The sequence below is a fragment of the Acomys minous genome (assembly GCF_964271855.1).
Source record: "Acomys minous genome assembly, chromosome: 13".
Taxonomy (NCBI): Eukaryota; Metazoa; Chordata; class Mammalia; order Rodentia; family Muridae; genus Acomys; species Acomys minous.
The window spans coordinates 12,437,044-12,554,528 of record NC_140495.1 but is presented as its reverse complement, the minus strand read 5'-3'; the positions used below and the strand labels follow the sequence as shown (position 1 = coordinate 12,554,528).

General features: G+C 45.3%; 1 protein-coding gene across 3 annotated transcripts; it reads left to right on the top strand.

Annotated features, from left to right (window-relative positions):
- Positions 1-29,095: 29,095 nt before the first annotated feature.
- TRANK1 (tetratricopeptide repeat and ankyrin repeat containing 1) lies at positions 29,096-107,105 on the top strand. Of its 3 annotated transcripts, none has more exons than XM_084754806.1 (22): positions 29,096-29,833; positions 52,678-52,804; positions 56,411-56,561; positions 58,300-58,418; positions 60,109-60,192; positions 60,413-60,548; positions 62,192-62,323; positions 64,973-65,143; positions 75,103-75,357; positions 76,731-76,907; positions 77,669-80,542; positions 84,218-84,417; positions 84,707-84,844; positions 89,037-89,180; positions 89,955-90,111; positions 93,170-93,258; positions 96,503-96,606; positions 96,700-96,832; positions 100,320-100,465; positions 101,104-104,156; positions 104,882-104,980; positions 105,870-107,105. In XM_084754806.1, exons 1-22 carry the CDS (start codon positions 29,424-29,426, stop codon positions 105,968-105,970), a joined length of 9,000 nt encoding a protein of 2,999 aa, XP_084610932.1. In that variant the 5' UTR covers positions 29,096-29,423; the 3' UTR covers positions 105,971-107,105. The 3 variants fall into 3 exon arrangements, with proteins under 3 accessions (XP_084610932.1, XP_084610933.1, XP_084610931.1); XM_084754807.1 differs by having other exon boundaries at positions 60,410-60,548; positions 104,885-104,980; XM_084754805.1 differs by having other exon boundaries at positions 60,410-60,548.
- The last annotated feature ends 10,380 nt before the right edge of the window (positions 107,106-117,485 follow it).

Genomic DNA, 117,485 nt, shown 5'->3' with positions numbered 1-117,485 from the left:
CTCTCTCTCTCTCTCTCTCTCTCTCTCTCTCTCTCCCCCCTCCCTCCCTCCCCCCTCTCCCTCTCCCCCTCCCTCCCTCCTTCCCTTCCTCTCTCCCCCTCCCCCTCTCTTCCTCCCTCGCTCCTCCCCCTCTCCCTCTTCATCTCTCTTTGCTCTGCTCTGTACTGAATACTGTGCATAAATTTGGTGATTAAGAGGAATGTTTTGTAATTTGAGTAGTTTTTTGCTGTTATTTTGAGGCTTTGAGCTTGGTTTTGTATTTTTCAGCCTGGGGAATGAATCTCTTCCTTAAGCACGTGGAGCATACGCTCTGCTGCTCTTCACAGAGGCGCCACTGATTTTGACATAAGCCTTGATGCTGGTTTCTGATGTGTTGGTATACCACTGAGCACCGGTGCTTAACTTTTAAAAGCTATTAAGAAATGAAAGCATAAAATCCATCTTGATTTCAGGAATGTGTAAGTTCGTGTATTGCAGTTCTGTGGATTAGAGTTAGAATTTGTCAGTGTGATGACATGACTGTGAATAGTTGATGGCCGTGGGCACTAGGTGGGTGCTGGAAGCTGGGGCTGAGGAGCTGGAAAAGGAGCAGGATAAAGAAGTATTTGTACTAAGTCTAAAATAGTACAGGCACAGGACCTCTCTGAACGTGTCATTGGTACTGTACTAGTGGTTGTTAAATAAGAATTTCATTACTGAGGCTGGAGAGGGCCCAGCCGGTCAGAGCTCCTGCTCCTTCAGAGGACCACAGTTTGGTTCTCGGTTCCCAGCACCCACACCAGGTGGCTCACATTGTCCTGTAACTCCAGTTCCACGGAATCTGATGCCCCCTTCTGTCCTCCATGGTCATCATCATACTCAGACCTGTACATTTAAGAAAATGTAAGCTACGCATTTTTAAAAATAACTATTGTAAAACTGAAGTGTAGGAAATGTGACATGCTTAAAGAATTAAATTTAGTTTTGACAAACATGGGGACATAAGACAACAAGTAAGAAACATTCTTAAAACTTTACATCTAGTGTCAGCTAATAAGGGAAATTTAAGGAGAAAAGAAGAACTTTGTTGACAGGCAGTGCCATAGTCAGGTCAGACTTCCGTCAAGCTACCGCTGAGTGGTGGCAAGCTGCTGCCTTCTAGCTGCCTGTCTGTGCCCTCATGTAATGGGAGCCTTTGCTTGTCTGTACCAACCTCATCTTCACAACGTAACCTCTCAGCTCACGCAATACTGTCACGCTGAGGGAGGGTTAGCATTTCAACGTAAGGATTTACTGCCATGGGGGCTGGTAAAGTACTTGCCATGAAAGCATGAGACCTACCTGAGTTGAAAAGCCCAGTTGCCACATAAAAAACCCAGTGGTGTGCTGGCACGCACCGGAAATCCTAGTGCTGGGGAGAGAGATGGAAGGATTTGCGCTTGCTGGCTAGCTGGTTTTGCTGAGTCAGCGAACTCCAAGTTCCCTGAGAACCTGTTTGAAAAAAACAAAACAAGTTGAGAGTAAAGAAGATGCCCCATGTTGACTTTAGGCCTCCACATGTTTACATCCCTGTACACACACACGCATAACATACAGAATTCAGTGGGGGACGTTCTGTGTATGGGAAGTGGGTATCTCTTAGAAGTACCTTTAACTCTGCACCTGTTCTTCCCCCCTTGCTAGCCAACCTTCCTCCACCTTTGTGGCTTCTGTAACCACCCTGCTCCAAGGCCGCTGATGGATCTCATGTACTAGCCCCATAGGCCTGGGCAGTGACTTGTCATTCAGTCTCCCATCTGACCACGCACACACTTGGAGTACAGTGAGGAGTAGCTGTGGAGGGAAGATGTCTGTGCTGTGTCTCATGGGTTTAAGAAAAAAGGCCCGTGCAAGGGGAACTGATGAGGGAAATACAAGAGTGTCTCGTGGAAGATAAACATGTGAGGAAGTTAAACTTGGCACTGAGGGTGGCCTCTGGTGTTTCATCAGTAGGAGCAAAATTAATTTCTTGCCCATAGGTCTTGTTTGTTTACACCATCTGCTTTGTCCTTGTTTCCTCGTGTCCTGTCGTCCCACCCTCCCAGTACCAACCTTAGCTGATGCCTTTTGGTAGAACACAGTTGTGGCTAGGGAGATGTTTCTCTTGAAGGGTCTTTCATATGTAGCTGCAACCCCAGGTCTGTGATGGGAGAGTTGAAGAGGGAGACTTTCTAGGAGGTGCGGGTACATTAAGTGCTGCCTCTCTCAAACATGCCATGAAAGTATCTTTTATTCACCTGTCTCAGTTGTCTGGAAGGGTTACTGTCTCCTCCTGCTAGTCCTGGAAGCTTCTAGCCTCTGTACAATCCAACCTAGGCCTAAAATGTTTTCAGCCTCTGAGACTTACTGCTGAATAAGCTCACCTTTGTACTTTCTGAGCTCTGCCTGGTTCAACTCAGCTGTTTTGGCTCAAACTCTTCTCCCAGGTGACTTATTTAATCTGCCTACTCTCTCCACCCAGAATTGTTCTCCTCGGCCTCAAACTTCCTCAGCAATCTGCCCTAATCTTCTGGCTTCTCATTTTCTGGCTCATTCCATCTTCATCTGAGTTCTCTCTCTGCAACCCATCTCTCTATTACTGTCCTGGTTAAAAAAAACAAAAACAAAAAACCCCCAAAAGTGCCTCCTCTCTGTAAAACTGCTTCTTAAGTGGCTTCCCTTTCCTTTCTCTTCTCGTGAGAGTTGGGCGTATCCTATTCTGTCAAATCTCCTATGATTCATCACCTTTTCTGCCACTCAATTAGACATCACTTTCAAATATGCGTGCTTCCGTCTACAAACTCACTTTACCTTTGTTTGCAGTTACTGGCATGTATCACCACACGCGGACCTAAGCTTTTCTTATCAGTACTTGCTCTATACCAGACTGGCCTTGAACTCAGATCTGCTTGCCTCTGTCTCTTGGATTAAAGGTTTATTTGTATTCCAGCCAGATCACACAGACCTAGAAGATCTTTGGATGTGATCTCTTGCCAGAGCAGCCATGTTCTGAATTAACATTCCTCTACAGATGTCCTGCTGTAGTGAGCCCTCTGATGCCAAACCTGGCAACTTGAGTCTAACTGCCAGGACCCACATGGTAGAAGTAGAGAAGAATTAAGTCTAAAAATTGTCCTCTGACCTTCACATACACATTGTGGTACACCTACCCATCCTCAATCAATATAAAGAGTAATGTATTAAAAACCATGATGACACCAAGAGGTAAAATGATTGCCATTGAAAAAGTAGTTTATTTTAAAAAAAAAAAATCAAGCCAGGTGGTGGTGGGGCAGGCCTTTAATCCTAGCACTTGGGAGGCAGAGACTGGTGGATTGCTGTGAGTTTGAGCCCAGCCTGGTCTACAAAGCGAGTCCAGGACAGCCAGGGCGACGCAGAGAAACCCTGTCCTGAAAAGCCAATCAGTCAATCACTCAATAAATAAATAGGAAAAAAGGAAAGGCAGTTTGTAGGGCTGGGAGATATCTTGGTGGTTATAGAACTGAGCCCCAGAGTGCCATGCAAGCCCGAGGATCAGAGTTTAGAGCCTGTGCTGCCTAGTTTTTTTTTGTTTGTTTGTTTGTTTGTTTTTTTTTGTCAACTTGACACGAACTAGAGTCAGCAAGAGAGGAGGGAACCTCAATTAACAAAATGCCTCCAGAAGATCAGGCTGTAGGCAAGCCTTAGAGAGCACTTTCTTATTTAGTGATTGATTTGGGGGTGTGGAGCCTAGCCCATTGTGGGTGGTGCCATCACTGGGCTGGAGGTCCTGGGTTCTATAAGAGAGCAGGCTGAGTACACCATGAGGAGCAAGCCAGTACACAGAACCCCTCCATGGCCTCTGCATCCATCGGCTCCTGCTTGAGTTTCTGTCCTGACTTCCTTCCATGATGGACTGTAAGCCAAATAACCCTTTCCTCCCCAGGTTGCTTTGATTATGGTGTTTTCTCACAGCAATAGTAACCCTGACGAAGACAGATCCCTAGAATCCACATAAATGTCGGGTAGATGTGGTCACCCACCAGCAATCCCAGTGCCCAGGAGAAGTCAAGAATCCCCTGAGCAGCTTGACTAGCTAGACAAACTGAATCAGTCCAGCTTTAGCCAGAGACCCTGCCTTACATTAAGATGGACAGTAATTGAAGAAGGTACCTGTCATCAACCTCTGGCTTACACACTCACCCCACCCCATGTACATGCATGTGCCTACATGCAGTCTAACACATATGCACAAAAGGGTGGGGATTTGTTAGAGCACCAAGAAGATTGTGGCGGTTTGGATGAGAGTGGCCCCCATCAGTGCATATATTTAGTATTTGGTCCACAATTAGTGGAACTGTTTAGGAAGGATTAGGAGGTGTGGCCTTGTTGAGGTGTGTAACAGGAAGTGGGTTTGGAGGCTTCAGAAGCCTCCAGCCGTCCCCAGTGCACTCTCTGCTTCCTGCCTTTGGTTCAAGATGTGAGCTCTCAGCTGGTCCTGCCACCACACCTTTTCTCTGCCATCATGGACTCTAACCTGGAACTGTAAGCAAAGCACTTTTGCTTGTGAGCCTAGCCTTCAACGGCTGAGCCATCTCTCCAGCTCCCCCCAAAAGACCACTTTTATAAGCTGTCTTGGTCATGGCGTTTCATCACAACAATAGAAAAGTAACTGAGACAAGTAACTGAGACACCACCCAGGGATGTACATAAAACACCAGGCCACATCAGTGTCCAGGAGCGAGCGGAAGAATGAGTAGGCAAGGCAGGACAGCAGGCTTAGGACCAACAGCAATCTCACTGGGCTCTGCCGTACAGAGGCTGCCCTGGCTGTAAGGGCCTTGGTCCTGGACCAGTCAAGCACAGGAGTGTTGGCCCCTGTGATGTAGGAGCTAGACAGAGGAAGGAGATGAAGAATATGGGCTCCAGGTGGGTGCTCCAGGTGAGTCACACCCTCACAGAATTAGTTGGCCGCCTCCAGAAGGATTGAGTGCTAGTAGGGATAGTCTTAGGTCAGTGAGGCCCCTAATGCTGGATCATCACAATTACAGCACTAGAGAGGTGGCTCAGCAGTTAAGGGCACTGGCTGCTCTTTCAGAGGACCTGGGTACTAGTCTAAGCATCCACATCACAGCTCACAGCCATCTGTAACTCCAGTTATGGGAGATCCAATGTCCTCTTCGGGCCTCTGCAGGTACCAGGCATGCACACGGTGCACAGACATACATGTAGGCAAAACACCCATACATACAAAAAGAATTTTTTTTTTTTTTTTTAGTTTAAAAAGGGAAAGAAGCTGGGTGTCATGGTGCACACCATTAATCCCAGCACTCGGGATGCAGAAGCAGAGGCAGGTGGATCTCTGTGAGTTTTGAGGCCAGCCTGATCTACAAAGCAAGTCCAAGAGAGCCAGGACTACATGAGAAACCCTGTCTCAAAACAAACAAACAAAAAACCCAAAAAACAAAAATAGGAAAAGAATGCAGAAAACGGTGTGCTGAAAAGATGACTCTGGTTGAGAGCAATTGCTGCTCTTGCAAAGGACCCTGGTTCTCTGCACCCACAGTGGGCATCCCACAATTTTCCTGTAACTCCAGGTCCAGAGAATCCCCTTCTGGTCTCCAAGGGACCTGCACACACATGACATATGCACATATAGACACGTCCATATAAATAGGATGTACCTGTGATTTCCTTGCAGAGAAAAGGCTTGGATTTGTGTTTGCAGGTTTAAGGGAGCCGCTTCAGGGCCTTGCTCTGTAGATGGACACTGGATGTTCCTTCCAGCATGGGTATGTGAGAAACTGGAGAAGCTGTCTTGGCTGTTGCCCTCAGCCCACTAACCCTGTCAGATTACTGCCTACAATGTCGCTTAGTGTCCCTCTCGTGGGCCACATGGCTCACAATGCTGAATAGAGCTTTAGCCTCCTCTAGGAATGGAAAAAAATATGTTAACTGAAATATGAAAACTATGAGCTGGGTGGTGGTGGCACATGCCTTTAATCCCAGCCCTCTGGAGGTAGAGACAGATATCTGTGAGTTCGAGGCCAGCCTGATCCTACAGAGTTCCAGGACAACCAGGGCTACATAGAGAAACCCTGTCTCAAAATACCAAACCAGTAGTAATAATAGTGGTGGTGGTGGTGGTGGTAGTACAATAATATAATTGATGATGATGATGATGATGATGATGATGATGATGTCAGTAAATAAATTGTAGAAGCTACCATCTGGTGGATAAACAATGGTGGCTCTTTTGTGATCTTTTTCTGCTCCTCCTTTAACATGAGTGCATAACTGTTGTCACATGCCCTGAACACACGCCAGAAGACTGGCCTTCAGTCATCCAGCATTAGTCAGACGGCCACAGAATACCTCCGAGATTCCGTTCTTTTTTTTTTTTTTTTTTTTTTTTTCGAGACAGAGTTTCTCTGTGTAGCCTTGGCTGTCCTGGACTCACTTTGTAGACCAGGCTGGCCTCGAACTCACAGCGATCCGCCTGCCTCTGCCTCCCGAGTGCTGGGATTAAAGGTGTGCGCCACCACACCCGGCTCCGAGACACCATTCTTAACTGGCAGTTTGAATAGATCTTCGTCCCTGCTCTTAGTTGCTATAGAGGAGGCGTACCCTTCCCCACTTGCTCCCGCATGAGTTAGTAAGTTTGAAGGGGAACACCTGGAGAGTCATCTCTTGGGAACCGTTGGAAATTCCATAATAGATTTTCTTTTAACGAATCAAGGACTGGAGGGATGATTCTGGGTTTAAGAGGACAGGGGTGTGATTAATTCAGGCCTTAAGAGAATGGGAGTTTGGGTATCCACACAACTGGGTGGCTCACAGCCTCCTGAAACTACAGCTCCAGGGGATCCAATGTCCTCATCTGGCTTTGGAGGGTACACAAATACACGAGTGGCAGGCACATGCTTACACATAGAGAGGGGGGAAGGGGGAGGGAGGGAGGGAGACAGAGGGAGGGAGACGGAGGGAGACAGAAAGAGAGGGAGGGAGAGAGAGAGAGAGAGAGAGAGAGAGAGAGAGAGAGAGAGAGAGAGAGAGAGAGAGAGAGAGAACACTTAAAAAAGAAATTCACAGCAAATAGGATAGATGGTAGTTTTAAAATAAGGGCTGGGGAGATGGCTCGGTTAGTAAGATTGAGGACCTGACTTGGGATCCCCAGTGTGAAGCTGGACAGGAAAGGGTGGTATTTATGAACGCTGAGGTAGGACATTAAGTGTCTGCTCTTCATTTTTCACCAGCATGTTTATCACCCATGAGGACAAGCAGATGACTGCTGACTAGTGTGACCTCTTAGCCAGTTTCACTGGGAACGCCATAAGCTTGACAGCATCACACAGGAGCAAGAGATAGATCGGAAAGGTTGCCTGGTGAACAATAAGCCTTTGGTATCCGATCTGGTTTCCCTGGCAACCGGGGTTCACTTAATGAGTGACTCCAGGCAGCAGACACGAATTTATCCTAGCAACAGCACATAAGGAAGGAAGTCCTCAGCAAATAATGTTTCATTTCGGTCTGTGTACATAAATCTCTGGGTGATTAGAAAAAAAAAAATCAGAGCGCTGAAAGAGATAATGAAAGGCCTGGGTGTCCTTATTCCTTCCTTTGTGTGCCCTAATAATAGCCATTCAGAGTATTTTCTTACATTTTCTTTTTTGGCTTCACGTGTATACCTGTATATTGTGACTTGTATTTTCAATTTTAAAAAATTACATTTATTAGAGTTATTTACTGTGTGTGTGCGCGCGTGCGTGCATGTGTGTGCGTGTGCATGTGCGTGCATGTGCTCGTGCCCGTGCGCACATGTAGGGGCCTGAGGACAGCTTCCGGAAGTTGTTTCTTCCCTTCCATCCTGTGACTGCCAGGGAGCCAACTCGGTGTGTCAGGCTTGGCTGCAAGCGCCTTTAGCCCCTGAGCCATCTTGCTGGCCTGCTAAGTCTTTGGCCGTTCTGATCACTAAGCATCCATTTCTTCCTTTTTCTTACAGACTCATTTTCATAGTTGTGTCATTGTTTTTCCTTCCTATTGGTTACTTTTATGGATTTAGATTTTGTTCTGAAATGACCTAATTTTTTATTCTATCGGTTTTGACCAGTGAGTCTTGTTTTCCCTCATGTCTTTGTCTCCTCCATCTCTCTTCTCATTATCTGCCTTTTAGTTTCTGTGAACTCCGACTTAAACTACTTATCTTTAGGGGTATTTTGCCTCCATGTATGTCTGGGCATCATGTGTGTGGTGCTCACAGAGGCCAGAAGAGAGCATAGGATCAGATCCCCTGGAACTGGCTACAGGTGGTTGTGAGCTGCCATGTCGATGCTGGGAATCAAACTTGTGTCCTTTGGGAGAGCAGCCAGTGCTTTGTAACCTCAGAGCCGTCTCTCCAGCCCTTTTATTTTTATTTTCTAACTTCTTTTTTTTTGAAGCAAGCTCTCACAATGTATCTTTGGCTGGCCTGAAAATTGATGATACATATATGTAGATATATATATCAAGCTAGCCTTGAACTCATAGCCTTCCACCTGCCTCTGTCTCCTGAGTGTTGGGATTAAAGGTGTTCAGCACCACACCCATCTGGCTAGTCTATATTTCTAAGATCCTGGCTCTGGACTTGGAACAACATAGAAAGTTGAGAAACGTGGCTTGTGAGATGCCTCAGTGGGTAAGGGGGCTTCCTGCCATGCCTGAAGACCCGGGGTTCAATCCCTGGGACCCACATAGTAGAAGAAGAGAATGGACTTGGACAAGTTATTTTCTGACCTCCCCAAGTCACGTAACCACTCTCCTCATAAGTAAGTGTAAAAAAAAAAAATCTAAAAACCCACAACACTTTAACAGGGCCCCAGACATTAGTAGTCCTGAGGCCTTAGCACAGCTGACTCCATGATGGAAGTACCATTCACACTGTGGGACTCAGCACATAGACAGCACCACCTGCCAAAACCAAAACAAAGGTCTTGTCCATCAAAGTCCATAGTTCTGGAAAGTCTCAAAATGTACTAACCTTGCATTTTAGCTTCTGTAGTTCTGATTCTGGCTAACTGTTCCTCTTAACCAAAGATTGTCAGCCTGGAATGTGGTTTCTGTGCTTACAAGCTCACCCTGAGAAAGGCTTGGGCTACTGTGGATCTTGAACACCCAGTGTAGTCCCCAGCCTGCGAATAAAGACTTTCTATTGCCTTAAACCCATGTCTGAGCAGCCTTCTCTGCTGATGACCCCACAACACTGCTGGAAAATGGATCGATTTCCTCGTGCTTTCGCCACTGCTCAAATCCAGCCACAAAATACTGCAAGCGGCCATTCTGGTTTCTTTCCCACGATGAACAGAGCTGGGCGCCACCTCTGAACCTCTCAGTCAGGAGCTAGCACATCTTCATGTAAGCTGGTTTGATTTGGCTGCTCTGTTACTGAAAGCCGAAAGCACCCTACATGGAATTGGTGAAGTAGCCTTCTCCATACCTCTTTCCGTATTGCTAGATGATGTCCAGCAATTCCATCTGGCCAGTGGTCCATGGAGAATGCAGGGGAGGCTACTTCTTTTACTTATCTGCTCATCATCAATAGTATGATAGAATTATGGGTAACACATTTCTACTCTCATTATTTTTTCTTAAAGAATAATGTGGCTGGACCAGTAAGACAGCCAGAGAAACTCTGTCTGAAAAAACCAAACCAAACCAAACCAAACCAACCAACCAATCCAAAAAAACACAAACAAACAAAAACCCAAAAGACAATGTTTTAGGATAAAAATTTTTTATAGATGTCATCTTCATATAAATCCAAGAATCAGACGTTTAAATTAAGCAAGTGTAATGCACAAGGTCCTGGCATGAGTGAATGTGTGTGTGTGTGCATGTGTGTGTGTATGTATGCATTATGTGTGTGCGTGGGTGTGTTTGAGTGTGTATATGAGTGTGTGTGTATGTATACATGTGTGTATGCATGTTGAGTATGTATGTATGTATGTGTGTATATGTGTATGTGTGTGTTTGAGTGTGTGCATGTATGTGTGCATGTGTGTTTGAGTGTGTCTGTATGTATGCATGTATGTGTGCATGTTTGAGTGTGTATGTGAGTGTGTGTTTGTGCATGTATGTGTGTATGTGTGTGTTGTGTTCTTGAATGAGGCTCCCCAGACCAAGCAGTTTATAAAGTAGTGTGTTGGCTAGTTTTATATCAAGCTAGAGTTTTCTGATAGGAGAGAACTCAACTGAGGAAATCCTTCCATAAGACTTGGCTGTACATTTTCTTAATTAGTGATTGATGGGGGGGGGGCATTCCATTGTGGGTTGGAGCCCTCCCTGGCCTGGTGGTCCTGGGTTCTGTAAGAAAGCAGGCTGAACAAGTCATGAAGAACACGCCAGTAAACAGCACCCCTCCATGCCCTCCGCATCAGCTCTCGCCTTCAGGTTCCTGCCTTGTTCCTGCCCTGACTTCCTTCAGTGACGGACTAATTACTTGCAAGTGTAAGCTGAAAGAAGCCGTTTCTTCTCAAAGTTGCTCCGGTCATGGTGTTTCCTCAGCTATAGTCACCCTAGGACAGTAGGGAAAAAACAGATAAGGGTAAGCAAAAGAACGTGATCCTGGATTCTGAAATGAGTGATAGGTGGTCCTTTGCTTGATCACGGCTCATGTAAAAAGAACTCTCTGGAAAATTTGTAGTAAATGGCTTCACCCTCTACACCTGTTGGGAGTTTGAGCCGTTTGCGCCCTCTGGTGGTAAAGCTGTCGCCGCGGCAATGCAGTGCGCGCTCCTGCCGCACGGGGGCAGCAGAGCACACATCGGATCCTCTTGGGAGGCAGGTGCTCCCGAAGCGGCTGGCGAATACAAAACTCAAGGATGAGACAGCTCTGGGTGGCACAAAGCAAAGCGCCAGCAGCATGTTCTTGTTCTCATCCTCCTACACGCCAGTCATCCCTCCACCAAAGCACGCGCACGTAAGCACAACCCCTGCCCCGATGCCTTGTTTGCACTATGGCATTTCACTTGCAATCCTACCTTCAGCCCACCCGCCCACTTGGAGCCACCTCAGGCTTTCTGTCCTTGGGCACTTGTCACCGTCAGCCCTCACTTCCCCTCGAGAACCAATTTCCCAGTTAATGTAAACTCCTTTCATGTAATATTCCTTCTGAATATTATTTTGCCCCACTCTTGATTTCCCAGGGTGATATTTACTATCATGCATGCTAATTCAGAACTACAGCTAGTAGTTTTGTGATATTCATCTCATTAATAATGCACACTTTTTAAAAAGTTCATTCTGCAAGCGTCGTGCCATCTAAATTCCAAGGAGCTGGGAACATAAATAACCAGAGGCTTCCCAGAGCTAAGGTGCATATCACAGTCCTAAAGGAACCAGGCATGCATGCGGTACATTCACATACACGCAGGCAAAGCATTTGTGCCACATAAAAACATATTCATTTGGGCCCTGCCCTGAGGACACTGGAGCGGGTGAGCTGGCCCTGCCCTGAGGACAAGGGAGCAGGCCCTGATCCAGGGCTCTGAGTGGACCTCACCCCAACAACTACCCCATGTATGACCTGCTGGAACACATGAGGGGCTGGACCCGCAGATTCAAAGATTAAGAATCGGGCCGGGCGTGGTAGCACATGCCTTTAATCCCAGCACTCGGGAGGCAGAGGCAGGTGGATCGCTGTGAGTTTGAGGCCAGCCTGGTCTATAAAGTGAGTCCAGGATGGCCAAGGCTACACAGAGAAACCCTGTCTCGAAACACCAAAAAAAAAAAAAAAAAAAAAAAAAAAAAAAAAAAAAAGAATCTCCTAGACACATGGCAACAACGGGATACCCGACAACAGTCCCAGTGAGGATCCAGTAGCGATAGTGTAGGCCCCAAACCAGACCCCTGACTTGTAGCAATGAACATTTGAAAGTAAACATATGTGGGCAAAAGGCTATGCTGCGTGATATACTACAGCGTCTGTGACAAAAATCTTTTTGTTTGTTTTATTTTACTGGGGGGGAAGAGAGGGATTTTTTTTGCATAACATGTAAATCATAGACATTCAATAAAAGTAAAAGAATTTTAAAAACATTCATTTGAAAAAAACCTCAGCATACACACACACACACACACACACACACACACACACACACACACACACATGCACAAACCCCATTCATTCCTCTAACTGCAGAGGAGCATCAATGAAATCAGGAAAGACCAAATAGAACACGCAAGTTTGCCTCAGCTTACCCAGTAGGTTTGGTGTAGGTGTTTGGTTTTACTATTGGCAACCAACTTGCTCGCCTAGCTGGCTGGTCTGTGGTAGGTCTCACTTGGTAGACACTGCATGAAAAGTGGGAACTTCCGGGTAAAACAATTAAGTTTTCTAGAACTCTATAAAAAAAATCAAAAGCTGTGTTTGTTTGTTTGTTTGTTTTTCATCAAGCCTACAGTAACTCCATTTGCTGTAGACTTTCCCCCTCTATGGGACTTTACACCTGGCCAGTTATATTAACTTACGATACTTGCCTGGCTACTATGGGCAGTTGGATTTCTGACTTGTGTGTTGACACCCTTGAGGGCTCTAGTTACAGGAGTTGGCTTGATCTGTGAGAAACCAGGGTTCAGGGGGTGGGGTGGTTAGTCGATATAGTGCCCACTGCAGGCACAAGGACCTGCTAGGGTTACGATCGCTGTGTGAAACACCAGTTGCTGCGTAAGGCAATGTGGGCAAAACAACTTGCAGGAGAGAGGGTTTGTTCATAGGAATCGCTAATTAAGAAAATGTCCTCCAGGCTTGCCTACGGCCTGATCTTATGGAGGTATTTTCTGAACTGAGGTTCCCTCCTCTCACATGACCTTAACTTGTGTCAAGTTGACAGAAAACTACCCAGTACAGTTCCTAAGCTCAGATTCCTAGCACCCATATTAAAAACTTGCCAAAGCCGTTCATGCCTGAGGACGGGAAAGGAGGCAGCGAGAGACAGATCCCAGAAGACCACGGTCCAGCTAGATCACCAAATTGGCAATGTCAAAGATTGGTGAGAGACCCCGTCTCAACAAATACAGTAGACATGTGATTAAAGAAAACACCTTAAGCCAGGTGATGGCAGCACCTGCCGTTAGTCTCAGCACTCGGGAGGCAGAGGCAAGCGGAGCTCTGTGAGTTCGAGGCCAGCCCGGTCTACAGAGTGAGTTCCAGGACAGCCAGGGCTACACAGAGAAACCCTGTCTCAAAAGAAAAAAAATGGAGGAGGAGAAGAAGGAGAAGAGGAAGAGAAGAGGAGGAGAAGGAGGAGGAGGAGAAGAGAGGGAGGAGGAGGAGAAGAGGGGGAGGAGGAGGAGGAAGACACCTAATGTAGGAACTCTAGCCTCCACGTGCACATGTGTACCATAACTGCACACACATGAGTCCATGCACACGCAGAGCAACTGCTGAGGGCCAGTGTGACAGGACACCCCAGGAGGGCACACTAGAGAAATGAGGCTGCCAAGCGATGCACAAACATGTCCAGGACCTCCTTCCTGGGCATTAGATCTGCCCAGTGAGAGTGAGAGTGCAGGGACACCTGCAGGGCAAGCAAGGAAAGGAAAAGTAACTCTTGTTCCTCTGATGCAATTATTGTTTTTGGAGACTTACTGACTCTATCCGCTAACCTAGGCCTAGTCCTGGAAACGTCTAGCCTCCTTACAACAGGCCTAGAATGTTTTCAGCCTCTGTGACTTACTACTGAATAAGCTCACCTTTTCTAGTTCTTTCTGAAGTCTAGCTGGATGGCCCAATTTAGCTGTGAGGGGCCCAAACCCCTCACAAAGCTGACTGATTCAAACTGGCTTCTCTAGGATTCTGACTGACTTGCTCTGCTTGGCCTCATACTAACTTTGGCAATATGTTCTAATCTTTTGTCTCCTTCTCATTCCCTGGCTCTTGTATCGTCACCTGTGTCTAGCCTTTTCTCTCTTCAATGTGTCTCTGTAAAACTCTGCTGGTAAAACTGCCTCCTCCTTCTCTTTCTCTGCACTGCTTTCTCTTAAGTCACCCTTTTCTTCTATGTTCTCCTGAGAGTTGGGTATATCCTATTCTGTCAAATCTTTCTCTGATTCATCACTTTGCCCACCTGCCTCTCAATTAGACATCACTTTCAAACATGGGTGCTTCCTTATACCAACTAACTTTACCTTCGTTGTTTGGGATTAAAGGTGTGTGCTAAGGGCATGTCCGTATTCTAGCCAGAGAAGCCATTTTACTGGATTAAAATACCTCTGCCAGCTGGGTGTGGTGGCACATACCTTTAGTCCCAACAATGGGGAGGCAGAAGCAGGTGGATTGCTGTGAGTTTGAGGGCCAGCCTGGTCTACAAGGTGAGTCTAGAAAGCCAAGGCTACACAGTGAAACCCTGTCTCAAAAAAACAAAAACAACAACAGAAAAAAAAAAAAAAGCCCAAACCAAACCAAAAAACCTCTACAAAGCAATGGTGATCCAGACCTAGAAACTATAGTTTTCCCCTCATCTTCCTGTCCTTACTCCTGCCTCATAGGCTAAAGGATGTAGGTGTGTGGACACTCCAGCACAGTTCAAGTGCTGGCCACAGCTCCCAAGACCCTGGCGAACAGGTGTCCTCTTGGCTACCCTTTGGGCCCATGGCATCACACTGATGCCTCATCTGCTTTTAGGAGGATGAACTTGAGATTTCAAGTTGGGCCAACCACTTAAATCTTAGAGTTGCCTTTTTAAAAAAAAAAAAAACTTGAAGTTCTTAGGATACAGCTAAGGGTCTAAAGCAGTGGTTCTCAACCTTCCTACCGCTGTGACCCTTTAATACAGTTCTTCATGCTGTGGTGACCCCCAACCACAAAATTATTTCATTGTTACTTCACAACTGTAATTTTTCTGTTGTTATGAATACTAATGTACGTATGTGACATGCAGGATAGTTGATATTTGACCCATGGAGGGTTGTGACCCACAGGTTGAGAATCACTGGTCTAGAAAGGAGCGTGGAGACTTAGACTCCGGGTACCACAGCCCCATGGGCCAGTGACTCCTCGCCTTCCAGCAAGATCTTCAGCGTCCTGGAACCTGCGCAGGTCCAGGGCTGAGGTGTTGGCGGACACAGCGTACACACGGGTTACTGGAGTCGAGCGTGTCTGTCTTAATTTGCTAAGTAGGTCTGTTGCACAGGAAGAATAAAAATCCAGGGCTTAGCAGAGCAGAAGCGAATTTCCTCATAGCTCTGGAGGCTAGAAGGCCCAAAGCACGATGCCAGTAAGTTTGGTGCCTCACCAGGGCACTGTCCCGAGCGTCTCTGTCAGTCCTTGCTCAGGCCGCCAGTCTTGGACACTTCTTTCTTCACATAGTATTCTCCTGTTATGTCTGTGACATCACATGGACATTTTAAAAATAAGGTCACAGGCCATATTAAATTAAGAACCTACCCTACTACACCAGAGATTCATTCTCTCTTTTTCTGTAGTAACAACATAATCATAAATGCATAACAATGTATATGACAACAGAATACACACACACATGTATGTATATAGTGTTGGTCCCTTAAGATTGTAGAGGGGCTGGTGCGATGGCTCAGCAGATAGAGGGGCTGCCAATTTGGACCACCTGAGTCACTGGAACCCACTGTCCTCTTACCTCCATATGGGAACTGTGGTGCGCATGCTCCCACGCACATTCACAAGCACAAAATAAATACATGTAAAAATACAAAGGGCTGGCTGCTAGGAAACTTAAACACAAAAAGTTATAGTGTGGCTGAGTTCTAATCAGGAGATGGTTTTTGTTGTAATGTAATGGTGTAGCTTAGCAGGTAAAAGTGCTTGCTGCCAAGCCTGACGGCCTGAGCTCAGTCTCTAGAACCCTTGGTGGGGGTTCTCTGTTCTCCACAGGTGTGGGTATAGCGCACGCGCACACACGCACGCACGCACGCACGCACGCATGCACTCGTGTGGACCCTAAATGAATCAATTAATAAAGTGCTGGGTGTGGTGGTGCATGTCTTTAATGCCAGAACTGGGAAGGCAGAAGGCAGAGGCAGGCAGATTTCTATGAGTTTAAGGCTAGCTTGTCCTATGTAGCATGTTTCAGGACAGCCAGGGCTACATAGTGAGATCTTGTCAAAAAACAAAAAAGCCTAAAACCAGAATCTCTGTGAGTTCAAGGCCAGTCTGTTCTACAGAGCAAGTTCTAAGATAGCCACGCTTACATAGAGAAACCCTGTCTCAAAAAACCAGACCAAATCAAAACCCCAAAACCAACCAACCAACCAAAAAAAAAAACACATAACAACAAAACAACCAACTGTGAAAGAATACGCGGTCATAGTTTGCTCAGTGCTAGAGTCAATGAGTCTCCTGCTCTGTGTGTACTGTTAAATTACAGCGCTCACACTGTCCTACAGGACATGGCACTCAACAAGGATGTGATCACTGCCTGCTCATCTACTTATGATACAATTCCTTTTGATATTAATTTAGAGTATAAGTCTATGCTTTTAAAGAAGGTTATAGCTGGGTGTGGGTGGTACACACCTTGAATCTGAGTACTCAGGGGGCAGAGGCGGGGGGGGGGGGTGCGGTGGCAGCAGCGGGTCTCTGGGAGTTCCATCTGTGAGTTCCAGGACAGCCAGGGACTCTGTCTCAATTGGAGAGAGAGAGAGAGAGAGAGAGAGAGAGAGAGAGAGAGAGAGAGAGAGAGAGAGAGAGAGATTACTGTATGCCATATTATACTGGCAGTGACCTCAAACATCTTGTGTTTTTGGAATCTCTTGTTTATAATATCATATAGATACACTATGCATGTATATGCACATATGTGAATGTATTTATATATGCCATATTTTAGGTGTGTAGTAGGCTCTACCATCTAGGCTTGTATAAGCATTCACAGTGATGTTTAAGCACAATGGAAATTGCACGTGTTTTTAGAATCTATCCCCAGTGTTAGGAGACTCATGGCTATGCTTCCAGACATGGTCCTATTCTGAGGTGCTGAGGTAAGCGCTTCAGCAATTCTTTGCTGAGGGACATAATCAACCTGAGAGGGGACAGGAAGCACAGATAGGGACACTATTATATTTTCATCACAAAGATACATTTGTAGCCCAGTCTAGTAGAAGGAATCAGCAGAGGTACTGTTGACGGTTTGTTTGTTCTGAGTTAACACCCCCAGTGCCTCAGCCAGATGTCCCCGGAGGAGGACAAGGCCGATACCAGCAGAAACAGACTTGATAAGAGTTTCTAGGCGCGCCCGAGTCCAAACATCCACAGAACAAGGGGTGACCATGAAGATGAGATACAGACATTGCATGCCTCAAAACGTGACCAAGTACCCGACAGAGGGGTAAGCCTGAGGTCCGGAATAGCTGACTGCCTTTGTGGCCCCCTCCCAAGTCCATGTAATCTCCTCACTGGAGATGAGGCACAAGAGAGATCTCTAGGGTATTAGCCTGCTGTCTTTTCAGAGTGCTGTTGTCTGAGGTTCAAGGGTTGGCTTCTGGGCTGGAGAGATGGGCTCTGTGGTTAAGGTTGCATACTGCTGTAATGGAGGGTCCCAGTTTAATTCCTAATGAGAGTGTTGGACGTGGCTCACAGCCATGTGGAACTCCAGCTTCGGGGGATCCAACACCTCTGGCCTTGAGAACACTGTCACGCACACCCACACCCACACCCAATTAAAAATATAATACATCTTTGAATTATTATTTTGTTTGCTTTTCAAGGCAGGTTTCTCTGTGTAGCCCTGGCTACTTGTAGGCAAACCACTCACACACATAAAATAAAAAATAAGTAAATCTTTAAAAATGAAAAAAAAAAAAAAAAGAAAGAATAGTTGAATCTCTTCTCTGTTTATTAGTTTCTGTGACAGCTAACATGAAGTAATTTCCAGTTTCACAGTTTTTAGTTTTTGTTTGTGTTTTTGAGACAGTGTCTTTCTCTGTAGCACTGGCTACTCTGGAACTCACTCTGTAGGCCAGGCTGGCCTCGAACTCTGAACTCACAGAGATCTGCCTGCCTCTGCCTCCCAAGTGCTGGATTAAAGGTGTGCCCCACCAGCTATTTTCATATTCTCGATGCCTGCTCTAGACAGCTCTAGGCAGCGCTGGGTCCTCCAGACTTGGCCCGAGGACTCCGAAGGCTGTCTAAAACACCACTGGGGGATCCACAGTGGAGAAAGTCACACGCAGCCACCAGGTGATTTTGTCCTCTCGGCTTCAGCTCTTCCCATGGCCTTCACGAAATGTATCGTGTTGGATCTCTGTGCCTTACAGTCGGGTTCCTTGGCTAAGGCTCGTCTGGTCCCTGGCTTTAAAGCACTTTTTATTGCTTTCCGCTTCCCAAGTTATGGGCTATTTGACCTCCGACTTAAAGGAAGCTTCTGCCCCTTTCTGTCTGGTTTATTTCAGAACTCCATCCTTAGAATGGGTGACATAGCCCCTGTTCCTGGTGGCAGCCTCCTGAAGCGTTATCTGTCGAAATGGCCTGATTATGCTTGTGACCCTATGAAAAAGAAGCAGTTGTTGGTGTGCACTCTCTCTTTGCGCATCTCTGTGTCTGTCTGTCTCTGTCTCTCTGTCTTTTTCTCTATTTTGTCTCTGTCTGTGTCTATCTGTGTGTTTGTCTGTGTGTCTGTGTGTCTGTGTGTCTGTCTGTCTCTCCCTCCCTCCCTCCTTCTCCCTCTCCCTCCCTCCCTCTCTCTCTGTCTCTCTCTCTCTCTCTCTCTCTCTCTCTCTCTCTCTCTCTCTCTCTCTCTCCTAATTCTTAGTGGAGCAAATGGCTTTCATGTCTGCAACTACAGGGTTAACCCATAAAGTTTTCTGGCTCTCTGACTATTTTCTCTCTCTTCTGCTTTCTTGTGCACATAAGCTACTTTGCTGTCAAGGTCATTGAAAGCTTTGTTTTCTTAGCCAGCTCTTGCTGTGTAATTTTCAGACTTTCGTGAGGCAAAGAAAAAATATACAAAAAAATCTTTAAAACCTCATATATATGTATGCATATCAGTATATATGTGTATGACTTATGTGTAGGTCTTCTATGTAGTAATGCTAATTGCTTTGGGTCTTTTATTTGTATTCGTACCTCTATTGTAATGGTTTTTAAAATACAGTACTGAGAAAATACTTTACCAAGCTAGTGCCTTCCAGACCAGACTGGCTAACCTTCCCCAGGCCTGTGTTCATATGCTCCTAATTGTATTACAAGTATTCTCTTTAAGCAAAAACAGCTTGCTGGGTGGTGGTGGTTCACGCTTTTAATTCCAGCACTTGATAGGCAGAGGCAGGCAGATATCTGTGAGTTCAAGGCCAGCCTGGTCTACAGAGCAAGTTCCAGGACACAAAGAGAAACCCTGTCTCTAAAAACAACAACAACAAAAAATCCCCAACCAACCAACCAACCAAACAACCAATAAAAATCAACCAAAAACCAACAAGAACAAAAAACCAAAAACCAAACCAAACCAACCAACCAATCAACCAAACAAACAAACAGCTTGCCACGCCCTGGCACTGTCCAGTCTAGGCAATCCCTCCTAATAAATGAGAGGCTTCAGAGACTAACTACCTAAGGAGGATGTCCATGTACATCCGAGAGGACCACTCACCTTCCACACTGCTTTCCCTTAGGTATTTGCTCCTGTGAGCTGTGTTTTGGGCTCTCCTTGTGGAGTTGTATGGGTGCTGTTTACTGATATTCTGCAGAGGAACAAGCTCACAGAAACCCAAGCAATGCTGTTTATTCATTTAGTTGAAGATTCTAGGACATGACTTATAGGGCGCGTGTGCGCGCGCGCACACACACACACACACACACACACACACACACACACACACACTCACACAAAGACTCCAGTTACCTTTGACTTAAGATTTACTCCTATATTGTTTAGTTGCTTAAAATTGGCCACAAAGGGTTTTTTCTCATTAATTCCTTGGCATTAGTCATTCATAGCTCCTCTTAACACACACACACACACACACACACACACACACACACACATGCACACACTGGGGGACCAAATGAGACCAGCTAGGAGAGATCTCATCCTGGCCCTGGCAATGAGGGACAATTCGCATCAAACACCAGATGGTTAATCGGCGATCCCTCCGAAAGAATGTTGTTCCAAGACAAGTGGGGATCTTTCAGGCTGGAGGAGAGCCCCACTGTATCTGACCGCGCCTGCCTGCAATCCTGGTGCTTGGGAAACTAAAGCGAGAGGCCCACGTACCTGAGGCCAACCTGGTCTCACCTCACAGCCAGCCTTTCCTGAGGTAACTGAAGGGGAAAGGCTTACCTGACACGTAGCTAATGTCGCCTAACTCTGGCTCCTTCTTCTATTCTGCTTACAATGCTTGTGTCAGACATGGACATACTTTGGGCATTTTCTAACTAAATGGGCTTGCTGGCTGTTACATATATGGTATACTCTGACGTGCATGTCTGTGTGCAGGACAATTCGCTCAGTGGTAAAAAAAAAAAAAAAAGTCATGGTGACAACCCACCAGGTGCTTGGTGACAGGATTCCACCCTTCTCAGGACACACATCATTTAAGAATTACTCTTGACAGTGCAGAATAAAAGGGGTCAGGGACATGTTTATACTCTGCTTTATAATGTCACATTTGCACTCCACATTGTAGAATGTTATCAGCAGGTACCCTGTCAGCAGCTTAGCTTAGCATGTATGCATTGTCCGTGGTTTGTTGGTTCTGAGCTAACTTCTGTCCAAGGTTAGATGTCCCTGGAGGAGTACAAGGGCGGAACTAACTTGATTTAATGTTTCAAGATGTGCCTGAGCCCAAGCATCCACACGATAAGGAAAGAACGCAATGGATGATGAGAAAAACACAAGGATCCAGATCTCAGAAACAGGGCTGACCTCTTGACCGCAGGGGCAAACTGAAGCCCAGAGCGACTGGCTGCCTTTGTAGCCCCCAGTCCCTGTATAACTTGCTGGCTAGAGAAGCAATGCAGGACAGTAGTGCATCAGGTATGAAGCCACTCACTTCTCAGACTGCCAGCTCTCTGGATAAAGTGCACATCTAACTCTCGGACTCGAGCAATGGCTCATTTGGCAAAGCGCCTGTTGCCCAAACAAGAGGAGTTGAGTTCCCATCCTTAGACCCACACAAAAGCTGGCACTGTGGTGTGACTGTGATCCCAGTACTGAGGCAGCAGAAACAGGAGGACCCCTGGGCCTTTCTAGCTAGCTAGCCTTTCTGAATAGGTGAGTTTCAGACTTAGAGAGACCTTGTCTCAAATAAGACGGGTTAACAACCCCAAGTTTTGGCTTCCACATATGTATGTGTGCACACCTCTCTCTCTCTCTCTCTCTCTCTCTCTCTCTCTCTCTCTCTCTCTCTCACACACACACACCCAGGGAATTTAATTATATATTTTTTTATTTAATTCTATTTTTTTTATTTTGTTTTTCAAGACAAAGTTTTTCTGTGTAGCCTTGGCTGTCCTGGACTTGCTTTGTAGACCAGGCTGGCCTTGAACTCACAGCAATCTGCCTGCCTCTGCCTCCCAAGGGCTGGGATTAAAGGTGGGCGCCACCACGCCTGGCCTCTGATCGTGTTCTTAAGTGTCTACTCGGTGATCTATCTGGGAATGTAGGTTTGAGACTGTGTTTCTCACCTGCTATAGTGGCCGTCATAGCATGCCTCAATTATTACTTGTTTTCATTGTTTCTGACAATGTTTTTCTAAACACACATATATTTCTAAGATTGTTTGCCTATTTTTATTAAGCCAAGGTTATTAAACAAATCTTACTATTCTTTAGTTATTCATAAGTGGAAAAACAGAAGGGTATGTAGGCAGGAATGTGGTCACAAGACACTATGCAGTAAGAGGTGAGGCAGAGACTCAGAATGGAGGTCTATGGGACTGAGTTGAGTCATTTACTGAGTTTCAAATCCATGTTTTGTGTATGCAGTGCGCGTGCGCGCATGCGTGTGTGTATGTGTGTGTGTGTGTGTTTCTGTGTGGGGGTACATGGGTGTGGGTTATATATGCATATGTGTTTGTGTGTTCAAGAGAGTGCATACCTGTGCCTGTGGAGACCAGAGGTTGACATTGGGTATCTTTCTCTCTCTCCACCTTAGTTTTTGAGACAGGGTCCCTTATTGAACCTGGAGCTCATCGATTTGGGTAGGCTGGGTGGCCAGTGAGCTCCAGTGACCTGCCCATCTCTGCCTCCTCAGCACTGGGATTTATAAATGTGCCTTGTCATGCGCAACTGGGGATTCGAACTCAGGTCATCGTGCTTGCATGACAAGTCTCCAAAGACTCTAAACATGGTCTTTCAGCCTGTTCAGTCAGCCTGTGGTGGACAGTAAGCACAATGCACGAGCACAGTCAAAGAGGAAGAGCCCTGGAATAATGGCGTCTCCTGTAGGGGCGGGGCTACGGGATTTTCCTCAGACCGTGATTCGCACGCTACCAGCCTCTGTGCATGCAGTGCGAGCAGAGCCCTCTGTCTAGCAGGACCCTCTGCTCCGAGGGGCAGGGGGCCACCATCTGCCGCTAGGGAATCTGTCCCTGTCCTCCCAATTAAACACGCTCTCTGGCCCTCCACAAAACTCTCGCAATTTGCCGGCTACAGCCACCGCCATCTTGTCAGCTTTCCAATGTTTCAGGCTTCTCAGTGGTGTGAGTAACATGGGCAGCTGCCCCGATGACTCAACCTTGTTTTCGTCTTTGCAATCTGAGGCCCAAAAGCTGAGCTGGGCCCAGGCGTAGGAGTGTGTGGTGGGCAGGAGCGACGTGCTGACATAATGGAGCGCATTTCGGCAAAGGCAGATCTCTCAACCGCTTAGAAAGAAACAAGACCACAGTAGTGGAATGAACACAGATATTTGAGCTTTTCCCTCTTCGTGTCCCATTACAACTATATAAAGGCATTTTTTTTTGCTTGTGTATTTATGTGCACGTGTGTTTATCTCCAGTGTGTGTGTGTGTTCATGTATATGTGGGTACACAAGCATGTGTGTGCCCGTGGATGTGGAGGCCAGAGGTCGACCTCGGGTGTGACCTCTTCAGGACTCTCTCCTCTTGTTTCATGCACAATAGATTCTTCCTGGGACCTGGGGCTCATGATGAGGCTGGGCTGGGTGACCAGTGAGCCTCGGGAGGCCACCCACCTGCCTGGAGTTATAGATGTGTGTCACCATGCTGCTTTTATGTGGTGCCAGGGCTTGAATTCAAGTCCTCATGTGTGTGCAGCAAGCACTTTATCAACCGGGACACCCTGAGCTTCCGTTTTAATTCTTATTTTTGAGACAGAGTCTCAGAGAGCCACGTTGATCTCAAATTCACTTAAGCTCCGCATCTCCCTGCCACTGACCCCTAAGGGCTGGGACTACAGGTGTATACCACCATTCCTGGTCAGAATGTTTTCATGCGTGTTGGGTACACACGTTGTATGTATGTGAGTGTATTTGCATGTGTGTGCATTTATGTGTGGAGGCCAGAGGCTGATGTTTAGTGTCTCCTCAGTTGCTCTGCACCTTGTATATTGAAGTCTCCTGCTGAATCTGTATCTAATCTAGACCACAAGCCTGCTCTAAGAACACTATCTACACTGGCGCTGGGATTACAGACAGGCCGCCACATTTGCTCAGCATTTATGTGGATGCTGGGGATCTGCACCCCAGTCCTCACTGTTGCACAGTGAGTGCTTTAAGCACCCCCACCCCCAGCTAAGTCTTCAGCCCCTAGTAAAGGAATCCCTAAGGCTATCAAGGGGGAGGCCAGCAGAGATGGCAACAGCAACAAAGCCTCGGGTGTGAGAACGGTAGCTGGTACGCAGCGGGGTGGGGGGGGGTGGGGGGGGAGGGGGGAGGCTTGAGGGCTAGGGCTGGCTTGCTTCACAAGATGGTCTTGTGAGAATCACTGGTGCCAGATATTCCTGATTGCCGATCATCTTTAAATCCACTATTCTAAAACAAAACGACGACGACGACAACAGCAAACCAAAGCAACCCAAAAAGCACCACCAGGATACCTTTCGTCCCAGAACTCGGGAGGCAGAGGCAGGTGGATCTCTGTGAGTTCGAGGCCAGCCTGGTCTACAGAGTGAGTCAAGGACAGACAGGTCTACACAGAGAAACCCTGTGTCAAAAAACCAAAACCAACCAACCAACCAAACAAACAAACAAACAAAAAATCTAAAACCAACCAACCAAAACCACAACCAGCAACAACAACAACACCTCTCTTCTTGTGTGTGTACACACGTGTGTGGTGAGTGTGCACATGGAAGGTAGAGGTCAGTCTTGGGTGTTATGGTGCTGCTCTTCAGGCCTCATCCCCCCGACTTTTAACACCAGGGATTTTCACTGATAGAGAACTTGCAGTGTAGGCTAGGTTGGCAGGTAGGTGAGCTTCAGGTATCTCTCTCCATGTATCTCCCTATCTGCCTGTCTCTCTCCCCAGCACTGGGATTATAAGTGGACTCCCCTATACTGGGCTTCTAAAACATGGGTTCTGGGGACTGAATCCAGATTTTATGCGTATGCAGAAAGTGCTCTATGGGCAGACTGGTTCCTGCAGTCACAAAATATTTTCATTATGGAAAAATTAAGACAAGTACAGAGAAATACATAGTGACGTCTCAAGACCCTCAGGCAGATGTCTGAATCTGCCGGTATTGCTGAACTACACCTATGCACAGATTTAATGCATTTTCCATCTTCACTAACTCCTGCACTTGTTTGTCACACACAGAGGCTGTAACACTGGCAGTTTGAGATGTGACCACAACAATAGCACGAATTTTCTTTTCCTTCTTCACAACTGCAACCACAGAAAGTTGTTCTGTCAATCCTAACAACTTTGACATCCCCTCCCTCCCCCCCACCCCCGTCTCTCTCATCTTAGGTGAAGACTTTATATATCTTTTCATTTAAAGGGAACAGTTTATGTCTTTGCTTTGACATATCGGAAAATTGCTGACATCCCTTCCTTGTGCTTTGGGGCTATGATTAAGTGTAATAAGGACTACTTGAGTACAAGCTCTGAGGGCCTTGAGAGCCAGGCTGATAGCCAGAAGGGAGACTAAGTGCCTGAAGGACGGGCAGTGAGTACAGCGTGGACAAAGAGATGATTCATGCTCTGTGCTGGATGGAACAGGATGGTCCAAGATTTCATCATGCTGAACGGGGCCCAATTTAAACCTTTATGAAGTTTATCTCTGGAATTTTTATTTAATATTTTTTATGGTTGGTCACGGGTGACTGAAACAGTAGAAAGCTAGACAGTGGCTAAGGAGCTGTTGTCTACTAGACAGTGACCCCCCGCCCCCCACCCCCCACAGCCCAGCTGTTACTCAGCCTTGGCACTTACCTGCCTTAGCTGACCTTGTTTCACCTATTCTGATTAAGTATTTTAATTTTAAACATTTATTCACGGGGCGAAGAACACTCGGTGATCAGAAGACAATTTTATGAGCTGGCTCTCTCTCCACCGTGTGGGATGGGGACAGGCTTCACGTCTGGCTTATCAGCAGGTGCCTTTGATTACTGAGCCGTCTTGAAAGCCCTCGTAAGTATTTGAACCCAACACTCAGCACAATATAACCATCATTGCATTGCTTTTAAGAAAAAAAAAGGCACATTTCTGACAGAAACAAAACAAAACAAAACATCTTGACGATATCATGAGAGGGGTAGGAGAGGTGGCTCAGTGGTTAAGAGCACACGTGTCAGGAGGCTTGCCATCCTCTGTAAGGCCTGTTCTAGCAGGATCTGATGCCTCCAGCCTCCATGGGTACCTGAACACACACACACACACACACACACACACACACACACACACACACACACACAATGGAAATCACCATAATGCTATTATCACATATAACCCAACTAACAATACTTCTTTAATATGTAGAAAGAAATCACCTGTGTTCAGTCTCTTTGACTGTCTTAACTTTTATTTTTACATTTAATTTGTTTGAATCGGGACTCAAGGTCAACGGGAGGTATTTTGTCAGGCATGTTGTCACTAACTGTCTTATACTCTAGTGGAGTTACCCCTCCGTCCTCTCCCTCTCCTTTCTCTCCAGATGTGACTCCTTCCCTCTTTGTGGGAGTCAGTTCTTCTCTTGCATCCTGTGTTTACCAGTGCTTGAAGTCAGATCGTCAGGCTTGGCTGCGAGAACTTTTACCCACTGAGCCATCTCACTGGCCTCTTGGTTGATTATTTTTTAACGTGTGTGTGTGTGTGTGTGTGTGTGTGTGTGTGAGAGAGAGAGAGAGAGAGAGAGAGAGAGAGAGAGAGAGAGAGAGACATAAAATTCATGGATTCTTACCCCTTTCTCTTTCATGGACTCTCTTTACAATCTGATAGACTCTTGCTGAGTATAACAGTGTCCCATGTATAAAGTAAAATGTTAGGGTTACAGAGGATATTACGATTTCACTCCCCAAAGTATTTTAAAAGTCTTGTAATGTAACAATTGCCTCCTTTTAGATTTCATCTTAGTTTTTGAAATGAGGTTTATTTGACTAGGCTGGTCTTAAACTTGTTAGCTCATGGGATCCTCATGCCCCAGCCTCTCAGAAGCTTGCATTTATCAGTGCTTTAAGTCGCAGGTAACTGCCACGCTGTTATGCCACCCACTTGGCTAGGGTTAAGTTCATTTATCTCTGTTGGTTTTCAATGTTCCTTGGTCCTTGGTCAACGGTCCAATTTCAATGTTTGGAAATACTTTTAGAAATCAAAATATGTTTTTTTAAAATTATGTTAAAAGCGTGGATGGGTCCAAAGCTACAACTATGTTAAATACCGTGTTTGTAAAGAAGCCTCGCTTGCCTCAGCCCTTGTTACTCCACTATGCTGCTTTCAGGTAGCCAAGCACCACAACTTTTGGTTTTCTTGTCATTGTTTCTTTCAGGAAAAAAAAAATTAGTAGCATACTGGGGCTGCTGAAATGGCTTAGAGGTTAAGAGTGTGTATTGCTTTTGCCGAGGGTCAGAGTTTGGCTCCAAGCACCCCTGTCCTACCCACTGTAACTCCAGCTCCAGAGATCTGATGCTGTCTTCTGCTGTCTGTGAGCACCTACACTCTTAGGCACACAGCGCACATACCCACCTCTAGTTAAAAATACATTAACAAATGCTACCACTCAAAAGTGGCTCTGTACACAGCCCCACCTAGACCTCTGCCATTTAACATTTCTGGCGGCCAGCCTAAAGGGTTGCATGGAGGTTCCCCAAGGAACAAATGCATCAGTTTATTCACTCTCTTCTCTATTGGCCAGCATCCCGCTCCCTAGTTATCAAGGGTAATAGACATGGGCTGAGAGGCCACAGGAAGCATAATGAAACAAAGGACACGAATATAAAGAGGGTCCCGAGGAACAGTATGCAGGGGAAGAATGAAGGGCCATACGTTCCTAGGGGGAGATGAGGAAAGCTATGCAACCATGAAAAGAAAATGCAAGCCGACAAAGAAATGCTCACAGTATAAAGAGTTCTTGGAAAAGTAAAAGTTTGGTATAAAAGATAGTCATTAAGATGAACTGGAAAATAAAGTTGCTTATAAACTAGAGTAGAGACAGGCAGGTCTCTGTGAGTACAAAGCCAGCCTCATCTACAGAGTGAGTTTCAGGCTAGCCAAGGCTACATAGTGAGACCCTGTGTTGAACAAACACATAAGAGCAGAATAAAACAAAACAAAACAAAACAAAACCAAAAAATGTGAACCAGGACAATGGTGATTTGAAAACTAAGGAACGGTGTAGGGCAATTCTGGAAGTCCACTGTCTGACCGGCAGGAGGAGAAAATAATGAAACCGGAGAAGAAATAACCAAGTTAATTCAGAAGCTTGACTGCTAAGAATGAAAGAAGGCACCCAGTAGCCAGTGGCATAGACAAGGGGGCCCACAGTTCTGCAAAGCATCGTGTAACTTCAAAACACTGAAGAAGGAAGTTCCGTAGGTTTCCAGAATAGAGAAAAAATAAAAAATAAAAGAATCCAGTAATAGAATGTTTCCAGCAGTTTCAACAACTCTCGGAGCTAGAAGTCCCTCGAGTAAATGATTTCTGATCCTGAATTTTATACCCAGACAAACTAGAATACTAAGGATGAGGGTTTTTTGGTAAGCAGTCTCAAAGTATTTACCGGATAGGGATAGCGTATAAAACCGGGAAGAAATATCCCAACAAGTAGCAATCAAACGCATTTGCAGACATGAACACAGCTACTAAATAAACATCAAAAGACATAAAGGTGACTCCCTCGGGGGAGTTAGCTAGGAGGGCAGCAGGGGTTTGCTTTTTCAACAGTACCAATATTTTCATAAAACTTTAAAAAATAACTTTGAAAAGCAAAATCTGCTTATGTGACACTTTTGAAGAGTCTATTAAAGGGGAAAGTGGCAAGAGTTAGAGAAGCTATGGAAATTGATGGAAAAGCACGGAGGCACATTTTAATCTCATACACCCTCTGCAATGTAGGAAACGCACTGCGCCTTTTGGAAGTGGAGATTATGAAGTTGAACAAATGGGGTAGGGTGTACGGAAACAAGTTAGAGCAAGGAACGATTCATAAAGCCTCTTTAAAATGAAAGGACTAGCAATATCTGGAACCAGCAAGAGTCTGAAAAAAGTTTTTTTTTTTTAACTTTATGATATAATTGTTTGGAAGGCTTAAAAAAAACACGCTCGAGATATACCTCATATCAGAAAAAAAAAAAAAAAGCCAAGCACCAGTATTTTAAAAATACCACGTAACGGGGTGGGGGTGGGGTACTAGAGGACCGCCTTTGTGCCTGGGACCCTCTAACACTGCAGTCTAACGGCCCAGCTATAGGCAATGGAGTGTCACCGAAGGACTTTAAGGGGGAAATGGTGCCACACGTTTGGGGGCATTGGAATGGGAGAAGACCAGAAGGAGGCTGCTAGTAGGGAGGTGTGCTGGGAAGGACCGAGGTGTTCCCTGGGCCTCGGTCCCTCCGCCTCCCCCGGGCTCTTGTCTTCCGCCCTTCGACGCACCCCTGGGCGCTGTCCCAAGGAGGCCCGTGAGCCACCGGGAGGCGGCGTGCAGCGGCCGCGCCCTCTGATTGGGTCGGGAGCGCCCCCTCCCCCCTCCCCTCTCCCCCCCGAGGGTGGGAACGTGATTCCTGTCCCCTCAGTCGCCAGGACCACCCGGTGGGGGGCGAGTGCGCATCCCGGTTTCCGAGAGTTTCGGAGCGACCGCACCGCGCCCTCGGGACTCCGTGGCCCTTCTGCCAGGTGCCTGGACGGCTCCTGCCCGCGTGACAGGAATCCTGCATGACGGAGGCGACGAGCCTCGCGCAGCTCGGTGCTTCGCTGCCCCGTCCGCTCCCGACCTCCGGGGACCGCGCGTCGGGCGCGCGGTGAGTGCGACGTCGTCGTCGGCGTCTGAGGGGACGACGCGGGCGGCCCCGACGGAAGCGCGCTACCCCCGTGCGTGCTGAGCGATGGCTTCCACGACCGCCGGCCGCCGCTGGCCTCCGAGGAGACGCTGCTCTCGACGGGGCCCCATGCCGCGGCCCCGAGCTCCTGGCTCGAAGCTCCCGGGCCCGGAGGTCGGGCCTCCACGCCCGGGGCCTCTCCCGCGCGGCGGTGCGGGACGCGACCCGATCCTCGGAGCAAAGGCGACACCTTCTTCTCCCGCCGCTCGGCGACACGTGACGGCTCTCGGGGCCCCGCAGCCGCGTGGGAGCGCGGACTCGGCCTGCGCTGCGCTCCCCCAGCCTGTCCCGCACGAGCCGCTGGAAGCAGCCCCTCGCCTCGCCCCGGGCCCGGAACGCAGGGCCTCCGTGTCACCTGCGCGCGTGCCGAGGAGGCGGCGGCGGCCCCGGACCGTGTGGGGCCCACGCGCGGCAAGGTGCGTAGCTGATGTGTGTGTGTGTGTGTGTGTGTGTGTGTGTGTACCTGGGGCTTTGCGGGCCGCGAGTCCCCGAGGTCCCCGCGGGGTCGTCCACCCGGGACCGCGGCCTGGCGCGGGGAGGTCGCGCGCGCGGCGACACGGCCAGGGCGGCGCGGCCCAGCGGAGCTTTCCCTGCGGGGACCACCCCCTCCCCCGGGAGGGGTAGTAGTAGTGGGGGGGGGCGGCTCCGGGCCGCACCGCGGCGGACGCGCCTCGCGGCACAGCCTGGCTCGAGGTGTGCGGCCGCGGGGCAGCGGGAGCGGCAGGCAATCGGCGGGGAGCGCGGGGCGCGGGCTGACCCCTTAGGGGGAGGCCTCTGCCCTCCATCCCCGCGGCCTCCGCGGCCCACTCTCCGCGGCCGACCCGAGTCGCGGGGCGGTTTGCGCAGAAGCGCGGGGCTCAGGCCGCTGCTTGGCGGGGCATTGCCTAGCTCATCCTCCGGCCCCATCCCTCACTCCTGCCCTCGGGGAGCGGGCGGGGGTGGGGGAGCTGGGGGCTCTGCGCACTTGTAACCGGCCTGCTGGGGACTCGCTGGTCCGCCACCTCTGCTCCCTGCTGGAGGCGTTTCTCAGAGGCAAGCAAGCTGGGGTTCTGCTGCTGCCTAGGGACAGTTCTTACGGAAATATGCAACTTGGGGGAAAAAAAATAGAAAAATTTAAAAAGAAGGAAGAGGGGGCTGTGAAATCTGCAAGCGGCGGCGCGGGGCGGGAAACCTGCTTCAGCTCAACAGTCCTAATCACCGCTTCTTTAGCTGTGGGGTCGGGGGAGGGTGAGCTGGGACCCGGAGACCCTGAGCCCCTTACACCAGTATTTATCTCCTGCTGTTTTCAGCTTTTCGTGTGGCAGACATCTTTTTGATTTTGAGGAAAGACTATTACCCTGCTGGCACGGTCTTTTGTTGAACGACCAGTTTTGGTGCTTTCTAGAAAGTACCTTATTGTAGAGGGATCAGACTTTTGTTTTTAACTGTTTTTCTACCAGGTCTGTTTTGTAGGATTGCGGGGTGATTTCCTTTTTGCCTGTGTGTCTTAAAAATATTGTTTAAGAAAATCTGCATCAAACAATGGATTTCATGATGACATGAATATTACTATACATACTTGTGTCCCCCTTGCTTGTCTCTGCTCCCCTCAGAGTCCCCGCCCCGCCCCGTGTTTCACGTATTCATATACAGAGAAATCTAGATTGTACATATAAGAAAATAGTTTCATCTCAGTAGTTCATGAGAATTTTTAGTGTACACAGGGCCTTAAGAGTTTTTTTTTTTAAAGATTTATTTATGTAGTTACTTATGCATACAGTGTTCTGCCTGCATGTATACCTGCTTGCCAGAAGAGGGCACCAGATCTCCCTGTGGTTGCTGGGAGTTAAGTGCTCTTAAGCCTCTGAACCATTTCTCCAGCCTGGGTTTAAGAGTTTTTATACAGCCGGCCAGTGGAGGCGCACACCTTTAATCCCAGCACTCGGGAGGCAGAGGCAGGTGGATCACTGTGAATTCGAGGCCAGCCTGGTCTACAAAGTGAGTCCAGGACAGCCAAGGCTACATGGAGAAACCCTGTCTGGAAAAACCAAATAGAAAAAAGAAAAAAGAAAAAAAAGTCTGTGTGTGTGTGTGTGTGTGTGTGTGTGTGTGTGTGTGTGTGTGTTAAATTTAGATTGTACATGTGTGTCTGGCTAATTTTGTTTTACTTAGTTCCAAGTTCCATTCAGTTTCATGCAAATGATGTAGTGTGATTCTCAATGGATGAGTAGAACTCAATTTGTGTATATACGCCACATTTTTTTATTCACATCTCTTGATGAATGTCAGGGCTGATTGTGTATCTTGGACACTGCAGCAATAAATACGAATGTACAAGCATCTGGATCATATGGTAGTTCTCTTTTTAGTTTTTTGAGTCCACAGTCCACACTGATTTCTGCTATGGCTGCACCACCACTTTACACAGACACCACTAACCCTACCCACATCTTTACCAGTTTTCGCTGTCAAGTATTTTCTTGACTGGAGTGAAATGGAATATCAATGTAGTTTTAATTCGTGTTTTCCTGAAGGACGGTGTCCAATTCATTTGCTCATTTGTTGATTGGCTGGCGTGTGTGTGTGTGTGTGTGTGTGTGTGTGTGTGTGTGTGTGTTTAATTTTTGGAGCTCTGGGAGCTAAAGAGATGACTCAGAGGTTAGCAGCACTTCTTTCTTGCTCTTGGATGTGGCTCAGGGTCTCTGACCCACATGGTGGCTCACAATGGCTCTAACTCCAGTTTCTGGGCCTCTGACTCCCTCTTCTGGTCTTCTTGGGCACTGATCACACACGCAATGCAATTCATATATGTAGACAAAACACTCATACACATAAACTTAATTTTGGAGTTTTCTACTAGATATTTCTAGTATAAATTAATTATTATTTCTTCTCATATTTGTATAGTTGATGAAGATTTTCTCCCAGTCCGTAGGTTTTCACTCTTCTGATTATTTCTTTGGCTGTGCAGATGCATTTCAATTTCATTCAATCCTATCTGTTAATAATGCAATTATTTCTTCAGTTATTGGAGCTCATTTCAGAAACTCTTTGCCTTTCAGAGTGCCAAGGCTTATATTAGCCTGTTAGTGAGATATTTTGAATTGATTATTTTTTAACATGGTGAGAGAAGGAGATTTAGTTACACAGGTCTACATGGGAATACACACACACACACACACACACACACACACAGAGTTTTCTCAGCACCATTTGTGGAACTTTGGTTTCAATGTACATGTTTGCCAGAAATTAGGTGGCAGCAGCTGTGTCTTGATAATGAGTCCCCAGTTCTAATCAGCTGCTCTGTGTGCTGTTTGGGGGCTAGTACCGTATTATTTTTGAGCCACATATTTTGATGGTATTTATGTCATTGTTTATTGTGCTACCAGTTTGCTCTGGCTTTTCAGGGTCTTTTGTGCTTCCATATCAATGTTTGGATTTTTTGTTATTTCTCTGAAGTGTGTTGGGACCGTGATTAGGATTGCATTGAATCTGTAGATTGCTTTCAGTAGTACAACAATATCCACTCTTCCGCCAATCTATGGTCATGCGCTGTCTTTCCATCTGCTGGTATTTTCTTGTGTTTCAAAATATTCATTATAAAGATCTTTTACCTCCTTGGATAGGTTTATTCTTATTTTTATATTTTTTAGTTTTGAAGCATTGTGAATTGACCCCCCCCCCCAAAAAAAAACCAAAAACCTCTGGTTTATTTTTTCTTTTGTTTCTTTTTTTTCACCATTGTTATGTAGAAAAGCTACTGAGTTTGTCTGTTGATTTTGTGTCCTACTTTGCTGAGAGTATTTACCAGGTATAAGAGTGTTAGTATTTACCAGGTATAAGAGTGCTCTGGTAAACCAGGCGTGGTGGCACATGCCTTTAATCCCAGCACTCGGGAGGCAGAGGCAGGTGGATCGCTGTGAGTTCAAGGCCAGCCTGGTCTACAAAGTGAGTCCAGGATGGCCAAGGCTACACAGAGAAACCCTGTCCCGAAAAACCAAAAACAAACAAACAAAACAAAAACAAAAACAAAACAAAACAAAAGAGTGCTCTGGTAGAAAATTTCAAGTATAGAATGATGCTGCTTACAAATAGGAAAATTACGATTCTTCATCCCCATTTGTAACTCTTTTCTTACCACTGCAGCTGAGAATTTACACACTATGTATGACAGTAGAGAGAATGAGTGACCTTTTCTCATTCCAGATTCAAGAGAAATTGTTCTCAACTTCCCCTCACTTAGTATATTATAATAGCTTTTATTATATGCTTCATCTATTTATGTAGGGCTTTTAAACATAAATGGATGTTGAACTTTAAAGAATTTTCTACATTGTTGAGGCAATCGTGTAATTTCTGGTGTTAAGATTATCGGCTGTATCACACTTACTGGTTTGTGTATGTTGAACCATCCTTGCATTTTGGGGATGTAACCAACTTGATCATTTTTTTCTTAACGTGTTGATTCAGCTTGCAAACATTTTATTGAGAAAGTCTGCATCTGTGTTTGTCAGGGAAATTGGTGCATAGTCTTCTTTGTGTTTTTATTTATTTTTGGTATCAGAGTAATACTAGATTCATAGAATAAGTTTGGGAGTGTTCCTTCCCTTTTTATTTTATGGAGCAACGGTTTGAGGAGCATTGGTGTATTAGCTCCCCTCCCCCACTTTTGTTTTTTGAGACAGTTTCTCTATGTAGTTCTGGCTGTCCTAGAACTGGCTTTGTAGACCAGGCTGGCCTCAAACTCCCAGAGATCCACCTGCCTCTGTCTTCCGAGAGATGGGATTAAAGGTGTGTGCCACCATGCCCAGCTGGTGTAGTAGCCCTTTAAAGGTTTGGGGAAACTCAGTAGTAAATCAGTCTTGGATTTCTCTTTTTTCATAAGACTCTTTGTTACTATTTGAACCTCAGGGATCACTATGGATCTTATACAATTACTTATATCCTCTTCATCTTATCTTGGTAAGTCATCTGTCTGTCCCCAGGATTTATCCATTTTGTCTAGATTTTAAGCCTTTTGGAGCTGAAAAATTTAAAGCATTCCCTAATGATCCTCTGGATTTCAATGGTATCTACTGTAAAATATACCTTTTCATCTCTAATTTTATTAATTTGAGTTCTTATCTCTTTTGTGTCTGTTAGTATTTGTCATATGAAATTGAAGCACCAATGTTTGGGGCTTGCTATACTCACAATCATTCAGTCATCTTGATAGACTGTCTCCTCTTAACGCTGTTGTCTTCTTTATCTCTTAGACCAATTTTGTCTTGCAGGCTACTTTATCTGATATGGGAATACTCACACTGGCTTGTTTGTGGCTTCTATTTACTGAGTGTATTGAATGTGCTGTGAATTCTTGGACATCGTGGTCCTGCTTACATAGTATTTCTCTCACTCTTGGAATCCTGCATTACATAGACCTTGTCTTCCATCTCTGATAGTCTTCATCTTTTTATTTTGGTCTGTTTGTGCCTCTTAAAAGATTTATTTTTATTTATTTTAATTTTATGTGTATGAGTATTTTGTTTGCATGTATGTATGTACATCACGTGCCTGGTGCCCACGGAAGCCATTAGATCCCTTTGGACTGGAGTTACAGATGGTTCTGAGCCACCATGTAGATGCTGGGAAAAGAACGTGGGCACTCCAAAAGAACAGTAAGTGCTCTTAACTCCCCAACCATCTCAAGCCCCACCTTTTTTTTTTTTTTAACATTTCTTTCTTTTTTTCTTTCTTTTTTTTTTTTTTTTTTTTTGCCAAAATCTGTTTCATTTCTGAGTTTCCCATGCTTGCTGCTTTCTCTCCCATGTTACTGATTGGTTGGGTTCTTGAGCCTAAGTGTCTTTTAGGTCTTTAAATCCTCTAGAAGAGATAAGATGGGTGAGTGTGTGTGACATTCTCTTTCAGAATTAGGGTTCACTCCCAGGACTATGGGAGTCTATGTCTTTTTTTTTTTTTAATTTTAAACCAAAGCCTGCTGCACAGAGCTACATCCCCAAGCTACAGACTTAGATGAGCCTAAAATGGAATGAATAAAGAGCATCATAGAGCAATTTTCTTTTAAAATGATACTTATATTTTATTTTTTAAAAAGCCGGTTATAGCTCGCTAACAGGACCGCAGTGGTTTCATGATGAAGGCATTACCAGATAGTCGTAGGGCTTCTGAGGTTGGACACCTGTTCTCCTAACTTCCCAACACGCGGTGAACAGGCCTTGCTTCTGTGGAATGCCTAAACGTCTCTTTGCTGGTTGGCTCTTTTTTCTGTGGTTGCTATCGAAGACCCATTTCCATGGTCAGTGCCCTTTTGTTATTTTACCTTTGCTTCTTGGGATGAAAGTCCGCTTAGCTATGAAAATAAGAGTCTGCAGGTGTTCTATTTGAGGGCAGCAGAGAGATTCTGAGGACACGTAAGAACTGAAGTGGAGGTTGGAGGTTGGCTTCTGGCTCTGGTTGTTATTTTTTCCCACATTTCCAAAAATCTATTTGATAATTTTGAAACATGTGCATATGAACCTAAATTTCTAACACAATGCTGTATTATGAGCTATATCATACATAAATTTATTTTTATAGTTGATATGTGTATATGCACTTTTATACTATAGATACTTAAATTCTTTTTTTTTTTTTAAGCTGGCCATTGTTTTTAATAGCAGTGAAAAATAAGATACTCTTTACTTTTCCAGGTGGGGAAGCAGAGCTGATAAGTCAGTGCTTTGGGGTTGGGGAGATGGCTCAGTGGTTAAGAGCACTGGCTGTTCTTCCAGAGGACCCAGGTTCAGTTCCCAGCACCTACATGGCAGCTCATAACTGTCTGTAACTCCAGTTCCAGGGAATTCGACTTCACACAGACGTATGCTGGCAAAACATCAATGCACATAAAATAAAAATAAATGCTTTTAAAAAAGAAAAGTCAGTGCTTTATCTTCAAAATGACCACTTTTCCAGCAGGCTTCCCTAAGAGTGCAGAATGTTACAAGAAATATTTACGTGCAAAAATGGTGAAAACACACACACACACACACACACACACACACACACACACACGCTTAGCAAAGATAACACTTTTAAGTAACGACTAGAGATCAATAGGGGAGACAAAGCCGGAAAAACCATTGACTGAAAAAAGAACACTGAGCTAGAGAAACAAGCCCTTCTGTGATTGAGAAATGGTGCTATGTTGAAACCAAGAATGGTGGTCCTTTTCATGGTAATAGCACTTGACCGTTTTCCTTGACCTTAAAGCACATAAAACAAACATGGCCTTGTTTTCTTCTTTTGTTAAAAATCCGGAAGGGTAAATTATCTTTATCTGTGATCCCCTGGGCTTAGTTTGCTTGAATTAGCTCCATCCTTTTCTGCTTAACTAAACTACATGAACAGGTGAGATGGTGGGGCTGTGTGTCTTTTGTGCTCAAGGCAAATCTATGTTCATCAGTCTCAGTTTTGAAGGTCAGGTACCATTTGTGTAGAATCTTGGTTTGCTCGGCGCTGGGTCTCCCTGTCCTTGAGGGCAGCACCCAAAGCTGACAGGATTCTCGGCTGAGAAACAAGGAGGGTAGTCGGGAGGAAAGGAGAACAAGGACGCACATCACAGCAAACGCAAGCTTCCTGGCCATCTTGATTCAGCAGTTCTGTCTAATAGGATGAGCTCCTCCTTCGTGTTCCAGGCTCTTCCAGGAGCCTCTCCTTTGTAAGTGGCCTGTGCCACTTGTCATATAAGCAAAAACTAGGAACCAAATCTTTATATTAAAAGGTTGGCTTTCATTTTGTGAGGGTATGTGTGTAGTCCACAGGTGCCATAGCACAGGAGTGAAGGTCAGAGGATTAACTTGCTGGAGCTGGTTCTCTCTTTCCACCATGTGAGTGGGTCTTGGGAGTCAAACTCAGGTGTCAGGCTTGGTGGCAAGTGTCTTTACCCACTGAACCCATCTCAATGACCCCAGGAAGTGATGCGCAAAATCACACTTTATTCAGAAAGCAAGCAGTCTGAGAAGACAATGGATCACCACCCCGCAGGTTTGTCTCCCACCTCACCTTCAGCGAGTGGATTAGCAAGTGGATTGTTATGGGAAGGAAACAAACACTTCCAGTCATTCCAAGGTTAGTCGTAGCCTTTGGCCAGGCCTTTGGCCATGTTTCTGAGGTTTTGTGTTCCCTCACTATCCTTGTGTAGCAGGAGAGGATTTGCATGGATGAAATCTAGATCGAAAGCTGTGTGTGTGCTGGGCTACAAGTGGATTCTTTCCCACAGAAGGCAGTGCAAGCATGGTATAACACACTGTGAAGTGAGCCTGTCACTTTGGTCACCCTTGGACCAGATCTTTTTTTGTCTATCAGCACCACCCTCCTGGGAGGGCACACACTTTGCTAATTTCTAGAGCCTATTTAAGCCTGAGCACACTGACCAGGTACTAAGCGTGGCCCCTGGACTTTTTCTCCAATTAATCCTTTTTGCTTGTTTTAAACTTATCCTTGTCTTTTTCTGTTCTGAATCAGTTCTGATCCCCAGAGATACCTGACAGCTATGGGTTTAGCTAGTAAGGGTGTACATTGGTAAGCTTTGCTAATAGCGACAGAACAGACGTAATGCTGGGCAGACCTGTGAGGATAGATGGCTAGAGATGGGAGCAAGCACTCAGACTGCAGCTCCTCAGTCCTCCCAGGGCGAAAAGCAGGAAGGCAGTTTTGAGCTGTATCTGGATAGAGGAAGATAGGATGAGAGGTATCAGGAAGGAGAGAGGAAGATTCTAGATTAAAGGACCAGCTGTTTTTGAAGAGTATTGGTCAGCATAAGGGTTTATACTATAAGCATCAATACTAATAGTTTATCCTATGCCAGCCAGTGTGTAAACTATGGGATCTGGAATCAGCAAGCTGTGAACATGCCTCGTAGCCTGGCCCATGTCTAAGTTTGTTTGTCTTGTAACATGTATGGGTGCATACTTCAATTTCATTGGGTTGGTTTTTGAGGAATTTCATTTAACTTTGAAATTCACTCTTTATGTTTTTTCTAGTCACCATCACCCTTTGTATACCTTGCCTTGCCAAGGGATTGTGAGCACAGATTTTTAGTTCAGACTTGAGCTTGTCCTTTTCAAGGAGGATTCCTTCCTGTGTAAGCCTGTTTCCTGACCTGTCAAATTGGAATAACTGTATGTTTCCTTTATTGACTATTTTCAGTCATATTCCCCAGAAAATGGCTGTGAAGGGTTTTGCGTGGGGCTGTCAGGTAGGAAGCATGCAGCACCTCCCCCCTCTGGTCGTGCAGCTGCTTTGGAGTACTCCATAAAAGTAATGAGCAGAAAAACTGCCAGTCTGGGGTACATTCAGAGGATTTGTGGGCTGTAGAAGTTGGAGACCAGCCATCATTCATTAAGCCTTTTCTGTGATTCAGTGGATATATTTAGCAAGGTGGCACATTCACTTCCTAAAGCAGCAATAATGAGTTACCACAAATTGAGGGTCTAAACAGAAGCTTAGTCTCCTACAGTTCAGGAACATTGTCCCCATCACTAGACCTCTTTGTTAATGACGACCATTGGTTTGAGTAGTTTCTTTCTCCCTGCTCCCCTCTGAAACAGGATTTCTCTGTGTAGCCCTGGCTGTCCTGGAATTCACCCCGGAGGCCAGGCTGGCTTCAAATTCCAAAAGATGCACCTGCCTCTGCCTCCTGAGTGCTGGGACTAAAGGCGTGTGCCACCCCCGTGCAGCTTTAGTTTCCTTATTTTATGTTTAACTGTATATATGTGTGCGTCTCTGTGTGGCTATGTGCATGTTAGTGCAGTGCCTCTGGGAGTCAGAAGAGTATGTCAGATCCCCTGTAGCTGGAGTTACAGGCAGCGGTGAGCCTCCCAGTCTGGGTGCTCAGGAATGCACCCAGGTCCTCTGGAAGAGCAGAATGGTCTCTCTCAACACTGGATCAGCCTCTCGAGCCCCATTTTGTTATTTCTTAAATGTCCTTATGGGGCCACACACATACATTCACCCTCTTAAACTCTCTCACTTGCTCTCCAAGTTGCTCTACGAATTGCCCTCCAGTTTGCTTTATTCACTACATGGCATATTTTGACAGTTTATATACTTTATATAGACTCACCTTTTATTTTTAAATATCTTAGTATTGTTCTGTTTTAAGATGTACCACACTTTACTGAAATTTCTCTCTTGAGCTTTTGCATTTGAGTGGCTTTTTCTTTTACAGAGAATCATACAGTGAATAAAGCACTTTTGAAGAACAAATTCCCAGCAACTGAAAGCTATGCTTCGAGTTTGAAAACGGAATGCTTATGACATATGTTTTATCTGTCCACGAGTGTAGGTGAGAGTGACTGCTTCGAGTTCCTGCTGCCTTGAGGTTCCTGCCGTGATGAACTACATGATGTAAACTGCAGGCCAAAAGAAACCCTGGCTTTTGCCAGCAACTGCTCTTTAGTTTTTGGACAAGATCCTTGTTGGGCATTTAGTCAGGCTCCAGATTGAAGCTGTATGCGTGCATCACTTAGAGTTGACAGGGTTCTTCCTAGAACACTGAAGAAAGTCTAAAATTTGTACTCACATCTACTCACTGCTTCTTTAAATGGGACAACGATGTGGTAAAGGCACTGACCAAAGTGCACTGATTGAAGGGATTTGGCAGATGTGTACAGCTGTGTGGCTAACCGCTCTTCCTCTAGAAAGCTCACTCAGCTTTATCTAACCTGGGCCACTTGGTTGGCACAATCTATTTGTTCCTCATGGCCATAGATCTAAGCTTCCATGGTCTTTAGATCATCTGGGGACCTACTTATTTCTTCTATTTAAAACTAATTAAAAATTGTGTGTATGAGTGTTGGTTTGTATGCGTTTCTATGTTCAGTGCCATGGAGGCCAGAACAGGGCAGCACGTTTCCCTGGGATCTGAGTTACAGATGGTTGTGAGAGTTCATGTGGGCTCTGGTGGGTTCTGGGAACTGAGTCTGGGTTCCCTGCCAAAGCAGACAGTGCTCTTAACCCCTGAGGCATGTCTCCTGCCTCTGGGAACCTGTTTCCTATGATTCTTCACCCCCAAGGGCTGCCAAAGCGGAGCCTGGCTTTTGAGGCTTGGAGCTGTCTGCAGCGTCTTTCCTGTCCTTTGGGATCTCTGCTACTGCAGCTACAGAATTCTCTGCTTTTACAGACCCTGTGCCTAGGTAAGGCTCATCTACATCCACAGCTCAATAGTTCTACCTTAAGGAGCACAAAAATAAATCTATAACGTTTCCTTGGCTGTGTGATGTATACACAAGTGGTCTGGTGACTCAGGTGTGAACACTTTACTATTTGGCCTACCACAGAGTGGGAAGGGGAAATTTCTTTTCCAGGCTCTTTCAAGTCATGACTCATTCCTTTTCAGTTTACTTAAAAGCTACCTTTATCCACAGGGAATGATTTGATGTCATAAATTTATTTCTGGATAATCTGTGCTGTTCCACTCACATGCTTACTCTTTTACATGTTAGCACCATTCCAAAAAATGTAGGCAAGTTTCTAAAAAACATTTAAAAATCCTAAAGAATATTTTACCTTAATATTTCTAACATTAAAAATATCTTGGCTATTCTGGCTTATTTATCTCTTAGGTGAACCTGAGAGATATTTCATTAATTTATTTATACATCTTGTCTTGCAAAAGTTAAAAATTCAGATTTTGGGCTGATAAGATGACTCAGTAGGTAAGGGCAAGTGTCAACTGTGCTGACCAGAACCCGATCCCTGAAGTGCCTGGTGGAAAGGGAAAACCATGCGTTGCTCTTGCAAGTTGTTCTCTGACCTTCGGGTGTGTGCCTAAGTACAGGACTCCCCTTCCACCGTAGATACATAAATGTAATTAAAATTTTAAATAAAAATTTGTTGAAATATATTCAATAATAAGGACAGATATATCCAGGACAGCCAAGAAGGCTATACCAAGGAAAAACTTAAAAAAAAAAAAAAAAGGAAGATCTAACTATTTATTTATTTATTTAGAGACAGGGTTTCTCTGTGTATCCATGGTTGTCTTGGACTTGCTTTGTCGAGCAGGCTGGCCTCGACTTACAGCCATTTGCCTGTCTCTGCCTCCTGAGTGCTGAGGCATGCACCATCAAATCTGGCTGGATCTGACATTTTATAATTGTGAATTTCCCCAGACAGAAATTCAGGTTATTTTTAAAAGTTAAGATTGATAGGTGGCACACACCTTTAATCCCAGCACTGGGGAGGCAGAGACAGGTGGATCGCTGTGAGTTTGAGGCCAGCCTGGTCTACAAAGTGAGTCCAGGACAGCCAAGGCTTCATAGAGAAACCCTGTTTTAACAAACAAACAAACAAACAAACAAAGATTGATAGGTGAGTAAAGTTTATTTTATTTTTCCTATAAATCAGTCTTGCAAACTCAGGATGTTTGTGGATATTTCATAAGGATTCTCTTATAAAAGCTCCTGTAAGGCTGGGCATTGTGGGGCATGCCTTTAATCCCAGCACTCAGGAGGCAGAGGCAGGTGGATCTCTCTGAGTTCAGCCTGGTCTACAGAGCAAGTCTAGGACAGCCAGGCCCTGTTACAAAGAGAAACCCATGTCTCAAAAAAACCTAAACAAAACAAAACTTACATAGGAATTACTATTTTTACTAAGTTCAGTATTTTGTTATTCTAGTTAGTATTTCTTTCAAAATCTGTTTCCTCAGGTTGGACAGATACAAGTTGTTTTAGTCCTGTGTTAATTTCTGCTTGTAAAAATCAAGTCATGTAGCAGTGTCGAGTTAATCAGCCGCCCTAGGAGGCCTGCTTCTCCTTTCCTCACAGTGAGCTGTTCGTTTGTAATCTGAACTTTAATGAAAGACATATTTTCAAGTACTGCTTAGTCAAGGGACAAGAGTGAGTCATTCTGAGGTGAGTCAAGTCTTAATCTGACTGTCAGGGGACGTTTACAATCTAAAAATTGACTGTCTTGAAAATTCTGTTCAGCAATAAGCCAAGTCCAGAACAAACCAGTAAAATGTTAGGCCTTTCTCCATCCCGTTCGAAAGCAAGCAAGCAAGCAAGCAAACAAACACCCAAATTGTTTCACGAAAGCATGTCAGAACATTTTCTTCATGTTTGTTTTGCAGTGTTAACAGTGGTTTTATTGGATTGCGTTTTGGCTTTTCCAGTTGTTCATCCTTTAAAGGGAATTAGGTATAAAGTACTTAGTAGTTTGGAGACGCTCTGGAGTAGCAAACCCATTTCTGGCTGCAGTGCTCTAAGTACAAAGAAGGCATGCTCTAGGAGCTGCCGGCAGGTTTGCTCAGCACTGCCTGTGACCCCCACAGTTTGTCCCCAACTATGGTTCGGGGAGTTGTCCCAAGAGAACTTAGCCCGTGCTCACAGGTGTTGCTTGTTCTGCATTAAAGGCTAGTCAGAAGAGAAAGCAGCAGATGCTCACGGTGGCACCGTGAATGTTGAGAGCGCAGAGAAATGTGTAGCCCTGCATGTTCTTCATCCGTTGGTGGTACCTGGGTTGGAGACTAATTTTCTGCTGAGTTAACACTATTTTGATGTTGCACCTGGGTGACAGCTCTATCCAGGACAGCACTCCCCAGTAGGACTTTTTGCTATGATGGAAACAGTTTAGAACCATTTTTTAAAAAGCAAGAACAGTAGTAGCCACTAGCCATGTGGCCGTAGAGCATCTGAGATGTGCTTAGAGTGACAGAGGAGGGGAGCTTTGTGCTGGAGAGATGGCCCAGGCATGAGGGGTGCTTGCTGCTCTGGCAGAGGGCCTGGGTTGGATTCCTAGCAGCTTACTCCTATAATTCCAGTTCCAGGGAATCCAACACCCTTTTCTGATGTTGGGCACCATGCACATACATACATGCAGGCAAACACTCATCACACGTAAAAAGATACATCTTTAAAAAAAAAAAGAATGGGTGTTTTGATTGCGTTTTACCTAATTTGAATTAAATTGTCTGTATCTGTCTATGGCTAGTGGTGCCATATTGGATAAGCTGCTCCCAGAGCAGCTGGATAGATTAGCAGCAGTCAGACCAAAGCCACTGTGATGTAACTCCAGGAAATAGCTGGGCAATAAGGACACAGGCGCAGTTGGAGACACCTTGCTGTGGAAACTGCGCTCCTGTAAAGCTTCTCTTTGAACACCTGCCATTATAGAGCCAGATACTGACTCCACCCACCCCCAATTCCTATTTCTCACCAGTGAGACACAGGAAGTCTACTTGGGGGACTTCAAGAAAGTGTTACTTATTTTCAAGTGTTGAGTGGTGACGAGAGCCGGGTAGCCCTTCTCCTTTCCTTCTTCCCGCCGTTAGGAGACACTCGAGTTTCAGGGACCTTTTCATCCTTGAGAAGACAAGCATGATGGCATACACAGAGCCAGTGTGTTCAAGATGGCGTCACAGAAAGAGGAGGCAGTGTGCTCTTCCTGCCCAACTTCTGAGAAAATGACCCCTCCTGGGTCAAATGCTGTCATACATTCTGGGGGCCAAGTGTGCACTCAAATACAAGCGCAGACCTCTGCATTCCTCAGTTAACATTCCCACCAACCTCCTGTCATTCTTTGGGCTCTTTCCTCTTCCTTTGAGGTTTAACTTTTTGCTTAGTGCAGAAGGACATTTAGCACCACACACCTTCATATTTCAGTACCTAGGTTCATAGCCTTACATCCACATTGCCTGAGAAGTGAAGTTAAAGATCGTTTGTAGAAGGACGTGCCCATATTTGAAATTGATGTCTAATTGAGTGGTAGAAAAAGTGACAAATTAAAGAAAGATTTGACAGAATAGGATCCACCCAACTCTCACCAGAAGAGAGAGGAAAGGAAAGCTACTTAAAGGGGCAATAAAGAGAGAGAGAAAGAGAGAGAGAGAGAGAGAGAGAGAGAGAGAGAGAGAGAGAGAGAGAGGAGGCAGTTTTACCAGGAGAGCTTTACAGAGAGAGGTTGAATGGGAGAACAAGCCAGACACAGGTAAAGATAGAATGAACCAGAAAATGAGAAGGAGCCAGAGAATTAGAAAAGATTCTTGCCTCTGCCCAAGTGACTTGTGGATGGTTTATGCAGAGGGCTAGAGGTATGTATAGCTAAGCGGTGTATAGTCAAGGTGTGAACACATTGACCAATCATTGTTTTTTTCCCTCTCTGGTCTTTTCCTGCATGGTAGTGTGATGTTGTCAGAAGGATGTGCAGTTTCCTTCAGGGAGACAAGTTTCCTCTCTGGTTGGCACCAGGCTTCAGGGTGAGACTCTTAGGGGAATTCTAATTTCTTGGGGACCGTGTAGTCTTATAGGCAAAGGAAGGGACTTGTCTAACTCTTTAGAATATCTTCATTGCTGACAGGCCTTGTATACTCTGAGATCAACAGACACACTTCAAGTAGTTGCTAGAAGTGTATTCAGTTTGTAAGACAAATCGAGTTACTTTTACTTCTCTTCACAGCTGTGTTACAGCGTGAGTGATAGTGAGGGTCTGAGATGCCCAACCAGTTGTACTGGATTTTTCTATAATGTGAAGTGATTTGTAGCCAAAATGAAAATTAAAAATTTTTTTTCTGTGGCAGATTTAAATTTCAGTGATTTGTCTTTGAAATGTGTTAAATAATTTGTCTTCTTACTTTAGTATATAGCTTCATTTCATCTGTGGAGGAAAAAAAGTGACCAAAAGTTGATGTAGTGCTGTACATATTAACCAAAGTTTTAAACCAAAGCTGTGTCCAAGCAGATAGCTCAAACCCCAAGCTGCACATAAAACCAAAGCAAACAAGAAACCAGGTTACCCTAAGCGGAACAAGAGAGCAGCTTCTGCTAGCTGAAAATTATTATTGTCCAGCCATATTTTGGGGCTCTAGCCCTTCAACTGGCCTGTATGTAAAGGCCAGGTAACCCATGTGTTCCCTTAGAGATGACATGTCAAAAAGAGCTGGTAAGATGAGCTGATCAGAAGTTGTCCCTAGGAGAAGAAAGTGTTACAAGGAGTGTGCTGAGTTTAGGAGTTGTATGAGGAATTCCGAACAATTTCAACCTTCTTTTCCCTTCTGGACTAAGAACAATTTACTAAGAAAGGAATGTATGTCGGGCTTTAAAAGTACACTTGAAAGACTTCAGATTTGACTGAGAAGACCAGAAGAGCTCTCCTTTCTTTGTTCACCCCTAATTCCTCCCTTTGTCCATAAACTCACATGGCAGGGGACAGCTGAGCTGTGAACATATGTGATGCCATGGTGGCCAAACTTCACTGAGAACTTTTCATTAGCACGGAACATTTTTTTTTTGTGTGTGTGTGTGTGTGTTGAGACAGGCGTAATTAAATGCCAAGGGAATTCTAAGTCAGGGTATATGGGAACCAAAACCAAGCTAAGCAGGTTAACTGTCAGCAGGAGGGTGGCTGAGTGAGAGAAGCTGGAGGAGCTCTCTAAGCTGTAGAAGTTGTGGAGCTGCCATCCAAAACTGACTCTCGGAGACAGACTAGGACAGTGTGTAAAGACCATTGTTACCACAGGTGGTTAAAGGTGGATGGAAATGTCTGACCATGCATGAAAACGTGTGACATCGCTATCTACCGAGCCTGTGGTTTGTGACAGCTGTGATCCTGAGCTGAGAGTGGTTCCAGCACTAGCCAGGCTAACAGAAATCAGGCAATAGATGTTTCTGCAAAATGGAGTCTCTTATTTAACACAAGTTTCTCAGAGAGCAGAGATCTGCTTGAGATCTTTGGGACCCTGAATTCACAGCTTTCTGGCTGGTTGGGAAGACATGGGCTAACACCTATGTCTCTTGTATGGCACAGATCAGAGACTATGTCATTTTTGGCCACAAAGCCAAACTTTTAGGGCATAGGACAAGGTGAGAAGGTCACCACATCCAGTTTCATTGTTGTTTCAGAGACCCACAATAAAGTTCTGTCTAAATAGACACTGGCTTGATGCGAGCCACAGAACGCCTTGTCTGCATGGATAACCACAATAGGCTAGTTTAGAACTACGCCTGTGTTCTTTCCTATGCATACACTCTATGAAAAATGACACAGGAAGACCAAAAAATTCAAAGACTACCTCACAGAGGGAAAAGATCAACTCAGATTTCAGAGTACTCATAACCAAAATGTTGCTTTTGTCCAAAGAATTAGTTCACAAAATGTTTAAAAGTAGTTTATTTATTTTTATGTGTATGGGTGCTTTGTATGTATGTATGTATGTCTGCACATAACATGTGTGCAGTGCCGCAGAGGCCAGAAGGTGATAGACCCCCTGAAAGTAGAATTAAAGACAGTTGTGAGCTACCATGTGAGTGTTGGCTCTTAGCCTTGAATCATCAATCCAGCCTGGAAATTTTTGTATTACCATATGATGGTAAGGATGCTGATGATATTATTTTATAAAGAGCCAAAGAGTTCTATCTATCATCCTGGCCTTGGTGGTCCCATAGCAGAGGTTCAGGAAGTTGCGCAGTAAGAAACCTTTTGAAAGGCTTTTGTCTGAGGTCCCAGTCTCTACTGCAGTGGCCCAGGACAAACATTATTCCAGTCTCTTTCCCTTTGACATGATTCATGGAAAGAATGCAGGGTTTGGAGCAGAACTGTCTTCAGCATTTACCCACACAGCACCTAGAGGTCCCTGTAGGTGTCTCTGAAAGCATTTCAAACTGTCTTTGTCATTGACTGTCATTGAACCAGAGAAACATCTGTGCTGGGATTCAGCTAAACTCTCACACTCTCCTTTTAGTAGCATTTATGGTATGATTATCATGGTCACACATCATAAAATGTTGAAAATCCAGGAAAACTCAACCCCTACTTAATCTCAGTGGTGTGGTTGTTACCATTTTGTCATATTTTCAATACATTATCTATTGAAAATTTAATTTGTGATCATATGACTTTGTGCAGCCCATATGTTTCCTTTGCATACTCACCCAGTCATTAAATGTTTTGTTTTATTATTTTCAAAATAGCTGATGTATGGGATCCTGTTGCATGGGTAATCTATAGTTGACTTAAATCTTTTACAAACTATGAAGCTTTTCCACTGTGGTGAACATCCATGAGGCTAGTTCCCTGTAAATAGTTCCCCGAAATTTGAAATCATTTTTGTCTCCTTTTTTGTCTAACTCAGACTGGCCTCAAGCTCACTCTCTTGCATTAGCGTGTAGGATGTTGGCATTATAACAAACCACCACAGCTGGATGCCTGGAGTCCCCAGCAACAGAACGGCTTTGTAAAGGACCCATGATGGCCATCATCAGTCATTCTGTGGGTTTTTCATGCTCTAGTCTCTGATCATGAGTGGACAGTTCGATAAATATTTGTTGGGAAATGGCTGGCAGTATTTGGAAGCAAAACATATCTCTATTTCTTTAAGTTAGTTCTTGACATTTTCTCATGTCCTCATTAGTCATTTCTGGATAAATGTAAGACACATAATTTGGAAATCACAGGAGAGTGTGGGAGGGGTTTGTGTTCTGATGTGTAGGAGTCACAGGCCTCATTTTCAAGAAGTTGTACCTAAGGAGTGCGGTGGGGTTCAGAAATCTCCTTCCCAGCAGGGCTACCAGATGTGCTCAGTTCTGCTCCTTCCTCCAGCGCCTTGAGAAGACTCGAAATGATTAGGCAATGAGAATTATTACATATCCAGGAATTGATTTGGCCAACAAGAAACTCAACAGACTTTATGTCCCCATAGGTACATGTACTGCTATCATATCTAATACTCTCCCCACTGTTGAATGATCATTAATATTTAATATTGAATTATTATTTTAGTAATATCAGCGGTTACTCCTTAACCAACTTTACACCTAAATAAGCACACATAGAGACCAGGATCTATTTAATTAGTCTACAGCACAGTGCTGCACAATGATTACTCCATCCTGAGCCTCCACGCTAGTATAGTTTACTTCCATTCAGATTTGTCACATTGTCACATTACACTTGCTTTAAAACCATCTCCTAGGCCATGTTCATTTCTCTTGATGTTCCCGGTCTCTCCTTGTGGCTCCATGTTCTCCTTTCTTCTTTTTCTCCTCCCTTCACTCAATCAGGATGACCCACCCTATTCTGTTATTGCTCAGCGTTGGCTAGTTTGTTTTTATTCACAACACAGAGACCAAATGGTGACATGTTTACACAAACTTGAAACTGGACATGCTTAGAGTTAACGTCACAATGCAGTGTCCAGATTGATCCAGGGAATGGGGTGGTGAAATCAACATTCAAATAAACAAGAGTAAACTGTACATAGTCCACAAGAACATTATGCCAACATCCCACCACTTTGCTTTTGTTGCGCACTGGAAGGGGCTTTTCTTTTGAACCCCACTTTCCTCCCATCACCTTGATAGTTTCTTCTTAAGGCTTTCTTAGGGGTCTCCTCTCCTGCCTTTGCTCAACATACTTGGAAAGAGTCCCTGTCGTGTGGCCAGGGCTGTCAGGCCCTTTTCACCAACCTTTGAGACAAACCTGAGATAGTCATCTGTGTCCTTTCCATGTCTGGTGTGGTTCTTCCACAGCTGTTTAACTGGCCTTGTGTGCTAGGTCCTAGACCTGTAACAGTGAGCAGACGAGGCTGTGATGGGAAAGACGAAGTACTTTCTGGGGTATCAGCAACTTCTGGATCAAGTATTCTCAGGCTTGTTTTATGGAGTATTAAGAAGAAAGGGCCTGGCCCCATTTCCTAACCACTTACAGATGGGGTCTGTAGAATTACAGCACCCTTTCTCTCAGGATGTTATGTGGGGAAAGAAGGACCATCGACTGAATTTTACTTGTCTGGACATGCATAGGATCAAGGCCATAAATTTGGAATTGATCAGAGCTAAGTAAAAAGTGGACAGTGTCACCCACAGATCATTAGGCAAGTGACTTGAGCCTCCTTGAGCTTGCTTTCTCAAGTGAACCATGGGAATAGGACCTCCTCATGGACTGTGGTGACTTGTGAATGTGACTGTCTCAGTGCTCAACACCTGCCAGCTATACTGTCCTATGCATGAAAGCAGCTACTAGCAGGTCTCTAACACAGAGTAAATGGAATATTCTTGGAGCAAGGAAACTGAGAAAAGAAAGGTCTTCTCAGACATCCTGTCTTAGTAGGAGGTGTGACTGGGCGTGCTCTCTCAAGGTGGGTGGGGCTAGAATGAATAAACTGTGGAGTCCACAAAACAGCCTTGGAAGTGACATGGACCTGGTAACAAGCAGGAGAGCCAGCCTTCCACTTTCTACATGATAGACATAAATGTCTATGTTCATCTGTGGAAAGAATCTGGCACCCGGGTTCTTAACACCATGAGCTTCTCTCTGCTCATCTGTAAGTATGATGAAGCCATCCAGATTCTTCTGCACTTATATACAATGCGGTGAGTATTCAGCTTTCCTAGCCTTGGTTTTCTTTTTGACTAAGCAAGCCTTTTATTGTTATGTTTTCTCCACATTTCTTTTCTTTTTTAAAAAAATATTTATTTATTTATTAGGTCTACAGTGTTTTGCCTGCATGTACACCTGCATGCCAGAAGAGGGCACCAGATCTCATTATAGATGGTTGTGAACCACCATGTGGTTGCTGGGTATTGAACTCCGGACCTTTGGAAGAGCAAGCAATGCTCTTAACCACTGAGCCATCTCTCCAGCCCCCTTTTCCACATTTCTTATCACCTAGCTTCTGTTTCCTTTCTCTTACCACTTCCTATTTATCCTCTATTCATTGTTAGTACAGAGAGTCAAGGAATGGTATTGGAACAGGGAAATGGAAAATGAAGCAGGAGTCTGTTAGGAAACACAATGGAACTTCCCCTCCTGTCTGGTTAAGGGACGAGAGTTTCTGGGGTGGCTGGACCCTAAGCCTCTTTCTTGTCATTGCTTTCATCTTGTTGAATTTCTCTGCCATTTACCCCTGGCCACAGGTGTACCACGGGCCTTCTAGGGCTCACTGGACCTTTCTTCCTCCTCAGATTTGTAGTATTGTGTGACAGGTTTAGAGATTATTGAGAATGGCAAAGAGCCTTTATTTCTATAGTTATAGCTATCAATGTAGTCTGAATTATAAATCAAAACTGAGAAAATAATTATGAATGTATTAAAATATTGGGGGACTATCTAGCGGAAGGAGGGGAACCAGCCACAATAAGATAGGGATAAGGGGGAGGGCAGTGGGAAGCAGAAGATCAAATAAGAACAAAGAATAGTGATACATAAATAGTATGATGAAATCTATAGCTTGATAAAAGAATCTAAACTATTAACTATAGAAGTTCATTTCCCATAGAAATAAAAATAAAAGCAGCATTGCATTAAGGTATGAACAATAATTATATTTCTCAAAATAAACAATCTCATAAGAAATTCGCTTTTGCAAATCTTGCCTACTTCTATATATAATTTATAATGTAATTCTGGAAAGTTCCCTGTATGCATGAAAAAGTACTTGATGCCTCAGCATTATTGTATTGTACTATTAGTTTCTTGTTGCTCGACAAATAACTACATAGTTAGTGGCTTAAGACTACAGATTGTTCTCTTCCGGTTCTGGAGGCCAGAAGTCTGGGCTTACCAGGGCTGCTGCTTTGCTGGGTGGAGTGGGGAGAGCTCTTTGAAGAAGTGATATGTCCCTCCTACAGGTAGGAGTCATCTGTGTAGCGGGGGTCGTCCTCATCCAAAGCCTTTTCTGTTCCTGTGTTTGGCTTTTTTAAATGAATATTTTATTTATTATAATTTCATATTACACCTGGATTGTTATCCCCTCCCTCTTCTCTTCCCATCCCACCCTCCTTCCCTCTTATGCCTCTTCCTTTCCCCTAGACCTCTGATGGTCCTCCTACTCCAACTGTCTGGGGACAGCCTATTAGGTCTCATCAGGGTAGCCTGCACCCTCTTCCTCTATGTGCCCTCTAGGCCATCTTGCCAAGGGGTAGTGACCAAATCATGGGTATCAGAGTGAATGTCAGAGGTTCAGCTGCAGTCACCCTGCCCCCCCCCTCCCAGGGTGGAGAATTGGCGTTCCATCAGTTACATCTGAACAGAGGTCTTGCATGCATTGTTCTTGGCTGGGGGCTGGAGAGGTGGCTCAGAGGTTAAGAGCACTGGCTGCTCTCCCAAAGGTCCTGTATTTGACTTGTGTTCCCTTCTCTCCTAATTCTCTGCTGCTGACCTCAGTGTCTCCTGTGTGTTCTGGGCTGAGGATAGTTAGCAGTTGTGAAGGCAGACATACGGAAGCTTGAGAGTGAGGACAGGAACAGAGACTTTTTTTGCTTTTATTTACAAGATTTAGATAATTTGTTTTTGCATAGTGACTTGCTATTTTCACACTTATAAAATGAAAAGGAACTGCTAAGTCTTGTTTTCTCCCTGTGTGTCTAACATTCCAGTGGCACTTGGGATTCCCTAGATACTGTGGTGCGTTTGGAACCTTCTTTCTTCTTCCAGCTTGTTCTTAGCATTGCCCTTGTTGCCATATGTGCTCTGGGTGCAGCCATGCTTCCGAGGGCCCTTCTTTGGCCACCTTCCAACTATGGCCCTCCTTACAAGCAGGAGTTAGAAGCTGGGGTCTCATTCACCCAGAGCCCTTGTCTTCCCTTTGATCCACCCAGTGGGTTCAAGTACAGTGGAATTCCCTGCCTCCAGCCTGGAGAGACCACTTACCTACAGCCTGTTTCCAGGGTTGGCAATGGAGACTGTGTAATTACGTGTTCTGAGCAGTCCTTCCTCTGCTATGGCGTGGGTGTGGGATGTGTCCTGCCACATCTGCACTCTTGAAAGTCGTGGCAGGAATGCCTTCCCATCCCTGTCTTTATGGCATCATCATTTTACATTTTCTCCAATGTTGTCTACAAATAAAAACATTTGTATCGATCAGTGTGGGGAATGGAATTAAGATGTTGAAAGCATTTGTCATTAAAAGTGTGAGCAGAAGCTGGGTGCAGTGGCTCACACCTGTAATCCCACCACTCAGGGAGGCAGAGGCAGAGGCCTGTGAGCTCAGAAGCCAGCCTGGTCTACAAAGCGAGTCCAGGACAGCCACGGCTACACAGAGAAACCCTGTCTCAGAAAAAAAAAAGTGTGAGCAAGTATTTGGGAGCAGGGAAACATAGGCCTGTACATTGTAAATGTTCCAGGTTTTTTTTTTTTTTTTTTTTTTTTTAGGGAGTTAAAATTGACAGATCTTACATGCATAACAGATACCTCCTGCTAAAACCCTCTGCCTGGTGACAGCAGCCAGCTCCAGAGCGGTAGCCTTTGAAGACTGTCCTTTACAGAGTGATGGCTTAACTGATTGCTGCCTTGTTCTTGCTCACAGGATGCCCCCTCGGGAATTGGCTGTGATGCTGTGCAACAAATCCAATGCATTTTACAGTCTTGGGAAATGGAACGAGGCTTTTCTTGCTGCCAAGGAGTGTCTCCAGTGGGACCCAACCTATGTGAAGGTATGGTAAGAGTGGGTTCATCGCTCCTCTTCTCTCCTTTTAATTTGTTTTTTTTTTTTCCCTTCTTGCAAAGAGAATATTCTAGAAATGCTTCTCTTTAAATGCACTTGCTCTTCAGACAGAAGTCCATGGGCTGAGGGAACCTTTCTCCAGAGGAGCTAGGTACAGGGATGGTGAGTGTTGAAACATACTGCCTGGGGAGAGTGGAGCCCGACTCCCTGCTAGCTGGAGTTCAGTGAGAGACTGGAGGACCTCATTTGGAAATGAGATAGTTAGACAAAGATGCTTGATTTGCAGGTGGTCTTTACTTCATTTTAGCAAGGCTTTATTTCAGATAGTAGTTCAGTAGAATCAAACCCTTTGAGGGGAGCAGGGAAGTTCCAGAGGCCAGTAAGGCTGTTAGCAAAAGTCAGTGTATGGTGTGTGTGAGAGTGTATGTGTGTGTGTGTGTGTGTGTGTGTGTGTGTGTGTGTGTGTGTGTGTGTTTCTTTTTTTTTTTTTTTCTTTTCTTTTCTTTAAGAGTCTCACTATGTAGCCCTAGCTGGCCTGGGATTCACAATATAGACCAGATTAGTCTTGAACTCAAAGAGATGTGCCTGTCCCTGCCTCCTGAGTACTGGGGTTAAAGATGTGCACCAGTATGACTGGTCTGGCAAGTACTACTTTGATGCTTTTTCAGTTGAAATGTCCTGAGTGACCACCTTGTAAGGCAGCTTCATCCCTGGTGTTTCAGGATACACAAAAGGAGGGAGAGACATCATCTCAGACCTTGAGTAATTCATACTCAAACAAAGAGAAGAATAGCATGGAAGTAAAAGATGAGGCTTCAAGTTAAACAGGAGTCTATAGCTATCTGATTTAGTAGACTGTGACGTGTTAAGTTAGTGATCTGAGAGAGAAAGGCTTCTCCGTAAAGCAGGAAAACACCAAACTTTAGCTTTTCCATCACAATCTCTGATGTGCACTAGAGATCTTGCTGTCAGCTCAGGGTCCTCAACCATAAAATAAGAGGATGTTTAGGGCTTCTAGAATTAGAGCCCTAAAGTTGTTAGAAGCAGAACACAATGGGAAGAGGTAGGGGGCTGGAGCCACGCATGACTCAAATACTAGGAGAAAGGCTTGGATATCTTGCATTGTAAGTAGGTATTGACCATTAGTACACCTAGGAAAGCACTCCTGTACTGAGCTATGTCCCCAGCTTAGAGGATAGATACTTTAGAAGCTACTGAGCTTGAAAACGGAAGCACATTTCTGAGATTCTTCTCAAGGGCATGCCAGGGTGGGGAGTAGTTGGGCCCTGCTTGCCTTCCCACTGTTGTGTCTGTGGCCTGAGGAAGTTCTGAAGGATGCTCCCAGTTTCCTCCTGTGCTTATATTCTCAGCTCCTGACAGCATGGCAACCAGAGCCATGTTCCATTCTTACTCAGAGCTCCTAGGCGTCTCTCTTATTCTCCCCCGTCACTGTTCTCTGTAGTAGAGGAAAATGCTAGCCCCTTTTAGCTCAGTGGCTGGAGCCCCAGTGGATTAAGATGAGGAAAAGAGCATAAATTTTACTTGTTACTATTTTTTAAAATAAGAATTTCCTAGAAGATTCTAATGAAGGGGATAAGCCCAGAAGTTTATGTCTTTTTGTTTAGTTTTTTGTTTTTTTTCAAGACAGGGTTTCTCTGTGTAACAGCCCTGGATGTCCTGGAACTTGCTTTGTCACTTTGTAGTCCAGGCTGGCCTTGAACTCACAGAGATCTATCTACCTCCGCCTCTCTAGGATTACAGGCATGCACCACCACGGCCCAGCGTAGTTTATGTCATTTTTAACAAGAGTGAGAAGTTGAAAGGAACCTTAGGTGTAGGGGCTGCAACTTGTGGGGGAAACCAATTGGAAGTAAGAGGTGTTTCCGGAAGAAGGATTATGTGCCTTCACCTCAGTGCTGAAGGTTGGTCTCTGGGAGCCAAGAGCTTCTTTAAGTGAGGGGATTGATGGTAATTGTCCTCCCAGGAGATCCTGTGTGAAGTGGCTAGGGAAGCTCCAGGAAGGCTTTAGGCTGCCTCTTTTAAATCACAAATGCCTTCCTCTTAAAGTAATTCTTATGCCAAGGCAGCACATTTGGGGATAGCATATTCCCATTCTCTTCATATCTACAGAATAAAAGACAAGATTTTAGGTCTGAGGAAACAGATAAATGGGAAATTCTGTGCCAGCTTACGTGGTGGGAAAGCAAATAAACCCAACACAATACAAATGTAGTTTTCCCTCTTTTTTTTTCTAGTTGTTACCTAAGTTCTTTAGATGTCCAAAGAAAGGCAATAAATACTGAGAGATCAAGGTTAAGCAGAATTTTAAAATGCTTGCCTTTGCATGAATCCAGATCGAGAGCACTTCCTGTTAAAAATGACAGTAGTCTTGGGGGATCCCTGCCACTGTAGATGACTAAACTGGAGAAGGCAGTGAGTGCCCTCTTATGTGGAGTCCTGCACCCGTATGTATGTAAAACCAGACCAGCCTCCCTCTTAAATATTACTTTATGTATGTATGTATGTATGTATGTACCTATTTATCTACCTATTTATTCACTTATTTAGAGTGTGTGTGTGTGTGTGTGTGTGTGTGTGTGTGTGTGTGTGTGTGTTTTGGGAGCATGATTGTGCCCTGATGTATGTGGAATCAGAGGACAACTTGTGGGAATTGGTTCTTTTCTTCTCTTGTGGGTCTTGGACCTGAACCCAAGTCGTGCTTGGGACGATGAGGAAACCCAAGTCATGCTTGGCAGCAAGGGCCTTGACTCACTGAGCCGTCTTGTTGTAATTTTCTTCTATTTACAGAAAAAAAAGTTTTTGCCTCTTGTTCCTATTGCTTATCACACAGAACTCAGCAATACTCAATGCTTATCATTGCATTTTTTTCTTACATACTAGTGAACACTGTGTCTACTTGGAGTGAAAAGAATAAGGAACAACTTCTGTGTTTACGCAGAAGTCTCACTCTTTTCCTGAGCAGCAGTCATAGGACACTTTTCATTCTTCTCCTGCCCAGACTGTGATTAGCAGTATGAACAATAAGCCAAAGACACGACCGGAAGCAGCCTGCTTTTTTCCCTCTCTGTCACATTAGGAATTAGAGGTTTTTAACAGGTAAAATATATCAGAAAAACACGGCACAGAGTATAATGTGGGAAGCCTGAGCCTCATGCTTGTTGGAAGCCGTTCTTGGGACTGAGGGGGTGACTCAGTGGGGAAAGTGCTTGCTGAGCAAGCATGAGGAACTCAGTTTGGAACTCAGTACCCACATGCCTGTAACCCAGCACTAGTTGGAGAGAGAGCTAGGTGGATCCTGAGGGCTGGCTGGCCAGTTGGTCAGTCTTGCTGAAATGGTTCAGTGAGAGTTCTTAGTTTTAAAAAAGTGCAATGGAGAGCAATAGGGGAAGACACATGACATTGACTTCTGGCTTCCACACAAGCCCCCTCACCCCACATTCATGGGGGTGGGGTGGGGGGAGGAGAGGAGAGTTGAGTTTGCACAGCGAGACTTATGAAGTTGGATTTTTCCACATTGCCGTCTTGCTTTTCTTAGAGGCAATGGGAAAACCACAGCTTTACTTTGCCTTTCCAGGGATACTACCGAGCTGGTTACTCTTTGCTGCACTTGCTCCAGCCCTATGAAGCGGCTCGAATGTTTTTTGAGGGTCTACGACTTTTGCAGAGAAGCCCAGACCAAGTGCAGGTTCCTGATTTCCTTGTTGGAGTCTTCACAACTATGAGCAGTAAGTCAAACTGGAGGAAAGTATTTTAATTCCTTGTTTCTTACTCCAAATGCCTCATGGGAAAAATGAGTCCAGAGTGTTCTTTTGGGGCTAATGTATTCAGTTGGAATGAAACTGGTCTTACCAGAAAGCATTTGGAAGCCTCAGTGGCTTGTGCCTTTTTAAAAACAGTGAAGTCCTGTTACACTATGACTTAGGGCATTTGGAGTATTGTTTTATACCGTGTAAGTTTCCTTTGTCACTGGTTAGAGAGCTCCTGCTTATACTGCTTGTTGTAGGTGATTTTGTTCTTTTTTTCTCTCTCTCTCATACTTTGGAGACTTTTTAATTAAAAATTTAACAGCCTGCTTCTTTTTTAAAAAATGTATAAACCCATGTTTTGCAAAAAAGTTGAACTCAAAAGTTGTTAAAGTTGGCTTTTGCGTCATGAGTCTGGTGTGTGTTTGAATCTACCCTCAGTGCAACATGATCAGCCCACTGTACCACACGAAGGTAAAACTCAAGAGCCACCAGAGGGGCAAGCTCCTGACGGGCGCTGCGATCAGTTAGTCAGTTCGACTTGTTTTGGACTGGCAGGTATACTGCCTACGAGAAATAACAGAATGGAATCAACCACCGTACCCGATGACTCAACCTACACATGACTTTCTGTTCTAAACAAGACCATACACTATGGCTGTGGACAATGAACACTTACTATCCATCTTAAGGAGATATAGTAGATGAAAGTGGAACCTTCATCAATATTTAAATTATTATTATTGTTATTATTTTGTTTTTGAAGACATGGTTTTTAAACTAAAGCTCAATCAAGCAGACTTTTGACTAAACATTGGAACTTGACCACAGTTCGGTAGCACTGTGGAACCTTAGGAGGTTTTATCCCCCTCTGAGCTTGAAAAGTGTTAACTTTTTTGTAACATGAAGTATGAGAAGAAAAGATATGTGCACACATGGGACAGAGAAATTCTGTGTCTTGGAGCATGGATTTATTATTTTGAAATCTTTTTTTTTTTTTTGAGACGTGATTTCTCTGTGTAGTCTTAGCTGTCCTGGACTCACTCTGTAGACCATGCTGGCCTCGAACTCTCAGAGATCTGCCTGCCCCTGCCTCCCGAGTGCTGAAATTATAGGTATGCACCACCACACCCTGCTTTATTTAAATATTTAAATATGAGTTGGTCTTATACATAAGACAGATTGTGCACATGTCAACACTTAACTCTGTCCTAATGTAGCCCAGTATAAATAATACATTGACTAGACGTCACATCTTTAAGGATCTGTAAGATGGTGGCCCAAAGAGCCATCCTGTTGCTGCTGCTGGCCCAGTGGAAGAGTCAGATGTCCAGGGGTCGGTCAGCTCTGCTCCTGGCCTAGTGGAGTGGGGAGGGATGCATCTGGCTCCTGGGTCAGCTGCAGGCGCTGAGCTGGATCTGAAGCCCTGGCTGCTAACTGCAGAGCCTCTGTTTGCTCTTGCAGGGCATGGAAATGCTCCAGCATTGGTGATTTTGTTCTTTCCTGTGACTTTTAAGTATTTTTCCTCTAATCTGCTAAGAGTTATTCTTCTTTATTAAATATTATTGTTCTTAGTGTGTGCACGCTTTACTTTGAAATGTATTTTCCTGCTGAGGTCTTTAATTTACCATTGACTCTCTGTGGTCTGCATTGGAAACTGTTCCTCAAGGCTCTGACTTCCCTCACTTGAATGATTCTAAACTATGGCATTTTCTTTCAGGTGACTCCATTGTTTTGCAGAGTTTCTTACCCTGCTTTGATCATATTTTCACTGCTGGATTTTCAACAGAAGTGTGGCAATCTGTAATAGATAAGCTGGCAAAGAAAGGATTATGGCATGTGAGTACAGGAAGTTACTCTCATACTAGGAAAACACACTCTCTATTAAGTTAGTTTCTTCTTTGACCCCAAGAGAATATAATGTGTTATTTGTTTATCTTGATACCAGAATAACTTATTAAAAACATTTGTTTATTTATCTCTGTGTGGGTGTGTGTACACATGCATACTTAATGCATATGTGCCTCTGTGTGTATATGTGTGTGTTGTGTACAATATATGTGATGTGTACTTCTTTGTGTGTGCATATGTGCATGCAGATGCATGTGCTTGCGTGTGGAGGCCTGAGGCTGATGTTGAGTGTCTTCCTCAATCACTTTCCACCTTATTTTGTTGAAGAGGATCTGTCACTGAACCTGGAGCTCATCATTCAGATAAGATGGTTGGCCCATGCGCTTCAGGGATTGGCCTATCTTCTCTTGCCTCATCTGGAGTTATAGATGCCTGTTTCTGTGCCTAGATTTTTATGTGGATGCTGGGGAGCTGAACTCAGATCCTAATACTTGCATGACATGCATTTTACCAAGAGAGCCATCTTCACAACTCAAGGTTTCTGTGTAGTTTTAAGAGATTGCTAGCTGGTGAGTAACAGCTAAGTGAGACTGGAGGTATCCTTGAGGCATAATGTTTCATTTACTACTTGAACCCATAATTTCTCCTTTGAGCCTCAGCTTTTCATTTGTAAGTTGTAGTATACAGTGTTACTTTATTAGGGTTTTGCTGAGAATTTAAAAAGAATGGTTAAGGGCACCTAGTGGTAATTTGCTCGTGTGTGCTGAAGCTTTATAATGTGCTAAGCACCGAGATAACAGGTTTTCTTTTTCTTTCTAAATGTGTATGATGTTTGCTTAAGTGTGTCTGGTGCCCAAGGGGGGTAATAGAGGGCATCAGACCCCCTGGAGCTGGAGTTACAGATGTTTGTGAACTGCCATCTGGGTGCTGGGGATCAGACTCTGGTCCCCCGGAAGAGCAACAAGTGCTTCTAACCACTGAGCCATCTCTTAAACTTCTGAGTTAAGGAGTTTTATAATGACTTGACATTATCATCCTACACGATTAAGGTAAGGCCCAGGAGTCCAGCCCAAGGGAGCAGGCCCAAAATCCAGGCTATAGTGATGTGTAGGCACTTTGTAAGCACTGGGGACTGAGCATCTTGTAAAAGCCAGGCCAGTAGTCATAACTCTCAGAACCCTGAGTCCATTCTCTAGGCCTGAACAGAGACACTGGGTCTGTGGAGGTGGGCATCGCTGAGCCAGGCTGAAAGGACCTAGAAGCAAAGTGTGGCCTTAGTTTTAGCGACTATGCCCCTAGCCCATTGGCAGGGATGTGTGTGAGGGAGGCTGGGGTTATGCCTCTAGGCGTGGTCATACAGAGCCTGGAACATGAGGTCTGTGCGACAACAGGCTGCCCTCATCCCCTGCCATGCTGCTTCATATTAGAGAAGCTTGTCCTTAGTGGGTTGTGAGGGAATTAGAAAGAGCTTTGCTCACAGTCAGCCAGGAAGGAATTTAGATAGAGAGACTTTGGTTATCATGGCTCAGGCTGACAAACTTTGTAGGTAGCTTTACAAATTAAATGAAGCTTGTTTTTTTGTTTGTTGTTGTTGACTCATACAACAACCTTTGTGTTCTAATAACCTCTGTGGATAATGTTACCATGCCAATCTTTTCTTGTTGTTCCTTACAAGCAGTCATTTCTACTGTTGTCATCAAAGAAAGACCGACTGCCAAGCAATATCCATGTCTCTGAGTTGTCACTGAAAAATCTCTTTGAGGTAAGGGGGTGATTCTAGAAATGTGCCTTTATAGGAAGGAGGCCATGGACTTCCCCAGCAGCTGTTTCATTGCAGATGTGTTATTCCTGGTGCTTGCAGGCTGAGCATAACCAATTCAGGTTGTTCTGATTAAAAAATGTGAGGATGAAGGAGCTTAAGTTTAGTACTGATGTAGTAACTTCCATGACTGCTAGTATATGCTGTTGTGTTTTCCCAGAAGTATGCCTTCATTGGACTTTATGATAAAATGGAACAAGTACCCATGTTGGTTCAGTGGCTCATCTCCATTGGTGCAAAAATTGAAACCATAGGACCCAGCCCTCTCCATGCTCTCATGCGGCTCTGCATCCAAGCAAGTGAGTGTCCCCTTCACAAACCCACCATCGAGAGCCTGAGGGCTCTGCCAGAGTTGAGCCACTTGAAGCAGACTGTCTGAGCAATTCAGGTCTCCAGCGAGTACACAACATCTTTATTTCTCCTGACACCTAGTAGTTACCAGAGATCCAGCTTGTAAAGATTTTATGTTTTTTAAGTTTTTAGACAGAAGGATAGAGCCCCAGATAGGGATTGGAACAGATAACTGTTGAGACAGAGGTAGCTTGCATGGTTCTGTCCCTCAACATGTTTTTCTCTTTAGCCCAGAGGGCCTAGCACTGTGTTTTGGGACCGTGGCTGGGAGATCCTTGAGAAGACCGTGAGCTAATACTAATGTAGTTGGTTACACTGCCAAAGGCTGCACACTCTCTCCTCCTCTCTCTCTTCTTCTACCTCCCTTCCTCTTTCTCCCTTAGGATAGAAGGAAGGGCCTTTAACATGCGGGACAAGCTGTCTGCCACTGAGCCACTCTCACCCTCACACCCATTTCTAATTTTGAGACCGTGTTTTGCTAGTTACTCTCTCTGGCTTTGAATTCATGTTATAACTCAGGAAGGCCTTAGGATTGTGTTCCTCTTGTCTCAGCCTTCAGAGTAGCTGGGACTACAGGCCATGTGCCCCTAGAGCTAACAGGGCTGTCATTTTCATAAAAAAAGACTCTTTAAAGCTTCATCATTCGGTTTAAAATATTAAACATTTGAGTCCATCATTAACACACATACACTTACACCAATGCTTCAGATAGAAACTTGTGTTTTCTTGCCAGGTGTAAATTTGACATCTGCCTGGACCAGAAGGAGCCAAGAAAGCTCTGTTTAGCTCTTCCTGGCTGTGTCGTCTTCCCTGGGGGGCCTGGGGTGGCCAGGGCCTGGGGCTTTCTTCTTCCATCTTTTATTTCTGCTCCACCACTAACCATTCTATACTCGTGAGATTCTGTACATGATGCTACCCCTTCCTCTTACACAGGGATCGCAAGATAAACATTTAAAAGTGAAGTGTGACTGAAAGTAGTCTAATCTTGGACCCATTTTCAAATGAGACAGGTGAAGATTAGAAATTTGCCTGTGGCCGGGCGGTGGTGGCGCACGCCTGTAATCCCAGAACTCGGGAGGCAGAGGCAGGAGGATCTCTGTGAGTTCGAGGCCAGCCTGGTCTACAAAGTGAGTCTAGGACAGCCAAGACTACACAGAGAAACTCTGTATCGAAAAACAAAACAAAACAAAAAAAGAAAGAAAGAAATTTGCCTGTGTCCTGAAGTTCAAGGCCCTGACCTGTCTCCTCTTTACAATAGCTAGAGCCAGATGCAGCTCAATACATGTTCTCAGCTCCTTCCCCTGCCCTGCCCTGCCCTGCCCTGCCCTGCCCTGCCCTGCCCTGCCCTGCGTTGTTTACCCCCTTTCTCCTGAGTTTCTCCCTCTCAGAAAATCACATGGGCAAGAGTCCCTGTCATGCTTCTAGGGAGACCGACCTGCGATGACCATGCAGTGCTTGCCTCTCTTCTCACCTTTGGGTGGAGAGTAGAAATGTGTGCTGTAGTCCCATTTGGATCCCTTTGGGAGGCATATAGTTGCTTTGCTTTGCTGATTTTATATAGAAAATAATATTTGAACTGATTTCTGCCTAGGGGAAAGCCAGCTCTTCAGGTGGATAATGGAGGACAAGCCTGAGTGGAAAGGTCACATCAACCACAGAGATGATGCTGGCTGCACTGTCCTGCATGTTGCTGCTGCCCACTTCCCGGGATACTCCCTCAAGCGTGAGTAGGGACAGTATGCTGGGATGTGCAGTGGACAATCTGCAGGCATTAGAAAACCCACACATGGCAGGCTCCAACCCCTGAGCTAAAATGACTAGGAGGATGGGCTGTAAGTAGTAGGTGAGGAGGGTCACGGGGCTCCTGTACTCTTTTGACCCTAAGTGGTTTCCGTGGGGTCAAGTGATTCAAGAACAGGTTTCTGGCTACATTTCCCCCACACCCACCCTTCCCATATGTTACAAAGGGCCTTGGTCTTATGCTAAATCTGTGTTGGCTGCCTGAGATAAACCGTGAGCCAGGTAACTGACATGGTCTTTATGGTCCTTAGAACCTAACATGGAATTACATCCTGTCATACACATGGTGCTGTACTGGCCACCTAAATGAGAGCCTGGCATAGCTGAAGGGAGGTTGGCTGTGGTGACGTGGACAGCCTTGTTAGACTGTGAAGGAGGAAAGCTGTTCACTCCATGGAGCTCTTTGATGACACCGATTTCCCCAAACCTTCAGAGACCCATCAGTATCTGCTTTCTGTTGGTCACATAAGAACCATTATCTCCTCCTCTTCCTCCTCCTCCTCTACCTCCTCCTCCTCTCTTCTTCCTCTTCTTCTTCTTTGAATTATGTGTGATGGCATATACATTTAATCCTAGCACTGGGGAGACAGAGGCAGGTGAATCTCTTTTGAGTTCGAGGCCAGTCTGGTCTATATAGTGAGACCTTTTCTCAAACAAACAAACAAAACATTTTATCCCACATTCTCAGGGGTAATGAAATTTCAGGGTCAGTGGATGGAAGTGACAGGAAAGATGCTTACGCCTGGTGATACTATTCTGTGGAGCAGATTTGGTGAGCAAGCAACAGTGGAAATAGAGATTTTTTTCTTTCCTTTTCTTTTTTTAAATCAACACTAAGTATATGTTTTAAATTTTAATTATTTATTTGTGTATGTGTATGTGTGATGCGTGTAAGGAGAAAACATCTTTTGGGAGTTGATTCTCTTTTTTCCCCCATATGGATTACAGGGGTTAAGTTAAGGGTGTCAGCCTTAGTGGCAAGTGCTAAGTAGTCTTGCTTGCTCATGCAATGATTTTTAAAACAAGAACCAGTTAGTTTCTATTGTCCATTTGATAGCCTTTACATGGGAAGGCTTTACATCTCTTTTTAATACTATAATAGTTGTGTTAGTTTCCTATGCTGTGTAACAAAGTTCCATCAATATGGTGGCCTGCAATGACACCCTTCCCTTTGTTGGATGCTCATTTTTAAGCTCACAGTTCTGTAGGTCTTGCATGATGTGACTGGGTCTTCTGCTGATTTTTCAGAAAGGCTGAAAGCAAGGTGTTGGCTTTGGCTGTGTTCTCATCTGGAATTCTAGGTCTGCTTTCAGGCATAATTGGTGGGGTGAATCTAAGATACTGGCCTGAGGTTTCAACTTCCTTTTTGAATATCTGCCAGAAGTTGCTCTGAGTTTCTGCAGTCCACACGACGTCACACTCTGGCATCCCATACCTTCAAAACACCAGGGGAGAACTTGCTGTGCACCCTGTCCTCTAGCTTTGATTCTTTGATGATTGGTTTTCCTCTCTGATTTCCAGAACTTTGGTGTTTGACTCTCATATTCCTAGGTCAGGTCCAGTTGGACAATCTTTCTTAAGGTTAGCTGATTTGGGACCTGCAGAGTCTCATTACAACAGTGCCTAGATTAATCTATGATTAGGTATACAGACACCAAGGATCAGGAATCTTAGGGCTGAGTACTGTGCCTACCACAGTAAGATCTCAGTTGGTAGGAAGCAGGTGTTTACTCTTTGTGTAGTGAGAGAGGCAGCTGTGAGTACAGAGAGGAGGAGGACAGCACGGGGAGAGGCTGACACTTGGCATAGAGATACCCTGTCAGGCAGTGAGCTGTAGGAAGTACACAGGTGAGTGGAAGGTCTTGATTTACTTCTCTGAACCTGTGTAAGTCCTGTGCACCCCAGGGACATACTTGCTCCATTCCAAGAATAGTCACATCTGTGATCACTGAGACCCCTTGATGCTTGTCAGATATGTACATCAGCGCACAAGTGGAGCTGACAGCCAGAAGGTTGGGACAATGACAACAACAACAATAACAACAAAACCCTAATGCCAAAGCAATTGCTACTTCTTTCTTCTGTAGTCAGACAGCGGTGTGTGTGTGTGTGTGTGTGTGTGTGTGTGTGTGTGTGTGTGTGTGTCTGTGTATCTGTGTGTTATGTATGTATATATGTATGTATGTACATATTCATTTTTATCTTTATTTATTTTTTTTTCTGGAACAATATTCTGTTTCCTCTCCAGGGGATAAAGAAATCTGAAGTCACAGCTTGCTCTTATCCTTACAGCTGTAACTGTTGCCTAGTAACCAGATTCCCCCTCTCTCTGCTTGTTGCCAAGGAGAGGGGAGAAAGGTAGAGAGGAGCGCACTTCTGAACCTCTTAAAAGCTATTGTCCTTCCCACTCCACACCAGGACTCCTTGCTTTGGGGGAGTTGGGTGGACTGCCCAAGGCTGTCATTTTAGGCTGCTTAAACCAGAGGGACCCCAGTCCCTTCAGCACTCATGGGGACATCTCCTTATGGAAGGAGCCATGAGCATCCCCCTTTCTCATTTTGGCCTGCTCTAGGACAAACTGAGGATGTGCAGATGCTCCTGAGCTTTGGAGCAGACCCTACTCTGCTAGATGGGCACGCTCGGTCTGTTGTGGATGTCCTGAAAAGGAACAAGAACTTCAGAGCCATTGAGAAAATCAACAGTCACCTGGAAAAGCTGGCTTCGGGTTCTAAAGGCCTATCAGGTACAGTGCCAATGAATCAACTTTTTTGTGGGGAGGTGTTGGAGAATTGGTTCTGTGACATTAGATGCAAATTGGTTTCTCTTTTCTTTGCATGTGTAGGTGGAAGTAAGACCTTTCCCCTCCAATGTTCAGGAAGTGTGTTTGTTTTGTAAATGCCGAATGAGATAACTCTCACAAGAGCATCTCTGATGTTCTTAGAGCTTGTCCAAGTGCACATTTGAACAGTGTAGGCGGCACCCCATATAACACATGGAAAAAGGAGGGAAGCCATGTAGAATAGGAGACAACCAAAAGTAAGCCGACTTCTAAGAAACAGTCACCGCTGACAATTCAAAATGGGTTTACATCTCTATTTCTCGACTGTTGATTGGGGAGACTGCTGTGTAAGATGGAGCAGATGGCTGTACCAGTTCTACTGCTGGACTTTTGTGTGATGCCATTTGTACCATTTATCTTTTATCCTTAATTCTTTAAAATTTCCCTGCTTAACCTATGGGTTGATTCTAAAATCGGAAACCAGTGGGTGGCATTTTCATGATAGTGTGATTGTTTAAGAGCTGCATGGCTGGGCCCACAGAAATGAATCACCAGTCGCCTTGAAACGGTTGCCCTGTCAATGTGACCCTCTTTAAGCAGTGGACCTAGGCCCCCACTTGTATGGAACCTAGTGGCAGTCTGATCTTCACGTGGGTCCCCTAGTAAGTCGAGTGAGTGCTGCCTGTGACATGGACTTTGCTGCCTGCTTTTGATCACTGTATCCTGACTGGGCTGCCTTGCCAGGCCTCAGGGGATAAGAATAAGGTCAGTCCTGATGTGACTTCTTGTGCTGGGGTTGGTGGGAGCGGCTCCCTTTTTCTGAGGAGAAGGGGAGCAGGGATTAGGGAAGAGGGTGGGAGGAAGGGACCAGGAGGAGAGGAAGGAGGGGGCTACAATCTGGATGTAAAGTGAATGTATAGATTAGAAATAAAATTTAAAGTTAAAAATAAAATAAACAATAAAGAGAGCCCCCCAAAAGTGGTGCAGTTTTAGAAGTGTAGATGGATTGTGTTCCTTATAGCTCTTATACTCATGTATGACTTTTATACTTACCTATAGATTTCTTTCTTGATTTGCAAGAGTACCCACTTGAGTTAAGTTTTTCATGGAGGAGGTATGGATGGTAAAATTAGGAGGTTTTTGAAAATGTCTTTATCTTTGTATTGATTGATAATTTGGGTATAGTTATTCCATCTTATTGATAGCAACTTTCTCTTCCCCACCACCTCTTGTACCTGTAATTAGACAGTGCTTTACCATCAGTCACCTGCTACCCTTTACAGGTAGCCTTTTCTGGCGTATTTGTGAATCCATAGCATCTTTAGACTTATACAATATTCTATAAATTTGTGTAACAACTTTGAAAAAATTGTTTCATTTTCTTCTAGCCCCTATTGCTACTGATTAGAAGTCTGATGTTAGTTATTTTGTTTGTTTTTCTAGAAAAATTTCTGGCCTTGAGTTCTGAAATTTCCTTGGGCTATATCAGGACGAATGTCTTTACTTATTCTTTTGTGGCACTTTCTGATTCATTTTAATATGTATTTCTTAGTTCAGGGAAAATATCTTCTCTCATTTTATTCCCCTCCAAATTTTTTCTACTACTAAATCATTGTCTAAGTTTCTTGCATTTGTGTGTCTCTACTTTCTCCTCACATATATATACTTAATTTAGTTTTTAATTTGGTCTTCAGCTTTTCCACTTGTAATTCCTTTGTTTTTAAATTTTGGAAAGCCATGTTTTTAATTTCTAAGAACTCTTTCTTGTTTTGATTATTTATCCTTTTCTTAAGATATTTTACTTTATGTGTATAAATATTTTGCATGCTTGCGGGTCTTTACGCCATGGAGTGCCTTCTGTCCTCAGAGGCCAGAAGAGAGCATTAGATCCACCAACACTGGAGTTACAGGTGGTTTTGAGTTGCTGTGTGGGTTGAACCCAGGTTCTCTAGCAGAGGAGCCATCTCTCCAGCCTGTTGCTCACTGTCATGGCTTATTGTTTTTATTTACCTTATCTTCTTGGAGTAAACTTCAGAATGTTATGTGTCTATATACATTTAAAGGTTGTCTTCCCACCCCCAAATTATTTGTGTTACTTTTGAGGTTTCTTGGTTCCTTTTCTTTCTTCTCTCTGGTGCTGTCACTTTCCTTTAACTCTCCCTTGATTTTTCTGTCATTTATATTTGTAAATGAGAGACTAGATTGATAACACATATGACATGGTTAGCATGTGTGCCCTGTAGACATTCAGGTTCCTTACAAAGACTCATTCCCTTGAGTGGGTAAATGAAGGCCACTGTAAGGACTGTGTGGCTGGGGATGGGGGCGTGTGATGCCATCTCAGGGCTATTGGAATTGCCAGAGTTTGACAAGATTTTTTTTTGAAAGATTTGCTTCTTATTTGTCTACAGGGTGTACGTGCATCATGTATATGTAGGGTCCCAAGAGTCTAGAAGAGAGTGTCAGATCCCCTTGAATTGGAGTTACAGGTGGCTGGGAGCCAATGTGTTGGCACTGGAAATCAGACCTGAGTCCTCTTGAAAAGCAATACGTATTCTTTACCCCCGAGCCAGCTCTTCAGCTTCCATAAAGCCGTTTTTTATGTTGAGAAGATTGTTTTAAGTTTTACGTATTACTTTAAATATTTCTTCTGTTGTGTTATTGACGCCATGATAATAATAAAAGCCAAATGTATTTGTAGAGTCTCAATCCCTCCTCCTACCCGAGGATGTTCAAACCTCAGACTGTCACATACCAAGTTTTGTTTTTAAATATATTCATGTTTTAAGAAATTGAGACTTTTCCCCCTGTAGGGCAGTGTAATTAACCAACCATTGTAACATGCTTTCTGATAACTTGTTTATATAATGTCAGTTTCATAATGGTCTTCACAATTTTAGAAATCTAAAGTAACCAAACTATGAATTGTGAAGTTTTAAATAATAACAAAAAAGGACCATTAGTAGATGGGAAGTGGCTGACGTGTTTACAAAATTGTTATTAATTGTCTTAATCCTAGAATAGCTTGGATATTGTTTTTTAATGGATTCTTTTAATATCATCTAACATGAAAGATGTCTCATCTGAGACACTTTATTTTATCCATTTTTTGTGATGCTGGGATTGGAACGCAGGGCCTTGTCTTTGCTAAGCAGTGCTCTTCCTCTGAGCCACCCCTAACGCCAAGATAGCCTTCTTCCTGCTCTTCTCTGACATTAATTAAGTAGCCTGGTTTTGAACTAAGAGACAAAGCTCAATGGAATCTATGCTGGTCTCCATTGTACTCATCAGGGTTAAGTTGTACTTGCTGCTGGCAGAAAAGGATGCACAAGAGGAATATGCAATATGCACAAGAGGAATATGCAATATTCCAAGATTGCTAGCTGGTTTCCCAGGGAGTCTGGCTGACAGTGACTGCAGTTCAGTTCAACGCCCCAGCTCTCATTGGCCCCAGCTCTCATTGGCCCCAACTCTCATTGGCTGCAGCTCTCATTGGCCCCAGCTCTCATTGGCCCCAGCTCTCATTGGCCCCAGCTCCATTGGCCCCAGTTCTCATTGGCCCCAGCTCTCATTGGCCCCAGCTCTCATTGGCCCCAGCTCCATTGGCCCCAGTTCTCATTGGCCCCAGCTCTCATTGGTCCCAGCTCTCATTGGCCCCAACTCTCATTGGCTGCAGCTCTCATTGGCCCCAGCTCTCATTGGCCCCAGCTCTCATTGGCCCCAGCTCCATTGGCCCCAGTTCTCATTGGCCCCAGCTCTCATTGGCCCCAGCTCTCATTGGCCCCAGCTCCATTGGCCCCAGTTCTCATTGGCCCCAGCTCTCATTGGCCCCAACTCTCATTGGCTCCAGCTTTCATTGGCCCCAGCTCTCATTGGCCCCAGCTCTCATTGGACCTAGTTCTCATTGGCTCCAGTTCTCATTGGCTCCAGCTCTCATTGGCTCCAGCTCTCATTGGCCCTAGTTCTCATTGGCTCCAGCTCTCATTGGCCCCAGCTCTCATTGGCTCCAGCTCGAGTGTTTAGGAACTTTGAGCACAAAGAAGGTATTTCTTGCTATGCTGAAGGAATAGTGAAAGTCAATAGAGAAACACAAAATTAGTAGTGAAAATAAAATTCCCAACAGCGTACAATCAAAAAAGAAAAGGAAGTCAGGGGCAAGAAGGGACTGTAACTTGAGTGCTCTTGTTTTGACCAAAGTTCTGCCCTTTAAAGCTCTATCCTTGAATGTAATTCTGAGTAGGGTGATGTAGCACATGGTCCCATTGAATGTATATAGCTATGTGGAGTTGTATATATTTATTTTTTAAGGATTTTTCCAATTGAACAATTTTAAAAACTAAAGTGAGAGTGGCCTGTTTTTCTAGATCGTCTCTGTGTAATATAAGGTCTGAGGAGATGGAGTGTGCTGCATTGCTTCAGTCTCACACGGTAGCCCTTAGTCACCATGGCCATTAGTGTAGGGCGTATGTAGCTGGAGGGCTGAATATTTACTTTTGTTTAGTTAGCTTTTATGTAAGAAAGTTAGTGGTCACTTAATCTGGCTAATTTTACATTTTAGCCCTTCAAGAGGCCTTCCTAATAGAGCAATGTTGAAAAGTTGGAAGAACCGAAGGGACAGGGTGTTGGGGTACCGGCATGAAGATGAAACTAGCTTTGCTTATGTGAGCCTGGCCTCCTCATTTTCATCCCTTGTGAGGACAAATAAAAGTAGTAGCTTGTGGAGGCTCCACCCCTAGGTTGCTTGTAGCTTCATCTTGATCAGTCTGATGTGGTAAGTGTTGGTTGTTATACATGTGTCCTGAGCTCTACACTGTTAGGACAGAATTAGAATTGTTCATTTGCTTATTTTTGTTTCATTGTATTTGGTTTATTTGTTTGTTTTTTGCAAGTGGATGAATGAAAAAGCATACAGAATAGGATTAGTGGCACGTTCTCCATTTGCACTTTCTGAAAGTCACGTGCCCTGTTCGCTGCAGATGCTGCTGCTCTCTGTGGACAGCGTGGTCTTTGGCATGACGTGAGAAACAAATGATTTTTCTAAATGTTTCTACTGCTCTCAAGACCAGAGATTCCTCAATTTTATATGCACATATGTGCATGCAAATTTTGGTTTGAGAAGTTCAGAGGGGACTCTGGATTTTGCAGTTCTCACTAGTCACTAGGGAATTAAAGCTTTGTTGCTCAAAGCTTTAGTCTTAGTCAGTGAAGATTATAAAATTGTCTTGGTGGCCACCAGCAGATGGCACCATGTCCATTTACTCTGGTTGCTGTTGCTAGGCCTTTTCTTAGGACCGGGAATAATCTTTATCTGCTGCTGCCAGGGCTCTCCCAGCTTCCTGAGGCTTTGCCTGCTGAGGAGCTGGCTGCTTCTGCTATGCTCTTTCACCACCAGAGGGTGCTTCTTCTCATCTAGTGCAGGCTGAGGCATTGACCTAGGATGTCAGTTATAGTTTCCTCTTTTTTGTAAGCCAGTATTTTAAAGAAAATGCATGATATATATGAAAGAAAATACTAATATTCTACAGATTCACCTACTAGGAAAACTTAATGTATCTGTGAACTGTTCATTTAGTCTTTTATTTTAAGTGTAGTTACAGGTTTTTCTTTTATAAAATGGGATTGATATGTTAGATTGATGCTCAAATTGAATGTAATAAAACCTAGGAGTTTGTCTTTTATACCTTGAGTGATAGACTTCAGGTAAAACTGAAGTCTCCTTTTGTAATGATTTATGTCTATTTTAGATGAGTACTGAGCTCTGTTGCAATTTCAACTTTAACTTTGATTCCAAGCATTTTTAAATCTATATTTGGTAAATATAATTACTGTAGAAAATTTGTGAAGGTGGAGTTTTGTATAACAATGCCAATCTATTGTTAATTATACTTTGGTGTATTTTTATTCTGTTTTTCTTGCTTTTGTTTCAGGTAGTAGTCATCTTTTTAAAAATGTCATTACAGGACTCAAGCAACTTCGTTTTCTGATGTTTCTTTCATCTCTTACTAAGCTTGTGGAAAATCTTAAAAAGAATAGAAAAGTTAGATAATAAAAAGGTACATAGGGACATTATTTGTCACATTTACAATGCCCCTTCTAAGCTGGGTGCGGTGGTACATGCCTTTAATCCCTGCACTCTGGAGGCAGAGGCAGGTAAATTGCTATGAGTTCAGGACAGCTAAGGCTACACAGAGAAGCCCTGTCTCAAAAAAACAAAACAAAAACAAACAAACAAAAACCCCAAAACCAAACAAACAAAAAATAATGCCCCTTCTAAGCATTCTGTACTGTTTATAACCTTTTATTACTCCCTCCTCCTCCCCACATGCTAGAGGCTTTCCAGTCTTTAACTACGTTCCTAACTAGTCTGTCTCATGCAGTCATGTTTATTATACACTTTTATTTCTTTGTTTGTGTTTATTTTCATGTGACTTTTATGTTAAACTAATTTTCCTGGGAGAAAAATGATCTTTCGAAAGGCTTTTAAAGGTATTGTGTATGTAAACAAGTAACAAACTTCTGTCAGCCTGGTAGGAAAGGAAATGCTTTTTTAAAAAGGGTCCTGTTCCTTTTTTTTCCTAGACTGTGGACTTTCAGTGTAGTCATAGGTTTTAGGATGCAGGTAAGAGGCAAAGTTCAGTAGTGCTAGCCAGTCTCCAAAGCACCATGCATATATTCTATCTCAGCATGGGCTTCCAGGCAGGTGATATGGGGTCTTTGACAAGTGGTTGCTCATGCTCCTTAAAGTTTTTCAATAAAAGTTGTGCTGTAATAATTTTTTATATGCCATAGTCATTTCTCTCTTCTGAGGATATTGGCTGAGGTTGGTGTATAGGCTATTGCAGAAAGCATTTGTTTTATTTCTGAGAAAGTCAGGAAACTATTCTAACAGAACATTAGATGACAAACTCTAGGTAATTATGGAATGTTTTAGGTTTGAAGTAGTTAAAGTTTAGCATTTAAAAAATTGGACCTGGCACACCTTTGACCCCAGCATTCAGACAGGCTGATTTCTGTGAGTTCGAGACCAGCCTGGGATACACAATGAGACCCTGTCTCAAAAAACAAAGCAAAGCAAAACAAAACAACAACAACAACCAACAGGACTGGAGGTGTAGCTCACTGGTGGAATGCTTACCTAACAAGTATAAGGCCCTGAGTTCAGTCCCTAGCCCTACAAGAATTGGGTTCATAAGAATGAGATGTGTGAATTTTACTGAGAATTCACAAAAGGGTGGCTGGAGAAACCCCAGATGCCTTTCAGGATATGCAGCACATCACAGTGGACACAGCTGAAGCTTTGCACTGGAATCTGCTCCACTATTAGCCAGATGTGTGACCTTTTTCTGGCACTGGCACCTTGCCTTTTATTTTTATTTTTGTCTCAGCTAAGAGCCAACTGCATAATGTATCCAGTCTGTTTCTTCCCTCACTAACATGCTCAAGCCCAGTAGCTGTTAGAGTGAGGTTATGTAAGTTGGATTGCATATAAGGTCAGCCAAGTTTTCTTTATCAGTTAGTGTATCAAGGATAAATGGCAGGTCCCAATCTAGGATGAGACCACCTTCTCTGAGATCTTTTAGTTGCAAACATTTGGGCAAATGACATTGAGGGAGCCTTTGAGCTTAGGACTTCATTGCACTGAACTGTCCTCATGTAAACTCATTCAAGGTTGTGAAAGTCAAACTTCAATTATTGGAGTCTGGCAAAACTTCTGCCAAAGGCTACAAAGTAGGAATGCTATTTCTTGAAAGTCCTTTGCATTTCATGTGCCATGGCCTTAGATCTCTTGACTTCTCTGAGGCTCGGTGTGCTGCTGTGCTTCCTCTGGCTAGCCCCAACCCCACCTCCTCTGCAACTCAAATTGGCTTCAGGTGTTTTAAAAAATATTTTTGACTTATATGCTAGAAATGACACAGTTGGCTTCATTGTCACCTGGATCTATTGTCTTCCATCTTCAACTCAGCCTGTCTGGCCAGCTTTCATCTTAGACTTTCAGTGGAACCAGATCCAGATCTCTAGCCTCTGACTTATCCAACATGTTTGGATCTATGGACCCATATCCCTCTTAAAGCATTTGAGTAACCCACCCCCAGGCCTCACTCTTGATGAAACAGAGGACCAAGGACTGTGATCAGGAGGGCAGTTTTGACTGACTCAGGCCTGATTCTTTTACCCTCAGAAGGAGGTGTGCTGCTATCAGAAGATATGAGCAGATTCTGAAGGTCAGAACTGCAAATGTTTGTTTTAAAAGTTTGCCTTTATACTTTTGTTCTGATCCTTGTTAAAGTAAGATGATAGGCTAACTTATATTAAATTTCTCTTGTATTAAAATGAATATTAGCCGTGTGCAGTGATGCACACTTGTAATCTCAGAACTCTGGGAGGCAGAGGCAGGTGGATCTCTGAATTTGAGGCCAGCCTGGTCTACAAAGTGAGTCCAGAACAGCCAGGGCTGCACAGAGAAACCCTGACTCAAACACCCCTCTCCCCAAAAAAAACCAAAATGAAGAAGAAGAAGAAGAAGAAGAAGAAGAAGAAGAAGAAGAAGAAGAAGAAGAAGAAGAAGAATCATTTCAAAGAGTCAGGAAAAGATTGGAAGCAAAGTCCAACAAGTGCAAATGAACTTTATTTTATTTGGGTAATTTCTCATTTCTCCCATCTGCTCTAGTTAGAGGAGAAGGAATCACAGGAACCTTTTTACACTGGTTTATTCTTATGCAGCTTTCCCAGTGATGGGACTGTCAGACCAAGTACAGAATGCCCAATATATTTGAATTTCAGATAAACATTTTTTCAGTGTAAATATATCCCCAGTATTATATGAGCTTTACTAAAAAATGTCTGTTCATTTGAAATTCAAATTTAGCCAAGAGCAGTGGCACATATCTGTATTCAATACCAGCAGTTTAGGAGTCTGAGGCAGGAGGATTTTTTAGTTCAAGGCCTGTCTGGGTTACATAGTGCATTCAAAGTCAGCCTGTGCAACTTAGTGAGACCCTGCCTCAATATACTTTTTAAAAAAGGCCCAGGAGTATAGCTCAATGGTAATGCCTACCTATATGACCAGTGCTGTGGGTTCCATCCCTAGTGCCACAACAGAAGGGGTGGATTGAGGGAGGGATGCCGGGAAAGAAAAGAAAAGGAAGGAAGGAATTAAAATTAACTGACATTCTTTTTTGTAATTTTAAAATTATATTAATTTCTTTATTGATACATGTACCAGTTTGCATGTAGAGGTCAGAGGCCATGCCAAGGCGGGAGGCATTCCTTCCACCATGTGCATCCTTGAGATCAAACTCAAATTGTAAGGTTGGTGCCAAGTGTCTTTCCCCACTGGCAGTCCTTTTACTGAGGGACCTATTTAAATATTTTCTAACATTAAGACTCACCAACATCATGAAAGGGGATAGTTGCTAGCTTGTCTTTAGATATAGGGGTCAGACAGAAATACTGATGACAGTTAGGGACTGGAGACTAAGGCATCTTCTGTTTCATCACTAATGCCTTGTGGATTTTCAGCTCTTTTCTCCTGTTTCTCCATAATTCCCAGTGTTTATGAACAGAGTATAATCTCAATGTTCTGAAAAATTGACGGCAGACCTTTTCTAACTTGAGTATTTGCCCCAAACCAAGCATAATTTCTTCAACTACATCTTAATTCTGGACTCTGGGCTCTGTCTTCTTCATGGGCATTTTCAGTCTTGGTCCTGGAGCGTCTGAGTTAGGGCATGCTCTGATGTTCATTCATGGTTAAGTAACTTATCCAGAGAAATCCATTATTCCTTCATAAACCTTCCACAGTGCTTAAAACTATTGGTTTATAAACCATTTTAATTATGTATATATGTTGGGTTTTAGTTGGGTGGGGAAGAGAAATCATATGAACCCATTTTTGCAATATAGTTTATTCTTATTTTTGAAAGAAATTTCTGCTGGCCTGGTTTGTGGCATTAACCGAGAGTGTGCCAACACCTTCATCAAATTCTTACTGGAGAGACAAAAGTGGCCTGAAGTACTTGTGCTGCTCACACGCAAAGCCAGTGGGCAGCCTCATCTCAGAAATGGCCTCGTCAAAAACTGTGACCTCTCCGACTTGGACATCTGTACCGTGATTCCCCATCTCAGCTCCTGGGACCAGAGGAAGACCCAGCTTCTGAGCGGCCTGATTGACAGTGGAGGTGAGTGTGTCTGTTGGTTGTCTGGACAGTCTCCACTACAGCCGAGCTCTCCCTGCCTTTAGAGAAACCAGTTAAGGTGAATTGCCTAGGGGAACGCTGCATTCTTGTAAATTCTAGTTAGTCCTTTTCTACTTTTCTCTTAAGTGGGAAGCACCATGCATGTGGAGGGTCTTTGCTCTGGCTTAGTCAACTCTACTTGGCTAAACGTTCTTCTGCCCTGGATGTACCATGTGGCCCTTTGTCCACTCTTTGACATTCTTTCCTAATCGGTGGACTGGGATTTTAGGATGCTTGTTTATAGAGAAATAGCCAAGTAGGTCGTGAGTGGAAACGTTGGATGCTCCAGTAAGAGCCCTGGTTGGCTGTGTGTCTGGAATGTGCAGGACATTGTGTTAGACTGGATTTCATTTTAAGCAATAATTTAGAGATACCAGCCTCTTCCTATTGGTCTTCTCCACATCACTGTTCTTGTCCAGTAGGCATGTGGCTGAGCAGCTGTTGCACTCTCACCCATTTGTAAACTGGGAATAGCAATAGCCTACATTTCTTAGAGCTGCTCTGCATGTTAAATGAGCTTGTGTGTGCAGGGTTTTGGAAGAGACCTTGGCTGTGTGGTTTTCTCCTTTGTGTGGGGGCCCTTCACAAAGAGTAGTAACACAGTGGTCCTCAGCTTTCAAAGTGCTGCATACAGCACAGAGCCTCCAGGTCCTGGCTCCACTCACAGGGAGATGGAGTGCTTTTTACAGTTATTTCTTAAGCCTCTTCCTAGTGTGAGCTGCTATCTCAGAAACTACTGCTGTGACGGAATTCCTGTTTTATTCTCTGATTCAGCCAATATTCACAGAGCATCTCCAGCATCAGGTGCTAGTACGGCAGGGCTGCAGATTTACAGGAGTGGGCTGCCTCCAGGTGGAGGTTATGGAGGCTGCAGTGCAAAAAGGGAGTGTGGACTGAGCTCAAAAGGGGGTGAGGTGGTGAGTGGAGTGGAGGTGTGTCAGGGAGGGGAGAAGCAAAGAGTTAGGAAGTAGGCTCAGCGCCTGACTCCTGACGCTGCCAGGCAGATGGTGTTAGGAAGCAAAGCATCAAGGTTTCCAGTGTTCCTGTACCCTGTCCTCGTTCTGTGGTAGCAACTGTGGTCCTTGGTAGGCTCAGAAGAGGGACAGGAGAGATGGGAGGGCCATGGCCAGAGAACGTGACCCTTGAGGAGCAGGGGTTTCCCTGAGGGCCCAGGAAGCCTTGCTGCTGGGAAAGGTGGGGGAGAGCATCGTGGAAGTGAGATAAGCACCTTCCCCTGCTCACTAGCGAGGCTTCGCCTCCTGCCAGGGTCTTGATGCTGTCTCTTCTGCCTCTCCTCCCCTTCTACTCCCTCCCAGCACTGCCCGAGGGTCTCCAAGAGAGCCAGGACAGGCCCCTTCTCATGTGCCTGAGACATGAGGACTTCGACTTGGCTTTTCTTCTCTTGACCAAGGGTGCAGACCCCCGTAGTGTTTCTCTCGTGGAAGGTGACACACCTTTGCATGCAGCACTCCACATCTTTCTGGACATCAATGGTAAGCTGCCTTCTCCTCCTTTTTTCTTTTCTTTTCTTTTCTTTTTGGTTTTTCAAGACAGGGTTTCTCTGTGTAGCCTTGGTTGTCCTGGACTAGAGTGTAGTCCAGACTGGCCTTGAGCTTGCAGAGATTCTACTGCCTCTGCCTCCCCAAGTCGAGCGCTGCCATGCCTGGCTTGGTAAGCCTCTTCCTTAAGCAGTCTGTTTCTAGAGGAGGAAACTGGATATTAGAACTGGTGCTTTTTCTCTTATCTGGAAAAGAGCCATCTGAAAAAGGCCTATTTCCTGACCAGACCTGCTCACATATCCTGGCCTATTACCCAGGGCATGATGGGAAGAAGTAACATTGTACACTGTGATAAATGATCAGATTATAGTGTGTGGGGGCTGAAGTTCTAAACTTTGCTGTAAGTAGCTTACAAATACTTTCCACATGTTTTCATCATTTTTCAAGAATCTTGACTTATAGGATCTTGCTATAAGATCGTCAAGCAATTTTAGGAGATAACATTGATTGCTGGGCTGGCAGTTATTTGTTGACAGTGGCTATGTAATGCATGGCGTCTGCTTACTGGTTGCCACTATACCCTCCTGATTGTGATAACCAATGGCTGTTGAAAACACTGGGTCATTTAATGAGTATCACACCTTTGGAGAAGATCAGTGTTGTGTGATCGTTCAAACTGGCACTGCTTTTATACCCAGTGCTGTCCCCTGGGAATAATGGCTTTACACTCACAGGATTCTGTTTGTGTCTTTCAGCTGACATTGGCTTTAACTTCCTCAGCCACCTGTTGGACTTATTTTTGTCCAACCCTACTGAATTTTACTACCTTAATCCTAACGTCCAAGACAGCAATGGGAACACGTTGATGCACCTCCTCTTCCAGAAGGGCATGCTGAAGCGCACGAGGAAGCTGATCGACCTGCTGGTGAAGTTTGACATCAACTTCAACCTGAAGAACAAGGCAGGCAAAGGTGTCAGGCATCGGATTAAGAAGAATGATGCTCTGCTTTTGGCTTGGAACAAAGCGCTGACAGAGAGCAGGCGGAAGAACCGACAAGACCCTGCGGCCCACCTCGGGAGGCTCTCTAGGCCTTCTGCCCCCGGCCATATGTCTCAGCTCAAGTCCCAGACTTCCTTCAAGTCTCTGCCAAATGGTGCCACTGACAAAACCCTTTCCAAGGGGGTCACAGAGATTCTTCCTGATGTGCAGGTAACCAGGCAGGAGCCTGAAGCCACCAGGACACGTTCGTTGAGAGACCGCCTTGTACAAGACATAACAGTTCTGATCCAGCAGGTTGAGCTAGATGTGTCTCTTCCAGATGACTATCCCCAGCGAGCATCTCTCAAGGTAGCAGCTGGCACAGAAGGAAAGAAAGATAAACTCCAGAGGGCCCAGAGTGTGGGGAGTGCTGGCTGCAGTAGAAACAACCCTATTGCCTCTGAGACTGGGGATGGGCATGCTCAGGCAGGCCCAGGGGCCTCACAGCTTGTTCCTGTTGCTAATGGGTTGGGAGTGGCCAGTGAGAGTCAGGACAACTGGACCATGCAGGAGATTCAGGGCTGTCTGCAGGACTTCGATAACATGACCTGGGAGATTGAGTGCACTTCAGAAATGCTGAAGAAGCTGTCCAGTAAGGTTGTGACCAAAGTAATAAAGAAGAAAATAATCCTTGCCATCCAGCAGCTGGGGAATGGTGAGTGGACCCAGGGCTTGCAGAAGCGGCTGAAGCACTCAAAAGGAAACATCCAGCTCTTTGAAGCGAAGCTGGACAAAGGCGCCAGGATGCTGTGGGAGCTTGCCATTGACTTCTCTGCTCGGTGCAGTGAGAACTCTGAGAAAATTATGGGTATGGAGCGGAACTCATACTCCCTGGAAAGATCAGGGCGGGTCTATACAGAAATCATCCGCATCTGGGACATTGTCTTAGATCACTGCAAGCTGTCAGATTCCATCATGGCCATCTGCAGCGCCTACACCCGGGGCTTATCCTGTGTCCTTCGAAAGAAGCTGAAGGGTATCAACAAAGGGCAGGTGTCAGCCAACATGAAAATCCAGAAGCGAATACCCCGCTGCTATGTGGAAGATACAGAGGCCAAGAAGAGTACAGAGCAAGTAGATCCTGAGTACTTTCCCCCAGCCAGTGCTGTGGAGACAGAGTACAGCATCATGAAGTTCCACAGCTTCAGCACAAACATGGCCTTGAACATCCTCAATGACATGACGGCAACGGTGGAGTATCCATTCCGAGTGGGTGAGCTTGAGTACGCTGTGATTGACCTCAACCCCAGGCCCCTAGAGCCCATCATCCTCATTGGGCGAAGTGGCACTGGGAAAACAACCTGTTGCTTGTACAGGCTTTGGAAGAAATTCCATGTTTACTGGGAGAAAGCTGAGCAGGCAGGAAGCCCATTGCTGTCCAAACAGATCTTGCCAAAGAGAAGGTTGGAAGTAGAACCGGGGAAAGAAGGTCCCAGTCGGGAGGAAGAAGAGGAGGAAGAGGAGGTCCCCATCAGACTGGAGACAGCAGATAGTATAGATGAGGAGCAGGAGAGTGACGCCTGTGCAGGAGGAGCCACAGTGGAGCCAGCAGGGGACAGCCAAGGAGCAGAAGGATCTATGCCAGGACAGCCACACCAGCTGGAGCATCTACACCAGATCTTTGTGACCAAGAACCATGTCCTGTGCCAGGAAGTGCAAAGGAATTTTATTGAGCTCTCCAAGTCTACCAAGGCCACCAGTCACTACAAGCCACTGGACCCCAGTGTCCACAAACTCCAGGACCTGAGGGATGAGAACTTCCCTTTGTTCGTCACTTCCAAACAGCTGCTCCTCCTTCTCGATGCCTCTCTGCCAAAACCATTTTTTCTGAGAAACGAAGATGGAAGCTTAAAAAGAACCATTGTAGGATGGTCCACTCAGGAAGAGTTTAGCATCCCCAGCTGGGAAGAAGATGATGAAGAGATTGAGGCTGATGGGAACTATAGTGAGGAGGAGAAAGCTACAGAAGCACATGCAGGTGATAGTGATCCCCGGGTATATGTGACATTTGAGGTGTTCACCAATGAGATATGGCCCAAAATGATCAAAGGGAGAAGTTCTTACAACCCAGCACTGATTTGGAAAGAGATAAAGTCATTTCTGAAGGGTTCTTTTGAGGCTCTTAGTTGTCCTCATGGGAGACTGACTGAAGAAGCCTATAAGAAATTGGGGAGGAAACGATCCCCCAATTTCAAGGAAGATCGGAGTGAGATCTACAGCCTCTTCTGCCTGTATCAGCAGATCAGGTCCCAGAAAGGGTATTTTGATGAAGAAGATGTCCTGTACAACCTCTCCTGGAGGCTGTCGAAGCTCAGGGTACTCCCCTGGTCCATCCATGAGCTCTATGGTGATGAGATTCAGGACTTCACCCAAGCGGAGCTAGCATTGCTGATGAAATGCATCAACGACCCCAATGCCATGTTCCTCACTGGAGACACTGCCCAAAGCATCATGAAGGGTGTGGCCTTCCGCTTCAGTGACCTGCTCTCTCTGTTCCACTATGCCAGCAGAAACACAGTAGACAAGCAGTGTGCTGTCCGAAAGCCCAAGAGGATCCATCAGCTGTATCAGAATTACAGATCTCACTCAGGTACCTCAGGCTTTTGGCTCACCTGTTGGGGAGGGGCTGGAGCATTGTCCTCAGGTGGTGTCTTATCAGAAGTAAGAACTCGTAAGAACATATTAGTTTGTTACTAAATATGCTCACAGAAGAGAACTTAGGGTTTTTGCCACCACTCATCTGTAAGTAGATCATTGAAAGTGTGGTTTGATAGACATGAATCTTAAGTGACTGTGTTTCCTCGAGTTTCCATGATGCAGAGACATTTCAGGTGAGCATTTAAAGTGTTGCGGAAACCTTTGCTAACTAACACTCCTTTGTAGGAGCACCAGTCATCTGGCCAGGCTCCATTGGCTCTAACCTGATAGAAACTGTTGACGACCAGGAGCTCCTTGTGGGTCATCTTCAGCGGCTTTTGTGTCTCAGCATCTTACAGTAGTAGGAAGTGACAGCAGGCGGGAGCAGCAGCAGATGGCGCTGCTGACTGGCGCAGAAGTCCTGCAGGCATTAGCTAGTAGGACCGTTAGCTCTACAAGTGCTACAGCTCTTGTGTAGGCCTGGGAAGTCAGAATTAATTTCTTTCTTCTTTTAACTTGAAATTTAAAAAATTAAAATATAAGGATACCATTTGCCCTTAATTATATTCCCCCAGACCCTCCCATGAACCCCTTTTCCTTCTCAAATTCATGGCCTCTTTTTCTTTCATTATTATTGTTTCTCTCTCTCTCTCTCTCTCTCTCTCTCTCTCTCTCTCTCTCTCTCTCTCTCTCTCTCTCTCCTCAGTCTGTTGTTTGCATGTGTATGTTTTCAGGGCTGACCACTTGATATTGGATAACCGAGTAGGGGCTTATCTCTGAGGAAGACAACTTTCCCCTCGCTCAGCAGTCCAGCACTAGTGGTAGGGCTCCACTTCTCCCTTCCACATTAGCATGTCTGTTGGTGTTAACCCTGTTCAGGGAACATGGCTGAAAGTCAGGAATTCTTTACCCTTGGCAATGTTTGGGGTTTCAGTTTCCAGGTAGGCTTAGGTACCAGGACTCCTTAGCTCTTGACAGGGCCAATGTTATAATTCCCAGGCCTTGGGTCCCTGAAACCATTGGCCCTAAAAGTTTGACAGCTTGTTGGAACCCTTCCAGCCATCTGGGTCTACAGTGTATCTTTGGCTCTTGGATGGACTTTCTCCTGCTGCCGCCTCTTCTGTTTCCTCCATCCCACGTGCCCCTGTCCTGGCTGCTCTGCTGAACTCAGTGCCCGTTCTTCACTGGTCAGCTGTCTGCCAGCTGTTCAACTGCTGCAGCCTTTACCATTATGGCCTCTCTCCTGTCGCTGCTTTCACGGCACTCTGTTCCTATGCTATCATGGCCTCTTTGCTGCTTCGACTGACTGACTTCTTCTTTCTTCATGTTACCAGCCCAGTCGGATGCAAAGTAAAAGAGAAAAGGCCTTTCACTTCTACAAGCCTTTATTGTGCCTAATATTGTGGCACCAGGAGAGGCCAGCTACTGGGGTTAGCCAAGCAGCCTGCTTATATGGCCAGAGAAGGGTGTTTGCAAACAAAAGCGGTCTCTTTAGTGCCGGTCCCAGTAGCCCTTCTCTGGGTCACTAGTGGAATTTCTCTTCCTCTGGAAGAAGTGAGAAATGGTTGCAGGGGCATCTAGAGTTTATTGAGCCTTGTGACAACAAAGTCTCCTAGAGAAACTGTTTGAAAGAGTCCTGACTGAGGTTGTGCCTTCAGGAGCTGGGCCAGTCAGCTACCATCATTGCATTGTTTTCTCAAGGCATTCATGAAATTCAAAATGGCTGGTGCTGGCCTAAGGGTAATTCCACTGACTGTTTGACTGACAGTCCTTTTGCTCAAGGTGGCCAGGGCAGCAAGGGAGAGTCTAACAGTTAGGGCATGGAATTGCCCCACCTCCCAAGTTCTTTGCTTATTTATAAGACATTAAAGAACTTATTAATCCTGGGTGTGGTGGTACACACCTTTAATTCCAGCACTCTGCAGGCAGAGGCAGGCAGATCCCTGTGAGTTCAAGACCAGCCTGATTTCCATAGTGAGTTCCAGATTAGCAAGAGCTACATAGTGAGATCTTGTCTCAACAAGATAATAAAAAAAGGCCTTATTATGGACTCCAATAATGACTTTAACAGCATTTAAACAATGTTTAACACTTGTCCAGTGCCATCAGGAAAAGGTGGGCCCACTTTATCTGCTTAGAGTAAGTAATATTTGGTTAATAATTCATCAGTCCCGAAAACAGCTTTTCTCTCAGAGAAGCCAACTGGGAGACAATATACCCTGAACACTTTTTTTCCTTTTGTAATCTTCATGTATCCCTGTGTTGTGTACGTGTGTAAGCATGTCTACAAGTGTATTGGTACACATGTGTGGGTGTGCAGATAGGTGCAGATGTGTGTGTAGAGGACCTCATCTTTCTGTTTCTATCGAGTTGCCTGTTATGGACATCTCATGTGAGTAGAAAGATCCCACGTATGGCCATTTTGTATAACTTATCAAGATTTACTAAATATATATCCAAGTATAGTGTGTGTGTGTGTGTGTGTGTGTGTGTGTGTGTGTGTGTGTGTGTGTGTCTCACATGAAGTTTCCTAGATGATATTTAAGTGAATTCCAGTGGTTCACCACAGTACTTTATGCCCTTTTAGAGCTTCCCCATCAGGTAAATCTTTGGTCCTTGCTAGCTCTTCGCTAACAGGGAACCACAGTGGCACCAGATTTTCTTAGGAACAGTGGTTGCTAATTACATTCATGATCACTCTATATTGGAAATGTGTAATAATTAAAGAATTAGATAATATATTTTGTCTTTATCATTTGATAACAGTTGTGATGACACATGCAATTTCACGGGGTCTGCTTTGATCACTGTGCTCTCTCTGGTGTTAGGCAAATGACAGATGGTGTCTAAGGGAACTGGAGAGACCCAGGAAGATAGGTATTCAGTGTAACTTGAGATCCCATCACTTGGAGGAGTTTAGTTACTTCTCAGGTGGTGGAGTCTATTAGTAACATCTCCATTGTTTCATCTGGTCCATCGAGTTCTTGTAAGGATTTCATGGAGTGATTTTTATGAGGGTAACTATTGTAGCCCAGGCTTTAGTAAGTATTACTTCAGAACATAAGAAAGGAGCCCTGGTAGAAAAAAGGCTTTTTGCAAAGTTTATTCTCTGGCTTTTACAGTTTTCCTTTGTATAGTCTTATATCAGCTGGGTAACTCGGAGGAAAAGTATGATAGAGGCCTTGGTTATCTCTCCAATTATTCATGCTGTTACCATGGTAATGTTGCTTCCAGTGTTGTGAGGACCAATGAGAAGAGACAGTGTTTCTGTAATTCTTATCATATTCTTACCATATCTATATGTACATTCCAGTACCTGCAGTTTGTAGTGACGTGTCTGCCTTGAGTTCTTTAGGCAATGATCTTTCTGTTATCATTGAAGTTGTGATCGAAGGCCCATAAACCCTCTCGGTAGAGCAGCACATTTTGCCTTCATCCACTACACCCAGAGTGAAAATGAGTTAAGAACACACATTGTTAACCAAGTGGGAACTGGATACCACCTTGAAATGAAGTATACTGCCAGGGTCAGTGATGTATACTGACTCCCCTGTGAAAAAGAAAACCAAATAACCACAACCTCAGCCGTGCTGCGTAGTATCTGACAGATGCTTTCTGTTTCACCCAGGAATCCTCAATCTTGCATCTGGAGTGGTGGACTTACTTCAGTTCTATTTCCCAGAGTCTTTTGATCGACTTCCAAGAGATTCTGGACTTTTTGATGGTCCCAAGCCAACTCTCTTGGACTCTTGTAGTGTAAGCGACTTGGCAATTTTGCTGCGAGGGAACAAAAGAAAAACCCAGCCTATTGAATTTGGTGCCCACCAGGTAAGCTTCTTGGGATTGTATGTTCTGAAATAACTCAGTTTGAAGTTGCAGGCATGAGGAAGAAGGAGATGAAGCTGAGGTACTGAGCAGGATTCAGTAGCTCTTGATACAGAGTGGGTGCGTGCCTGAGAGAGGCCAGTGGCTCGCACTGCCTTCCCAGTCCTGGCTGACTAACTCAACCCTGGCCATTTCTCTTTAAAGCCAGCACTTGTTTCCCAGGGAAAGAGAGAAATCGTTCCTTTACCTGTCTTTGTAGAATCTGATATTGTTTGGATTTATTCTACCTTAGGTGATTCTTGTTGCCAATGAAATGGCCAAGGAGAAAATTCCAGAAGAGCTGGGGTTAGCACTTGTACTAACTGTTTATGAGGCCAAAGGATTGGAATTTGATGATGTCCTCCTTTACAACTTTTTTACTGATTCTGAGGTATGTCACAGAATTCTTTTCACACAGCCCAGATCTGTTACCTGAGGAGAACTTCTGCTCTGTGGAAGACAGTTTGGAGCTGAGGTTAAGAGTTTGTCACGGGAGCCCGTGTGTGTTGTCGAGCACTGTGCACTTAGTGTTGGGGTTTGTGAGTCGGTGGGGGCTTGAGAATAGCTTTGGGTGGTTCCACAGTGTGTCATGGGCTACTTTCCCCTGTACACATCCATGGCTCTCTTGTATTCATGTCTTCTGAATGACCAGCATTCAAGGGCCAGTTTTCATTAGGTGCTTATCATTGGCTCCCAGGGATGCCTAAGTTGGAGCAAGTTCTAAGGAGAACCATACATGATGGCAGGGTTAGCAATGTCCATCTGTGAGGACAGAGCTGGGCAAAGTCAGGTGATAGACAACCCCAGGAAGACAGTCTGCTGGATCAGGTAATGTGGTCTCCAGCTCCCTTCGGCATGCTTCTCTACCACAGCTTCACACTTGTAGACCACAGTAGCCAGAGTCCCTGGATTCCTCCCCAGTGACGTCTGTGTCAGCCATTGCTTAATGTGGTTCCTGAGTCCTTGTCATTTTCTTTTTTAATCTCCAAATTACTGTTAAGGAAACCACTAAATCAGGACCATTGCCCATGGCTTCTAGCCACAGGCTTCCGTTCACTAACTTGTCTTTGATGGGGACCCAGGCTGGCTGCTCTGGGTCTTCTTTGTGCTGCAGCTGGCTGTGCTCTGTCCCTGTTGCAGATTTTCTGTTGCAAGCTTGAAGAGGCTGTTCTAAAGTTGGAGCACCTTTTTAGCTTTGATACCTTAAAATTACCCCTGATCTGACCCTTGAAATAAAATTCTTCCTTACATTTTTCTGATAATTTCTAAATGTCATATTTGATTTAATATTTATATCTGGTACTGCAACGGGTGCCTCACAGTTTATAAAGAACGTTTTGAATGCAGTGTCTCATCTCACCAATGCTCTGATGCCTAAGTACTTTTATTACTTTTGTTCTATAGATAAAGCCAAAAGTTACTGGATTTAAGTAAGTTGTCTGTAGTTAAAATATTTGTAGCAGAATCTGAAGAAAACCCAAATGCTTTGAGTGCTAAACACTTTCCCTTTGTCCTCCTTTCCTTTTCACATGTGAACTGGCTTCCAGAACCTTTCACAGTGAATAAATATATCATTGCCATTTCTCGTGTCTGCCCCTTCCTGGTAGGTTTGTTAATAAAAGCAGATGCATGCTCATTAACCCTGCTACCATTTTTCATCTCTGAGGTCTAACTTTTTTTCCCTAATAACACATCCACTGGTCATGGTTGGACTGAGGCTCTCCTGAAAGAGAAAGGGGTAAGACTTTGTTGTTCCTGTCCTTTATTAAGCAACATTTGTATGCACATGCCAGCGATAAAGTCGAAGGTCAAAGATTTAAGGATCTATGTTGGGGAGCTTTGCTTTTGAAAGAAAAATCAGTGACTTTTTTCACCTGATCCTGGGAATGGCACAGGCTTCTCCCTGTCCTCCCATTGATGACTCTGATTGTGTAGAGTTCAGAAACACAAAAGCAACAAACACCTAAGCTGAATCTGTTGGTAACATCTGCTTTATTCCATGTACATAATGAGATCTCTAAATGACTATGTTTGATATGGTGCTTCCTGGTGTAATGCAATTGTGCATTCCCTGGCGCAAAGTTTGCCCCTAATTTATCCTTTACAATTTCCAGACCAGAAAAATGTTACAAGAAAAGGAGAGGAAATGCATTAAAAAAAAAAAAAAAAAGGAGAGGGAAGGCAGATCAAACCTCCCCACTCCCTGTGGTCTGGAATTTAGGGTTTCTTTAGAGGTGGCTAGATAAAGGTTGCTGAACAGTTATTGATGTTTGATGTGGGGGACAGTGGAGGTCATCTGTCTTTGTTCCTGTTAGTGTCCCAGTCAGACACTGCCTTGGAACATCTGGCATTTAAGCCTGGGTGTGCATGGGGATGGGTGGGCACTGGATTCTTCTCGCTAGATGGATTTTTCCTGTTCAATCACATGATTACCAGGTTGTCTTCAGAGTGGGGAAGACCACCAAGGACTGGTTATACCAGACCCTTATAGGATGTTTCTTTATCTTAGGAAAGAAGTTACTCTTTCACACATCCCTAAACCGTCCTCCTTGGGAATTTAGAAGAGTGAATGCTATTTACATTCGGAGTTGAGGGCATTCTTTCTTTCACACTCATGTTTGAGTGGGATGGGGAAACCCTTTGAAAACTACAAACTTTGTGGGAGACTTGCTAATGGAATCTAGGCCTTTTGCTTGAAAGAAGCAGCTTTTTTCATGGCTGCAGGTGCTACAGATCTGATATCCTTGCAATAAACACTAGCCTCTTCAAGTCTCTGTCTTGAAAAAAGTTTGCTTCCTGGAAATAGGTAGCCACAAACAGTCTGAGTAAATTTGCTTCTCTCCCAGCAGTTTAAAATACATCCTGCTTCTCTGGCTTCTTTGGCAGCCATTTTGCTTCTTGGCCTGCCAGGAGGGCCTCTTGAATGTCAGCTTCTTTACCTGTTTTCCTTGATCTGCTTGCCTAAGTAGCTTTGCAAGAGGATGTCGTGGGTGTGTCCTCAAGAGTTTTTCTAAACCTTTCAACTATTCAAGTGACTTCACCTATGGTTTGACATCATTTTCCAAAGTATGGTAATGAACTCGTAATAAATTTTTATAGTAACACAACCAGCCCTGCTTATTAGACAGTGTTTTAGGTGTTTAACTTAGTTTAACCATGTCGTTAAGCTTAATAACTTAACGCAAACATCTATCAGCTCTATCCACTTCATGGTTTGGGAATCCTTAAACACTACAAAGATGTCAAGTTGCACCACCTTATGAAAAGAGAAGGCTGGAGAACAAAATGGCTACACCTAGAAGACACAGTGAAGTGTGAAATCTGAGACTCCTAGGAATTTCACATTTTAAGTACCACATGGAGCCTGGGCAGTTCAGCCTTGCTGGGGCCAGAAACCAATTCAGAAGCCTGCTGACCAATTCCAGCCCACTGGCTGTTTCCTGTATCTTGGTACTAAGAATGGATTTTACATTTTTGAATAGTTAGAAAAACTCAAAGAAGAATAATATCTCATGGCACATGGAAATTATATGAAACTCAATTTAGTATTGACCAATAGCTTTATTGGAATTTGCCATGTTTGTTCATTCACATGTCATCTGTGGTTGCTTTAGCACTGTGGCAGGTTGACCAATGAGAGACCATGTAACATGCAAATCTAACCCTTTGCAGTGATTCTAAACCTTCCTAATGCTGCAACCCTTTAATACAGTTCCCCATATTGTGATGACTCCCATCCATACAAATAGTAGTTTTTGTGACTGTTTCATAACTATAATTTTCTACTGTTATGAATCATAATGTAAGTAAATGTGTTTTTTGTTGGTCTTAGGTGACCTCTGTGAAAGGGCCCTTGACCTCCCCAAAAGGGTTGCAACTCACAGGTTGAGAACCACTGCTTAGAGGAAAAATTTCCATTCCTTAGTCATATAACCACCTTAGCTTTTTGGGTGTTTGGGTAAAGGAAAGAATGAATTAAAAGCAAGTACTGTACTCTCAACATTGATTATCTCCTTTTCTTTACCAACAAATTTGATTTGTTCTATTACTATTAAGATCATTGTGTCCAAGGTCAGATAATTGGTAAATGAAAAAAAATTAGTTATTAATGAATATGTCTTGTGACTTTATATCATGTAGCATACAACATCTGATTTTTTCCATTCTTAGTTGATTAATTTAGATAATTCTGTCACCTGTTCTTAAATGTTGTCCCTATGTGGCATTTTTTAACCACATAGTGAGGAGTAAGGTTCCTCCTGTCCACACTGTTGGCTGACATTCTTTGAATTATATAACACCCTGGGCCTTAGCATTCTTTCTTGCCCATATTGGGTACCTAGGGCTGGCTTCTAAACCGCCTTACCCAAGGGTTGGTATATTTTCATGGTAGCTTCTTTAAGCCCTGCCTGTGTAACCTTATCTCCTCCCACCTATTCGGAGGTCATGGGATATATCCTTCTATCCAGCTTGTGTTGAAGGCACCACACCTCTGGGTAAGGTGCAGTTCTCTGTGACACTTGGGAGGGACTTCAAAAGCAAATTCTGTTGTTCTTCAGCTTGTTGTTGTTGTTATTGTTCAGGCGTACAAGGAATGGAAGATCATTTCCTCATTCATACCATCATCTGACTCCAGAGAGGAACACTGGCCATTGGTTGAAGTTCCCTTGGAGAAACCAAGCTCCTCTCAGGCTCGGTCCCTTATGGTGAACCCAGAAATGTACAAGGTGAGTATCTGCAGTGATTTAATATGAAATGAGCAAATAAGGCTCGGAGAAAAGAAGCGCTGAAAAATGGAGCCTTGTAGCTAGCAGTGAGCCTGGGGAAGGAAAGGTGGTGTTGGTTGCCTCCTCCCTCTCTGTAGAGCACTGGACCTGATGGAGGTGGAAGTGCCTTTCTTTCATTTAGTTCTTCTGGAAGTAAACATTATTCAGAAAATTTGATGAAATCACAGAATGTGGCTCAAGTAGTTTAGTAGTAATGACAGTTGCTATGCAAGGTATGAGTGTCTTCATTTTTAAAAACCAAATCACAGCAATTGTGAGGTCCTGGTGTCCTGATCAAAGGTTTGCAGTAATTCTTTAAAACTTAATTTTAGAAAGTTTATTTTATTATTTATTTATTTGTGTTTGGGTTCCTATGGAGGCTGGAAGAGGACTCTGGGTCTGCTGGAGCTAGAGCTATAGTCATTCATGAGCTACCTGCTGGGAACTTACGTGATTCATGGTTCAGCCCTCTGCAAGAGCAGCTTGTGTTCCTAACTGCAGAACCACTTCTCCAGCTCTAAAACTTAACTGTTTTTGTGGGCCAGTGAGCATGTGCAGTGGACAAAATGCTTGCCAGGTAGCCGTGAATACCTGAGCTCAGTCCCTAAAATCCACATTCAAGGAGAAGGCATGTGCCCACACATGTGCATATAACACACATACAAATAATAAATAAATATTCCCCTTGTCCCTGGGACACAAGGCTCATTGCTGTGCCCTCCCCCTTATTCCCAGCTCCTCAATGGAGAGCTGAAGCAGCTGTACACTGCCATCACCCGGGCTCGGGTCAACCTCTGGATCTTCGATGAAAACCTAGAGAAACGGGCTCCTGCTTTCAAATATTTCATTAGGAGAGATTTCGTCCAAGTTGTAAAGACAGATGAAAATAAAGGTAAGATTGCATTAAAAATATGCTTGCTGTTGGAGGAAAAATGTGTCTCCCTACCGTTCTGATGGTCATTTAAAAGGGCATAGTTTTTTGATGTTTTGTGTTTTCTAGTGCTGAAGATTGAATCCAGACCCCTATGCACGTGAGGCAAGTGCTGTCCCACGGACCCATGCTTCCAGCCTGGGAGTGGCATTTGTTTTGTTTAATTGTACCCCCTCCATGATTTTCTCAGATAAAGCATTTTAACTTATTTATGTTAAGACATCTGAGAAAGAGTGTTTGTGGTACATTTGGCAGAGTTCCATACTTTAGGGAAGATCTATTATTTGTACTTTAAAAATGAATGTTTGGATAGGGTTGCAGGAACTAGGTCACAGTAGTGTAATACAAGTTAGTATAGCTTTTGGGAAGCTTGGTTGAAATTGCCTATTAAAATGATTATCACGTAACTCTGGTTGTAATAACAAGAAAAAGAAAGTAGCCTAAGCATCCGGCTCAGGAAAGGCTAAAATACTGTGTAATCATTAAAAAGACTAAGATGGCTTTTTATTTATTGATTTGGAGAGATGTTCATGATGTGGTATATAAAAACAAGAAAAATATAAGACGGCATAGAATGGTCCAATTTTAAAGAACTTTATATTGATGCAAATATAAAAATTATATATTTATATCAGCATACAGCAGAATGAAGCATTTATATGTGCGTTTGCATGTGTATATGCATATGAAGTCTGTGAATGCCCACAGCTCTTGAACCAAACTCATTTCCCACGCTGGTACATTCAGAGTGAGGTTTGTGAGTATCCTAGTTACTGTTCTGTTGCTGTGAAGAGACGCGATGACTGGAGGAACTTTTATTTTTTAAAAAAAGCCTTTAATTGGGGACTTGCTTACAGCTTTAAAGGATTAGTCAGTGGTCATCATGGTGGGAAGCAGACAGGCATGGTGCTGGAGCAGTAGCTGAGAGCTTTACATCCTGGTCCACAAGCAGCAAGCAACAGGCAGAGAGAAGAGAGAGGAAAGAGAGGAGAGGGGTGGGGGAGGGCAAGAAGAGAAGAGGAGAGAGAGAGAGAGAGAGAGAGAGAGAGAGAGAGAGAGAGAGAGAGAGAGAGAGAGGCCTTGGCATGGGCTTTGAAAACCTCAAAACCTAGCCCTACACCTCTTCCAACAAGGCCACACCTCTTCCAACAAGGCCACACCTCTTCCAACAAGGCCACACCTCCTAATCCTTCCCAAATAATTCCATTAACCGAGGATCAAATATTCAAACATGAGCCAATAGGGGCCATTCTCATTCAAACCACCACAGTGGGAGTTCAGACAATCTATTGATTGTGTCCTGAATATTACAGCACAAGGACCAGGAATTCAGCTAGCAAGGTAGTTATTTGTATATATTAAACTCCTGGCTATGAGAATCTGAGGGCCCCATGCAGAGAGGGTCTAGAGAAAGAAAATGCATAAATACACACTTGCAAGGCTGCTGCCTCTGATGCTGACTTTACATTGCTTATCTTTGTGTAGGTCTGGGTGTGGGTTTGTTGAGTAGATGTGGATGTCATTTTTTTTTCTTTTAGAGCCTCTGCACTATTGGAAGGGTTATAGAATTATCATATATTATCATTATTATAATTTACAAAGACTAGCTAATAAAAAATAAAGTTCTATGAGTAAGATAACTATGAAAAAAATCTTCCCTCTATGGAGAAGAAAACTGCCTCCTTTCTTGAAAGCTAGTTAATGAGTTGGTTCCTCCAGACTATGGTTAATTTCTCTAAGGGGTGGGGAAGAAGCACAGCTCACTGGAGAGAGGCTTGCTGGTAGCCTAGCTATTTCTGGTTATTGCTGATAGCTCAGTTGGGGACTGGGATCCAATGTTCTCTTCCTAGAACTCAACTGTTGTTGAGAAAATGATGAGAAAAGTTAAAGGTTTAAAATTAAAACAAAACAAAACAAAACAACCCTTCTTCTCCAGGATCTTGCCATCTGAACATGACCTTGTTCAGGCCCGACTTTCTCTTCATGAGCCTTTTTCTCCACACTAAAAGTTAAAGGAATGGATTGGCCTAGTATATAGTTTTCAACTTATCCTGTAACTCTTACTTTAATCCCCAAATATGCTGTCGTACCCATTGGGCACCTTGTCCTCTTCATATGTGGCACAGAGTTTTGCTGTGGGAGTAAACCCCACCAGGAGCACGCAGTCAGCACTCAAGGCTATCTGCCGTCCTTGCTGCAGTAAGGAAAGCAGGCGTGAGGCTGGCCTGGGTTTGTACCTTCTGAACATGGCTGCCCTTCTTCTTTAGTTGGGACCCATTAGTGTAGATATCGCTGGTCCCTTTAGCTTTGGTCTGGCTTGCTGACATCATCTTGGCATTCACTGTATTACCTTGACCCAGGCTGAACTCTGGAAGCTTGCTAAGAGCTGGATGGCTTTGGATTTTCAAGGAGAAATTAATAATTGCTGTGTGCCTTCTATTTCATAGCTACAAACAAGGAAAGTAGACCAGAATTTAAAAAGCAAATTATGTCTTTTTCTCACTTCCACCTCCTCCTCCTGAAACCTACACCAACCTGTCTTGGTGCTAAAATACATCTTGATGAATTCCAGAAGGTCAGCATGAGTGCATTTGCCTACAATAAAGCAACAAAGTTACTGCCTCACATTTCCAGGAGCTGAAAGTTCAAGATCAAGGTGTGGGCTGGATTAGTTTCTTCTGAAGCCTCACTTGGGCTTCCAGATGAAGAACACCTTCTCACTGTGTCCTCACATGGCCTTTCCTTTATGTGGTGCACCTGTGTGTGTGTGTGTGTGTGTGTGTGTGTGTGTGTGTGTGTGTGTGTGTGTGTGTCCCTTCCAATAATACCAGTGAGACTGGATTAAGACCCATTCTAAAGGTTTCAGTGTAAAGGCCTTGTCTCCAAATAAAGCCCTGGTTTAAAGCAGTAGAGATTAAGAATTCAACAAATTAATTTGGGAGGATACAGTTTAGGCCAGACAGGTAAAGTCAGTGGCTACTGTCTGGAGAAACAAACTGGCTTTTCACTCTCATTTTAGACTTTGATGATAGCATGTTTGTTAAGACCTCAACTCCTGGTGAGTGGATTACACAAGGAGACTATTATGCTAAGCACCAGTGCTGGAAGGTAAGGAGCTGGGGCCAGATGCCAGGGGTGAGGGATGTCTGTGACTGCCGGCCTTGGCAGGCCTCATGGGAAGGTTTCCCCACTACCACATCGGTGACTAGGACACAGTGAGGATGTCAGTGACTGCCACTTCTGAGTTTATCCTGACAGGAGGAGGGCTCCCTCCCCTGTTCCCTCCCCAGTCAGTGCAGGCATGGCTGCCCTTTATTTCAGCTAAGTGCCCGCACATGCTGATAGGTAGGTAGAGTGCCATGGTCTATCCCCTGCCAAGGATCCCTCCTGTTTATTTCCTTGATTGATTTTTGCGGCTGGACAAACCATCACAGCCCCAATCTTACTTTATTCTTTCCCTTTGTCAGCTGCAGCTTATTAGAGTATTCTTCTTTATAGCTGCACAGTAGCTGCTTCAGCAGCTCCAGGCACCCCACTCTCAGCAGCATCCCACACAGGAGTGAGGGCAGGCACGTGCTTCTTTAGGAGCTCTCTTTAGACCCAAAGTCCCCAGTGGACTTCCTCATACTTCTTCTGGTCGGTAGCAAGTCACCTGCCCCTCATCTCTGCAGTCACCTGAGAGTGCACTCCTGCCTGACAGCTTCAGCCCTTTATGTAGGGTAGATTTTTCCTTCTGGCAACAGAGGAAGGAGGATGCTGTGGATAGCAACAGTGTCCACCACCACAGGCTGAGCCTCAAGAAACTCACACCTCCTGGAGCTGACTTCTTGGGGATCCATGTCTGCAGCTGAAAGCAGCTGTGCTGGGTTTGGCAGATGGCTTTCTTTCCTTCTGTGCCCCGTGCTTGGGGTCCGGCTTCTCCGGTGTCACAGAAAGATGCCTGCAGTTTCCCTTTCATGACTGAACAGACACTGTGAGACAGCTGTTTCTCTGTGGGGCTCCTTTTATTACTCTAGAAACCCTCGTTATTGGAATCTGTAAAGTTAGGCCTGAGTGAAGGAAGTGGGCAGTGCTGAAGACCCTGCAACTGCACGTCAGCGCTGGTTAAAGTCATGCCGGGAGGTGTCTGCGCACTCACACACCTGGGAGACAGAGCTCTTCAAGTTTCCTTAGCCTCAGGTCCTAGAAGTTTTGTCTGCTGAGACGGCAGGGGAAAGAATTTATGTGCACAAAAAAGAACTCATATATGGGCTTCCAGCCACTTGTTGCTGCATAACAAACCCACCCCCCAAAACTCAGTGGCTTATCACAAGAAACTTGTGCTGCTCCCAGTTCCAAGCACCGGTCGTCTGAATCAGCTGGATAGTTCTGGACTCACCTGGGAATTCCTGTGTCTACACATAGCTGCCATTCATTGTGTTGTTCTGTTTCTGGTGATTGGCTGTTTCCTGGCTCTGGTAATGGGGGCGTGGTCACTGGGATACTGGGAACATGTGTTCCTGGTCCTTGAACAGGTCAGTTTGGGCTAGTTCATGTGATACCAGGTTCAAAGAAGTCCGTCAGTCCCTGGAGGCCTGGTCTTGGAATTAGCCCTGTACCATTTCTGCTGATTTCTCTTGGGTAGCTAGTCACAGCCCACACTGAGGGACAGGGAGACAGGAAGATGCATGACTGCAGGAGCAGAAGCAGCAAAGGTGTGTTCAAAGGAGTGTGGCAGAGGTCAGAGGTGCGAGCCTGCTTGGACCTCCCTTCCCAGCTCTAGCATGAGGTGAAGAAACACAGCCATGCTGTTTTAGAGTTGATATGTATGGAAAGTCATCTTCAAAGTATGCAATACTTAGAAATTGACAGAAGCACTGAACATCTGGCTGCTGTAAAACCAAACTATTTTTTGGCAGGGTGGAGGGAGGCAGCAGGAAGGGAGTGACAAGGCAGGATGGGCAGCAGCAGTCGTGGGCACGAGCTGTAAATATGAAGTCTTACTTTTTGTTCCCTTCAGAACATCATTGATGTTGCCCATATGTGTTGTCCATGGGTTTCCAATTATTTATCCCTTTAAAAATACCTTTTGAATGTTTGAATCTAAAATTTTTTTAGGGGAGCCGGCACAGATGAGAATGTTATAAAAAGCCTTCTCCTCGCCTGACTTTATTTTGATCCCGCTAAAGGACTTCAGGACTCAGGTGGCTTATTGAGTTTTTGGCTGCATGTCAATGAATGTGTCAGAACCACCATGCAAGATCATTCATCCAAATACTTGTTGAGCTATGGGCCAGACATTATTTTTAGATCCTAAGAATATGATGGTGAGCAACCGTAGTGCATAGACAAATGCACAGGTCAGTGTTGCAGGTTACAGATGAGATCCCACGGTCCCCAGAGCCACCTGTCCTGGACACAGGAGGTCCGAGAAGCCTTCTTTGAGAAAGGGGGTCTTGAAATGAGATTTGTAGACTAAATGACGTGAACTAGGCAGAGAAAGGAAGGGGGAGCATTTCAGCTAGAACAGTGCATGCAAAGGCCCCAGCTGGAAAGGAGGGGGGTGCAGGTCCCAGACCCTTGAGGCTGGAATGACATGAACAAAGAGCATGAGTGGGAGAGGTCATCCTGTCTGACACACCAGAAAGCACCGCTCAGTGCCTCCCATACCAACATTGGTACCTAATGCCAAGTGCAGTGTGAGCCTACTGCTTCTGTAGCTCATGCTTTGAGACAGAGCAAGCACTCCTGTTTCAGAAGATCAGCCTTCTGCTGGCCAGATTGGGTTATGCGTGGAGACCCCTTGACACTCTCTTGCATACCTCATAGTCAGAGGTTTGTAGGCACAGATCTGCATGCTCTGAGGATCTGGATATGTTCTAATGTCATCTCTTTTGCATTTCTATGCTACCATGTCTACACTGCTGCCTACCAGCACACAGGTTGCCACTGTAGTTAGCAACTATATCAAAGCCCAGAAAAGCCACTGGGTAACTTTGGTCCCATTGCTCCATGGCTCTGACTAAGGTTGCTACTACATACAATGAAGAGGGGTATGCCTCCTGCACATGGCTGTTGGAAGATGAAACAAAGTTGGTGTTGTGGTGGCCTATAGATATATATATGTTATGTTCCCCCTTTTCAAGGATACTGGATATTTCCTAATGAAACCTTTGGGTTGTGTTAGCTGGTCCTACAGTTGGGCTCTGTCTTCGGAGACTCCTCTTTAAATCACCTGCACCACCCTGCCTTCCCTGTCAGACTGGGCTGGGCCAGGCACAGAGCTCTGTCCATAGGAACATAATGCATGCATTAATTCTTGTTCTGTTAACCACATTACCTTGCTGGGAATCAAACCTTTGTCCTATTCCAGGTTGCAGCTAAGTGTTACCAGAAAGGAGATGCATTTGAGAAGGAGAAGTTGGCCCTGGCCCACTACACTGCCCTGAATATGAAATCCAAGAAGGTCAGCCCCAAGTAAGTGTGTCAGGATGGGCTCAGATGAGAGCAGCAGGTTGAATATGCCAGCCACATTTAATGACAATGCTGGGTTGTTTCTCTTCCCCCCAGGGAGAAGGAGCTGCAGTATTTGGAACTGGCTAAGACTTACTTGGAATGCAATGAGCCAAAGCTATCTCTTAAGTGTCTGAGCTACGCTAAGGAGTTCCAGCTCTCTGCCCAATTGTGTGAGAGGCTGGGAAAGGTATGGCCCCACCCAAAGGCGCTCTTTGAAAAATAGGGGCTTCACCTCAGCAAATGGGGGGTGGTGGGTGGTGCTCAGCCCTGCTTGTGGCGGAAAGAGGCTCATTCTTGAAGGAAGGAGAGGCCATCCCTGTTATATTCGATTCTTCTTTCTCCACGTGCTCACAAGTACGTGTGTGTCTGTTCATCTACTTCATGTTACCATCCAAGGCCTGAAGTCAGCCATAGGGAGGCCAAGTCACAGGTCCAAACCAGATGGATGCTAGAATGTTTTTGCTTTCCTTCTCCTATGTTCATAGCCTGGATCAGCTTGAGTAAGTAGTCTGGTGTTTACATGAAAGTGTGTGTGTGTGTGTGTGTGTGTGTGTGTGTGTGTGTGTGTGTGTGTGTTCCAAGTAATTACATAGATCATCACTATCTAATCCAGAAGCCATGTGCAGCTACTTGATATAAAACTAAGTTAATTAAAAGGAAGTAAATGTAAAGGCTTGACCCTCCGTGCCACCAGCCACGGAGAATGCTCATCATTACAGCGTGGACTCATTGCACAAAGCTCTGTGGGGCAGAGCTTCTAGGCTGGAACACACCTTCTCAGTGTCAGGAGGCTGGCAGAGGGCCACAGATGGCTGCTTGTTGGTGGCAGAATTAAAACAGGAGAACAAAGTGAGTTAGAAAGTGTTCATAGCCACATTGCATTGCTGTGGCATCCAAGAGTTGCTCGTTTTCTCAGCACTTCCCTTGTTTCTTTTTCCATTTCTCTCTCCCTCTCTCTCTCTCTCTCTCTCTCTCTCTCTCTCTCTCTCTCTCTCTCTCTCTGTGTGTGTGTGTGTGTGTGTGTGTGTCTGCCTGTGCCCAAAGTTGATGTAGGGAATCCTCTTCCATCCCTCTTTCACCTTACTCACTAAGGCAAGGTCAGTGAATCAAACCTAGAGCTCACTGATATTGCCAGTCTTGCTAGCTAGCTTGTTCTGACAATTACCTGTCTTTTCTTTCAAAGCCACTCCCCTCGCCAGGCATGTAATTGGGTTCTGGGGATCAGAACTCTGATCCTCAGGCTTGAACAAGTACTTAAGTACTGAGCCATCTTCCCAGCCCAGCAATTCCTTGTCAGTGTATTAGTTGTGGTGGGGTAAGAATTTAAGTCTTGGAGTTGGAAAAACTGTGCTAGAAAGCATGGGGCTGTGAGCTGTTGCATCCCCTACCCAGGTTTCCTATCCTTCATGTGGAATGAAGGGTAGAATTCCAAATGGAATGGTGAGGGGAGGGGAGTGGCTTTGAAAGAAAAGACAGGGAATCCCCAGAGCAAGCTAGCTAGCAAGACTGGCCATATCAGTGAGCTCTAGGTTTGATTCACTGACCTTGCCTCAGTGAGTAAGGTGAAAGAGGGATGGAAGATGGTTTCTACATCAACTTTGGGCAAAGGCAGACACACACACACACACACACACACACACACACACACACACACGGAAAAAGAAACAAAGGGAATGCTGAGAAAATGATCAAATCCTGGATTTCAGAGCAGTGCAATGTAGCCATGAGCAATTTCTAATACCTGTGTGTCTGTGTGTCAGTGTGGTAATTTCCAGGACCCCTAGTTTACCTGGGTATTGAAGGCAGAATGGGGATGTGGGATGAGACCTCCTGAGAAGTTAGAGGCGTGGCCTTAGGTCAGTGTCTGAGAAGATGATCAGTTCCTCCAAATGCTGCAGACTTGGCGCCATGTTTGTTATGGGATGTGACTTGTATGGGAGATGGGGGAGAGAATAGGGAGCGAATAGGCATTTTAGTGGGAATAGACATCCTGCAATTCCAGGAATAGACATCATTTCCAGGCTTTCCAGTTTCTTTAGTCTTTGCCCACCAATCTTTGGTGCTACCATCTTAAACCCTGATAAGAGGCTATAAGATGTAGGCCTTGCCTATTGCTTCCCCGCTTTGCCTCCTAGTGCCTGCCATGGGAAAGGAGCCAGGTATAGCCTTGTCTCTTTAGCCTCACCTCATCCTCATATTCTCACATTGCTACAGATCAGCTAGGGGTGTGCTCTACACACATGGAGTTTTATGCTTATCTAAGTGGCATCTTGCTCTGTACTTTTGCTTTCCCACCTTTTCTCGTGTGTTAAGCTCTGACTGTGTCTCTACCACAGTAACATCCAGAGCAAGCGTTCTCTGTGTCACTACCCCAATTTCTCCAGTGATGAAAGTCCAGGCTGCCTACTGATGCCTGGCTTCCACATAAGGCCCTGTGGTGTAGCATGACTCATTCTTGCTGGAGCCATTTGTGATGCATTGCTATGGGTGGCCTGCTGCTCTGGGGTCTTCGGATAACTTATCTCATTTTTCCAGGTATGACAACCTTGCTATCCACAATGGCCATGCCACTTTGTATGTAAAGATTCTGTGTTCCCTTTGTCCTTGGCCAGATTTAGCAGATCCTAACTTTTGCAAGCTTGTAGATGTATCTCACTATGGATTTAATTTGCATTCCTCCAATTATAACTGAGGTTGAGCAGCTTTGTGTCAGATGTTCATTTTATAGTCTGTGAGTGTTTTTTAAAATTCCATTTTCCAATAAAGTCTTTACTTTGTAGCTATAGGAATTCCTTTTATGTTCTAACCCTGCCAGTTTGTATATGGCAGCTTCTAGTCAGATGTGGCTACTTAAGAGTTCTATCTTTAGGTTTTGTTGGAAATATTTTTTATGTACAGGTCACAAATATTGCCTTACATTTCCACTCAATACTTTTTGTATTGAAACCTTTAAGCTTTAAAAAAATTTTGTCTTTTTATGTTTATGGGTCTTTTGCCTGTATATAATATGTGTGTGTGTATGTGTGTGTGTGTGTGTATGTGTGTATGTGTGTGTGTATGTATGTGTGTGTGTATGCAGTGCCTAAGGAGGCCAGAATAGGTCATGGATTCCCTGGGATTGGAGGTACAGATGGTTGTGAGCTGCCTCTGGGAATTGAACCTGCAAGACAAGCAAGTGCTGTTAACTGCTGAACCATCTCTCTAGCTCCTGTATTTAAATCTGTAATCCACTCAGACTCCCATCTTTATATATGATGTGACATTAGGATTTAACTTTTCTCCTTTATTTTAAAAGGAATTTGTTTTTATATTATCTATACTATAGTGGTTTGTTCTAACTACATTCTAAGAAATAGACATAATCAGTTTTATTATTTATGCGATAGTTTTTTTAAGATTTAAAAATTAACCTGTCTTTGAATCCCTTTCCCATAGCTGAGCTGCCTTGTCTGGCCTCAGTGGGAGAGGATGTGCTGAGTCCTGCTGCTACTTGATGTGCTGGGATGGGTTGATACCGATGGGGGGGGCTCCCTTTTTCTAAGGGAGGTGTGAAGGAGGGACTGAGAAGAGAGGAGGAAGGGGGCTGTGAACAGTGACTGTGAAGTGATTAAGTAAGTAAATGAAAAGGAAAAAATTAGAATACTGCAAATAAAAGTAACATTTTCCTGTTCTAGATAAGAGATGCTGCCTATTTCTATAAGCGAAGCCAGTGCTTCAAAGATGCTTTCAGATGCTTTGAGCAGATTCAGGAATTTGATCTTGCACTCAGAATGTACTGCCAAGAGGAGCTTTTTGAGGAAGCTGCTATTGCAGTGGAAAAGTAGGTGGCTTTATTCCTTTGCATCTTTCTGCCTTCTCCTCCCTCCTCTCAGGAGCTGGCCTGCCTTGGTGGCTCTGCTGCTGCTTGTGAAGTGGCCTGACCATGTCATTCTCCCTCACTTGAGGGGCTGCTGCACTGTAGGCTCAGAGCTCCTTGAGAGTGGACCCTGCCTCTCAGCCTCTTGTGAAGCTCTGACCCATTATCACAGGAGACGGCTGAAGAACGTGCCACAGGGTGCTTATAATAGGCTGTACTGACTGTAGTCAGTGCAGTGCAGGGGCCCTCGGGAGCTTTGTCAGGGTGACACGAGTCCAGTCGCATGCCCACCCAGCGGAAGAGAAGAACTGTGAGCTGGACAAGGACAAAGGCTGCTGCCATCACGTCCCTCTTCAGTGTCGCAGTCATGTGTCACCAGAGCTGAACACCCACAATGGTTATTAAGTTTTGGTTTTGCAGTATGCGTAGTTTTGCCTAGACGATGAAGCATTTCTAGAAATGTTTTGAGTGTCAGCCACGTTTAGACCTTTTCTCTAGCATCTGCTCATGGAAGCTTTGTTTAAGCTGCTTTGTATTGCATTTGGAGGGACTTTCCCACGTTGGTGGTAACAGGTTGACATGTACATCCTGTGTCTTTGCAGATATGAAGAAATGCTAAAGAACAAGACCTTCCCGGTCTCCAAACTCTCCTACTCCGCCAGCCAGTTCTACCTGGAAGCTGCTGCAAAGTACTTGAGTGCAAACAAGAGCAAGGAAATGATGGCTGTCCTTTCCAAGCTGGACGTGGAGGACCAGCTGGTATTCCTCAAGTCTCGGAGACGCCTAGCAGAAGCTGCAGAATTGCTCAACAGGGAGGGCCGGAGGGAAGAGGCTGCCCTCTTGATGAAGCAGCATGGCTTCCTCCTGGAGGCAGCCAGGCTCACTGCCAACAAGGACTTCCAGGCCTCGTGCCTACTGGGGGTTGCCCGCCTTAATGTGGCCAGAGATTCGGACATAGAACACACAAAAGTTATTCTGAGAGAAGCACTTGATCTCTGCTATCAAACCAGCCAGCTGGCGGGTATTGCAGAGGCCCAGTTCCTGCAAGGGATTGTCCTGAGGGACTTTCAGAAGCTTAGAGATGCCTTCATCAAGTTTGACATGCTCAACCACTCAGCTGGGGTGGTAGAAGCTCTCTATGAAGCAGCCAGCCGGTGCGAGTCTGAGCATCAGAAGGTTCTGGCGCTGGCTCCAGGTGGCTTGGAAGCCCTTCTCAACCTGGTCAGGGCCCTTAAAAACGTAACAAACAATGCTGAGAAGGAAATGGTAAAATCTTGCTTTGAGTTTTTTGGAATTTCTCAGGTGGATTCCAGATATTGCCAGATAGCCCAGAATGACCCTGGACCCATATTAAGAAGAATTTTTGATCTGGATCTGACCTTGAGTGAGAAGAAAACAAAAGATCACTTCTTAATAGTGACTGATCAAGTGAAATTAGCCCTGAACAAGCACCTTTTGGGCAGACTGTGTCAGATCACACAGATCCTGCTTGGAAAGACCTACCCAGGTGTATGCATGAGATTTATTGTGGGTTTGAAATGTGAGGATGAACAGTGTGAAGATTTCCATAGGCCCCTCAGGCGCTGTGAGGCCAAGTGCATGGTGCAGTCAAAAATGCACCTGGTGGCAATCAATGGATTGCTTCTGGAAGCCAAGAAGGTGTTCCCTGCGGTCTTGGCTGAAGAACTTGAAGAAATAGATTGTATTTCCTCTTCAGATACATATGGCCTTTGCAGATCCTTCCTAACCCTCCTCTTCCCTAGGCATTTCCACCAGAGAGTGCTGTCAGAAAACCCCATGGCATGCAAAGAAATCCTCAAGCCAAATTACAAGTCCTTTCGCTCCTACCGGTTTGCCTTGAAAGAGTACATCCATGACCTGTTTCAAAAAGAAAGCGCACACAGCCGCAGGGAGTCCACAGACCTGTGGCTGAGTGCCATGCAGGCTTTCCTTCTGTCTGCTAGCTACCCAGAGGAGTTTGAGAAGCTGCTTCAGCAGGAAGAGGACAATTACAACCGGGAGCTGAAAGCGCTGGAGTCTGACAGAGAGGAGAGAGGCAGGGGTAGAGGCGGCAGAATGAAGGGCGTAGAGGGGAAATTCGGCATGTTGGTGCCCAACAAGGAAGATGAGCATGTGGAGAAGTCCTATCTGTGCTTCATCCGGCTGCTGGAGAGTTCCATGGACCAGCTTTATGTGCACAGGAACCCTGAAGACTACAAGAGGCTCTTCTTCCGCTTCATGAATGTCCTCATCAGGAGGTGCAAAGCGCCACTGGTGCCCAGCATTATCAACACAGTGGTGCTGCTGGAGCTGCAGTTCGTCCACTGTGGAGTGGTGCTGGCCCGCCTCTGGAAAAATGCAGTGCTGTGCCTCCCCAAGAGCTACATTGCGCTCTTGCACTTCTGGGAGTTCCTGTCCAGCAAGAAGGACAGGGAGTCTGGGGACGTGTTCTCCATCATCCAAGAGTACAAGCCAAAGGATGTGGCCAAAGCCATCCGGGACTTTCGGTTCCACCTGTCCTACCTCGTCAAGGTGCTGTGTGGCTACGAGCACATGAACTTCAATGTCCTGCTTGATGCCTTCAGTGAGATAGACTATGTGATCTCGGGGGAGGCAGAGCGGACACTGGTGTTGTGTTTGGTGATGCTGGTGAACGCTGAGGAAGTCCTGCAGCCCTTCTGCAAGCCACTTCTATTCCGTCACTTCCGGGAGATCCAGACAAGGCTACAGATAATGAGCATGGACTGGCCAGACCAGGTGCCCAGGCGGCTGCTGAAGGTGGTGCAGCGGGTGTTGATGGCAGGCAGTGTGAAGTCCGTGGCCGAGGCCCTGCAGGACCTGCTCTTTGAACGGGATGAAGAGTACCTGGTGGATTGCCACTGGCGATGGGACAGTGTGCACACCAAAGGCACTGTGGTCCGTGGCCTCTATCACGAGGAGGTCAGACTGAACCGCTTGCTCTGTATGGGCCCCATGGACCAGTTTGCTGACCCAGAGTGGGATTTTGGTGAAGATGACACTCATGAATTAGATGAATTGGCCCTGGAAGACCGAGACCATTTTCTGGCTGCCATTCTTTCCCAAAAGCAGCGGAAGGCCTTGATCCAGCGCAAGCTGCGCAGAGCCTGCCTGGTGGTGTCTCTGTGCATCAGCTGGAGAAGGTGGATCCAGGCGGAGCACAGCAGGGAGGAGACTAGGGAGCTCAGGGCTGGGGACTTCAAAAGGGCCGATGTAGACAGGACCCAGTGTGACCTGTGTGGAGTGAAGTTCACCCGCAGCCCGGAGAGCTACTTCAGTCCTGGCAAAGCATTTGAGGGAACAGCCTCAGAGGCGGTGATCAATTCCAGGGCTGAACTGGAAGGGAGAGATTGTCGAGAGAGAATCAGCGAGTCTTATGAGCAGCACATACGCCTGGAAGGCCACCGGAGGCAGCAAGCAGCCTACCAGAAATACCTGGAATTTTTCCACGAAAAGGTAGACCCAGCCCTCGAAGAAGGCAAAGTGGTGGTGCAGGACATTGAGCGGAGCATCTGGATCCGCAGTCATGTGGGCTCCAAGGAGCAGAGCCACATGCTGCAGAGGAAGGTGCAGGAGCACATCAGGAGGGTCTCAGACCTGGTGGAGGAGCTCTACAGGCGGAAGGCCTGGGCTGAAGGTGAGACCCTGAGGGGACTGGTCCAGGACTGGTAAGCCTGGACCTAGGATGCTCAGTTACAGCTAACTCCGGGAGGCTGGGATACTAGGGTTAGCAGAAAGACAAGAAAGGGCTGCTCTCAGATCCCAGCAAAATCTCACTGCAGAGATGATTGCCAGCTAACTACTGATCTGATTATCGTAAGCCGGGATGGTTTCTCTGGGTGCTACAGATGAGAAAGTGTTTGCTAACTAATTCTAGGAAGAAGATACAGGGAGAATGTTTACAGTGTAAGAAAACTCTTTGAGGTGCCTTTGAATCAGTGATTCCTTGAACATCGACAAGGTGCTGAGCCCTAGGGTGGGAACTGAGAGTAGATAGGTCTCTTATTAGGACAGCCCCTGAGCCACACTCAGTGTGAGCCTTTTATAGTAAGCATTCTCACCTGCTCTATTGGCTGTTTCTTAGCAGCACTGGAAATGAAGCATAAAATTAGCAAAATTACATTGAAAAAAATTCTGTAATTCAGATACTTTTCTCAGGTTGGGCCTTCATGCCCTTTTGAATACAAGTTTTATGGAAAGGCTTGCTTTTGGCAATCTGCTGACCCACAGTTGTGGCACAGACAGCCTGTGCTCTGGTGGCAGAAGACAGTTTTGGCATGTGGAGAGCTTGACCTAGTGCTTGGTGCTCTAATGCCTGAAGCCATCTCTTTTCTCAGAGCCATTGTTCTTTGGTTTCTGTAGCAGAGGAGGTGATGACTCGGCAGGTCAAAACCCTGACCCTGTCAGTCAAGAACGCACAGGACTGGCTGAAGAAGACAGAGCTCCGCTTAAAAGATGAAGGTAAGGCCTGTTCTCCCAGGACAGGTGATGCTTGGGCTTCTGCGATTCTTGGTCCTACTGACGTCCAGGTGAGTGTCAGGTGGGCTTGCCAGTGACCTCAGGAGTGTCAGTGATAGACTCTCCGTCTGATGAAGGGCAGTGTTCTGGACTGGTGGATAGTTGCTTATGAGTTATTATAGATGGTTAGTCATTATATGCTCAGCACAGCAACCCTCAAGGACAGGTAATGTTGTAAATCTTCCACTGGTAACTATGTTTGCCTGTGCCAGTCCACCATGTTGGCCAGTGCATTTCTACTGACTGACTATCTAGTATGTGCCAGCATGCATATGGGCCTGGAGGTTCCCTCAGACACAGACAGATGGCTAGGGAAGCCATCTAGCCCGAGGCATAGTTTTCATCCACATTATGTGTGATACAGATTTTCTTCCCTTTTGCCCTTTCCCTCTCCTTCCTCCTTTGAGCCAGACCACACTGCTTCTGTCTCCAAGTATTGTATCTAGCTTGAAGACACTTCCAGATACTACTGGAAAACCCAGACCACAGAGCTGAGAAAAACTTGGAGATTCTTGGTAGAAATGTCTTTGCAAGTCTTTAGCGTGCCACAGTCCCTTCTGGGTACTGTTGCTTTGTGATTATTTCAAAAGAGATAGCTGGCATATCAGCCCGCGGAGCCAGCCTATGAAGATCTAATCTGGAGGAAGTGTTTGCTTGGGAAGAGACAGCAGTGCTCAACAGACAGCTCCACGCTCTACCACCCTAGAAAGCTTCGTTCCTTCAACTTAGAACATGGTTCCAGGGAAATGAGGTTTTACCAGGATGCCAAACTCTGGTAGAACAGAAAGTTGCTGTTTTCACTTGGGTTTTGCTTTTTCTGCTTCCTAACTAGGTATTGTTCAGGAAGAAGAGTATGAAAGTGAAGTGGAAGACTTTGGTGAGCTCCGCCCTAGAAGGCGTTTCCGGAAATGTGGAAAACAGAGAAAGCACTAACATGTTTTCACATGTCTATTGCCTCTTAAACCTTCAGAACATTCCATCCTGTCTAAGAATTCTGAATGATGGGGCAGAAGAGAAAAATAATGTGAATTAGTGTTAAAAAGAAAAAAAGATAGCCACCTTTGCTCTTCATTGTTGTTATTGCCCATTTAGTGGTGGCATGGGGTCAGATTGCTCCCTGAGATGCAGGGACCCCCTTGTTTTCCAAGTTGAAGTCTAACAGCAGCATTGCTCCCCAAAACACCACACATATCCAGTTATGGGGAGAGGTATAGAGAGAAGAGCTGGGACTTCTCTGCCCACAGCTCAGGCTGCCTGGGTCATCACCACTGTGGCATGAGTTGGTAGCAGAGGACCAGGCGTTTAAGATTGGCGCACCTCACCTTTAGAGTGCCCTTGCTCTGGGCCAGGAAATCCCCTGTGGATCCCTCATCTCTTGCCATACTGTTGTAAAACAGCAAGTGGAACCAAGGCTAGCTGTGCCCACAGTTCATTTTGGCCTTGTCATCAGCCACCTCTGAGCCCAGGCTGCCTTCTGGTTGTCCGAGTGATATACTTTCCTTTTCTGTCAACTTTTCTGCCCTCCCTCTGTTTTTGCTTTGTTTTTTGTTTTGTTTTGTGTGTGTGTGTGTGTGTGTGTGTGTGTGTGTGTGTGTGTGTGATGGTTAGATTACCTCAGAACGTAGTCAAGCACCTGCCCAAGCAGCCTTTGGATTTGGATTCTTTCCATTCAAGAAACATTTGAGGGTGTTTCCTGCCCCTCCAAGGTGGCCTTGCCTTTGCCTTGGATGATATGAGAGCACCTTGTGTATACCATGTACATCTATGTTTCTTGTTTTTTTCTGCCATATTTGACACCCATGCTCAGGCTGACAGCTTGAGTTTCTGCCCACCAGCTCTCCAGGTGAGGAACAATGGACAGGAGAAACCTGCCTTCTAATGCTAGTTCTTTGGTGGATCACTGCCATGTGGCCTGTAGGCCCTGCCAGAGGGGTTGCACGAGGCCTGCATTCCCTTCCACTCACTGCCAGCAACTGTCAGCCTTCCTGCCTCTCTGATGGTCACTGCCTACCCTATCCCCACTCAGCCCAGGCTCACTCCAGCCTCTGGAGGCTTTGTCTCACCACAGGTCTCTGGAGGCTTTGTCTCACCACAGAACCAGCTTTTCTTCCATGTTGCTGCTGCTTTTGCTGCTCACCATAACCCTTCATTGTCTTTCTAAAGATGCGTTTCCTCAAAATGCTTGTTTTGTAATTTTATTAAGTTATGCTTTTCATTTTTATTCCTGATTTTTATAAACTTGCCAGAAAAAATCTAATCAAATGTTGCTGTATTATCTCATTTTTATAAAGTTATAGCATCTCTCTTATGTGTTGTTGTCTTTTTATTTATTTACAATTTCCACTGAGAACAAATGTATGACTGTTGGTGCTGGTTCTTTCTGGGCTGCTGGCTGATGCTGATTTTCTGTGCCTGCTAAGATTAAGAAATTCAAGGTCAGAGAAACACAGCCTTGTGCAGACACTCATGATTAGGAGTACTGCTGAGGGCCAGCTGTGTACACATCTTTTCAGTCTAGTTGTGTCTATCCAACAGGGTTTGGACTGCATGGACTTCATCGATGCTGTGTACCAGGGTTTCACCATGGCAAGCGACATGCCCAAGGAGGTGGGAGTCCTAGAATCAGACTTATTTACCGCCCATAACGAGCTAAAGAACTTGAGATGCAGTGTTCAGGTGCCCCGCCTTCCTCTGGGCCTCGTGATCTGGTACAGGAGGAGATCTGGTGCTTTGAGAAAACAGCTGATAGAGAGGCATAGTGGATGGGAGTAGCAGCAGCATCGTAGATCTTATTTGGGGCTCAGTTCCTCTTTGAGAAATTGGCCTAAGATCCCTTCCTGCTTGACAGAGTTGGCTGTGCACTGTGGGGTCTGGATTCCCTCGAGTCGTGGTGCTGTGATGTCCGTGTTTACTGATGTGAGTGGCAGGACATCTGAGATGAAGACTGCCAGGAGTTGCATCCTGGACTTTAGGATTAAGGGTCTCAGCACTGGGACATGCAGTACCACCGCCTTCTCTACCTGCACATCTGGTAGGCACCCACAGCCCTTCTCTACCTGCACATCTGGTAGGCACCCACAGCCCTTCTCTACCTGCACATCTGGTAGGCACCCACAGCCCTTCTTCTCTACCTGCACATCTGGTAGGTACCCACAGCCCTTCTCTACCTGCACATCTGGTAGGCACCCACAGCCCCTCTCTACCTGCACATCTGGTAGGCACCCACAGCCCTTCCCCGGCGCTCTGCCTCTACAGTCTATGAAGTCCTGAGAAGAGAATGGGAGTCAGCAGGTCAGTCAGGAGTGTCAACAGTGACCAGAGCTCAGCTCAAGAGCCTGGTCCTGTGGCAGAAGTTTTGCTGTCCCAGGCCAGCCTGGAAGAACAGGATGTGGGTGTATATCAAGGTCCAGAAAAACCATTTGGAGGGCACACGGATTCAGCCACGAAACAGTAGTCAAAAGGACTTACTTTGCAAAGGCAACCCAAACATGGTCCGTAACAGCAAAGACAGATGGGTCTAAGTGAGGGCTCCCAGGTGCAATAGTCACTCAGGTGTACTCGGCTCTTCAACAAGGCCTGAAGGTGCCTTTTCTAAGCCACGCTGAATCAGTTTCCCAAGTGGAATCTTACAGCTCAAAATGAGCCCCAGGTTAGCTAGCCACCCTGGTCTACAGTGACTGCTGTGTGAGCCCACAGTTCACAGCCCACTATGTAAAACCAGTTCATGATACGCCTGCTATCAGTACTGTACAAAGAGAGAACGCACACCTTCACAGGTCCACCACGGATGGCCAGAGCACATCAGCTGTCAGTTTCTCTGGTGCCACAGAGTAAGATTTCCTGAGCCACTGTAGCCATTGCTGTTGGGTGGGCACATGGACTAGGGCCCATGGAAGGGACAAGATAGACTTTACGTTCCTCCCTCACATAGAAAGGGCTTTCAAGTCAAACAGCAAGCTTCCTTACTCCTATGGCCCAGGAAAATGACCGTAACTTCACATTTTCATAGTATTAACAGGGCAACTTCTGCCCTTTACCCAATCCTTATATGAGGCATTCCATTTTTATTTTTAAATGTTATTGGCTTTGGCTGTGAGCTTCCTGTGTTTCCAGCTGAGAGCACTGAGTCCCTTATAATCCTGGGGTTTAATGGCCTAATAATAGGGCACACATATGAACCTTGAAGTGTGAACCTTGTGTGTGCATGAAATGTCTCTTTTACTTAATTTGACTCAGACCCCGTTCTGTGCCCTGTTCACCTTGTGGAAATTCAACACACGTCATTATTGAGAAGCGCTTGCTTACTTGGGTCTCTCTAAGGACTAGGATGCTTCTGTGAAGTGGAAGACATGAAGAAGGCCCTCTCCCCTCAGAATGTCACATCTGCCTTTGACACAAGGTCTCTCTGAGCTGGCACAGTCTGACACAATAGGTGGCTTCCCTCTTTTGGAGCTGAGCACATGTGAGGCTGGGAGCCCTGGGACGTGTGTGTGTTCCAGTCTCTGTGGCTGAACTATCTGTTCCACCCTTGAGGTGTGTCATGAGCCACACCCTTGCATCAACATGGACACAGGTCTCTACTGGCCACAACACACCCTGGCACCCTCTTTGCCCCTGAACAGAGAGACTAAATGACCTAGTTATTTTCCTGGGATGGGGGAGGAGAAGTAGGATAAGCACAGATTGACAGATAAATAGAGTTGAGGACCAAGTAGACTTCCAAAGATGCTCACTCCATCCCCATTCCATCTCTGCATGTGTGTACTATACCCACCTGAAGGTGGGGCCTAGTCCCTCTCACCTGTGACAGCGGTGGCAATGGTGTGCCAGCTCCACTCTTGCTTGTTAAAGGCCTGACAGCTTTAGGGTAACTCACCCACCACATGAAGACTCAGTTTCTTGAGACCCATGCTGTGACAGACCCAGGCTAGAGTGAGAAGAGCCTTGTGGAAGCCAAGTGGAGTCCCACATGCTTTCATGTGAGAGAAGAGCTCTCTCTATTTCAGTCCAGGTGTCTAATGAGTGTGGCTGGGTTAGTGCCTTTGGCTGATTTGAAAAGAGAAGAGCCAACCGCCAGCTCAGACTTGCCTGGGTGTATGACACCCCTACCCCCACCCCGATCCCTGCCACGAAACCATAGACTAGACCCCTGGCTCCAGTCACCCAGTTTGGGCCAGTTTGGTATACAGAAATACCGAATTAACGTGAGGGCCCGCTGCATCTCAAGTAGTATGAGAAATGTTATTCTTCCAATACGCATCACTCAAATCCAGAGTGACACCTGCTTTTTTACATGTAAAGTAAGGGGTGCCCGAGGCCAAGGCAGGAGCTTGGCAGAACGGAGCTCCCAGCTGGAGCCTATGTGCTCAGCCTGTGGTTAAAAGGAAGTTTCACAGATACCTTCCTGGCCTGGTAGGGACTGCAACACCTTAGTGCCTTAGGGCCCAGGATTGAGGGAACCCAAAACTCTCCCCTGGAGTCAAGGGTTCATTATCTTGACTGTTGACAGCTAGCTGGCTGTGCAGGCTCAGACTCAGTTGCTAGGGCATCTAGAAATACGGGTGAGCCCCTCTGACCTACGGCATTGATCCTTTCCACTCAGTTTTGGAGCTCTGCTTCCCCTAGGGCCGCTAGACACCAACAGAAGGCTAACATTTGTGGAAGCTTGGATAAGAATCAGATGGAGAGCCGGGCGTGGTGGAGCACACCTTTAATCCCAGCACTCAGGAGGCAGAGGCAGGTGGATCACTGTGAGTTCGAGGCCAGCCTGGTCTACAAAGCAAGTCCAGGACATCCAAGGCTACACAGAGAAACTCTGTCTTGAAAAACCAAAAAAAAAAAAAAAAAAAAGAATCAGATGGAGGCTGGAGGTGGTAGTGCCTGCTTATAATCCCAGCACACGGGAGCCACAGGCAGAAGAATGGCCGCAAGCTCAAGGCCAGTCTCACCTACATAGTAAGTTTCAGTCCAGCCGGGATTACGTACATCATGTCCCAAAAAAATCCTTTAAGAAGAAAGACTGTAGATGAAGGCTTCCTGCACCTTCCACTCACTTGCTATTCAATTCCATGCTATATTATGGAAGGCGTCCCCTGTGCGTGTGGGCATTGCGGTCAGGCATCCGAACCCACTTGACGCTTGTACACGCTCCTCTCCAAACAGCCAGACTTGCTGCCTCCCAGCCACAACCCAGCGCATCATAGAAGAGACTCAAGGCTAAGGAGGCAGGGCCACCTGGATGCTAGTGTAGCTGTTTCTATTGTTGGTGTTTCTATTGTTGTGGTAAGTGCCATGACCAAAAGCCACTTGGGCAGGGGGAGGTGGGGAGGAAAGCGCTTATTTCATCTTAGAGCTCTCAGGTCACAACTCCATGACAGAGAGAAATGAAGGCGGGAACTTGGAGGGAAGAACGGAAGCGGAAGCTATGGTGGAGAGTGCTGCTTAGTGGCTCAGCCCCTGTGGCTCGGTCAGCCTGAGTTCTTATTCCATCTAGGACCACCTGCCACGGGTGACATTGCCCACGGTGCGCTGAGCCTGGCACATCAACCATTAATCAAGAAAATGTAACTCCAGACTTGCCTATAGTTCGTTCTTATGAAGGCATCTCTCCCCGCCGGCCCCCCCACCCCCCAATTTAAAGTCCCTCTTCCCAAATGACTAGGTGTGTCAAGTAGACGTAAAACTAGAGGCTGGGCTGGAGAGATGGCTCAGCGGCTGAGAGCACTGTCTGTTCTTCCAGAGGTCCTGGGTTCAAGTCCCAGCAACAAACATGGTGGCTCACAACCATCTATAATGAGATCTGGTGCCCTCTTCTGGCCTGCCGGTGTACATGCAGGCAGAACACTGTATACATAATAAATAATTAAATCTTAAAAACAAAAAAGAAAACAACCTAGAGGAGGCGCTTAGTCTTACTGCAACTTGATATGCCGTGGCTGGTTGATATCCGTGGGGGCTCTGCTCTTTTCTGAAGAGAGGAAGCGTGGATGGGAGGTGAGTGCAGAAGGGGGACATGAGGAGGGGTGAGGAGAAAAGGGAAGCTGTGGTTGGGATGTAAAATTAAAAAAAATTTAAAAAGCCAGTACACGGTAGTGTGTATCCTCTTTGCAGATTTGGGGCACAGTGCTGCACAAACACAATGGTGGTGTCCTCTCCTGTCATTTCTCTCCAGGCAGTCTCCTCAGGGTCTGTGTTGCACAGGAGTCAGACTTCACAGGTTCCTCTTCAGCCATGAAATTGCCAGAATTTTCTCAGTTCCCTCCTCTTCTCCCTAAGCTGTCCACGTCTCAAAATGAAATACATCTTTCAAAGAGTGGTTCCCAGAAAGCTTATCTGGGACCTAGGCTGCCTTAAATGTGTTCCAGGATCCATATCTATAATTGGCACAGTTCTGCGTCCCTGGGGTCATCCTCGGATCAGGACTTAGAAGGTGTGTAAGTCAATGCAACAGATACCCATCTCTGAAACTTTTTTTCCTACTCCCCTGAAACTGGATTTAACCTGATGTTATCACTATAAATCTACCTCAGAAGCCAGGTGTGGTGGTATATGCCTTTAATCCTAGCACTTGGGAGGCAGAGGTAGGAAGATTGCTGTGAATTCTAGGTCAGCCTGGTCTACAAAGCAAGTCCAGGACAACCAAGGCTACACAGAGAAACCCTGTCTTGAAAAACCAAAAAAAAAAAAAAAAAAAAAAAAAATTCTACCTCCGAGATTCTGCCTCTCGCATGAAACACTGGCTGGGTGGTGTGAGGTGCCATCTCTCCGCTCAGTGAGCCCTATTCCCATCAGCACAGGGAGTAAGGAGAGTCCATTCATCTCTTTGACTCCACACTGCTGGGAGCGACCAGGTCTCTGACAATGAGGCAGTAGAGCCTCACTCCCAACCACCCGCTCACTCCCTTCCCTGAGACAAGGCTCTTCCTCACTCAGGTGGAGGGAGAAACCACTGGTACCTGGGATGTGCATGTGCGTGCGTGCATGCCTGAGTGCATGTAGTGTGTGTGTGTGTGTGTGTGTGTGTGTGTGTGTGTGTGTGTGTGTGTATGTGTGCGCGTGCTCGAGTGCCTGTGTGCATGCATATGTGCCAGCAATGTGTGGAGGGCAGTGTTGGGTGTCTGCACTTGCCACCCACCTCCTGTGAGACAGCGTCACTCTTGTCTGCTGCGTACTGCAAGCCTGCTGGCCCTCAGGGTTCGAGAGTTTCTCCTTTGCCACCCAACTTCTCATAGGAAGCCCTAAGACTACAGCTGTATGTGCTACTGTGCCCAGACTTTCTGTGGATCAGAACTCATGTCCTACATGGGTGCTTCTCCCAGCTGGCTCCGAGCCATCTCCCCAGCCCGGCTGGCCATCCTGTAGGTGACTTGTTCAGAAGCACATCTCCAACTCTGCTCAGAATTTTGCTTTTGCTTAGAGGATGCACTCTCATGACCTGATTATGTGCTGGGACCTTGGCCGCAATAGAGGAGCAGGTCGCAGCCCTGCAGTTATCTGGAGTGATACCTCAGATTAAAATGTGGCTTCCTAGACTGGCTGTGAGAACCCAGGCATCTCATTTCAGCTCTCTGAGCCCAGATGGGAGTTTATAAAATGGAAATAGTGACCCAGCTTCTAGCCTGGTTGGAAATGCCTTTCCTTCCTTGCCTGCCTTCTCCAGATGAGCCAAGAATCTCAAATGATTTCAAGTAGGGATTTGTGTCCAGAACAGGATGGAGTGTGTGTGTGTGTGTGTGTGTGTGTGTGTGTGTGTGTGTGTGTGTGTGTGTGATCACCAGCAATGAAGAGCTCTTAAGGAAAAAGCTGGGTCACCTTTGGGGTGCCCTTTGTTCAGAAGGGAGTATGTGTAAGATGGTTTTGTTACCAGGGGCCCATCCTACTTTTAGAGCTAGAGGCTATTTTTAACGTAAATATTTTAGAGAGTCTACAGGCCAGCTGTTTGGGGAAGAATATGTAGGTCAGTCTGTGATTTGGGGGAACCATGATTTTACGGTTGGAGAGTGGGATGGGGAAGAGAACAGAAATAATTCTGGCGTTTCTAGAGGCGTCCACAGAGATCTGCCCCCGCTGTGGAAAGCCACCACCCAGCTGCACCTCCTGGAGGATCTGCATGGGGCCTGGAGGAGAACTAGCCTTTGTTACACTTACATGGAGTGTGTTGGTTTTTATTCTCCTTCCCCCATGCCGTCACCAGGCCACAGTGGGGAGCAGACTGAGCAGGCCCGTGTCGGGAGGCTGTGGGAGAAGAGCCCTCTTACCCACAGCATGGGAACGGAAACTTCGTTGGTAGCTACCAAAATGGACACGTGTTTACTTTCAGATCCAGGTCTCTTTTTAGTCTTTGCAAGAAATTCATTTTTATGTATGTGCGTGTATAGGTGCACGTGTGGTTTCACTAGCACGTGTGTGTGTGTGTGTGTGTGTGTGTGTATGTGTGTGTGTGTGTGTGTGTGTGTGTGTGCACGTGTGCGTGAATAGATATAGGCCAAATGAAAGCCTCAGGCATCTTTCTTGGGAGCCATCCACCTTGTCTTTTTGAGACAGGCTTTCTCACTTCTGCCTGAAGCTCACTGACTGCCTGATCCCACTAGGCAGGCTACCCACCCAGCCCTAGGAATCCACCTGTCCCTCCTTTCGCGCCGCTGAGGTGACAGTGTGTGCCGTCCCCAGCTTTAATTTCATATAAGTTCTAGGTCTCAAATTCAGGTCTTTATGTTTTATTGTGGCGAAATTCACATAACCATAAGAGTTACCAGCTTGTTTTCAGTGCACAGTTCAGTAGTGTTGAGTATTTCACACTGCCGCAGAACCTGCCTCCAGAACTCTTACAAAGCTATAGCCGGCCTTACCCATCGGCACCAACTCCCCTTTGCCGTCTCTCCAGGTTCTGGAAGCCAACTCTAGCTACTTCATACAACTAGGACTGTGCAATGCTTGTCTATGTTAAGGGCAGCTGAATCCATTCTTTTTCATCCTTTTCCTAGTTAAGCATAATGTTACAATTTGCTTTATTTCTATGTTGTTCCCTGTGGTGTTTTCTCTAATCCTGTCCCAAGCAAAAGGTCAAATTTTTTTGACTTGTTCTTCCTCTACAACCTTGTGACTTACATGTTATAAATTGTTTCTATTGTTCAGTGTTATGTTCTGGGAACTGTCTGACTATAAACTCACAACATGTACTTTTGCCAGAATCATAAAAATAACTGGAAGATTCCACTTTTTGCAATCGCCTGCTTGCTTGCTATATACGAAGGCTCCCTTGCTTTAGTCTTGGCCACTTCTCTCTCCTACTTATATGAGATGGCAAGTTTGATATATATATATATATTTACCTTGCAACATCTCAGTGTTAGCTGCCAGTTTAACACCATAACAGTCTACTTGTGTCTGGTGTATTTCATTTAACATCTTCATGGTTTATACTCATGGTAACAGGTATTGGAATATTTTCCCTTTTCCAGGATTCTGTGAGGTGAGTAATCAGCTTCATTTTCAGGGAGTTATATTAGAAAAACATTTCTACAAGTGATAGATACGTGTTTACTTCAGGGTCATCTGGGAGAATACAGAATCGCCTTTTATAAGGCTTTATAAGGTGTATTGGTGAAGATCAGTCATCATTCACTGAAATGTTAAGAAGATGCTTGGTAGTTTGATTCACTTTTGTCAAAAGTAAGTAGCACTGCAGTCCAGAACTGTTGACCTTGAGGGTTTATAAGAGGTGAATTTTATAAGATAGTGTGTGTTATATTTATTGATGCAAAGCAATGGAGATGTGCCTGGAAGCCAACCTGGAGAGAGGTCCAAGAAAACTCACGTTTGTTGTTCAAAGAGATGGTTGGAAGGTAATTCACTCTGGTGCTTACAGAAGAGCCACTGGGGTGCTAGCACAGCCCCGGAGGAGATGGTGTCATGTGCTCCGTGATGTTGGCAAGCTAATAGGAAAATCGACTCTTTGGGACACCCTTGAGGATGCACACAGGACTGGCCTTTCACACAGCCGATCTACTTGGCTTGTATGTGCAGCCTCTGGGGAGCAAGGAGTCTCACCACTGCCGTTGTACAAACCCTGCTCATCCCCAGATCCTTGTGTGTCCTGCTCTGGGCAATCTCGACACTCCCATGTCTGCCTTCCTGCCTTAAAGCATCCTTGTCCCCGAGTCTCACAACTCCTCCTGCTTCTTCCTCCCCCGCCACCCTGCGTTTCCTTCAGTAATAGCAACTGCCATTTCTGGACTGAGGCCTTCATACTGGCTCACACAGCCTCTTCCCAGTGGCGATCACAACAAGCCCAAGAGGGAAGCCACCACTACATCCACTGGACAGCTGAAGATGGGGGCTAGAGACCCCATCGAACCTCGGTCCCTCTCTAGCCACGCTCTGTGTAGCTCTGGACAGTGTGGAAGCAGGGTGGAAGTGTTCTTGAAGTAAGCACACCTTCCTTCTATTTCCTGTGCCACCGCCAGTTTCTTCCTATCTTCAGTCTCCTTCGAGCAATGGCAGCACATTTCCCGTTCCTAGACTCCAAAAACAACAACAAACAAACAAAAAACCACAACTCTCTCACTCCCCTTTCCCCTCTGCCCCCTCCCTCCCTTTCTGTTAGTATGCACACATGCACACAGGTGGCTTGATAAGGCCAGAATAGGGGGGTAGCACTCCTGGGAGCTGGAGGTACAGGCAATTGTGAGCCACCTAACATGGGAGCTAGGAACCAAACATGAATGTTCTAGAAGTACATGCTCTTAACCACCGAGCCATTTCTCAAGCCCCTTCTTTGGATTTCTTTCATGGTGTTCTTGCAGGGGCTAACGGGAGTGGGAGGATCTGTTTTCTCATGGACACTGCCCAGGGCCTCCGGTTACTTGCCCAGGGACTGGAGTTATAGATGGTTGTAAGTTATCACATGGTAGCTGGGAACTGAACCCAGGTCTCTGGAAGAGTCAGCAGGGTTCTTGAACCACTGAGGCATCTCTTTAGCCACCCCCCAACCCAACATGTAAACATTTTAAAGCAAAATAAATTATTTTAGAATAACAATAGATTCTAAAGATGCTAAACCAACAGGAAAAATACTCCAGAGGAGGAGGCGGAACATGGCTCCTGGGTAAAGCTGTGGAGTAGGCACAATACTTGTATATTCTCTCTCTCTCTCTCTCTCTCTCTCTCTCTCTCTCTCTCTCTCTTTCTCGCTGTGTGTGTGTGTGTGTGTGTGTGTGTGTGTGTGTGTGTGTGCGCGTGCGCGCGCGTGCGTGCATGTGAGGGAGCTGGGGCATGCAGGAGGAAGGGAGCATATAAGTGACTTTCTCGCCCATTCTGTTCCTTCTTTGCACTGTTTTCAAAGTTTAAAAAAAGTCTGCAGGCTACTTGCGGGTGCCCAGATGGGACTAAGGCCCCTGTAGATTAGTCAAATGAACCAGAGTCTGGGGATGCTTCTGAGAAGCAGTCT

Excerpts from the sequence above, each read along its gene's own strand:
- TRANK1 (XM_084754805.1), top strand. The coding sequence starts at position 29,424 with ATGGCTTCCACGACCGCCGGCCGCCGCTGGCCTCCGAGGAGACGCTGC. Across the intron at positions 76,908-77,668 it reads CATCTTTCTGGACATCAATG|CTGACATTGGCTTTAACTTC; the intron begins GTAAGCTGCCTT and ends TGTGTCTTTCAG. Across the intron at positions 96,833-100,319 it reads TGTGTGAGAGGCTGGGAAAG|ATAAGAGATGCTGCCTATTT; the intron begins GTATGGCCCCAC and ends TTCCTGTTCTAG.